Source organism: Rhipicephalus microplus, unplaced genomic scaffold (genome assembly GCF_043290135.1).
Source record: "Rhipicephalus microplus isolate Deutch F79 unplaced genomic scaffold, USDA_Rmic scaffold_15, whole genome shotgun sequence".
In the NCBI taxonomy this organism is placed as follows: Eukaryota; Metazoa; Arthropoda; class Arachnida; order Ixodida; family Ixodidae; genus Rhipicephalus; species Rhipicephalus microplus.
The window spans coordinates 2,693,563-2,837,741 of record NW_027464588.1 but is presented as its reverse complement, the minus strand read 5'-3'; the positions used below and the strand labels follow the sequence as shown (position 1 = coordinate 2,837,741).

At 45.6% G+C, this 144,179-nt stretch overlaps 4 protein-coding genes across 7 annotated transcripts; 3 read left to right on the top strand and 1 right to left on the bottom strand.

Annotated features, from left to right (window-relative positions):
• Window positions 1–12,438: 12,438 nt before the first annotated feature.
• Window positions 12,439–37,291, bottom strand: LOC142784585 (uncharacterized). The gene is made up of 7 exons (XM_075883005.1): window positions 37,172–37,291; window positions 20,265–20,722; window positions 18,754–19,176; window positions 17,962–18,357; window positions 16,881–17,192; window positions 13,778–13,977; window positions 12,439–12,955 (listed from the first exon to the last, which is right to left on the bottom strand). The coding sequence occupies exons 1-7, from the start codon at window positions 37,266–37,268 to the stop codon at window positions 12,793–12,795; spliced, it is 2,049 nt and encodes a 682-aa protein (XP_075739120.1). The 5' UTR covers window positions 37,269–37,291; the 3' UTR covers window positions 12,439–12,792.
• A 30,440-nt stretch (window positions 37,292–67,731) lies between these two features.
• LOC119174274 (UFM1 specific ligase 1) lies at window positions 67,732–103,761 on the top strand. The gene is made up of 17 exons (XM_075883138.1): window positions 67,732–67,851; window positions 68,274–68,419; window positions 71,677–71,803; window positions 72,868–72,982; window positions 74,903–75,033; window positions 83,908–83,966; window positions 85,647–85,793; window positions 86,549–86,724; window positions 86,864–87,049; window positions 90,439–90,580; window positions 91,836–92,103; window positions 94,798–94,964; window positions 98,127–98,260; window positions 99,576–99,656; window positions 100,366–100,458; window positions 102,060–102,267; window positions 103,378–103,761. The coding sequence occupies exons 1-17, from the start codon at window positions 67,775–67,777 to the stop codon at window positions 103,512–103,514; spliced, it is 2,394 nt and encodes a 797-aa protein (XP_075739253.1). The 5' UTR covers window positions 67,732–67,774; the 3' UTR covers window positions 103,515–103,761.
• A 3,851-nt stretch (window positions 103,762–107,612) lies between these two features.
• Window positions 107,613–111,303, top strand: LOC142784673 (uncharacterized). 2 transcript variants are annotated; one of them, XM_075883137.1, is made up of 7 exons: window positions 107,613–108,420; window positions 108,550–108,725; window positions 109,183–109,242; window positions 109,314–109,373; window positions 109,440–109,544; window positions 109,600–109,713; window positions 110,009–111,303. In XM_075883137.1, exons 1-7 carry the CDS (start codon window positions 108,305–108,307, stop codon window positions 110,338–110,340), a joined length of 963 nt encoding a protein of 320 aa, XP_075739252.1. In that variant the 5' UTR covers window positions 107,613–108,304; the 3' UTR covers window positions 110,341–111,303. The 2 variants fall into 2 exon arrangements, with proteins under 2 accessions (XP_075739252.1, XP_075739251.1); XM_075883136.1 differs by having other exon boundaries at window positions 109,314–109,544.
• Window positions 111,304–121,748: 10,445 nt separating this feature from the next.
• Window positions 121,749–135,237, top strand: LOC119173752 (dnaJ homolog subfamily B member 9-like). 3 transcript variants are annotated; one of them, XM_075883133.1, is made up of 5 exons: window positions 122,007–122,391; window positions 125,513–125,628; window positions 126,039–126,270; window positions 127,493–127,924; window positions 130,905–135,237. In XM_075883133.1, exons 2-5 carry the CDS (start codon window positions 125,590–125,592, stop codon window positions 130,973–130,975), a joined length of 774 nt encoding a protein of 257 aa, XP_075739248.1. In that variant the 5' UTR covers window positions 122,007–122,391; window positions 125,513–125,589; the 3' UTR covers window positions 130,976–135,237. The 3 variants fall into 3 exon arrangements, with proteins under 3 accessions (XP_075739250.1, XP_075739248.1, XP_075739249.1); XM_075883135.1 differs by lacking the exons at window positions 122,007–122,391; window positions 125,513–125,628 and adding an exon at window positions 121,749–121,916; XM_075883134.1 differs by lacking the exon at window positions 125,513–125,628 and having other exon boundaries at window positions 122,055–122,391.
• The last annotated feature ends 8,942 nt before the right edge of the window (window positions 135,238–144,179 follow it).

Below are 144,179 nucleotides of genomic sequence, written 5' to 3'. Positions count from 1 at the left end.
AAAACGCCTGAGACTACAACGTGTACGTTCTACCAGCTCAACTGCAGCGTTATGCCTCATTCGTGATTTCGGCCGACTTCTGCCACTTCGGCGGAGGGCATCCGAGCAACGTGTGGGAAAGAGCGGCGAAGCCCCTTTTGGGCTTGTACCCGCGTTGTGTTTAGTTCCTGGGGCCTTTTTTCTGGGACCCCTCCGACGCTCTTGTCCACGCAAAGCTGTAAATCTCCGGCGTGCGTTCCGTCGCGAGGATACGCGCCATGGCCCACCGTTTCGCCACCTGTGTTTTGTTGTTGAACTGGACGATGACCCATCATTCTCTCGTTTGCCCGGCTCCTTGCCGCCTTTTTCATGCCTTCGCTTTGTCGCGCGCGTACGCTTCACTCTTTTACTGCGACGTTTGTGGGACCATTCCCGCACTGCTTTGAAATTTATCGCGAGTAGAGTCATCGGCGGTTGCACAGCTCAAAGGCACCTCATGAAACTTGCTGTGGATAGAACTGGAAGACTGGCGCTCTCCACGCCTGACGATAGTTGTAGCACGAGAACAAAACGACGACACAGAGACAAGAAGGACGCAGAGACAAGCTGCCACTCTCAATGCGTGTGGAAGCTTGGGCTAGTTGGTATGGCATGACGATAGTTATAGCACGAGAACAAGACGACACAGAGAGAAGAAGGGCACGAAGGACACGAGCGCTAACTTACAACTGAATTTATTGAGCATAGCACGAAAATATATTGAAGAGACAGTAACCATGTGACAAAAACCATATTGCACAAAGAGCAAAACATGAGTAAGGAAAAAAACAAAAACAAAAGCACTGAAAAAGGCAAAAAAAAGTCTATAAGGAAACGAAACAGAAAACTAACGGTAATATAACTACTTGCGTGCACCAAAACCTTCGAGAAACCTTAGTTCCTTCTCGGACAGAGACATGAGGGGCTTTCTAATGCATGACACCTGTTCGCGTGCCGTCTGCAGGGCCTCGACGATGACCCTGGTTCGCTCATTCTTGTGCTTGTACAGCGTCGCTGTGTCCTTGAAAAGGGGCACACAGTTGCACTCAGTGCAGTGCTGAGCAAGAAAACCTTCTTTCCCGTTTCTAACATCGTTAGCGTGTTCTCTCAGTCGATCGTTCAGACACCTTCCGGTCGTTTCAACATAACACGCACTGCATGAAAATGGGGGTCCTATAGACATCCTCCCGGGAGCATGCCGCATACCTGTTTCTATGCTGAATTCTGCATTGCGTTGATGACTGCGTTTTCAGGGGGTTTGTAGATTTGGTGAGGCTGGTTCATTTGAACGGTGCAGAAAACTGGACACGAACTCCAACTCGTTTTCTAGTTGTTTTTTTTTAGCCTGTGTGATATCTGGTGTTTGTATGGAATCACGGCTATTTTTTCACGCTCTGTATTCGTGTTGCTCGGATTCTGTCGCTGCCTCTGTTCTGCCTTATTAGTCCGAAGAATAGTCTCAGCAATGGATGCGATGAACGCCTCAGGGAAACCCGAAGCCTCAAGCCGGGAAACTTGAGCTTTGAAGCTCGGAGAGAAGTTGTGGACCCACGACCTATTTAAGGCATTCTCAAGACAGGTTCGTGCTATGCCTCGCTTAACTAACTTGCTGTGAGCGGAAGAAAAAGGAAGTAAAGGTTTCTGCGCACGTGGTTCATAACACCAACAGAGTGTTTGGTTTTAAGACTTTATTAGCTCAGACGATATTCATGACAAGGAACTCCTGTACGGCATAATTTACCTCCGCCTCGTAACGTTGTGCTCATTTCAAAATGACATTCAACTTTACTATTTCGTGCTTCCCCTATCATAGATTCCCACTGTACGTGGGTTCTGCCAATTTTTTTTCTAAAGATATTTTGCTCACGGGACATATATGAGGGAGCGACAGCCTAGTGCTCTCACATTTTTGCTTAACAGAAGTTTTTTTTTTCTTTACAGTTTCGTAGCAGCGCATTTTACATTATCAAGCCTATGTATAATAGCAACTAGCGTTTGTGTAAGTCATACTGTGGCGATTTTGAAGTTTTTAGTGTATAACTGTCTCTAGTGTGTAAACTGGTTAAATAAACTTTGCTTTGAGCATAGTATTTATTCGAAAGACTTCACACAATGATTTAAGGGATGGCTTGCTGCTCTCCTAAGGTGGCGTATATATACGTCTTTAGAGGAACATTAAGGAAAAAAGGCACTTTTTGCTTACTTGCAAATTACAATTTCAAAATCCCAAAAACTTCACTTTTGCGGCGAGACGGTGCTTGGTAAGCGGGCCAATGTGCGAAAAGAAAATTGGGGTGGAGGCGCTAGATTGAGATTCCCTCACCAAACACCATGAGGTCCTAGATTTCGACGCCACCTGCTAGGTCTTACGCAGTTCCTAATCAACAAAAAAAACGGCAGGTCCCACGTACAGCGAGAATCGATGATATCTGAAGCACGAATGAAAAATGTTATGTCACTTTAAAATCAGCACAACGTTACGAGGTAAAAGTAAATAACGCCGTACATGACTTCCGCGTCATGATTATCATGTTTGAATGTGCCGTTTACTTTTGTCATGAGTTCACGTCACGTAATACCAAATTTAGTATACGTGGAGTTAGCGAAACGGCCACGAGCATGCTATCAGCATGGTATGTTGTCATATCCTTACATGACACGCTTGTAAGGATTATCATGTTTGCACCAGTCACATATTTTGTCATCCATTGACGTTACGTAACACCAAATTCAGTATATGTGGAGCTTGCAAAATGGCCGCCAGCGCATGACAAAGGGCTCAATATACTCCAAGGTAGCGTTAACGCACGCGCACGCTGGGCACAGCGACGCTACGTTAACAAAGCGCGAGCACAATATTCGATCAGTCCAGCGACTATATAGGCGGCAAAGCGGTAGGTTGAAATGTCGTACGAGACGGTGATGTTCACGTGCGTGCACGTCAGCGTCGCAGAGTGTGAACACGCGTTCATTGGTTCATGAATAGTGAGAGACCGAACTGCGTGGCAGTTTATCACCATGCTTCCGAGCACGGCTACATGGCGGCGCCTACGTCGCTGGAATGACGGAATTGTCTGATGCCAGGCGCGACCAGCGTCCGTCAGTGCGGCCCGACGGCAACCGAAGCGAAATGCGATATGCTGCATTTCGCGCCGATGCGTTACCCAGACAACACTGCGTCTCCCTCTTCTCCTCACGAAGGGACGCCGGACGCGCTGAAACGCGCATGCGTCGAAGCAACGCAGCACGGCGCGTGCCTGCGAGCATATGTCAGGACCGGTGCCTGGCGTGGCAACGCCGGCGTGATTTTAGCCGGCGCCTACAGATTTTAGCACCCCTGGTCGTTTCGATAATGGTATCGATACCCAACTAGGTATGGCATAACATTACTGTATAAAGAGCATATTTGACAAGTCATAACATCAAAATAATGACCTGTATGTCATGGATGTCGTGATTTACATTCCATGGTAGTGCAGCTCTTGTTGTGGTTTCGTTCACGTGTCATGTTGCAAAACTGGTATGGCATGGCATGATTGCATGGGGAACAGAAGCGACCGATCCCTATATAAAAATTATGACATGCGTGTCATGTAACAACCTGACTACATGCCGCACTTATGATGTGCTCGCGGCCGTTTAGCTAGCGTCACATACGCCAAATCTGGTATTACGTGACGCCAATAGATGACGAAGGTATGTGATTGGTGCAAACATGATAATCATGAGATGCGTGTCATGTGAGAACACGACTACATGCCATAGTCGAGGCACCAATACATTTCACCGTGACGCGGTGCGCCCTCTTTCTGGCGTTCATTTCGTTGCGTCACGCCGGCGTTGCCACGCTAGGCGCTGGTCCTGCCATATACTCGCAGGCGCACGCCGCGCTGCGTTGCTTTGACGCATGCGAATTACAGCGCGTCCGGCATCCCTCCGTCACGAAAAGAGGGAGACGCAGTGTTGTCTGAGTAACGCATTGGCGCGAAATACAGCATGTCGCATTTCGTGCTGGTTGCCGTCGGGCCGCGCCGACGGACGCTGGTCGCGCCGCCTGGCGCCAGACTATAGAGTGCTCGCGTTTTGCTAACTTAGCGTCGCTGTGCCTAGCGTGCGCGCGCGTCAACGCTACATTGGAGTATACTGCGCCCTTCATGATGTGCTCGCGGCTGTTTTGCTTGCTCCACATATACCGAATTTCGTGTTACGTGACGTAAATAGATGACGAAAGATATGAATGGTGCAAACATGATAATCCAGACTCGCGTGTCATGTAAGAACATGAATACATATCCCACTCTCATAGCGTGCTCGAGGCCGTTTCGCTAGCTCCACATATACTGAATTTGTTGTCACGTGACGTGAGTAGATGACGATGGTAAACGACACATGCAAACATGATAATCATGACACGGAAGTCATGTACGAAATCATTTACCTCCACCTCGTAACGTTGTGCAGATTCTAAAATGACAATCGACGTTCTTCATTGCATATCATCGATTCCCACTGTACGTGGGACCATCCAAATTTTTTTTTTTTCGCCATGAAATATAGTGTAAAAAATGGCACTCGACCACATTTGCCTGCCCAGCCCTCCCCCTGATCTCGCGGAGGTGCCTCCCCGAAAAGAAATTCTACCTGTTCCCATGACGCAGCATATGCAAACATCACACAACGCAATAAAACACGCTATCGCGCAACGCTACATAAATATAGGCATTTCGCTAGGGAACCGTGTTCTGTTGCCCTGCCGCATCTAGGCGGAAGTCTTATATGCCTTGTCAAACTGCGAATTCTGGCCGTCAGCGGCCCACGGGTGCTGCGTTTTACAAAAAAAAATCATAATCACGAGGTGATGCCGCGGAACATCTTCGAAATTTGTGACGTCGTTATATTACCATCATGACGGAACGCCACAATATAACACCATGATATCGCATCATAGCTAGGTCATAAGTGGGCCGATCACGGAAGTAACGCAAAACTAGGAGAGGCGCCTGCGATCTTGAAAGCCGTGCAGAATCATAGCTGAAGCAAGCTTTGGATAGGGGAGAGTAAAGGAGGTTTTTATACCTCCTTAAAGGGTGGTATGCAGCATAAATACATCGGCTGGAAGGAGAAGCAAGATGGTTTTCGCCTTCGAGTCGCCTTAGATGAATTCATATGACATAGTTACCGTTGGTGGCTGCTGTTCATCAAGTTGGCTACTTTTTGTCCTTTTTGGCGGCGAAAATGTCTAGTGGGTGTCATGGCCAATTTTTTGGTATACTTTTGAACTTTTATTCTTTTTACTATTGAAAAGTATTTTATTTATTCATTAACAGTAAGGAATCTACTCATAATATCGCTCCGGTTCTATTTGGCTACAAATTTGGTGGCAATGCTGAATTAGTTTGGCAACTTTTGGCTTGAGTTCTTACGCCTTCATGAATTCACCCAATGCAGACGCTGGCGCGCGCAAGAGATCCTGTCAGTTTTTTACTATGTTTCTTGATGTTACCAGTCGCACAGCCGCTAGATGAAAAAGCGCATGGTGTGCCCTTCTTCATCCATTGGCCGTGCCAGTTGCCATCGTCACTTGGTCAAACGAGACGCGGTCATACATGTAGTTCCACACAACATGAGGAGCAGAATGCTTCAGAGGCGGGTGGGGAGGAGCGGAAGAACAATCCGATTGACAGAGAAAGTCATCATTTGTAGCGGGTCTCTTGCACTGCCGTTCGTTATATTCTGGCAAAAGGTGTAACCACCGATTGTATGAGTTACTGCATCGTCAAGTGGGCATCATGCCTTCGCTTTCAAATGCTACATGTAAGGTAACGTATTGTCGAACTTTCATTTTTTTTGTCCACAACAGGCCAACGGGACAAGCGGCTCGACTTCGAACAAGAAATCGAGCTTCCCGGCGTCAAGGGAATGCCGGTGTCGTTCCTGGTCTTTCTGCTCATCGTGGGCTTCGTGGTGGTCGGATTCGTCGTAGTGGCCGCCATCAAGCTCGTCGGGGCGGCAGTGTTACCGAAGAAGCCCGAGGCGTACAACTGCACCACGGGTGCCTGCATTGTGTACGGCCGCTTCCTGATTGAAGGCGTTCGCGACGACGTACACCCGTGTGACGACTTCTACAAGCACGTCTGCGGAAAGTGAGGAACTACGCACCCTTCCTCTCTTGTTGATCTTTTTATCCTTATCAGAATGGCACTATACTGTCCCAGAAAGTTACGCGTACACAAGGGGCATCAATATTTGGACAAATCGCTGTCACTGAAGTCAAGGAGAAAAAAAAGGGAAGGATACGTACACTGCCAGAGAAGTAAGAAAATCATGAAATCTCAAAAGCATAGCACGTGATAAATTTCGAAGAAGATATATTGTGAAAAATTGTACCATAGTCTCTCAATACTTTTTGTCGTGTAGTTGTAAAAAATGTACCATATTCTCTCAACAAAGTATTGAGGGACTATGATTGTACGCATCTGTTTGTAAAGGGAATCACGAGTAGTATGTAAGGCAGCCATATGTTGACTTAAGGTTCTTAAGAGGTGCTCTTTATTAATCACCATAGATGTTCATGGTCGCACACACAGCCTTTTTGCGAGCACTTGCCTCCGCCGTACTGATGCTTAGAGAGAGAGACACTTCATTAGAAAAGCCGACATTTTTGCCGGCATCTATATGTCGCTTGCGTTCTACTCTTTATAGGGATGGGGAAGGGGAGTAAACAATTGCAGAAAAGAGGGAAGAAAAGATGATAATAATATAAACGAATATGAAAATGAACCTGATAAAAATATTTGTGGTTAGGGTGTCCAGGTATAAGTTACAATTTTCTTATGTCAATTGTTCCATCAATAAAGCCTTTCGAAAAAGCGAACTTCGGACAGGCAATTGACTAATAAACATGAAACCCGGCGCTCTCTTGTAGGTCCAGGCACTGGGCTTTATATGTTACGAAACGCTAACTGGTCGTGGCAAATCATGTCAATTAGGCGTTCGAACACTTCCCTTTCATTGCGCTACGCGGAACACTGAAGCCCTGCTTATAGTATAGAAACAGAGGAGCATACTCATGCCCGTGTTTTCATCCAGACTACTACGCTGTGTGTGTGAGAGAAAGGATGAAGTGCTTTTATTATACAGTTATACAAAGTATAGCGCGGCACCGATAGCAGTCTCCACTCGTACCAGAGCACACGCTGGAGTGGAGCGAGCACTTTACCGCAGAGTCATCTATTGGGCGCTCCGAGTACTAGCGTGGCTACGACGACGGACGAGGAACAAGCCCCGACCATAAGCTGCTTCACATCTGAAGTTTGACAGGCCGCTACATTCATATGAGGGCTGATTACCAACAAACCCGTATTAGCTAGAGTTAACTACACTCTTGACGTCTGTCAGGTTGTTAATCAGGCATTAGCGACAGCAGACGGTCTTTTCCGACTGGGGATCGAGCAAGGGGAGGGGAGAGGAGAAGGCGCTTATGGTTGCCATGCTATGGCGGCAACAATCAGTGCGGGACTTGCCCCCCACCCCCCCCCCCCAGCAGGCGGGAGCTTCTAGGGGCTGCGTTCTCCGCAGGAAAAAAAATGGTGCCAAAAGTGTACCTGTAGCAACCGTTTTCTTTTATACCAGCGTTTTATAAAGCTACGTTAGATCGGATTTAAATGAGTTGACTGCCAGCCTCACTTCGTATATCAACGCCGTTACTACCTACGCACGAGCTTTTTTTGTGGTCATCTACTGTGGCCGCACCACAGGAAACTCTGTTAGTCAGCAAGCGCATGCTTACTACAATTAATATTACTCCTAAAAATGCTAGCCTTACTTTGTAAAACATTCGAATATGTTGCTATTGCATTCATTGTTTCGCCCTTTTGGCGAAACACCACACCACAGGAAAGAAACGAGAGGACAAGCACTGCGTGGCGCACGCGAAGTCGTAGTCCGCATTCACGGAAACATTGGACGATAGAATTGTTCGTCCGGAATTGGGGCTGGATAAAATATCTCTTTACAAACTATTCTATCATCAAATCTTTCTGTGAATACGGGCACCGATTTCGCATGCGCCGCGCAGTTCTTGTCCTCTCGTTTTTTTCCTCGCAATATACAGGGTGTCCCAGGTAACTTTAGCCAGAGTTTAAAATATGCCTGCACATGCGATCACGACGCGACCAAATGAATGTTGCTCACCGTTACCTGGAGTTAGTCAGAGTATTTTTTGTTGGTTAATATCGTTTAATTATATATGTTTAGTTACCTAATTATTCAAGAAATGAAGATAGATAAAAAATTTCAAAGGCAAAGTTGTAGATCGGTTAGCAAAACGTCAAAATAGATAGTTTTGAACTTTATATCTGTTAGGTATAAGTGCTTTCTACAAATTACAATTGCCCGCGAAATACTAAAAATACCACGTCACAAACCCGCGCGTGCGCCAGTGCACACAATGATTCTAGTGCTCCTTAACGTTCCCCGTAGGAACGACCGTATCATTTGCCTCATTGTGCTGTCTCGGCAGGGCCGCAACGATGGTGGTGGCTTTACGACGAACACGTTTTGCTATCGGCCACAAAAACAATGACCGCTGTGACTGCTCATTACTGTCATGAACCGGTGCGAATGAAGCATATCGTTCATACGTGAAACCTTAGGGAGCACTAGAATCATCGTGTGCACTGACAAGCAAGACATTTTGTCACGTGGTATTTTTCGTATTTCGTGGGAATTTGTAATTAGCAGAGAAACACTAATAATGAACAGATATAAAGTTCCAATATATCTATTTGGACGTTTTGCAAACCGATTTTCAACTTTTTAAATCAAATATTTCATCAATCGTCCTTCAAATGTTGGTTAGTTAAACAGTTTCAATTAAACAATATTTAAGAACACAAAAAAATATTCTAACTCCAGGCAATGGTCAACAACATGCGTTTGGTTACGTCGTAATTGCATGTTTCGGAATATTTTTAAACTCGGGCTAAAGTTACCTGGGACACGCCGCGTATGCACTAAATTTATTACTGTCCGCTTGCAGATGGGATGTCAACCGCGTGGGAATAAGCTTTCTGGACTACGTTCGTGACCGCTTCTACCGTGCCGTAGTGCAAGCTGCGCGTGCCATGGAGATTCCTCGCGTCGGTCAGACGCCAGCGCACAAGGCCGCTCAGTTCTTTCGGTCGTGCGACGACGTCTTGGATCGAGACCAGAGTGGTGAGGCAATGACAGTTTTGAACAAAGGCGGCATCACGTGGCCCCATGAGGACGCCGGTGAGCCGGACGTACTGGCCGCCATATTCCACGCGAGCATCGATCTGTTCCTGCCAGCCGTCGTGCATGTATCGCTCATGGTCGAAGGTGCCGGTCAAACTCGGCTTCATCTGCGGCGGGCAGACAGCTTCGAAACTTTGGCCGAGAAGCAGGCCCGGCTGATGGCGCTCGGCCAGTTCGACCGATACTTCGCGTTACTGCGCGCTAGCTTCGTGAGCCAGAACAGGTCGTCGGTGAGCATCGAAGACACCGCCCGCTGGGAGAGAACGATCACGCCCGAGCTGCGGAGGTATGCCAGCAACGCCGAAACCGTCGGCGTGTCTGTGACCATGGAGCAGCTCGAATCCGCTACAAGAGGCTCCACACGATGGACTTGGCGAGATGCAATAGGGAGACACCTTAAAAACGCAAGCAGTAACGAGAACGTCGTGGTCATGATTTTCGGAAAGGCGTTCCTTGACACCTTTTTGAACCTGACGCGCGTGCACGGAGAGCGTGCGATGCACCGATACGTCAGCTGGTACGCCGTGCAAGACATTGCAAAGTACGCGAACCTGGAACTGGCGATCAATCACTACGGTAGCGAAGACCTGGCGAGACGCGTGCACTCGATTCATTGTGCCCGTTTGACGGAAATGCTAGTTGGTGTTTCGTTCGCGTTGCCTCAACTTCGAATGTCCCTGCCTGCAGACGCTGCTCGAACGATATCTTCGATGGCGCAGATTGTGGCCCTGGTAACGGATGACCACCTGAATTCGAGGCAGAATGGTACGCTCGGATCTCTTCCGGCCGAGCTGTCTGATGCATCGAGCCACGCTGATGAACCATCCGGTGATAACGCTACTGCCGAGCTTCCCGCGTTTCGTAGTTCAGAGGATGCGCTAAAAAACATTAGCGATATGTCGACAGCTTTCCTTCCCAACTGGATTCTTGCCAACAAAGCTAGGCAGAACGATGCTGGCGAAGACACTGCTCTTGGCGTTGAGGTCAACTTTACTCTGCCAGCTTTAGCGAACTCAAGGTTCTATGGCAGGACGGTGTCCTTACGACCGTGGTTCGTCCTTCCACCTGTGCTCACGCCAGGTTTGCCACCAGGTTTCCTGTACGGGGGCCTCGGCGGCGAGCTGGTTTCTGCGCTCATCGCCCTCGATGCTAATCATCGAGAATCGGAAAGCTGGATGCAACAGGGGGGTGACGGGCCAACTTCAATGCCGGCAAAGGAGCGCTATGACTCAGCCACCCTTTTATTCGTTGTCGACGTACTCATGAGTGCACTAGACTATGCACTCAGTAAGAACGCCTCTAGAAATGAAGATTACGAACGAATCTTCGTGCAGTGGTGCTACATGCGGTGTGGCAGCCCGCGTGACGCCGACTTGTGCAATCGCCCTTTGAAGGGAACCACAGTATTTTCGCGAGTGTTTGCATGTCCTGATGACAGAAACGGGACATTTACCACGACGGCTGAATAAGGTTGCTGTGGACACATTTGCACACGCCCGTTTATAGTGCTTTTATGTGTCGTGAACATTTAATAGAATATAACGTGTGATTAACCACTGAACTATATGACTAAGAGCGTTTGTACGAGCAATCGAGTAAACCGATACAGATGCGTGCATTATAGACGGCCGCGCTACGCAACATTATGCCTTATAAATAGAACTATAAAAAATACATTAGAACTTTCAACCTGCCATGCACTGATTTCTTAGCCCCGCCGCGGTGGTCTAGTGACTAAGGTACTCGGCTGCTGACCCGCAAGTCGCGGGATCGAATCCCGGCTGCGGTGGCTGCATTTCCGATGAAGGCGGAAACGTTGTAGGCTCGTGTGCTCAGATTTGGGTGCACGTGCACCCAAATCTGAGCACACGAAATTTCTGGAGCCCTCAACTACGGCGTCTCTCATAATCATATGGTGGTTTCGGGAAGTTAAACCCCACATATCAATCAATCAATGCACTGATTTCTGAAACAAAATCAGTTCAGCACATGCTTCAATTTTAGCCGTATGAAATCTTTCGATATCTACACTAAAGGTTGTATTAAGCAACGTCGGACGCCGCAGGAGCTTAGATTTTCCAGCCGCTGGGGTTGCCCCATAGTACGCTTACTTTCTCGGAAGCTCGGTTCAGCAGAGACAAAAAGTGCGTGTTCAAGGCCTGTCTGGAAGCACGCGCTTGTATCACGCATGCCTCAAGACCAGCCACGGAATGTCGTGACAGCTTTAGAACTGGGACTAGACTGACCTTTATTCAGAAGTAGAAATATGTGTACTGATTACCGGTGGTATGGTCTGGATGCAATTAAGGAGGCATTGCGACTTCAGCTTTAGTGATTGTATTGTTGTAGTTGTGTTTATTATTGTTTTATCGCTTCGTTATTTTTCTATGGTTCTTTTATAACAATCTTTTCTTAATAATACATTGTCTTCTCATTTGCCATTGTACCTTTTTCATCTTTTTTTTATTGTGGGTCTCCCCACAGTCTTCGAACTATGGGACCCTAGTGTGTAAAACGTCTCCTTCATTTTGTGTATGGCTACTTTGTTACTAGCAAACTTCAGACACTAGGCGAGGAAAAACAGTTATTTTTCCAGGATTTCCCTGTATGTCGCTCTAAGAAAGCCTGACTCTTCAGGGATGCAAAGAGAAAAGCGACAGATTGTCGCTGTGCGCCCCTTAGCAAAGCCTCAACAAAAACATACGAGCAAGGAGTGTGGATCAATAAAGTAACTTTTCTAATGAGATTTTTAATCAGCTAAATGTCACATGAACAGTATAAGGGCCATGAAGGGGTTAAGCTTTTATTCTAGCGCGTAATACACCAAAGTATAAAACACGTGTGCTCTATGCAATTTAGTACACCAAAGTATGAAACACGTGTGCTCTATGCAATTTCCAAAACTAACTCGGGTTCGGTGACTGAAAGACATAGCTGGGTGACTTGTCCTACTGATTACTTTATGAAGACGAGCATACACTGAATCACTTGAAAGTCACGTTTGATTTGGTTTATATTGCCAACCTATTAAAGTAATACTTGTATGTCTAGAGATGCGTGCCACCAGGTCATCAGCAAACTGTCTTAGCTCCAAGAACTATGCGTGTGGTACCATCATTTCTTGAACAATGGACGAAACAAAAGTTAAAGGTTTCTTCAAAGAAGATTTATTGCACCATGATTAGAGCTTAAGATTAGTAGCCAGGTATCTTAACTAAAACTCGGTATAACACGCTTCAACCATTCAGGAAAACCACAATTTGTCGACTGTTTGCCGAACAAACTGCAAACACCGACACACACCCATAGTGAAACGCGAGTGCAAGCACTTTTAATTATTATCACGAAATGTCTTTGTGTCATCACTTAAAAGGTATGTGATCCGATAGAATTTGTTGGCTTACAGAGCATCCGGATTACCACAGAAACTCACACGACGCTTTTCACAGCTGAATGCCACGTACGAAACTAGCTTGAGGGAGTCACCATGACTTTTCGCTAGACCACCAGTTCGGGGTATCGGGAAAACTCTTCGCTGCGCAGGTATTGCTCGAGGATCCGCAGGAAACGCGCCGATAGCGCTGCCTCACGGGCGCCTCTGCGTTCTGCCCAGGTTGTTAGGCGCCGCTGCCGCTCCTCATCGTACTTGCGCTCCAACCATCTGCGACCAAAAAAGCACACCGCCTTTTGTCATGCGACCTCGCTCACGTAGTCATTTATTCCTGACCGAAGGACAAACAACCTGGCATACCGCGTTGGTCAATCAGCAAATCGGTTGGATTCATTGTCAACCTTAATCACCCTCAGGCAGAGTTCAGTCGGGAACCCCTGACTGCCACACTCACTAACTACACCAGATGGAAGAACATACTTAAATGTTCCGTCACTGAACGGGTCATCTCTCACTTAGTTTGTTTCTCAGTCACTGAGTACAAGCATAGGCGTACATACACAACTGTTATTGTAAACGTTTTACTCCAATTTAACACAAGTATTACCAAGATACCGTGTTAAGATGGGGAAAAACTATGAGAATTAAGAACCCACACGGCGTTCGGAAAATTTTCTCACATCACACACAACTATGCAGGGCAGGTGCATTCATGTTGAATGCATACAGCTCTACTGCATGATTGATACATTCTAAACATTGTTGTTGTTCTTCTTATTGTGCACCATTTAGACCAGAGGTAAAGTTAGGGCTAGTGTTTTCAAATTCATCTACTATTAACTTAACCGATGCAAGGAACGTTACAAAACTACTGCTCGAGTCCTGCATCTGCGATTTATGTCGAATCCTGTGTGGCTTTAGTTATTAGAGAATAAAATGCCAAAACATCATATAATGCGCTCGCAGCAGCAGTATAGCTACCCCGGAGCATTCCTTTCTCCGTAGGAAATTCTCTCGGTGACACGCTCCACGCAGCGGCACAAAACGAACAGCGCAGTTTCAAAAGCCGGCGCAATGGGTGTGGCCACTCACGCGAGGTACACTTGCTGCGCCTCCTGTCGCGAGCGGCGGGGTTTCTCCGTGGCCGCCACGTCGAGCTGACGTAGCCTGCGTCGCAGCTCTTCCTCGCGCTGTTGCCGCTGCTTGCGGCGTAGCCAAGCCTCATAAGCGCCCGAGGGGCGCCTTCCGTCCGATTCCGTGGCACGCGAAGATTCGCTCCTCAAAGAATCCTCCTGTCAAGCGCAGCAGAGAGAAACTCCACTCAGGCACGAACCATTCAAAGAGTTTGAGAAAATCTATTCGACGAAGCGCTGGACCCCTTACTACATCAATGCAGTGCTAACTGCACTGCTGCATTGATGTTGTAAGTGTGGTGCATTGATGTTTTAGTGTGATGTTGAAACATGATTCTAAAAACATCGGTGCAGTAATACCGCAATCGATTATGCAGTTAGCATTGCATCTTTCCAACGTGCACAGAACCTGCAACTTGTTCGCCAGTGCATTCAATGTTCATAAAGATAGCATTGCATGTTGCACGGGCTGTTAACATTGTATTATACAAAACATTCGCGAAGCTCTCAGTCAGCGATTAATACTGCAAAGTACAATTAAAGTGCAGTATTTTTTTTTTCGAACGTGTTATGTATAAATGAGCTTCTGACAGTTCCAAACTTTTGACAGTTCAAAATGATCTTTCGAGTGTTCCAATTCAAGCGCGCCGCGTTCTGTAGTACCACATTTGATAAAAATGCTGGAACGGGTGTCAATTAAATATGAAGAAGTCAGTGTCAGAAAATGACGCTGAAGATATGCTCTAAATCCTTTTGAAACAATGTGATGAATGTTACTGGCCACTGAAACTTGCTCATGTATAGATATGACTGGAATGTAGTTGAACAGAAAGGTCCTTTCATTATATTATTACCATTGTATCAATCTGCCCTGCTAAAGAACTGCAGTTATTGTGGCTGTAAACAATGCTAGAGATGAAAGTGAGTACTGTAAAAACTCTCTGTCAGGCATTTTGTTGGCACACATTGCAGCGTGCGCGAATCCCGAAGGATTACGGCCACTAGCGTGGGTCCGGTCTTAGCGAGCCGCAGGGCACGCGTTAACCGTCGTCATGGCGAGAACACAGTACTGATCAAGGTCGCAACGCTTTATTATCTGTGACAATACCAAAACGCAGTACAGATCCCGTTGCAAAAGAAGCAGTGGAAAAGCAAATGGGCTTATCCACGCCACGGGCGAGAATTACTACACAGGGTGCCACGAGCACGTCTCCGTAGGCAAAAGTGATTCACGGGGACACCGGTATAAAAGGGCCCGGTAACTCAAGCGATGGCAAAAACGCACTCGCGTTGGTGTCGGAGAGATACAGGTTGGCGTAGTCTGACCGCGCACTAGGACACCGCACCAGTCTTCGGCCTAGCGTTCGCAAGGGGCAACAAAAGGGGAGCGTTCACCGCGGGTGCAAGGCGCCGTTGGCAAAGTCTGACGAGCCCCAAACAATAAGGGTCGATGGACGAAAAAAAATACATGCGCACCCTAAGTCATCCCGGAGAGATCTGACTCACTCTCCAGGCGCGCGCGCGCGAAACGTCCCGAGAAACTCCGCGCACGGCACCACAGTCGACATTCGCTACCGGGTGAGAGGGTTTAAACGTCATTCCCCGCTCCCCAACGCGGCAGACCGCGGAGGAGGGAAGTCATGTCAGGACATGAGAATGGCAGAAATAGGGAGCAAAGCCCGCGCAAAGGCGGCGGGCTAGCCTCGATTCCAACAACATTCAAATTATCAAGTGTTGAAAAGGTTCGTTCCCACTCAAACAAATGTGACACTCGAGATCAACACCCTATACATCGAATATGGCATTCACTTGGTATTCAATATGCAGCATCCTCTAACAATGTCGTAATGTCAAGAAGCGATACTCCCTATGATATATGCTTTGACCGTTTTCGACTACCTTTATTCAAGACAACCTATGGGAAGCAAGCCCTTATATCAAATATATCATCTAGTCCACAACCATAGCTCTGTCCGTGAACATTTAGAACAAAGTAATGCTAAAAACAGCGTGCATAAAAAAGTTCAGATGTCCTTCTTTCTTGTATCGTGCCCTAATTATACTATTATAAATATTTCTCTGTGTTTCTTGTACGTTCGTATATTTTCGTAAAAGCAGCTTGTTTTTTTTCAGATGTTTATTTCTGTATAGTACTTCAGACTAAAAATTTTTATGGTTTCATTTTTTATGTCTTTTTACCTTGCCTATTGCCTATTGATTGTAAAGTGTTATGTTAAAGTGTTTTTTGAAATTCGTTATACTGGCAGCGGCTTTCACGCTGGTGCTCATCGCGACGTTGCCCAGAAGAGACACCTGAGGAGGTGCAGAACACGCAGTGAAGGATCGGTTTTTTTCTACTGAAGCATCTTAATCGCTGTTAATGGGCAATGAGAAACAGAACTCTGGGATTGGACACTGACACCCGCAGTCCGCTTTTAGTTAATGCACACGCTGTGAATTTCTATTGCTCAACAACGCACAGGATAAATCTCTCACCAGCACTACCGTGCAGGCCTATATATATGCAGCGTGGCCAGTGAACGTGCAGCGCGACCAATATTGTTTTTTTTTTTTTTCGATCAAGAAACCTGTTAGCAGGTGCTGCCTGCGTCGGCATTGCGTGGTGAGATAGTGGGTGTCGCGTGCGTTGAAGAGCAGAGAGAGGGAAAGGGGATATGCAGTGGAGCATGGACGCTGCCGGATCAAGCTCGCTCATTACATGCTTCGCATCTAGAATTTGCGTGACTATAAATAAGTGAACCTTTGGAGCATGAAATAAAGTGGACAAACGGCATAGGAGAAAGACTCGGGGCTTTGCGCTTAGTAAGGTAGGACAGGTTTCGGCAGCGTGAAGTCTTGTCAATGTCAATCTTCCTATTCCCGTTTGCCAATGCTGTTTTCTGTTATGAAGCCAAACCAATAAGCTCAAGTTCATGCTCTTTGGGGCTGACTCTGCCTTCCGCCCCTCCACTCTCTCTTAGGTGAATGTGGCGGCAGTCGCCAGTCCCCTATCCCCCTGTTGCGCATGCCTATGCTGTAATTACATGTCGTAGACTACTTACATCTCTGCTGACTGAGTTGTCAGTGCGCGTCAAGCTTCCCTCTCGACGCTTTTTAGCCAGCCATGCCCGAAAAGCTTGCTCCGCCTCCAGAGCGCGCTGTCGTCGCTCACTCTCCTCTCGTGCTTCACGTTGCAGTTGTAGCTCCCTCTCGCGGAGCTTCTTGCGCGCCAGCTCCTCCTTGAGCTCTCGTGGCAACACGTATGTTGACTTTGTGCTGCGCACGACGGTGGTGGGTGCGTCGTTCCTATCAGTCTTTGCCCGGTCTGCACACGACGCGTGAGCGCCGCTCGCAAGCAGTGGCTGTCGCTGACCCTGTGCACAATAGAGAAGTAGCGCTTTGTAATGGAAGCTTTGCAGGAACAAAGGATGAGCATCAGGCCAGTTGACTCTGCAAAATCGAGGTTTCCTAGCATATAGAGCTAAGATTGACTTGTTCTTGTTCTTTATGCTTCACATGTTGATTATTCTAAAGCAGCGTTAAAGAACGCTTTCAAATAACATTATCTCACATCGGGATCATGCTCCATCAGATATGATCGATTTCACTGGTAGCTTTAGGCATAATTCTGTAATGGTTCAAGCATAAGTGACAAAGACATAAGTTTTATCACAATATTACCTATACATGAAGATCTAGCACCCGTATAAAAATGTTTCTTTACGGGCACAACCTGTTTATTGATAAAGTGTCAATAAACTCAGTTGTTAGTCAGCGTTGTGTATGTCTGTTTTTTTTTCATGTTCCTTGTCCCCTCTCCGCACGCTGTTTTTCAGGCTCAACGTGGTATCCATTCTAGTGGGCCACTTGAAAACTCACTGTCTCATGATGCGACGGATTGCATCGAAAAGGCAGGCAGCGCCAGGGGAGGATATAAACCTCGTTTTTTGCATTATAGGAGGTCGTTTAGGGCTCTTTAAGGTGTGATCCTTTTGATTCAGTAAATCGGTGAAAAGGTCGCAAAAGGGATTGCAAAGGAGAATGTGAAATACGGAACTATACACCGGGCTCCCGCAGGTGAATTAATTTTCTGTCCGGGATCTCTTGTCCCGAAATATTTCGTGGCTGGCAGTTCATATTTACCTGCCTCACGGTGCTGCAGCGCGTGGGAGGTTGCTGATGCTTCCCGGACTCGGTAGACGATGCCGTCGGCTTTCCCGATGGCACGCTCCGAGCATTCGGTACTGATAACTGCAATGACGTCTGCTGCATGGCCCTGTTCGAAGAGCTTTTCGTACGCTGGTCCGCTCCGTTAAAAACAGAGCCGGAGCTGCCACGCCTCCCTCGGGTAGGCGTCGAAGCACTGCGAATGGTCCGCACACTGGTACGACCAGCAGTTCCCACGGTTTTCGGTCGCGACGAGCCACCGTATACCGCTGTCGGCGTGGCTGGGTTGGTAGAAGGACGATCCACAAGGACGTGAATTTTCGGGGCTGGTGGTTCTTTCTCTAGCGGTTCAGAAATGACAACCTGCAGCTGCTGTGTAATGTTGGAAAATGGAAAGCAAGAGAGAATTGTTCAGACGGTTATAGGGTTGCTACTTGTAGCATCACAAGCAGTATCCTATCTAAACAAAATATTTAGAGGCTACAGATATAAGCCAGCTTGCGGCACACAAACAAGGCCTTCCTCAATACTGTCCCTCGGTAGCCAGCCAACTTCCCTGGGAAAGTATATGAGCAACCCCTGGGTTAGTCCTAGCAAAGCACGCTGTATCCAGTGAGGCCCTTGGAGAAGGAGCCCGCTTCCTTAAAGGTTTCTATCTATTTATCTATCTATCTATCTATCCGTGACGACCCCCCCCCCTCACGACCAGTCACTTCTGCACAGTTAGCTACCTCTCCATCACTGGTGAAGAACTACCATATATCTCACCTTTCCACCGTCTTGAAGAGTGGAGGCGTCGACACTAGTCGCTGGCGGCTCTGAAGTCGTATCGGGTGATAGCGTTCTGTTCGCAGACCCACTGGCTGTGATAACAGCTTCTTCAACAATCTCGTCATCACCTTCTGCACTTAGATCAATGTTGGCCCGCTCTTCTTGTACAATACTGACAGTTGCCTCTTCTAAGCTGCTGTCCCTGGAGTTGCATCGTTTCTGTGCGAGCCGTTGTTCCCGAGAGTCACTCGACGTGGACACCGTGCTAGCGGCATCCGGCGAGCACCTGTCATCTTCGACGTCCACGGCACCGCTCACTTCCTGCATGGAAGCGTCCTGGTTGTCGACACCCTTTTCTTGCAAGGACAGCTCCGATATGTCCTCACTGACTGAAGCGTTGTCATCCGACTCGAAACTGTCCTGTAATAGCAATCCATTTTTGATAGTTACTATGCGCAAACGCATGGTCTTACGTGGTACTGGCTAGAGGCATTTTTAGTGAAACATTTCATGCGCATAATAAGACAAGGCCTCTTTGTCGAACCTCCAATGCCGTGACTCCATTGATGTGGTTTATTTGCCTGGCTATAAATCAGAATACCCATGATATACGTATATTGCATGTGTGTATATTAAAATGGATGGCATATGGAGCACAAGTTTTGGGTCGTGCATATTATTCATGTCATAATAGCGATAGTCCAAGTGGCATGACCGAAGGCCTTCTAGCCGACTCATTCACTCAGTTTGTCATAAAATACACATTATTTCATAACGCAGAGAAATTAACGGGACATCATATAAAAAACTACGTGGTTATGTAGTGGACGTTTATTTGATAGTGGTAACAGAACATCGAGGACACATCACATCTCTCACATGTCATGGCATGCACAGTATTTACTCGCGAAATGTCATCACTGGCTAATGTCGACTTACTGTCCGCTATTGGTAACCAACTGTTGGGTGCTCTGCGTTACCATATAATTTCTTCGGTGGCTCTTTTGCCAAATTTCTCTTGTGGTAATTCAGCGGCTATTTTTATTTCCTTCATAAAAGGTGGCTATAAGAGGTGCTCTTTCATTTTTTTTCTGATATCGTCCCCATTTTGCTTATGCAGTTCGTACTTATGCATTGTGGTCCCGTGGCATACTCTAGCTAATATAAGTTGTGACGATGGTGGAGAACGCAGATTGATGCGAAATAGTGAGACGGGAGAATACAGGGGACTCATTATCCACTGCTAAAAAGGGCGATGACAATTTTTTGTTGGGTAGGCTTGGGTGCGAATGGGATAGTCATATACAACTTCGCTCTAAAATGCCCTGTGGCTTTAACACTATAATGCAGGCTCATTTATTTATTTATTTATTTATTTATTTATTTATTTATTTATTTATTTATTTATTTATTTATTTATTTATTTATTTATTGGGTGAGTGAATGAATTAGTGAGCCAGTGAGTGAGTGACTGAGTGCAAAAAGAAGCCATATCAAATTAAACTTACAACGTCATCACCGGAGTCGTTTTCTAGTGCCATTCGCTGCTGGATGTCGTCACCGTCGTCTTCGTCGTCTGAATCATCTCCTTCGGGAGCCGTCATCACCACTGCCGAAGAAAGTTCGTCTTCGCTCGTCAGACTGCTCCTTCGTTCGACCGCGGCTGCCGTCACGAGCCTACGAATGGCACCGGAACGCGCCAGCGAGTCCTCAGCCCTCTGGGTGTCTTCATCTTCTTCTCCATCATCCGCGCTGTTGGCGTCGTCGTCGCGCCCGTAGGCGTGGGCCTCGTCTTCTCCCGGGCCGTTCTCCTCCTCCCCGTCGGGGGTGAAGAAGAACACCGCCCGGATGGGATCCCGGAACTGAACCCGCCGCTGGCGGCTCGACTCCAGGGGCGTGACATCCGCCCGCAGCCTGTCGTTGGCCTCGCGGACTTTGCGCGCAATCTCGTACGCATCGGCCAGACCTGCGAGTCAGCGCCACGAGTCAGTGTGCACCAGCTCGAGTACACTCACAACCACAGTACAATCACCTGTTTGTAAAGTCATATTTGTCTGCAACCACACTCATGAGCGGAATCGCTCTCACTTAAACCTGATCGACATGTCACTCTCTTCATGATTAAGTCCGGCGGAGTCATAGTAGGTTGATTTTGAGTAATATTTACTTACGTGTATATAGCTGAATTTTTCTCATTATGAAATTTCTGATTTTATTATGATAGCAATTGTATAGACACTGTCAACGGGTTTTCGCAGTCATTGTTATTTTCCGTGTAAATCCCAAATCAATAACCTATTCCTCCGCACATCGCAAGTTCTACTTGCGGGTAATTCTGCGCGGGCGGGGTAGATGAACGCGGCTGAAGCAGACATCAAATGAGTCGGCCTACCTTCGTCGCTCGGGCAGTTTATGTGACGAAATCTCCCTTTGTTCGAGGCCTGCATTCGATTATTGCTCTAGCAGAAAGAGAACTTCATGCCTATCTGGAAGGAGCCTGAAGCAGGGTAATGGGGTCGCCCGAGCAGCAACTGGGAAATTTAATTCGTGAAGTTTTGTCACGATCACGTGCGCGCGCTTGCTATCTCGGCACGCATTCGAGAACGAATGCACTCTGCCATGCGAAATCTCCTTCCCTCTCTAAAGCGGTCCTATTTTCTTACACAAGTGTTATGTAGAGTTACGTGAAACTGAATCTACAAAAATCAGCTCGCGAGCGTCACTGAATTCAGGAACAGCGCAACCTAGAAGTAGTTACTTCGTAACTATGGAAGCGAAAAAACAAGGACAGAAAAGAGCGCTGACTTTCAACAAAGATTTAATATCGGAGCAGTGTACATATATAGGCGAAAAATGAGAAAATTGGGCATGCGTAGAAGGGTGCAGGAACAACCACTGTGATACAATGTCATTCATACAATGTCGATTCAATGTCAATGTACTGTTGAAAGTCAGCGCTCTTTTCTGTCTTGTTTTTTAAGTGTGAATACACTTTATAAGCGACCCCAAACCATCCACCGCCGTCGGCGGCGTCCGCAGTCTTCTCTCTATCTTTAAAAGAAAGAGGACTTGGCGGGCCGCAGCGCGACGCTCTACCGAATAAGCCACGGACGCGACGCTGATATCCCCCTTCGCTCGCTCCTCCGCTCTCCTCGCTCGCTGCAGCTGCGCGCGCACCCCTCTCTCTCGCGCGCCCGCCTTCTCTCTCAGTCTCCCGTCGAGAGCGGGTCGTGCGATGGATGTCCCGGAGGCAACGCTACCATCAACAACGAATGCAGTACAACCGAATGCCAGCACTGCACCCGTCGTTGGAGGTGACGGTACCGCGGTGGTTTCGCCGACGTTGGAAGACAAGGCGGCGCTGCGAAGGGCTCGTGAGACCGAACGTAAGCGGGCGAAGCGTGCAGCGGATGCCGAACTGCGTGCTCGCGAGGCCGAGTGCAAGTGGGCGAAGCGTGCAGCAGATGCCGAACTGCGTGCTCGCGAGGCCGAGATGAGGCGTCAGCATCGAGCCGCGAACGCGGCCCAAGAAGCGGAACGACAACGCAAGCGTCAGGCGGAGAAGGGCGATGAAGGCCGGCGTCAAGACGCCGCTTGCAATCGTCAACGGCGAGTGGATGTTCCCGAAGCCGTTCCAGCCAGAGAACGTGCCGCGCGGGAGAGGGTGCGAGCCCTGGACTTTGCTCGTCCGGGCGCGTCGTGAAGTGTAAATAATAATACTTCGTATATAATGTATCTGTGTACAAATGCTTCATGACAAACAACACTTAAATTCATTAATTACACTTTAATCATCATCATCAGTAATAAACCTCCCAAGCATTTCCCCGAGGGTGAACATGGTTAAGTGCGAATGCACGGGGTGATGCTATGAGGGGGAGTAAAGTTAAAATCTGTTGGCATTCGCCAGTGAGTTAACGTAAACTCCCCCGTGTGATCAAATTGCGATTCCCGGGAACCATTACACCATAAAGGCACCATAGTGTGATTAATAAATATAATAGTGCGAATTCGTAAATACCCCTCATAGCATCACCCCGTGCATTTGCACTTAACTATGTTCACCCTCGGGGAAATGCTTGGGAATTTTTTCGCTTCCGTAGTTACGAAGTAACTACTTCTAGGTTGCGCTGTTCCTGAATTCAGTTATGTCGTACCAACTTGCCCAAGCTTCCACGCTTCGCGAGCGTCACTTCGTGTAACCACACGATTTGTGGCCATCGCATCTATTGCTTTACGCTTGCGGTGAAACTATGATTTTTTTTAAGGATCACGATTACTCTGTACACAGTGTGAGAAATATCTGTGATATACCTTCTATCAATGCGTACTCACATGTAACAAGCGTAAGCGAAAAAAAAACACCTAGACATTCGGCCTTAATTGACCACGTATTGCCTCATATTGAGTGAAAATATTTTGATTGATATGTGGGGTTTAACGTCCCAAAACCACTATATGATTATGAGAGACGCCGTAGTGGAGGGCTCCGGAAATTTAGACCACCTGGGGTTCTTTAACGTGCACCCAAATTTGAGCACACGGGTCTACAACATTTCCGCCTCCATCGGAAATGCAGCCGCCGCAGCCGGGATAGTGAAAATATTTTCTTCTTTATTGAAACTTTCCCGAGGGATCACCGACAAGTTACATTCGCTATTACAATTTCGTGTATATGTTTTGATACTCAATATTTCCAAAATACTATAATGCCGAGGTAATGCACCTTTTACACACATGGCAAGCGACTTAGTACGCGTGCGTACAGGGTATCGAGCAAGAGAAATCAATGGATAGTATATTCTACATGGACTATATTAGGAACAATGGTACACCGCTCTACGTTTTTATTGTTTTTAATTTACAAAATACTGCCAACTCTTCACTAGGGTTATTACAGGAGTGAATACAAGCATTACACAATTCAAGCTAATGCCATGACAAGATATCCAAAAATAAACACACACTGTATAGTAGCGACACCTTTACGTCAAATGTTGCGATCACGGGATTTGCCGATGTATCCGACATACAAACGTACACATAACAATGCATTGTCTACAAAACCAAGATTCTAAAATGAAACCTTAGAGTTTGAATGCTTTCACCCCTACTCTAGTAGTTTAGCCAGAACTTGGAGACACCAACACGAGATTTTCAATACTTTCTAGAATTTTTTTATGTGTTGGCTTTGCTACAGTGATTTAATCCAGCGCAGTCCAGTCTTATGACGCGATGAAAAAATGAAAGATAGAAGGTGTTGTTACAAATGTTAAAAAAGAGATAAAACGATTTAGAGCATATCGCACTGTTTTCCGCGTGAGTTTAGATAGCCGATCCATGTCGGTTCCCATGACAGTGGAGTCCCACTTGTGTTTAAAACAAAACGTTGAAGACCTATATTGCCTATCACAGAATAGGCTATGTAATAATAATAATAATATTAATAATAATAATAATAATTTCATTTATTCAAAAAAAGCAGTAAATATGGCTAGGCCTGCCAAAGCTAAATGAAGGCTCGAGTGGCCGAGCTTGGCAGGCAGAGTTAAACCGAACACGTTACATGAATTTTAGTTGTACGCACGATAAAGATTATAGAACGCAACAACATGCACGTTATGTCAGCTGGATGAAGTCTACGTGTTGATTACGGTTCTGGTACGTGACATGCGATCAAATGCGCTATTTATACGTCGTGGCTTATCCAATCTACCTTTACTGATAGGCGGGTAGGGTGTTGGTTTGTGCTGGTAACAAATTTATTCAAGTTCTGCAAAAGTGACAACGCCCTGAAAATCAGAAGCAGGGAGTATATAAACAGTAATCATTCCCATTAAACAGTAGTTAGAAAAATTGAAAGCGAATAAAAGCAAAGAAAAAAACAGCGATGTTTCACAAGCAAAAGTGCCACACTTGCAAATGAGTGCATATAACTTGCAAATGGGCGCCAGTTGCTCATGCACGTGTTGACAAATCAGCCGTATCAGTTCCTTTGTTTGGCATTGTCTTTTTTACGCGAAAAATGGTTGGGGGGAGGGCAGTGTATTGAAATAAGTTGGAACATAATGGGCTCGTGTCCTAGTTTTATACCTTGTTGAACATTTTGGTCTCCAAAAACGGACTTTTGCAATTATTGAACGGGAAAACACATACAGAACCAGAAATTCAATAGACGAGAAATGTTTTATGACAACCGTTTGTATTATTATATCCTTGAAATTAGGCATTAACAGCATTTTGAAAATGTCTCTGTCAGAGTTCAGGTTGAGGTCATTATATATATGTTATAACTTTTCGTAGAGAGAACGGCACATAGTATCTTATATAGCAAACATCACGCAGAACGAAGTCACACAGCACGAAGGCATCACACAGCACGAAGGCAACATAAGCGAGATGGCTATTCTAACAATGGTCTCTATGATTGTATAAGCTGAGGTAATTCACAAAAGACGAATATTTCAATGGTTTACAAGAGAAGGATTGACAATCATGCAAAATAGAAGTATAGTCAATGGTTACTTTCTTTATCGATTATGAAAGCAGATAAGATTAGTTTTGGACACATTTATCTTAATAAGTTTGTCTCGAAACCAATCCATGGCTTTAGTGAGCTAACTGCAGAAGAGTAATGGCCTCATGTAAGTTGTTGGCAGACGTCAACATCACCGTGTCATCGGCATATTGATATGGAGAAACCACCATTGTATTAGAAAGGGCATTTACAAAAATATTGAACAACAATTGATTCATAATTGATCCCAGCGGAACGCCAGTATTGACGGCTTGGAAAGCACTACAAGATTGTCCAGCGAATACTAGTTGACCTCTGTCTTCTGAAATGTTAGCCAGCAAACACCATAAAGCACCTCTAAACCCTGAATGAAAAAGTTTATTCAATAACAAGGTGTGACGCACACTATTGAACGCCTTGCTGCAATCAAGAAGGAGCGCAGCACATGCAACCTTGTTACTATTGAAAACTGAATTCAATTGGTCAGAACAGTGTCTGAGTACTTTTCTCTCACTGAAAACCATGCTGACAAGGCGATAAATTGTTGGGGCTAACGAAAAAACTAGTCATCGTTGACAACAAACGTTTTTCTAGTATTTGTGCTATAAAAGGAGGAATTAATATTGAACGATATTTTTCAGTTTTGTCACGAGCGCCGCTTTTGTGTAAAAGTGTAACTAGTACTGCTGTTTGGAGTTCTTGAGAATTTCCCCACTCTAAATAATGCGATTTATAGTGCTATCTGAACTTCATTGGCGTGTTCAAATGTACAGATCTAGTCAGTTTTAGAAATACCATCGATACGAGCACATCCGTTACACTTTAAACGAAAAATGATAGATTGTATTTATATGAATCTACCCCTATCTCTTTGTAATGCGTATGAATGATTCAGATCTTGAAGTTTACATGCATGAGAACTAGTTAAAGCTGCGCGCAGCTGCCCCGAGACTACTCGCAGTGCACGTCAATACTACCGCAATTCAAAGGAGCGCTGCACTATTCCCGCTCCGTCCCCTATACCGAAAGCTTTCCGCATTTAACGCGGTATTGCTATGCCTCCAAGATGGGAGGCACCTCGCCCGTTTCTCCACTGCCTCCGTGATCCGCCCACCTCTGACTAGCAACAATGCCATGCAATGATGCCATCACGTGATGTTGTGGTGACATCACTAATTTCGTGGTCTGAGACACCATGTGGGCGTCACATCATAACGGGATAACGTCGTGGTTTTTGACATCAGTCGGGTTGACGCTGACGACGACGTGCACCTACGCGGCACGCCGATGAATTATCACGTTTGTTTACCCATAGCGATTTCTCCTTACAGGGGCGCTAAACAGAATAACCCATTGTTGCTCATATTAGTAAAATATTCTTTCACAAGTTCAAAATCTTCCAAAGTCTTCCAAAGTTCAAAGTCTTCCACCTGGCCTGGTTCCTATAGTCAGGTCACTTGTCAATGTCTGATTAGTGCATGTAATCAGTATGTGTTTACTATTTCTATGTGTTTGCGTATATCCCATATGGGTGGGAGCTCTTCTATATATGCACTTCATTCTAACGCTGTAAGTTCTGTAACTCTTACGAATATTGATACCTGTTGTACATATTTTTTAACATCTTCACCAAGTCTTGTAAATTCTGTACATATATCATCATGTACATTGTCGATATTGTGATTAGTGTATGTATGTAGTGTATGCAGTTATTAGTACCATGAACTACGGACATCCTATGGACTTGGACACTTTTGTTTAAATGTGTAATGTATGTTGTACTTTGTCTTTTGTTTGTTATTGTGCCTGTCGTACAGACGCTCGTTCCTTAGGTTTGTTGCGTCTTATGATAGAATTAACTTTTTCTAAACCCAAAAAAAGGTCTCCTCAATCAGCCACTCAGAGAAATGTTTGCCTGATCCCGATAACTCTCATCGAATCTGAGGTCCGCGGGACGGCTTTATGCTCTCCCATTGTAGAGTACCAAGTATTCTGAATCGTTAACCACTTCTTTCTACCCCCCCCCCCCCCATGTTACTCCCTGTACATTTAGAGTAAAGGGTGGGGCCTACGGGATAGCTTTTTGCTCTCCCATAGTAGAGTACCAGGTACTTTAAAACGCTAACTACTTTTTTCTAAACACACACAAGAGGCTGTGTGCTGTGGATGATCTCCCATAGTAGAGCACCTAGTGCTATAAATCGGTAACTAGTTTTTCTAAACACACAATTGGTTTTGTTTATGTGAACCATCGAATGTACATGTTCTTTCAGCGTCAACTCACATCCATGATCGTGTTAATGACGTCTGTTTTGCCATCATCGTTATTCTATGTCTTGGAAGAAAATGTTCTGTTGAATGTTATTGACATTTGTGACAATAATTTTTTTATACAGGCCTCTTGTTTAGTTTGCAATATTCTTATGTGCATCTGTCTTTTTCTGACATATTTTTGAATGTGAAACATTTTTTAGCGAACTTCGGCGACGTTGAGCGTTTCTATCTATCTAGCCGCCTACGACTTTTAGCTCTCCTGGCCGTTTCACTAATGGTATCAGTACCAAACTTGGTATGGCATAACCTGACTATATGAAAAACATACTTGACTAGCCATAACACGAAATTCATGACATGTATGTCATGAATGTCATGATTTACATTTCATGGTCCTGTAGCTCTTGGGGCAGTTTCGTTCACATGTCGTGTTTCAAAACTGGTATGGTATGACATGATTGCATGGCGAACACAAACAGCAGACCCTAACATGAAAATCATAGCATGCGTGTCATGTAACAACATTACTACATGCCACGCTCACGATGCGCTCGGGGCCGCTTCGTTAGCGTCACATATATCAGAGTTGGTATTATGGGACGTGAATAGATGATGAAGGTATGATACTAATGCAAACATGATAAACATGAGACGCGTCTCATGTAACATTGACTACATGCTATGCTCATGATGCGCTCGCGGCTGCTTTGCTAGCTTCACATGTACCAAACTCGGTATTACGACACGAAAACGGACGATATAGGTAAATGACACATCCAAACGTGATAATCACGACATGCATATCTTGAACATGACTACACGCTACACTTATGATGCGCTCGTAGCCGTTTGGATAGCTTCACATATGCCAAATTTCGTATTACGTGACGTCAATGGATGACCAAGGTATGGGACTGGTGCAAACATGATAATCATGAGATTCGTGTCATGTGAGAACAAGACACGCATCTCCGAAGAGCACCTGCCACAGTCGAAGTACCAATACATTTCGACAGGACGTGGTGCGCGTGCTCACCGGCGTTCATTTCGTTGCGTCACGCCGGTGTTTCCACGCCAGGCGCTGGTCCCGCCATAAACTCGGAGGCGCTCGTAACGCTGCGTTGCTTCGACGCATGCGCGTTTCAGCGCGTCCGGTGTCCCTCCGTCACGAAAAGAGGGAGACGCAGTGTTGCCTGGTTAACGCATCCGCACGTAATGCAGCATGTCGCATTTCGCGCCGGTTGCCGTCGGGCCGCGCCGACGGACGCTGGTCGCGCTGGTCGCGCTGGTCGCACTGGTCGCGCCTGGCGTCAGACTATAGAGTACTCGCGTTCCGCTAACGTAGCGTCGTTGTGCCCAGCGTGCGCACGCGTCAACTCTACATTGGAGTATATTTGGCCTTTCATGAAGCGCTCGTGGCTATTTTGCTAGCTCCACATATACCAAATTTGGTGTTACGTTTCGTCAATGAATGACGAAATATATGACTGGTGCAAACATGATAATCCTGACACTCGTGTCATGTAAGAACATGACAGCATACCACGCTCATATCGTGCTCGCGGGCGTTTGTCTAGCTCCACATATACTAAATTTGGTATCACGTGACGCGAAGGGATGACGAAGGTAAAAGCCACATCGAAACATGAGAATCATGACACGAAAGTCATGTACGGCATCATTTACCTTCACTTCGTAACGTTGTGTTGATTTTAAAGTGACATATCAACCTTTCTTATTCACCCCGCCGCGGTGGTCTAGTGGCTAAGGTACTCGGCTGCTGACCCGCAGGTCGCGAGTTCGATTCCCGGCTGCGGCGGCTGCATTTCCGATGGAGGCGGAAATGTTGTAGGCCCATGTACTCAGATTTGGGTGCACGTTAAAGAACCCCAGGTGGTCAAAATTTCCGGAGCCCTCCACTACGGCGTCTCTCATAATCAAATGGTGGTTTTTGGACGTTAAACCCCACAAATCAATCAATCAACCTTTCTTATTCGTGCTTCGCGTATCATCGATTCGCATTGTACGTGGAATCTGCCAATTTTTAGTGGCTGTGTTTGTGCGAACCAACGAACGTACATGTTTTTCCACGTCATTCATATCCATGTTCTTGTAATTGAAGTGTGTTTTGCCATCATCGTTATTGTATGTCTAAGAATAAAATGTTCTGGTGAAATGTTATTAACGCCTGTGACTACAAATCTTTCTAAACACAAATCGCTGTTTGCTCTCACGCTAAGGAAATCGTAATCAGGACGGCTCACTGCACTCCCATAGCTGAGTACGAAGTACTCGAGGTCGTTAAATTTTTTTAACACATATGGGATTTGTGATCGCGTAATGCTCTTTCATAGTAGAGTACCAAGTACTCTAAATTGCTAAACACTTTTAGATGCGGAAGCATCTTATACTCGCGCCTTGTAGTGCGCCGTCCGCGCCATCCGCGCCGTCCGCACCGCTTCTCGAACATTCGACAGCCGACGCGCGCGCATGCGCCGTCGCGCCGTCGCCCACCATCTGTGCCGCGCGCGCTTCTCCTTCGAGAACATTCGACAGCTGACAGCGCATGCGCCGTCGCGCCGTCGCCATCTGTGCCGCGCGCGCGCTTCTCCTTCGAGAACATTCAACAGCTGACAGTGCATGCGCCATCGCGCTGTATATATACTCAAGGTCGGCGCTCGCTCGCTCAGTTGCCGCTCGTCGGTTGGTTTGTACGGCACGTCGACGTCCAAGGTCGCGGTGAAATGAATTCCAACGAATCCACAAACACAATTATCGACGTCCCTTCGACCAGCGCCGTCCTTTCGCATACGTGTGTACGTGTTCACTCATTTAACACCCCCTCCTACAACCACGTTAACCAATTTAGCCATCGACCCAAGTAAGTCGCAATTTAACACTCCATTTCACAACCACGTTAACCAATTTAGCCATCGACCCAAGTAAGTCGCACTTTAACACCCCGTTAACCAATTATATGCTCCGCATCCTCCTCAGTGTTCCCCCGAGGGAAGCTGCGGGCAATTTTTTTTCTGAACACAGATGTTGATTTTATTCGTCCTTGTTAAATGGCACTGGGACAGCTAAAGAAAAAAATTGTAGCATATCCACGGAGTGAATGATGGAGAGTGGGACGAAGCATTCGTCCGTCCATTCGTTCTTTCTTCCGTCCGTTCATGCGTCCATCCGCCCATCCGTGCGTGCGTCTGTTCGTGCGTCCGTCCCTGCGTTCGTCCATGCATCTGCCCCTGCGTCCGTTCATGAGTCCACACATGCATCTGTCTGTGTGTCCGTTCGTCCATCTATTCAACACTCCAAGTACCACCATCTCGCATCTTTGATTGATATGTGGGGTTTAACGTCCCAAAACCACTATATAATTATGAGAGACGCCGTAGTGGAGGGCTCCGGAAATTTAGACCACCTGGGGTTCTTTAACGTGCACCCAAATCCACCATCTCGCATCTTTTCATCATATGTTCCCCATATAAAGCACCGCCATCCAGCGGACATTCCAAGGATTAAACGAGAGGTGATACACGCACACTTTCTTACGGCTTGCGCTTCGGATCTACTTCCCACTTTTAACCACCTCGAGTTCATGGTATATACTAATTCACTGTATTCATGGCACTGCCGCCCAACTCTCGCTAAATCTTTCTAAAACCAAAGAGGTTACGCCCAGCGAGTATAACGTAACAACCCGTTCTTGTCAGATAGTGCTCAATGTACATGCCAATAGCTGCTAATGGGAAATGAGAGACAGGAGAATTCGGCTTTTACTTTGTTACGGCTTGTGCTTCGTATCTACTTCCCACCTTTAACCACCTCGAGTTCATGTTATATACTAGTTCATTGCATTCATGGCACTGTGGCTCAACGCTCGCTAAACCTTTGTAAAACTAAGGTGGTTACACCCAGCGGGTATAACGTAGCAACCCTTTCCCTTCAGATTGTGCTCAATGTGCATGCAATGGCTGCTAATGGGGATCGCAGCGTGCACGTTAACTAAAAGCCGAATGCTCCTGTCTCTCATTATCCTATAGCAGCCATTGGCATGTACATCGAGCACTATCTTTTATTGTTCAACAACCAACAAAAAAAATGTCTCACCGCGGCACCACCTTAGAGGTTAAAATGTTATACTTGTTACACCCTACAACGGCTACAAGGGACGAATGGGTACAAGGGACGAATTGCACGGCACGCCACCTAAAGGCTGTGGGCATTACGAATAGCCTCTCGTGTGCATGTGGGAGGCTACCCGATGCACCGGTCTCGGAGCCATCTTTGCAGCTGCTGTGTCAATTGTTAAGTCATCATGGAGAGGGGTGGTGAGCTTTGGGCTGACTGGTGCCTATACGAGTCACTACAAGTGCCTCAGTATGTCGACGGCGCCTACCGCTGCCCACACAAATGAAATAGCCTTATACCAATTTCTTACTGAACGGGAATTGCAAGTAGCTATAACTTTGGGGAGAGCTTCCGTGTCGTAGGAACTTGGACCAGCTTGACATCCTACACTCGTCTGGCTTAACATTTCACACTTATTTCTGATCTGTGTGTATATTTTAGGAAGGAACGATGTATAGATAAGAAGGGTGAATGCAGGGAGGTTAACCAGAAATACTTCTGGTTAAATGTTACCTTACACTAGTGGATATAGTAAGAAGTGAATAGTAAGATGAAAAAAGAGAGGAAGAAACGGCAGAAGAAGAAGTGAGCTCAGTGCATTGTGCGCAACAGCACCGCAAGTCACAGGCGTTCGCACAAGCCCGTCGTTCTCGAAAATCGCATGAGCGATTTCAATGCCGTGTGGGCTGCCAAGATGATTCGGCGAAATTCAGTTTGCATCAAACGGCTGCGCCCGTAACGCGTCGAAACATTAGGAGACCGTTAAGCTTCGCATTTGAGAGTTAAAGCAATAGCGATACTCTGTTTTCAGTGAGTACTTAAAACATGATTGTGTGAAACGTTTTCGGATACGCTGTGCACCCGATTTTTATGCGTGCAGTAGAGTATGTGCCTTTTGTAGTGGGAGACTGGCTTTAAACTATGAATTCATCACGATAATTTCATAATCTGACGCCTGATGGCGTTGTACGCTTGTAACACGCCTTGTTAGGGTAATATTTTATGTTGTAATGTGAAGCATGTATATGAGACGTGTGTGTTTGTAAGTCATGAAGGTTGCTTTCACTGCATTTCCCATCAGAGGAAGTCATTTTATCAGTATTCACAGGCAGTGAGGTGGAACACCCACTTGCCACGCAAGCAACGCGGTTTCGATCTCCCCCTCTAACACAGAGTTTTTATACTATTTTATTTGCATTTTTTTATTTTTTGGCCATGCGCGGATGACCGAGTTTTCGGCCACGCTAAGATGATAATTTTTCGCTCCCAACTAGTGACGCGCACACCGACACCAACGCCGGAATTTCCGCAAAATCAGCTCTTTAAATTTATCACGTTAATATACAATTTACGCCTACATATGAGGGTTATCATTCATATTGAACTTGCGTAAGGCGAGCTGGTGGATAAGTTGGTTATTCGATATGGTATATACGTACAGCAGCGTGAATCGAAAGAATTATTTATTTGTTTATTTATTTACAGGTTACTGCTAGCCTGTTTTTTTTTTTGCCAGGCTTTGAGCAGGTGTGGGCGATACAAAAGAAGAAAACAGGATAACATACAAGCATAACAATACACTTCTAAGGGTACACTTTGAACCGGAAAAAAAATCATGCCGAATTCAACAGGGCACGAAGAAAGGATGAGACATCAGAACATTGCACAACATTAGCAGGTAACAGATTCCACTCATGGCACGTACGGGGAAAAAAGGAGTTTTTGAAGACGTTTGTTTTACACGAAAATTCAGCGACTTTCATTGGGCGATTGGATCGTGTTGGGCGGCAAATGCTCGGCTGGATGTATGCTTCCTTGTTAATTTGAAGTCTATCGTTATACATCAAATAAAAAAAATTTTAGCCGATCATGATAACGTCTTACCGCAAGGCTTTCCAAACCGGCCCTGTGGAGAAGACTCGTAGGAGACGTTTTCCAGCTGTATGAACTGTAAACAAATCGCGCGGCTTTTCTTTGTATGCTCTCAAGCTTATTGGTATTAACTAGAGTGTACGGGTCCCAGATAATTGAAGCATATTCTAATAGTGGTCTGATGTAAGTTTTGTAAGCTAGCAGTTTGGTATCCTGAGAAGCTTTCGGTAACATTCTCCTTAAGTATCCCAGTTTTCGCATTGCCTTTTTCTGAATGTACGTGACGTGCTCGTTCCATTTCAGATCGGATGTGATTAAAACTCCTAAATATTTGAAGCATGATACTTCAGCTAGACTATGATTGTTTATTTGGTACGTGTGCTTCAACGGGGCTTTTTTGCGTGTAATGGTCATTGAAACAGTTTTTTTGTAATTAAGAGTCATCTGCCACCTAGTACACCATGTTTGTATTTTTTAAGTGACGCGTTTAAGACGGCCTGATCGTTATGGTTGCAGATTTCATTGTAAAGAACGCAGTCATCTGCGAAAAGTTTAATTTTTACCGGTATGTCATGTACAATATCGTTAATAAAAACGAGAAAGAAAAGTGGCCCGAGAACAGAGCCCTGTGGGACGCCCGAAAGTACTGGCGAGGCCGCAGAACATGCGCCGTTAACGGCTACGCTCTGTTGCCTGAAGGAAAGGTATGACTTAATCCATGCCACTAAAGTTTCATTTTTCAAAATGGCCGTCAATTTACTCAGCAATTTTGAGTGCGACACACGGTCAAACGCCTTCTCAAAATCTAAGAATATGACATCCACTTGTCCCCGTTTGTCCAGTGTTGCAGCGAAGTCGTGAACCGTTTCCAGAAGCTGAGTTACAGTGGACCGTCCCCGGCGGAAGCCATGCTGTCGGGCGTCCAAAATGCAATTGCTCTCAAGAAATTGTGAAATGTGCTTAAATATGATATGTTCGAGCGTTTTGACACATGTTGAGAGAATAGAAATCGGTCTGTATGACGATAAGTGAGAACGGTTTTCGTTACCTTTCGGTATTGGAGTGATTTTAGCATACACCCAATCCTCGGGAAGTTCAGAGCACTCGAGAGATTTGTTAAATAGTAAACACAAGTACTTAGCGCACCACTCAGCATATCTCACAAGAAAAGCGTTGGGTATGCCATCAACACCTGGGGACTTTTTAACATTTAGATGGAGCAGAAGGGAAAAGACACCTTCTTCATTGACACACACGTCACTGATAGGAGGCACTTCAATGAAAGAAGGAAATTGCGGAATGTTTCCATCGTCTTCAGTAAACACTGAACAGAAATACCGGTTCAAAGCATCTGCAACATCTAGGCTGTCGTAAACAGGCTCATCGTCTACGTAAAGGCTGATAACAGTGTTCTTTTTCGGTGCGAGATAACGCCAGAACTTGTCTGGAGACGAAATCATGAATTCTTTTAACGAAACTTGCTGATAATGCTCTTTTGCTGTCTTAATTTTGTTTTTCAGTTGCATTCGCAAGTCGTGCATTCTATCAGAGGCAGCTGTTGATGGGCGTTGCTTACATTGCTTTCTTTGCTTTTTTAGTTTTCGTCCCATGCGTACGATTTCTTTATTCATCCACGGATTATCCTGCCTCAGTACTTTCCTCCGGAAGGGTACAAATTTATTCATCGTGTCAAACACTACGCTTTTAAAGAAACACCAGATGTGGTCAATCGAATATTCTTTTGATCCGCACATAGAAACAAATTCAGGAAACGAGCTGTCAAGCACATCAAGTATGTCTACATCACTAGCACGTGTGAAATCGGGTATTAGACGTTGTTCTTTTGTAGCTTGAAGCGGAGCGTTTAATTGCATAGTGAGGCAGGTGATTTTATGGTCCGATATACCCTGGAAAACCTCAACTTGGGGATTTCGTCGCATAATGCCGTTATTTACAAGGAACAGGTCTAAAACGGACTCAGCTTCATTTTGCACTCGGGTGGGTGTAGTAACCAGTTGTGTTAAACCATGAAGCACTACGCAGTCAACAAACGGCTCCGAACCAGCACTAAGGGCTTCAGGTACGTCGTTTTGCCAGTCTACGGAAGGGAAATTAAAGTCACCCGCCAGGAGTAAATTAGAGGAATGTTTTCCATAGGAGCACAAGAACTCGTTAAATATTTCGACAAACGTGTCGCAGCTAGGAGGGCGATAAAAGGCGCCAATAATGATGTGAAGTTCTTCAAATATTGCTTTAACGACGACACATTCTAGTCCATCGATATCGGGTAATCTGACTACATGATTAGAATGAAGCCAACCATAGAATAATCACAAGTACTTATTTTGTTTATTTTGTTGTTCAATTGTTTCACGTGTTCTCGGGACTTTGCGCTCGGCTTTCGGAAGCAAGAGCGGTTAGAGAACTTTTCTTAAGGGACGGGGGTAAGGGGAAGGAGGGCTATTTGGGTTAGTTGGTTAAAGCGCATATGAAAGAGGTTTGTGATGGAATCCAAGGCGCAACAGCAAGAAACGGAAGGCAAAAAAAGATGACACGCACAAACACTTACCACCATTGTTCATGACAAATATATACATATATTGTAAAACATTTTGTCAAGGCAACGTCATTAACGTGACACATTGCAGTGGAGCAACCGATAAAGCGAACGTGCAAACATAATCATTACCAGACTAACCCTGATCGAAGAGCGCAAATTCTTTTTTTATGCAAAGCCACCTAAGGTTGACTAACGCATTCATTGTCAAGTTTCTTAATACGCCTCAGTGATTTCCCGTAATAGTTCGTCTTTTTGGTGTTACAACACACTCTCGACTGGAAATTCAGGTTGGCAGCTGAAAATTTTGATGGGGTAGAGATGTTCAACCAATAGAAAGGAGGAGAGTCATATCTAATGGAATTACCTGTAACAAGTAATATTAGTAATAATATCTGGCTTGCCTCACCGCGTTGGTCTAGTGGCTAAGTTACTCGACTGCTGACCCGCAGGCCGCGGGTTCAAATCCCGGCTGCGGCGGCTGCATTTCCGATGGAGGCGGAAAATTTTGCAGGCCCGTGTGCACAGATTTGGGTGCACGTTAAAGAACCCGAGGTGGTCGAAATTTCCGGAGCCCTCCACTACGGCGTCTCTCATAATCATATGGTGGTTTTGGGACGTTAAACCCCACATATCAATCAAATAAATAATATCTGGCATTTTAAGTCCCAAAAACAACCGACATGATTATGAGGGACGCTTTAGTGGCGTCCTACACAACGGCGACACTTCTAATGATGATCATCTAGTGTTCGTCAACCTGCGCTGACATCGCACAGCACCTGAGACTCAACCATTTCGTTGAAGGTGGGCGAAATGCGACCACCGTGGCTGGAATCGAACCCGCAACCTTCGGGTCAGCGGCAAGGCACCGCAGCCACTGATCCACTATGGCGGACAAAGCACCTATAACAAGAGCTCTTCTTGTATATATACATTCACAAATTAAAAGGAGAGGGGTCAGGACATCCCCAAAGCCCTCTCGATATGTCATCGCGTAGACGTGCTCTTGTGAAGCCACACCAATAGGCATCATGCGAACGATTACTGCTTGCACGCACCACTGTCATCGTAGTAGCCGTCGTCATCGTCTGAGCTGACGTCATCTCCGACGATGTTGGGCACTGCAGGTTGCAGCCGCCAGGGGTCCGAAAGCATGGCATCCACGGCGCGGTGCCGGCGCGGCACCCCGGCCGACAAGCATCACTGCGCACAGCGATCGAAGGTGAGCGTTATTGGTTCACCAGTCAAGCAGCATCGACCAACTTAACTGGGTGGACTGGTATGGCTCGACCCGAGCAAAAGTGGCCTTTTTTTCTCGAACCCAACTATATAGCTTCGAATCGTCGTCAAATGACATAACTTCAATAAGAAAAACAGTTTTCAAATTAGGTCTACACTGAGAAGGTGACGATAGTGAAAACAGCCCAAGCATTCCACATTTTATGTGAAACAAATATTCAAGTGCTTTAACGTAAGAACCTTACGATTACTTTAAACTGACAGAAATACGATAAGTATTTAAACTGAGCAGCAGCTATAGCCTTTCAAATATTTTGTAACTACACGCTGAAATTTATAGCAATACTAAAAGTGTTCGAGGTGGTACTTTGTGAACAGCATATTAGTAAAACTAATAGACAATTATTAAGTAAATGTTACGAGGTAACATCAGTCTAAGCTTCATAGCGGCTGACTGCCGACCTTCTTCGGTGACACTGCATTATTAAGCGAGACAACTTCATTATGCGATCAACAGGGCGTCGATAGCGCCGTATACGTACATGGGCTGCATGCATCTGGGCATTTCGATTATGAAAACACAAAAAGTTACCTCTTGCCGTTACCACATCCAATTCGTCGGAGCATTTTCTATCACGGCTGGTTATTCGAAACCTATTCGGTATCTCGCAGATGCGCTGTGCATTCTTATCTTGAGTGCCAGCCTCGTTCATGTTGCCTTTCATTTTGGCAAGATATTAGGTAACTGCATGCTCGTACCGACATCGCTAAACATAGAGTTTCCCCAAAATTAACTAGAGGGGACTCTGGCGCTGCAATCGTTCAGCGACCATGGCAACGATGGGTAGTGCACGTATTAGCCCAGTCTTCGTACTTGGGGGTGGCGAATCGTACTTGCGGTTTCGTTTATTTCTGGTTACAGTTTCGTTTTTAAGGAAAGAACAAACCCTTTTGAACTTCGTGACGCGATTCGAAATGGTAAGGCTTGAAGAATAAGGTCGTGAAGCGCAACCGCTCAACATTTCTTCATTTTTGTTTTGTGCGAAAACAGCTCCAAGCCACACGAACACACACGGAGCCAGAAGCGAGTTGGAAGTACGAAGATTAGACAAATACGTGTACTACCCATCATTCCCATGCTCGCTGAAGTGCCGTGCGTTGCAGCTCCCATAGACACTAGCGCCAGAGTTCCCTTCTAGTGTATATTAGGAAACTCTATGCCGCTTAAGACCTTTTAGTGCGACGTGATAGATTGCAATTCAATGATCTTGACGTGTTCAAACATTTTGACGTGTTAAAGGTAGCCTAGAATCGTTTTTTTGACAAAACTCTACCTTCTACCTTATACATTCGGTAAACATCAAGGACAGAATAGCGCAGAAAAATAGTTTTTGCATTAATGAACGCGTTTTTAGCGCTACTTGCTGCAAAACTATGTTACATTACACTCTGCACCAGTTACCTGAATTTGTTGGATGGTTAGTTAGTTCGTTAGTTCATTAGTTAGTGCCGCTTTTTCCATAACACGTGGGGTCCGTCAGGGACGTCCATTGTCACCTGTGCTATTTGTCATCAGCCTTGAGCCATACTTGCGTGCTCTGGACGCGGATTCACGTGTCTGGGGTCTTGCGCTTCCTGGTAGCGGTGTCGTGAAAGTCACAGCTTTCGCTGATGATATAACATTGTACCTTTCAGATGAAGATAGCCTTTCACGCAGCCTGCGTGTATTTTCCCAGTATGGCGATATTTCAGGTGCAGCGTTGAACATCTCAAAATCCCGGTATTTCTTCATTGGCTCTCCAAACTCCAGGCTTAGCGCAGGTTTTCCCATTCAGCCGGCCGCGTCCCTTCGTATTTTAGGTATTTTATAGAACCACTACGGCATTTGCGAATCTGTTTGGTTAAACGCTCTCGAAGAAGTAAGACTGAAAATTCAGGATGCACGGGATTTTGACTTCCCCCTTCTTGAGCGGAGGTACCTAGCGCAGACTGTATTTTGCGGTCGCATTTGGTACCTTTCTCACGTCGTGCAACAATCTTTACGTATCGTGTGATCACTGAAGTCTGCTTTGTGTTCCTTTTTTTTTGGTCAGGCGGCACTGAGTTGATCTCTCGCGTGGCACTGGGACAGCAGCGTTCTCAGGGAGGCTTTGCTTTCCCTTCAGTGTCCATACGCTGTCGGCTGCTGGCACTGCGCTTCCTCTTGCGCCTAGTGCAAGGGGAGGAACCTCCCGCACGAACGCTTGCATATTACTTTCTGGGTACTCACCTTCGGCATTTGATGCCTAATGCGCAACTTAACAGGGGGCCGCAGTCAATAACACTTCCTGCGTTTTATGCAACAACTGTTGCATTTTTTCGCCATGTCAAGTCGAGCTGTCCTGGCATAGATGTTTTGAACAACCACATAGTTAAGACAACTGCTGCTTTGTTGCTCCCGTTGGTCCCGCCAGCCCGCCATGCTCGCTCTAGACAGGTGTCTTGGAGCACCTTAATGGCTTCTTTTCTGCCTGGACTCCTCCGGGACTTCATGTGGCGCCTGGGATGGGGTGTGCTTCCCACTCTCGACCGCCTCGAAAGGTGCAGAATAGTCCAGTCAGCAACATGTCCGAACTGCTCCCTTCGGGAAACAAATCAGCATTTTCTGAGCCATTGTGTCATTGCTCGCGTTTTTTGGAGAGCCGTACATGCCGGATATCACTGCCTCAGTGTAAATCGCTTCGTTTCTTCTGGGCGTTGTTCGCGAGGCCGCTTCGCTTGTCTTCTCATTGTTGCCGGCTGTTTTTGCCTCTGGCGCAACCGCTGCGAGGCGGTTGCTGCGGGCCGCCGCCGCAGCGCGCTCTACCCGATCCTAGAACGATTGTACTCGGAGCTGCTGTCTGTTTTGTCGGAGGAGCTCTTCTTCCTCGGTGAAGAGGAATTTCTTCGGCACTGGTCTTGGCCTTTTGTGTCCGTCTATGACGGACGAGTGAAACTTGTCTTTCGGCGGGCCTGGTATTGGCAGGCTGATCTGTCAATGCGCCGGCAGAAATAGCATGCCAACATGTAATTATGCAAAATGTACATATTTATGTTTTATTTGTGTCTCTTGTTTACCTTGAAGTATTTTTTGTGGTTGTGTTTGTGTTAACCATCGAATGTACATGTTCTTTCAACGTCATCTCATATCCATGTTAGTGTAAATGACGTCTGTTTTGTCATCCTCGTTAGAGTATGTCTAAGAAGGAAATGTTCTGGTGAGTGTTTTTGACGTTTGTAGCAATAATTTTTTTCGAAACAAATAAAAAGCGGCATGGGACGGCTTTAAGCTCTCCCATAGTACTCTGTACTGTAAATCGTTACCCACTTCTATCTATCCCCCCTCTCACGTCTCTCCCCTCCGAGGTCCGAGACCTAAACTGGCTTAAGGAATGGGGGCAACGGCCGACCGCCTAGGGCGGGCCCCTCCGCCACATGCCCGCAATGCGGTCGCGTCAAAACGCTGAACCATGTCTGCCATGAATGTATAGTAGCGCGCACCTTTTGGCGCATGATTACCAGAATGTTCCAAATAAGTATGCAGTGGATGTCTAACCACAGAGACAACTTCTTCAAACTCTTAATAGCTATCGGAGCCTTCGTCTTATGGAAGCGGAGGGGACTGGCCCGCCTGAGGGTAAGCCCTCAGAGAGCCATGTTTCCTTTGCTACATCGGCTAAGAAGCGTAATGCTTATGCATCTCAACGCAGAACCAGTCATGCTGGGAGAAGAGGCTTTTCTCCGACGCTGGTCTACGCGATTCATTATGGTAAAAAACAACAGAGTGTCTATGCCTTTCCTCCCATATTGAGGAGGTGGGCTAGAGCTTGTACCACTGTGGCATTACAGTGTGTATTTTTCTTTCCTTCTTTAGAAACATGTCCTTTTTGTGCAATAATGTTCTTGAGCGCGAGAGCAAACTGTCCTCACAGGTGAATGCAAAACATCACCCTACACTGTGAATGACCCCCCTTGTTTCTTCATATAGCCTTACTGTTTATATAACTTTAATCATCTCGATGTCATGTCTTTGTTGTACAATTTTTTGCATTGTATGTCACTGCGTACGCTAGAAGTTGATTTCGCTGTGTATAACAGCTTGCATTGTACATATGCATTGATCACCATTGTCCATTTTTCTGTGTGCACATAAGCTGTGTAAGATATATCCGGAGGAAATAAAATTATCTTAAACTAGCTCTCCCGTAGTAGAGTTGAGGCCCCCGGGACGGCGTTAAGCTCTCTCATAGTAGAGTACCCTGCACTCTAAATCGCTAATCTCTTTTTCTTACTTCCCCCTACCCAAGTCCTAATTTGGAATGTTATGAAACTTTTGTTTTTTTTTGTACGTACTGTAAATAAACTTTTTCTAAACAGCCCTAATATTTACGCCAGCTCTTTTTACCCATGGGACGGCTTTATGCTCTCCTATAGTATAGTGTCAATGCTCTATATTGTTAACCACTTTTTTTTATCCCGGTGTGACACTGGCACTTTTAATTGCAATCAGGGCGATCCGGATGAGTTCTCTTGATTGCGATCAAATTTATGACCGCTGCTACACGACCCAAGCTAATCCGGTTCGAGCTTGGGTCCGATGAAATGCCCCAGGTGACCTTGCGTGCCGTAAAACATGCCACTGACAGAACTCGGCGTACGGTTTATTTATAGAGTCCTTTATCAGCAATGTTATTTGTGCAAGAACCGCTCGAACGTAAAAAACATTGCAGGCCACTGCGATAGTAATTTCATAAATCCATCACTCGATAAAATTTCCCTAGCACTTACCTGAATTGCTGGGTGAGATTCTTAACCTTCGCTTTATTTTTTTTCTGATGGCCCCCGCTCGTAGCCGTGTAGTCACAGCGAAGCACCAAACTCGTTGCACGCGCCATCGTTTCACTTCTGGTGCCTCCAGTCTGTTCCAGTCGCTCCTACTAGTGGTCAATTACTGTAAAGAACTCTTCATTCGACCACGAAGTGCGCGTACGTCGCGACGTAGTCGAAAGGCTTGCGACCCTAATAATCAGTTCTGTTTAGAAAAAATCTATTTACAGCATGTACAGAACACAAAGGATTCATACCATCCTAGTAACAGGGCATATACACCTCGGAACATCTATATTTCACGACTAACATCACTACGTTACAGTGAAGACATTTGCTCTAGTATACATGACAATTTTGGCATATATGTACACAAGAACTCAATGCGATATCATGATACAATGGTATAACGATACAATAGATGCAATGAAACACGATATGTAACCATTGAAATCATATAAAACAAGTCAACGGGCGCTGCTTAGCACCAAGTCGGTCAAAAAATGAGCTGTATCCTTTCGTGTTCCACCTTGACGAAAGGGCATGACCAATGCCGCAGAAACTCTTGCTCCTCGAGGAACAAAAGCTCCTCGGAGAGGAACGCGAGGATCTCTCGTCTCATTCTCCCCAGTATCGGCCACAAAGCACGCCAGCGGCGATTGGCAGCTACGGCCTCACATCGGTTTCTCTAAAGGCAGCCCCGCAACTATTAACAGAGCGGAGAAGCGGCTACGCGGAAATCGGCCGTTGGACACGAAAGTTTGTACAACCTGTCCCCGAAAACCAGCATTAACCACACGCCAAAAAAGGCTGGAAACCACACATTCAAACGTCGCATGTCGATTGGTCCCTACCATGACGCAGTTAGGGCAAGTGGAAGTGCGAACCACCTGCCATCGCTGCAACCGTTCTCGCGTGGGGAGCAAGCCCCAGCCCAACCTCCAGACAAAGTCTCTGAGATGCCCTGGCAACACTGCGGCAGTTATTGGTTTCCAAGCGTGGTTCATTACAGATTGACGATGCTGGGGCACCAAGGGCCGTAGAAGGGCGGCCATTGTGTCCACCACTTTAGAATCGGCCACCTCTATCTCTGGGCACGTAGCTTCCAAACGTCGGTGAAACGCCAGAAGGGCTCGATACAAAGATGGTAATTCAGTTGACTGGGGACCTTGGTTTATCAGATTTTATAATCAGTTTTGTTTAAAAAAAATTTATTTCCACAAATGTCAATAACACTCAACAGAACATTTCCTTCTTAGACATACTCTAATAATGATGACAAAACAGACGTCATTTACACGAACATGAATATGAGATGACGTTGGAATAACATGTACGTTCGACGGTTCACACAAACACAACCACAAAAAATACTTCAAGGTAAACAAGAGACACAAATAAAACATAAATATGTACATTTTGCATATTTACATGTTGGCATGCCATTTCTGCCAGCGCATCGACAGATCAGCCTACCAATACCAGGCCGGCCGAAAGACAAGTTTCACTCGTCCGTCATAGACCGACACAAAAGGGCAAGACCAGTGCCGAAGAAATTCCTCTTCACCGAGGAAGGAGAGCTCCTCCGACAAAACAGATAGCAGCTACGTGTACAATTGTTCTAGGATCGGGTAGAGCGCGCGGCGGCGGCGGCCCGCTGCAACCGCCTCGCAGCGGTTGCGCCAGAGGCAGAAACAGCCAGAAACAATGAGAAGACAAGCGAAGCAGCCTCGCCAACAACGCCCAAAAGAAACGAAGCGATTTACTCTGAGGCAGTGAAATCCGGCATGAACGGCTCTCCGGAAAACGCGAGCAATGACACAATGCCTCAGAAAATGCTGATTTGTTTCCCGAAGGGAGCAGTTCGGACATGTTGCTGACTGGACTATTCCCTACCTTTCGAGGCGGTCGAGAGTGGGAAGCACACCCCATCCCAGGCGCCACATGAAGTCCCGGAGGTGACCAGGCAGAAAAGAAGCCGTTAAGGTGCTCCAAGACACCCGTCTAGAGCGAGTACGGCGGGCTGGCGGGACCAACGGAAGCAACAAAGCAGCAGTTGTCTCAACTATGTGGTTGTTCAAAACATCTATGCCAGGACAGCTCGACTTGACATGGCGAAAAAATGCAACAGTTGTTGCATAAAACGCAGGAAGTGTTATTGACTGCGGCTCCCTGTTAAGTTGCAGATTAGGCATCAAATGCCGAAGGTGAGTACCCAGAAAGTAATATGCAAGCGTTCGTGCGGGAGATTCCTCCCCTTGCACTAGGTGCAAAAGGAAGCGCAGTGCCAGCAGCCGACAGCGTATGGACACTGAAGGGAAAGCAAAGCCTCCCTGAGAACGCTGCCGTCCCAGTGCCGCGCGAGACACAAACTCAGTGCCGCCAGACCAAAAAAAAGGAACACAAAGCAGACTGCAGTGATCGCACGATACGTAAAGATGGTTGCACGACGTGAGAAAGGTACCAAACGCGACCGCAAAATACAGTCTGCGCTAGGTACCTCCGCTCAAGAAGCGGGAAGTCAAAATCCCGTGCATCCTGGATTTTCAGTCTTACTTCTCTGAGAGCGTTTAACCAAACAGATTCGCAAATGCCGTAGTTGTTGTATAAAATACCTAAATTACGAAGGGACGCGGCCGGCTGAATGGGAAAAGCGGCGCTAAGCCTGGAGTTTGGAGAGCCAATGAAGAAATACCGGGATTTGGAGATAATGAACGCTGCACCTGAAATGTCGCCATACTGGGAAAATACACGCAGGCTGCGTGAAAGGCTATCTTCATCTGAAAGGTACAATGTTATATCATCAGCGAAAGCTGTGACTTTCACGACACCGCTACCAGGAAGCGCAAGGCCCCGGACATGAGAATCCGCGTTAAGAGCACGCAAGTATGGCTCAAGGCTGAGGACAAATAGCGCAGGAGACAATGGACATCCCTGACGGACCCCACGTGTTATGGAAAAGGGGGCACTTTTCCTGCCATCCAGAACTAGTGTGCTTTTCAGACCAGTGTACGTATTTTTAATCATTTCCACAAACGAATGAGAAAAGCCGAAGGCTGTGAGCACATTAAGGATATACGCGTGCTCTAGTCGTTCAAACGCTTTTTCCTGGTCCAAAGACACAAGGATACCACGCGCAGATCGTGACAGAGTATAAGCTATGATATCTCGTGTGGTATATGACAAGCTGTGTATTTCTCGTCCAAGCACTGATGAAGTCTGGGGATGACCTACCAGGGTGTTCAAGAGACCCTTGAAACGTTGAACGGCTACCGCCGCGAATATCTTATAGTCAACGTTGAGGAGCGTGATAGGTCTCCAAGCTTCAGGATTAACAGAGGAAGCATCACCCTTTGGAATAAGCACAATGCGTTCATCTCGAAAACTCGATGGAAAGACACCATCTTCGTAGCATCGCCGGATTACCGCGGTAAAGGTAGCACCAATCTCATCCTAAAATGTCAAGTAAAACTCAACAGGAAAACCCTCTGGCCCTGGGGCCGTTCCACGTTTCATAGATTTCAGTGCCGCTTTTACCTCTTCAGCCGATGGAGGGATGTGCAGGCAATCCGCAGCTTCTTGAGGAATACAGGGCGAAATTTCTAAGCATTGGCGGTGTTTCATCACAGTTAGTTCGCATGGCCGAACTCGACATTGCTTCAAAATGCGCCAAGAAAACAGATCGATCACGCGTAGGAAGCCGCTGCGCAGGTGGTATTTGTGCTGTCATAGAGACAGATGGCTCTGATTGGCCAAAAAACGAATGTCTCGCGTAGCGCAGCACCTCGGGATGTGCACATGGGTTGTGTCTACAGCGCCATGCTGCTGCAGCCAGGGACGAAGCAGCAGTGAAGCGTTGAAAGCGTTCACGCAGTTCACGCTGCCACGCTCGCATCAGAGGAGAAGGCGTCTTGGCGCGCTAAGCAATGCGTAACTTCATCGCAGTATCAGCAAGCTCTTCAGAAACGCGTTGACGAAGCGAACGCCCCTCTAATGCGCAGCGCAGGTGCCACTGTGTTTTAAGTGCATCCCAATCTTCAGGACCAGACGCCGTGAGCGGCACACGTATTGCGCGTGACAAATCTGATCTTGAGCGCGCGTCCTGCAGGACGCGAACATCGAGACGCCATGGCTTTTCCGAAAAAGAAAATGGAACTTCGAGCTTCAAGACAATAGGCCGATGATCAGATACGTACACAGGAGAAGGTGGGAAGAACGGAACGCATAAATCGGAGACAAACGCCTCTAACGCTCGTGGGATATAAGCCCGGTCAAGCCTGCTGGAGGATCGTCCACGTCGCCTTGTTCAAACAAAGGTATTTCCGTGCACTACATTGTGCGCGTCTAGTAATGAAAAATGGTGGACAAGGCGACGCAGCTCGTGTGAATTCCAAGCACACCGGCCCCAGCCAGGACCTTGTACATCGGTTCGCGTATTTAGAACACAGTTGAAGTCGCCAATCAGAATGACATCACGACCGTCAAGAAAAACACATCCAGGTCTCTAAAAAGGTCATTAGACTGTCCAGCTTGCGCTGGCCCATACACACACAGTATCCTTAATTTGAAAGAAAAGTAGCTACAGTCGAAAGCCAAAACCCTGCCCACGCCATCGTAAAAAGCATGATGGTCCCGTAATAGAGCTAGATTAAAAATAATAATACCTACTCCCGTAAAACGAGATGTAGCGAAAGAGAAATAACAATCTAGGTTGAACTTTCCTTTAAAAGCAAGCACGTTGGATAGCGAGAAGAAATTTGTTTCCTGGAGGCACAAAACATCACAATTTGCAGCGCGGGCGACACTAATCACTTCAGCCTGCTTTGCCGGACTGCGAAAACCCTGAACGTTCAGTGAAATAGTATGCAGTGTAGTAGCCATAATAAAAAGTAAAGACTAACGTGGACGCATAGTTCTAAACAGTGTCCTGGAAAGTGTCCAGGAGACACTTGCTCAACAAAATTACAACGCACTGTTCGACCCTCCAGAAGAGGGTCAAAGTTTTTTGGACCGTTGGTATTTACCACGGCCATCACTGCGCTCATCAGAGCAAGAGCTGGAAGTGTGCCCTCGCTTTGTTTCACGTGGAGCTCCCATTTCGACGTCGAAATCGGCAAGGCTAGACAGTGCGATGCTACTATCCAGTCCCAGGCTGAAGCCGTCTTCCGAAGACGTGTCCTCAGGAGGTAGGGACTGAGCCGCCGGCAAGCTTGGATCCACATCCTTGATGCTGGCAGCACTGTCCACGTCTCGGCAGGCCGGTGTAGCCACCCTTTGTGTGGGCGAATTTTTACGTGTACGACGCGATGTCGAAATGGTCGGAGCGGCCGCAACAGAAGAGGCTGTGGTATTTTCGCCACTGTTTTCCGAAATAACAGGGCTCGTAGGGTCAACTTCAACAGCAGCAGCCTGAGAACTGAGGTCATTTGCGCACTGCACATCAAGTGGCGTCAGAGAAGAGACGCCGACGCCGTTTTCAGGGCAGTGCGTTGCGTCTTTCGAAGCGTACGGTTCCTGCACCAGCGGGGAGGCCGACGCGCCAAGCGTCGCATCGACAATCGCGCTTTCGTTGTGCGCTTCGTTTAAAGGAACATGTAGGGGTGAGGCCAGCACAGCGTCGGTGGCCTCCTCTGCGTCCCTCGAGTCGGTAGTTGGTTCCGCTGCCGGTGTCAGTGGTGGAAAGGCACCAGCGGCAGCGTCTGAGTAAGAGCGGCGGACAGGGCAAACCACAGTTGGGTGGCCATCCCCGCAGCATCGACACGGGCGGTCACATCCTTCACTAACGTGACCGTGCACACCGCAGCGACCACAATACGGTGTTGTGCACTGGGCTCGTAGATGGTCCCCTGAGCCGCATCTTCGACAAACACGGTGGAGACAACGGTAGTCAAACGTAGCACGGTGACCGGAGATGCGCAGGTAGTTCGGCACAGGATTAGCGGCGTTCATCTCCATTCAAACATACCGCGTTCCAGTGAGTACGCCACGTCGCCCACTCATCAAACTACTGGTGACAGTGAGCCCCTTGCCATATGGGGATAACGCTTGGACGAGAGCTTCGTTTGAGACGAACGATGACAGGAACAGGCAGGCGACGTTGGTCACTTGTGGGCCAACAGGAACGACTTGAACACGCTGCCGCCAATCACAAGGCAGCCAGCATTGACGATTAGAGATATGGAGGCCATGCTTTTCACGGTGACTTGGAAGTTTCGAGCTCCCTGATGTTGCACGCAGTAGAGGCCGACTATTGAGGCCGTCGCATCAACGACGGTCTCGGCACTAGTCCCCGTAGGGACAACAACGTCGAAGACAAGCGCCTTCGAAGGCGTCCAAGACGCGACGGGCACCATGACTCCTACTGAAGGACGCCCCTGACGTAGAACGATCAGGGACGTCCTTAGCACTTGCAAACCTGGCAAAGCTCTTTACAGCGGCACCCGTTCGTCCCTTGCAGTTGTAGTGTGTAACAAGTGTTACATTTTGACCTCCAAGGTGGTGCCGGTGAGAGATTTCTTCTGTGCGTTGTTGAACAATAAAAAATTCGCAGCGTGCGCGTTAACTAAAAGATGAATGCTCCTGTCTCTCATTCCCCATTAGCATTCATCGGCATGTACATTGAGCACTATCTGACAAGAAATGCTTGCTACGTTATACTCGCTGGGTGTAACCTCCTTAGTTTTAGAAAGGTTTAGCGAGCGTTGAGCCGCAGTGCCATGAATACAATGAACTAGTATATACCATGAACTCGAGGTGGTTAAACGTGGGAAGTAGACCCGAAGCGCAAGGGGGCGCTACGAGCGCTCGATGGTGACGGACGCTCTCCACATCGCCTCCGTAGATTTCCTGCTATTTCTGCGGACATCAACCTTGGTACCCCTGAAACTTGGATTTATCGTCACCGGCAAGTTCTCCGCTTCGCCTAGACAACACCTTCGTCCAGGTGGGTCCAGTTTTGACAACTTGAGGGACGTCCTTCACTCCCGGCTACAACGCCGCCTCGCTAAGGGCTCTCAGCCCGGCGATGGCGGCCGCTAACGTGGTTACGGGCTATGATCCTACCTCAAGCCAAATGCTGTCCATGGAGATTTCATCCTCCGAAAACACTATGCCATCAGAAGATGAATACCTCGACGACATGGTGAGACTGTGGCAACGTAAGCAAGCGAAATCGAAGCCTGCGTCTCAACAACAACGAGACGCCACAGCGGGCCACCATTCCCCAGCCTTGCAAGGAACGCCGGCGCGCCATCCCTCCGGTGGTGTGCCTACCTCTGCTCCGTCCTCGCAGCCAGCGAAGCAACGCAAGTGGCGTCCGCGTCAAACTCCTCGCCTCTCTCGCGACGACTACATCGTGGTAGTGAAACCTCGCGTTCCCTGCGAGTTACGCACATTTGTCCCGGCCGATCGCGCGGGCAACGCTATCCGCAGCTACCTCGGCGACCGGACTACCACGCAAATTCAAGTGTGGCCAATCTGGGAACAGAACAACTTAGTCTGTAGCACCACCATTTTGCCTATGGCACAGCGACTCCTCGGGGACTTCCAGCTGCAAGTGGAGGATCAGCAGCTGCCCGTTCGAGGCCACGCCAAGGCACCAGGGGATACATGCAGGGCCGTCATCAACGTAAACCCTGCTGAAAGCCCGGAAAAGATAAAGTCTGAACTGTATTGGCCTCGAGGTACTATCCTTGCGGTCCGCAAACTCGGAGATTCCGCGGCGGCGGTGGTGACTTTCGAGGGCACGAAGTTACCCCGCTTCCTCTTCTACCACTGCGTGGCGACGTACATCCGCGCCTACAAGAAAACGGTCCCGGTTTGCAACAAGTGTGGTACCATCGGCCATCGACCACCTCAGTGTCCTCACCCCGCTCCAACGCAGTGTGCCAAATGTGGAACCCCCGCACCTGCAGGTCTCAATGCCCACGACTGCCACCCCAAGTGCCTCCTCTGCCACGGCGCCCATGAAACTGGGACCAGTGGATGCACGGCAAAATATCGAAAATATCGGAAACGCAAGCAGCCCTCAACATCTCCTCGAGGGACCACCTCATGTTCGTCACAGCCAGACAGCGGCACCAACCTGCATCAGTCGGCTCCACCACTCCACGCCGACACTCAGGCATTCCCACTGCTCGAAGCACCAGCGGCGGTACCTCAGGTGAGCAGTTGGGCAGGGAAAGCTGCTTCTAAGCCTCTCTCACCCCCTTCTGTCGATCCTCCTTCTCCCGAACTTGCGGCCCTTCGCCAGCAAGTTGCGGCACTTCAAAAGCAAAATTCTCTTTTAACTAAACAACTCGAAGTCTTAAATAAGCGACTTCAACCCCAACAACAGTGTACTGCAAGGCCATCCGGTATTGCCTCCTCTGTCCAGGCGGCTACGCCAGCTACGTCCAAGCTTAGTCCTCGCGCTAAGTCCACTCCCATTAAACCGCCGGTTCAAGCAACCATTTGTACTCCAGCACTCGGAACCGGTGCCACATCTACTCCAGAAGCTCTTGAGGCTCCTGGGGCACCTCAGGTTATCTTGCCCGCTAACCAAACTCTCCCTAGAGAAGAGCGCACCCCGCGCGTAGAGGAACGCCTCACGCGCGTCGAAGCTTCGAATAATCACCTCCTCACCAGCTTCTCGGTCCAACGCATAGTAGTAGAGGTTACCCAGGCTATTCAAGCCTGGGCAATCACGCAGTTTCAACCCAAGGCTGCGCGTTCCCGCTCCTGCTCGGTGAGCAGTGAGGGTACAGCTCCACGGCGTCGTCGTAAGGTGGCTACCACCACCCCGCCGTCGGACAATCCGGCCTCCGTGCCCCTCCCTGCCTCTGAGGAATCCGAGCGGGACATGGAGGACCAAATATAAAACCTAAGACAGTCACGATGGCTACCAATCGTACGTCCCGTTCAAACATTGCGTCTAAATTTGAGATCATACAGTGGTACCCTGGAGGCTTCGGGAACAGGCGAAAGCGTTCACATCTTTCCCTTTTCCTCAGCTCTCTTGGCTCTCAGCCGGCCGTCTTGGCGCTCCAAGAATGTGGCCCTGCTCCATCGCTTTCTGGATACTGCTCCTATGTAGGCGGCACCACCACATGCCTCCTCGTGCATAAAGCTTACACGGCGGTACAGATTGACCTCGATCTGGATCTTCCTTACGACTACGGCATGATATCAGTGCTGTCTCAGCGGAGGGGCCAACCATCAATACATATCTTAAACGTGTACTGTCCCCCTCGCATTGCAAGGGCTTCGTTTGCGCATCTCTTTCATCGGGCGCTGCGTATAGCGGCCCGACAACCACTGGTGATTGTCGGGGACTTTAATGCCCCCAGCCCTCACTAGGGTTACCACTACGAGAATGCCCGGGGCAGAGAGCTCAAGGAGCTCATTTCCTCGCTGAGCCTGACGCTTCTTACCGATCCGGCACAACCCACACGTTCCGGCAACTCGGTCACGCGAGACACATGCCCCGACCTCTCCCTCACCCGTCACATCCGCGATGATACATGGGAGAATTTAGGCGAAACCCTAGGCCGTGATCACTTTTTACTCCGCATTTCGTTCACACCACGGCAGAAAATGCGCCAACACTGGGGCCAAGCCCGTCTCACCGATTGGACTCAGTTCAGAATGCAACCATTCCCCGCCGTCCTCTCCTCAACCGAATATGCAGCGTGGGCATCATACGCTCTGCATATGAAACAAGCGAACACTCGCACCCTTGCAACCTCTAATTTGACTCCTGCAATCGATCCACACCTCCTACATTTTTGGCACGCTCGCCGCGGGCTCATAAGGCGCTGGAAACGCAACAAACTTAATCGGAAACTTCGCGCTCGCATTGAGGCGCTCACTGCAGAGGCGGCCGCATACTCCGCACAACTTTCCGATGCTAACTGGGCAGACACCTGTTCGAAGGCTGCAAACCAGAATAGCTCTAAGAGTGCGTGGCGACTCTTTAGAAGCCTTCTCGATCCCTCCACCACCAGGGGAGAAACGCAACGCCAGCTCCGCCGTGTTCTGCATGCCTTTCAGGGCACTACGGATTAACTCGCGCAAGAACTTTGTGACCGCTACATCTGCCGCACAAATGATCCCGTAGGCCCAGCATATACGTATTCCGGCGACCCTAACACTGACCTCGACGCCCCATACACGCTTTCTGATTTACGAGTTGCACTCACAAAAATGCGACGGGGCACGGCCCCTGGACGCGACGGAATCACAGTATCGCTCCTGGCAAATCTTCCCGGCCAAGCACACCTCTCACTACTCCACCTTATAAATTCGATATGGGACGGCTCTCCGCTTCCAACGGAATGGACCACATCGGTCGTGACATTCATTCCCAAATCGGCAAAGTCCGTTAGTATTGAGGCACTGAGACCCATCTCACTTACGTCATGCGCAGGCAAACACAAGGAAACCATGGTTCGCGAACGCCTTTCCGCCTACTTGGAGGCCAGGAGGACCTTTGCCGACACGATGTTTGGCTTTCGGCCCCATCTGTCGGCGCAGGACGTCCTGCTCCAGCTTCAACACGATATCATAGAGCCGACTACTATGCGCCATAACGATAAAGCCGTGCTCGCTCTCGATCTCCGCGGGGCGTTCGACAACGTCAAACACAGCACTATACTCACTAACCTGTCTACCACAAACTGCGTGCAAAAGACTTTCAACTACATTCGTGCCTTTCTATCACATCGCACCGCCTTCATTCGCCTTAATTCTACCGAACACGGCCCGTACTTATTAGGCACGCGGGGTACACCTCAAGGGGTAGTCCTGTCTCCTCTGCTTTTTAACCTGGCGATGATGAACCTCCCCTCTCTTCTAAGCGAGGTCGAGGGAATACAACACGCACTATATGCGGACGATATCACAATCTGGACCAACACTGGCTCCTTAGCGCAAATCGAAGAACGCCTGCAAAAGGCTGCCCTTCTGGTGGACACCTACGCAGGTTCTTGCGGCCTGGAGTGCTCTCCAGCTAAATCGGTTCTTCTTTCAGTCTCTCCGCTACCGCCGCCTCAAATTTTTCTTCCGTCCGGGCCCGTCCCGTCAGTGCAAAACATTCGGGTTCTTGGCCTTCACCTCACATCGTCCTTGGATCCAAAGGGCACAATAGCAGGCCTCAGACGCACCAGCGAACAGGTGAGCCGCATGATACGGCGAGTTTCTACCAAGCGCGGCGGCCTCCGCAGGTCTCAGTCCCTCCGATTGGCCCACGCGTTTGTGACCAGTCGCGTCCTCTACGCCTTGCCTTACCTTCGCCTGCGTCGTCGACAAGAGCACCAGCTGGACGTCCTTCTTCGTTCAGTATACAAACGCGCTCTGGACCTACCTATTGCAACTTCCAATAGCCGATTCGTGGCTCTGGGGGTACACAACACCTTTGCAGAGATGCGCGAAGCTCATCGCGTTAACCAAATCAATCGACTGTCGCAGACGCCTTCAGGGCGCCGTCTTCTACACAGACTTGGCCTTAACCCGATATCTGACCAAGACCCTCTACAGCCGGTACCAGAGCTCTGGCGTCAAAAGCTATGGGTGTAACCTCTACCCCGTAATATGAACCCCGACCTCCATCCTGGCCGTAGACTAGCACGCGCCGTGGCCCTTCATACGCGACACTCCGATCGTCCTGGTGTTTTCTACGTGGACGTCTCGGGTCCCTCCCCCTCGGGTCACTTCACGGCTGCCGTGATTACAGAGGGCAAACACGTAGATGGCCTCTCCTTTCGAGCAGACACAGTAACGCACGCTGAAGAGGTTGCCATAGCTTTGGCAGCCTCTCACCCTGCCTCACGCACCATCCTGACGGACTCGCGCTCAGCCTGTTCTCAGTACCTTCAGGGTTCCATTGCCCCGCTGGCGGCTAGCCTGCTACAGGCAGCCTCTTGGCGCTTTAACCCTCATCCCTTTCGTATAGTCTGGACCCCAGGCCACTCGGGCCTGCCCGGCAATGAGGCGGCGAATGCCGCTGCCCGCGCTTCTCCTGTCCGGGCCGTTGCCCCTCCATGTCCCGAGACGGAATCTGGCAATACCAACCTGACGCGCTTTCGCGAAATTTTGGCTTATTACCGGGCTTCGCGCCGCCTCTACCCGGACCCCGCACGCAGTTTGGAGAAAGCGGACGAACGACTGCTACGCCGCCTGCAGACAAACACTTTTATCAGTCCGGCGGTCGCCAGGCACTTTTTGCCGGAAATCAATGGCACCTGCTCGACCTGTCATGTCCTCGCCGACACATATCACGTCGTAGCATCGTGCCCAGTTAATCCCGTCCCTTTCTCACCCCCTTTTCCTATCCCAACTAGAGAGGCTTGGGAGGAGCACCTGCTCGGCTGCTCTACCTTGGCTGCACAACGCTCCTTGGTGGAGTGCGCACGGGCAGCTTCCAGCTCCACTGGCGTCCCGGAATAGGGTCTTGCCACTCTAGCACGCCGATGGGCCACGTCGGCACTCTCTAGTATACTTTTTCTGAAATAAATGTTTTTTACCACCACCACCACCACCGAAGCGCAAGCCGTAAGAAAGTGTGCGTGTGCCAACTCTCGTTTAGTCCTTGGAATGTACGCTGGATGGCGGTGCTTCTGTATGGGGAATATATGATGAAGAGATGCGAGATGGTGATACTTGGAGTGTTGAATAGATGGACGAACGGACACACAGACAGATGCATGAATGGACGTACGAACGGACGCAGGGACGGATGCACGAACAGACGCACGCACGGACTGGCGGATGGACGCATGGACGGTCACACAGACAGACGCATGGACGGACGGAAGCAAGAACGAATGGACGGACGAATGCTTCGCCCCACTCTCCATCATTCACTCCGTGGATATGCTGCCAATTTTTCTTCTAGGTGCTCCAACAGCTCCGACGGAGCGAGAGTTGAGCTAAGCGCTGAAGGCAATGGTCGACTGCTTGTCGTCTGCATGCTTGCTGTCTGCTTCTCCCATACCTACATGTAGTCGATGTGAATCCTAAAATATCCAATACTTAAGATATGGTTTCAATTTAAACAGTTTAGAATTTGCTTTTTATAAACATCTAGCTGTTTTAAAGCGTTTTTATCGAACTATGCTCAATTTTCTTGTTCCTTGTGCTTTAAACAAGCTCGACTAGGGGGTACAGACGGCAGCAAAATCGCGATCTCTCAAGCAAAACACGATGCGCTGATCGTGATAGTCGATCCCGATCACGCCTGATCTTGATTAAAGGTGACCGTGTAGAAGCACCTAATCTGGATCGTGGTTAATTCGAATCGACACTGATCGCGATTAAATGTGCCCGTGTGAGACCGGTATAACACATGTCCGTGCATGGAGTCCTTTACGGTCACTGTCGCCCTGTGGTGGTCTGGCATTGTAAATGTCATGCCCATAATTTTTGTCGACACGGCCTCATCAGGCCTGAGGCCCACGGGACGGCTATATGGTCTTCCATAGTAGAGAACCAGGTACTCTCAATTATTAACCACTTTTTTTAGAATACTTCAGTGTAGGCGTGAGTGTGAGCCAAGCGTACATTCTTTGGGCAGCACAGTAAGGCACAATGTCGTATGTAAATCGCAGGGCAAAGGTCGCCACACTCCTGTGTTAGCGCACAAACCGCAGGAACCCTCAATAAATAAGTAAACAAATAAATAATTATGAAAAAAATAAAGAAGGAAGAAAATAAATAATAAGTAAGTAAATAAATATGGAAAGAAAGAAAGAAAGCTAGATAGAAAGAAAGAAAGAAAGAAGGAAAGAAAGAAAGAAAGAAAGAAAGAAAGAAAGAAAGAAAGAAAGAAAGAAAGAAAGAAAGAAAGAAAGAAAGAAAGAAAGAAAGAAAGAAAGAAAGAAAGAAAGAAACCTGTGCCTTGAGAAGGCATGAACGATCAACGCAACGCGCTCTTCTCAAAAAAAAATAATAAAATAGAACCAACTTATTCAGCTCTTACCGAGTTATTTTAGATGAGACGAGAAAAGAGAAACTATGCCGAACTGATCGATTACTATATTATTTCTTGCGATTTCTCATCTGCAATCAAAACGTGATATTATTATAGAGTCTCAGCTAATACAAATAAACTCTTTTGGTTAAAGTTGTATTCAGCTGCTTCCATTCTTATGTGCATCAGAGGGTACCGTATTAATCAAGTTGGTACCGTATTAATCTAGTTCACAGAGCGAAATAAAATTCCAAATGGCTCGGCTTAACGATAGCTGCGATCGCGGCGATCATCCTCGTAAAGCAAATACTTGAGCTTCGAGAACTGTCTGAACAACTCAAGAACCTCAAGAAGGCAATTGTGGGACATAAAAGAAGAGATAGGTCAAGTTTCCTCGAGCGTTTGCGACCCGCTTACCTTGTATATACAACCGGAAGCGATGTGGCGCTAAGCCCGTCGTGCGCGCGGGTGAGATTGAAGAACGGGTGTGTTATTGTCGTCCCGGAGTCGCAGTTGGCGTGCGCAAGTCCAGGTTCACCAACACTTCCCGCGCCGTCTAGATATCGCTTAGCCCGGTGCGCCGGATCGCGATCGAAGCTCACTGGCAGCTGACAGCCAGTGCGACGGTATACTATACGCCACGACGAAGCGTTCCCCGAGCAACGGGGTGCGCACCGTGTCCCTGTCTCTCACTCTTTCTCTCTTCTTTCCCTCATCTCTCCTTACCGATGTTCGATCCTTGCTTCCCTCTCTCTGACACTCATCCCCAACGCCATGCGTCCTATATAAACGACGCATAGAGATTTTTTTCTCTCCCTCTTCTTTCACCTTTTTCTTTGCTTCTCTCAAAAGTTGAGAAAGAAGCCACGACGGCCCACTGACCAGTTGAACCGACGCAATGGACACTGAGTTTATCAATCCTTTTTTATTGATTCCGCATACTTAAATAAATAGAATGTTCATGTAGGAACACTGACCACTGCACAGGACCGCAAAGCGGAAAGTCTCCCAATTCGGTCACAGCTGGGATTTGAATTCGTTACCCGTGTTTAGCAGCAGTGACGTAAATACAAAAAAACCACAAAGTGAGACACAAATCAGGCCTTAGTGGCCATTTCGTTTTTTTTAATGGGTTGTATTACATTCTCATAGGAATTGAAGCATGCTTCAAAATCAAGTTGAAAACACGAGCATCGGGTCCGAGATCAAGTAATCGCATTGCTATATTCAGTGTTATTTTAATGGTTGAGTGGCTTTTAAGTTTGCATAGAGTCACACACCAGTGGGATATAGAACACAGGTACATGTTAAAAATAATCAGCCATTAAAAAAGTTACATGCCCTACACTTTCATGCATGACGTTTAGCTAAATCTCAAAGGAGACACTTGCAAGAGCCCCCCCCCCCTCCAGTCTGAATACAAAGCGAGTCTCGACACCCTTCCCCTCCCTGGACCCCACATGATTTACGCCAATTATTAGCAACACAGCTTTATAACAGTCTCTGTAACATGGACTCTTCAGCCAGCCAACGTGATTAAACAGTGACAGTGGAGCCTGTGCAAGGTGTGTCCGGAAAGTATTGTCAATGAACCGACCGCAAAATTAAGATAAGTTAATCATACCAGAACGACACAGTTACAAGATATGCTCTTCTTGCGACGATGCAGCGCTTCCAGTGAGATTTCCCGCATCGAAGACGTCACATCTCCACCGGAAGCCTCTTTATATAACTTTCTCGACCATCCTGAACTGATGTCCTTTCATGACAGTTTTCAAGCGCGAAAGAAAACTAGGTCCGGGATAGCCATGTCAGCACTGTAGAGCAGCTGGGGAACCCTGGCACTTTTGAATCTACAAGGTAGCGGGTCAAGAAAAAGGCGGTGCGGATTGGCGCGCTGCCATCAGCGATGGTCATTGACCACTGTCCAACACGGGCTTCAACCATTATCACCGAATGTCTTTATCGTAGGAAAAGTTTCCACTTCGGACTTGTCAAGTTTTGCACAAAACACGCGTGATGGCAGTTTTTCGTCTCAACGAGTGCAGCGTTGTCCTTATACGGGAAATGAAAGAGAGTTTTACGAAAAATGACTATCCTTATCTTCCAGATTGTACCATATAAAAGTGCAGTCACTCGCGCTTAAGCCAACTTCCCCTTTTACCAATATCAAGCTATCAAGGACGTAAACGTTTCGAACACACTATGTATGTATGTATGTATGTATGTATGTATGTATGTATGTATGTATGTATGTATGTATGTATGTATGTATGTATGTATGTATGTATGTATGTATGTATGTATGTATGTATGTATGTATGTATGTATGTATGTATGTATGTATGTATGTATGTATGTACGTGCGTGTGTGTGCGTGGGCTTGTAAAGAATTCAAAGTGGGCATACCTGGTGTTAAACTTCACTGGGTTGTTGTTGAATTAATTTTATTTTGGTCCAGAGAACACGCAGGGGAGATCCCGCGCCAGCCGGTTACTCATACAAATGTAAAGAGCAAAAATTATTGAAGAAATATTAGATACGAAGTGTCTTATTGTCGAGCTCAGTCCGGTGTGCAGCGTGACCACCCTTGCTTCGCATGTGTGTCCCTTCCCCCTCCTCTACAACGCTAACCTCTCACCTCGCAACGCCTACGTCACAAGCGTAGACTATCATCTGCTAGTGTACGCTCGCTCCCCCTCTTTCTCTCCACTAGGGACCCCTCCCCCCGGTGTTCATACACCCCCATTGTGTACGCACACTATCATCTGCTAGTGTACGCTCGCTCCCCCTCTTTCTCTCCACTAGGGACCCCTCCCCCCGGTGTTCATACACCCCCATTGTGTACGCACACTATCATCTGCTAGTGTACGCTCGCTCCCCCTCTTTCTCTCCACTAGGGACCCCTCCCCCCGGTGTTCATACACCCCCATTGTGTACGCACGCCCCTCTCCCCTCCAACATTTCCCCTCTCCTCGCAACGCCAACGTAGGCAGTGTGCTAGTGAGCTTTGAGTTTAGACAAAAATAGAGAGTTTTAGTGCTGGGTACCAAGCTCTTGGGGCGCCGCGTTTTTTTTATATGATATATAAGGAGATGTTGGCACACCGTTATGGCGCCGGCTACTCCTTAGCCATTGAGTGAAACTTGAACATGGATCTTGAAGCAAAACATACAAAGTAGTGCATAGAAAATAGAAAACTCGGGCACAGATATGCAAAGACACACTTATACGCACATATCACAACATAACGGTAAGGGAAGGTTCGAAAGTCAATGAATGAAGTCTGTGATAATGTCCCTTGTTAATATTCAATCCACCAGCACAAAACAGCCGAGCACACGTCTGGTCCTTATAAAGATGAATTCGCTCGTGTGTACATAATAGTCGACCCGTCATTCATTTCACAACACACACATGATGGGTGTCACATGATACTGTACATAATAAGTGCATGTGTTACAAATGAAAGTTCGTTGTTCCTTAATACTTGTCAGCAATCCCGCTGTCTTGTAAAAAGCGTGTTAATGCTTTTAAAGCGTGTGATTGTAAAACTCCAGTAGGCCGTGGGCCCAGAAGTTTCTTCATGTTAAATGGTCTGCGGTCTAAGGCAACAAGTTCGGACTTAAGACGGCGTCTCGGCGTGTCATGGTGTGCACAGTCTATGAGAAGGTGACATACGTCTTCATATATAAATCCACATTCGCATTCGGGAGTTTCAGCTCTGCCGATTCTGTGCAAAAAATGTTTTGTGTGTGCGGTGCCTGGCCTCAATCGGTGAATTAGAGTTTCCATACTTCTATCTAATGCCTGCGTAAATTTCAATTCAATGAATGGATCGATGTCATATAAATCGCAGCTCTTTGTACTTTGGTCAAACCAAGCAGTATTGTTCATTCTGGAAGTTGTATTTTTATAATACAACGCAATTCATTTTTCGAAATTGGTAAAGAAACAGTAACGTCTTTACGATGTGCTTGTCGTGCTGCTTCATCGGCAGCTGTGTTTCCAGGAATGTTGCAATGGCCAGGTATCTACTGGAATTTGATCTCATGTTGCGCCTTCTTTGCCTTGGTGAGCTCTTTCAGCGTTTCGTATGTCATACTAGCACTTATTACGGTCGTGTTTGTACTGGAGAGTGATCTCAATGCGGCCTGTGAGTCACTGAAAAGTACCCATTTTCTAGCGTCTGCTACCGAGTTTATAAACTTTAGAGCATACTGAATAGCGAAGAGCTCAGATGTAGTAGATGACGTCATGCGACATAATTTAAACGATTCCTGAATATTGAGCTGTGGTATGATAAATGCCTATGTTGAGGACGTTGTAGTACTTGAGCCATCTGTGTAAATGTGTATGTACCCTGGATACCGCATGTGTATGTGATAAAGCGCTAATTGTTGAGCAGTCTGGATGAACATGTCTCTTTCTGATAATGCAATCCATTGAGAATTCAATGCTTGGTATTGCCAGCAGCCATAGAGAACAGTGCATTTCAGAGCTCCAAAATTCATTTCTGGGTAATATATGTAAATTACTCTGTACATCATTATGAGCATTTCTTTTATCTCTTAGTAAAATCTCTAGTGTCAATGGGTGGTCCTTGTGTTGCGTCTGTAAGCGAAAAAAATGGCGGCATGTTTCAATTGTTCTCATGACTGGAAAGGGTGGTTGTCGAGTCTCTGCTATGGCAAGGCTGCTGGAAGTCGCTCGTGGAACAGCTATGCAGAAGCGCAGTCCCCTAGCTAATAGTCTTTGAAGTCGCTCCTCTGAAGTGCGGGAAAGGCCGTGTAAGACTGCTGAAGAATATGCAACTTTTTGCCGTATTAAAGCATTGTGAACAGCGAGCATGGATGATACAGATCCGCCCCATGATGTCGCAGCAATTCTGCGGAGTATATTCACTAGCGTATTCACCTCGTTTTCGAGAGTCTTTATGTGATGTGACCATGTTAGCTGCCTATCAAGTATTACTCCGAGAAACCGATGCTGTGTTACAATCATTATTGGTTCTCCTTCTGAATTGAGATTGAGGTTCTTCAACTTCTTACGGGTGAAGGGCAATACAGCTGTCTTTGCGTGCGCTAGAATCACTCCTCTTTCTTTTAAAAAGTTGTTGATAATGTTTATTCCGCCTTGCAATGCAATCTGAATTAATCGTATGTCCGTGCCAGATGCCGAAATGCACACATCATCTGCATATAAAGAGCATTTCAACCTGGAAGGCAGCCTTTTAGCTAAATCACCCATAACACAGTTGAAAAGAAAAGGGCTCAGTATACGCTTCCTTGTGGCACTCCCTGTTTGACGTCGTGTTCTGCACTTTTTCCTTCGCTCATCTGAATGAATATTTTGCGACCTGATAAAATTTAAATACCCACCGCAAAGACCTGCCGAACAGTCCGAGTTCCAACATACTCAGCAGAACGTGAGTATGACTGTCTGTGTCAAATGCCCTTTTGATGTCTAAGAACAAAGCGACCGTCAAACTACCACAGGCGCGTTCATGCTCCACATACGTTACTAAGTCCAGTATTGCATTCATTGTGCATCTCTGTTTCCTAAAACCTGTTAAGTAGTTAGAGAATACACCAGTTCTGTTGCACCACCATTGAATTCGCGCATCAATCATTTTTTCCATTACCTTACACAGACAGCTTGTCAGACTGATTGGACGGAAGGGTTCAAGGTTCAGGGGTGTCTTAGCCGGTTTTAAGATCGGAATGTTGCGAGCAGACTTCCAGGACTCGGGTACAATTTCTTGCATCCATAAATTATTGTAAATATCTAAGAGAATAGTTGTGTCTGTGGGCCCAAGGTTCTTTAGCATATTGTTCGTAATGCCGTCCGGTTCAGAGGCCGATTTTTGACGACATGATGCTATAGCACAATGCAGCTCCCTTAACGTAAATACAGGGCCTAGTTGAGGATGTTGGGCCCAAAAGCAAGCATTAATTTTTTGGCTCGCTAACGCGACAGAATTATCAAATAAGGCCCATTGCAATGCGGCTGGCCTACTGATAAGTTGATAAAATTCATCTGCTATCACAGCTTCCGGTTTGTCCAAGGCTACAGCAAGAGCACGAAATGGGAAGCTCTGTGATAAAGGGCCACTAAATGCTCGAATTACAAGCCAAATTTTTGGAACAGGTGTGTGGGGAGAGAGCGCGCCACAAAAATCACGCCAGCGTCATTTACCTGATTTTCTAGCCGTCTGCGCATTACACTGTGGATTTTTCGTGCATTTTTGTATGCTTCTAAAATTCCGCTGCGTCGATATGCCCTTTCTGAACGTCGTCTGATGGCTCTTAGATGTTCAAACGTCGCGAGCGTGAGGAGGCTGAGAGACAGGAGTGCCTCGAGTTGAAAAGAATAGAAATGGCAATCCTGCAGCATTCGCAGGCGCCTAGCGTAACATCTGCGACGGTTAAGGTGAGCGGTCATAAAATTCGGGACCAACTGTCACCGTTCGAAGTCGGCGAGTACATGGCAAAGTATCTCGTCAAGTTCGAACACGTATGTGAGCGAAATGCCTTGGAGTGGTCTCTTCGTGCGCAGAACCTGTTAGCTCTTTTTCCCGGCGAAGTATCGGACGTGATAACGTGCTTGTCGTGGGAAGCGTTCGAGAGCTATGACAAGGTTAAGGAAGTGCTCTAGTGACGTTATAAGTTGCCACCCGAGGCTTTCCGGCAAAGGTTTCGGTGCACGAAAAAGGGCGATGAGTCACACGTGGACTTCGCGTTTCGTCTTAAAGCCGATTTAATTGAATAGCTCAAGGGCAAGGGTGTTTAAGACGATCGCGATAAAGTGGTAGAATACATCGCATTGAAGCGATTCTACCGCTGCATCGAGGAGGATGTCAAGCTTTGGCTGTAGGACAAACTGGGCGAAGTACAGCTAAACAAGGCAGCAGAGTTAGCCGAGGAGTATTATACTCCCCGAAAGTTACATAGCAGGGCAGTGCGCGTTGAAAAGGACGAAAGGAAAGCTAAACGCTAATGCAGACGCATTTAGCCGTGCGTTTTAGTTAGTGCCTTTTCCCCCTTTCAGTCTTTCACTGGCGAGTCGGGGCAAAATTTTGTCCTCATCACGGTCTTAGCTGAGCGCTCTCGTCCAGATTGATCTCAAGGGCCCAACTTTATGTTGTATTCTATTTCATTACGTTGTTATACGTGTAAAATATGAGTTCTCAGTTTAAGAGTCTTGTGCCCTGCATGTGCCTCTTGATGTAGAGGAAACGAAATTCCGATAGACAAGTAGCTAGGTATATGTTGTTTTGTACTTTGTCTGGTGTTCTGTCGGGTAACCGAGGGCACTTGCTTGTGTCGTGTGTTGTCTAACCGCTCTTGACAAGTTGCAGAACCATCAACGAGTGCTGACACCAGAAATCGTAGGAAGAGACAAGCGAAGCTAGTCAACATGTTGTGGCGACAAGCCAGTGTAGCTGGGATCCGTCCTCAAGAATGGGATGTGTTCACGGAACTGATCCTGGAGCTACATGCTCCCCATGGTCCAAGACATGACCTACTACACTCCTGACCTGCCCAGAGAGCACCTCTTCCAGCGCCCACGTTCTAGTTCATACCTTCTGCCGCTAGGGCCGTCACCTACGAGCGGCGTGGCGCTAGGCAGCACCTGCTCGCTGACGTCATCTTCACTCTTTGTGGTCAAATTTTGACCAACAAAGCACTCGTAGTGCGTATTTATGATCCAAAATTTAGAATTATTCAGAAATAATAATACTAAAAGACATTCAGAATTTTTTTGCAATAAAATGCACGCTACCACGCATAGGCTGCCCTACATCGTGTAAATCTACGGGTTCCCACGTTTGTCAACCAGTGTGCTATAAATACTCAAGCGCTCTGAACACCTTGCTTAACCAGCAATGTATGGGAAGAAATAGTCACATATATGCCGCCAGTTCACTACAGAATGCAGGCATTCTTATACCAGCGCCTACAAAACAACCGTAAAGAAACAGACGAACAGGTTATAGGTAGCGCCACCTACGGCGAGCGATTGAACGAGAGCGGGGACACGCGCTCCCATAGGAACCCCGCTATCTGAACAGGTCAGGAGTGTAGTAGGTCATGGTCCAAGAGGCAAACCTGGAGAGACCTGGTGAACGAGCGCGCCCTACATCCGAGCCACGTGGAAGCAGCTCGTCTTTCTGGTGCATTGTCTGGCGGTGGGGGTGCTGTTACGCCTGGGAGCCCACACCGAACGTCAATGCCTCTGCAAAGGCAATCTGTGTCAAGGCCAGCGATCGAGCCCGCCTGACGCGATCAACTCAATGACGTCATCAAGCAGTGGCGCCGGTCCGTCTTACGCAACGCACAGCGAGCTCCCTCAGCCCACGAGCCCGATGAAGCAATCGGCGCCTTTCAGTCTAGCGAGTCTTACGCGATGCGTGGCAACATCACTCGTCCTTGGGTGCAACCCCGCGCAGCGGCTCCGGATTTGATGACCTTGACTCAGCCCAGTGGCGCGTCCCCATTGGAGGATTCTGACATCACGGCCAGCGGTGCTTCTGGTTGTACGTTGGGGACGCAAAATTTCCACCTGGTGCCTATAAAAAAAGCCAACTGGCGCGTCACCAGCAGCTGACCTATGCATCGGAGAGAAGCCGACGTACGCGTTAAAGAAGACATCTCGTCTTCGAGCCCTTTCGCTCTCGGCGCGGCTGATGTCCTTGGCAGAGGGGAGTTTCGTGGCGCCCTTCGTAACCCCATCGGCGGTGCCCCATCGTAACAGTGTGTGCGGCGTTGCGTACCCAACCCATACCCAACCAGAATGCCATACCCAACGCAAACGCAAGCCGCACGAAGGTCACACGCGCTCGCAGTGCCTTAGCGTCTTGTCACGCAAGTATTTAAAAAACGATTTAAGATGTTAATTTAAAGGCACATAGTGTCATGCAGTGGATTACTTTCAATAAATCATTTTTAATTAATATGAGAATTATCAACCCGAAACACATTTTTTTCCGTATGTGCCGCATTCACTGTTCATTGTCTAACCAGACAACATGCCTTGCGCTGTCGTCACTGTGGTTGCCATACGTAGGCAGCCAGTTGAAGTGCATGCTGCGTGAACTCTCGTTTGACCACGCGGAGCATGACACGTAGACTTCAGATTGGTGCCCATGTCCCTTCCAATTTTTTGTATTCCCGCTTGGCGCGGCTGGCGAACGGAGCCCAAAAGAACGCGATTAATGAACGAATCTGTGTCGTTCCTTCTTGTACTGACACTCTCAACTGCATTAGGAAGTAATGGCGGCTGCCATCTTAAGGTGCCCAGCGCAGAGAACCTGTCTGCAACGTCACGTGCAAGTTATGTATACAATTGTTCGTTCCCAGTAGCAATGTCACGGAGATTCTGGATGTTTTTCCAGCACTGCCATGATGAAGGCGCAGGTGGTCGCGTCTCAGACTCGTAGACGCTGCGCAATTTTGTTGAAACATGGGGGAGCACGTCACCAAGGGGGGTAGGTAATTTAATTGAGGCTGAAGGACATGAAAAGGCACCGTTTCTGCGGCTCTCAATGGTGGCACGTTCGAGTGCGTGCGTTTGCATCTTGTGAGCTCAAGTGTGTGGCTAATCTACATCCTTCGATGTAGAAAAGAACATCTCGGCAAACGCCGGCAGCCCTTGAGAAGGGCTCGGTAGAGGATGGAGATGTTGCTACTGAAAAAAAGAAACTTGTCGCTTCGTGCGATTCCGTAGAACTTCTGTGAAACTTCTGTAAAAATCCGTAGAATTTTCATCCGGAATGTCATGGTAGCGACATTATGGCAGTGAAAGCCTGCAGCAATATATGGCATAAATATTCTGCATATTGCATCCCTGAAATATTTTTAAAAGGAACCTCTCTTGCAGTTTCGAAAACAATGAACCAGACAGAAGCTCTAGCAGTCAGCTTTCGAAACTGTGCATGCAATTGCTGTGTACTTACATAGGAAGTACATTAGAAACTCGTAAATGTTTCGTATTAGCTTTATATATTACGCTTTTTTTATTGCAGGAACTTCCCGGCATCCTTGGGAATGCATCCAGAAAATGCATTAAAGTGCAATGTCACCGGGCACTTCTTTAAAGCATAGCGACATCTGTTGCCATAACAAATATTCTATGAACAGCCAGATGAGGTGGGGAGGAGGCGTACGTATGGTTTCGTTATGTGAAAAGCAATCTCCATTGGGTGAGTGCCTTTATTTTTTTTCACAGCCAGGCACGGTCAAGGTGGAATACTAGCTAGCTTTCGTACGGCAGTGACGGAAATGACGCAGCATTGATAATGACATCTTGCGACGATGGGAAGAGCTTTATTAAAGCAGTCCCTATATTCGAGAACGATATGTGTAGTCTCTCTGATTTTAACTGATCGGCACTCACACTTAAGATATCTGAGCTATTACGGGCATCGTGCACGCCTACATTCTAAAGAAAAAAAAACGATTACGCGTGACTTCTTTCGGTGAGTCCTCCCTCTACAAAGAACACACTTCACTCTTCAAAAAAGCAATCTACAAACAGAAGCACCTTAGTCAACATCTGATTTTCTTCTCCACCAGAAATATAACAGAATTTCGATAGAGTAAGTGCCTAATGAACCCATTGGACTGAAACGGACTGATCCGTTTTGATAAGTTGACTTGTCATGTTAAAGACCAAAACTGAATCAGTTTTAGACTTGAAGAAGACAAGCCCACTTTGTCAACTACGGCTCGAGCACACAACCTCTGCGGATTTTTTTATCGCAAGCTTCCACCCTCCCCTCCCTTCACTCTTCAGAGACGCTTTGAGCATTCCTATGGATTTCGGCTAACCTGCCTGTCCTTCATCTCCTTGTAAATTTCATGACTACACTGCACCATGACTCTATCAATAGAGTATATATAATGATATCTAAACACTGCTTACGTGTCAGGTACGTTGCAAGTCGAAACTAAAACAAAAAAGAGTCAGGGGGCTCTCTTTTTTTTGCTAGTTTTGATCGACTAATCAAGTTATTTGTTATCCGCGCATTGCCGCTCGTGTGATGAGTGCTTAGTTGTACGCATGCGCCAAGATGAACCACGTGGTTGATTGCTGAATTTGCGACCATTCATCAGTTATGTAATGAATGTGCCAGCGCACTATCAAATTGTGACTACCTCGAAAACAATTGTCATGCCTTGATGCATCTCTGGAGTGTAGCCAGAAATTTCTTCCGGGGGAGGGGGTTCAAATATACCTTTATGTTCGTGCGTTCGTTTGTATGTCTATGAACATGCGCAAGCAAAATTAAAATTTGGAAATCTCGGGTGGAAGGTGGTTGCCCCTCCGAGCCCCACCCTAAGTTTTTTTTTTTTTTTTTTGTATCGCATACAGAGCATAAAATGAGACACTCGACTACACCTGCCTGCCCGGCTCCTCCTCCGAATCAAAGTAATGACCCCTTCTCCCCCACTTCTCACCCTTCTTCTTCCCGGAAAGAAGTTTCCGCCTACGCTCCTGGAGACATACTTCGTTGAGTAACCACGCTAGACGTTCACTGAAAGCAGCTGTTTTGAGTTTCGGTTTCGTTTTTGTCACTACATGCAGTCGGATCGGCATCGCGGCTACCAAACCTTCCACATTGACAGACATGGCGACCGACTGGGAAGAAGTGAAGCGACTTGCAGCTGATTTTCAGCGAGCCCAGCTGAGCACAACAGTGCAAAGGTAACCACTCATGGCTTTCGCAATTCTAAGATAGCGAACACCTCATTAAGGCGCAGTTTCACTAAGTTATTTGACGTGACAAATCTGTTTGCGTCCTTTTTCGTCAACGTGTGGTCGCCGTTTAATTCGATATCGTACATTCGCGGTTTCTATTTCCTCGTTCCCGACGCTGCCACGACTGTGGTTTCACTGCTGCTTCATTCATTGCCTTTATGTCTGTCTCTATGCCCTGTTCTTTGTTATAACGGTGCGAATTTCTAAATATTGGAGTGGTTCCACATTCCTAAGGAGTTTCGTTTCCCGCTATCGAAGCAGCCGACATATGGTCCACTCGGCTGATAGCCTAATCAGCGCTGTCAGAGTGATACCGAGGCTACAGTACCTTCGCACCATCGCGGTGACTTGCCTATTCTTCCACGCAGGCTGTCCGAGAGGAACTGCATCGAAATAGTGAAGAAACTGATTGAACTGAAGCTAATCGACGTCGTCTTCACCAACGATGGAAAGGAGTACATCACACCCAAGCACCTTCAGAAGGAGATTCTCGATGAGCTTACTGTGGCAGGGGGTAAGCGATGCATGAATAATATCCCTCGTGCGTACATCACCGAGTGTGCTTGAGTCAATCGAAGATGCAATCTTAGGTATACATAAGTGGTTAGACGATCATTTTCAACCTCGTTTGACTTCGATAATGTTCACTTTCACCTTGCTTTGTTAGTGATAAACTCCTTCAGGGTGATCGAAACACCTAGGAGCTTTTAAACTTGATTTCCTATAATACTTAGAACTGGAGGGGAAAATACCAAGAAACAGCTAACTCAAATAAAGCAAAATGTGCAAGGTGCGTGTAAGTGAGTAGTCAAAACGACTATTACATCCAATACAAATGAATATTTCTCTCTCTTTTTTTTCTGCAACTGTTAAAGGAGGCCGTAGTCGCTGATGACAAATTATGCACATAGAAAGAGAGCATTAGCCTTTTTTGTATAGCTGTCATAGACGACAAAAAGGCATTCACCTCAGTAGGGATACCAGAACTCATTTTCTCAGAAGCATTGCATCGCGAAAGAATAACTGAAACATATACCGGTTGTCCTGAGAACGAAATCCTCTCAGATAAGAGAACCGAGTTCACTACTACCTTCATAATAGCTATCAGGGGCAGGGAAAATGCAACCTGTTTCTAGACAATAATTACAGCATTAAATATAAAATTTTCAAGTATTTAATCGGAGGAAACAAGTGGTCCCGTCAAATGGGAGCAGCAGAGTTCTTCTTGCTAAAAGCCCATTACTGCTTTGAGATTTTTAAATGGTGGCTTCTGTTAATTTTTGAGGAGTGATAAAAATTAATAAATTTAATTTGTGAAACCGAAACTGAGGCACCTCTGAGCATAACTGCCATACTCCAGCAGTTGACATGAATGGTGTCACTGTTTCCGACAATTATTGCAGTGGTGTTAGTTCTTCGGCAGTGCAGAACCTTTATGTATCTACCTTTGCATACCTATTATGCTGTAATGGCAAGCGCAGCCTGCACACTGAAAAAGCAATGTAAATCAACGGATGATGCAACGAGTCCGGCTCATTCTGGATTTCTCGGCATAGTTTCACAGTTGTGCTTTTCAGTGTTTAGCTGCTGATATTTATCAAATTTTACCACTTCACAAAAATTATCAGCAGCCACTTTTTGGAAATCTCGAAAGTGGCAATAGGCTGTTCTTACTGAGGACTTCAATTCGCCAGCTGCACCTGACCAGCTGAATCTTTTAATTACGAACGTAGTAGCATTTCTATTATCGCTGTCATAACTGTTGTATTCAGCTATCTCAAAATGCATGCTCCTACAGAAAAAGTAATTCTGAAGCCAGTGAGCCAATATCAAATTTTCCTTATGCGTTGGGATTTTCGAACATACTTTCTCGAAACACCTCGTATAAGCACCTTAGCCAACATCTGCTTTGCTTTTCCACCAGAAATATAGTATAATTCACACTCCACAAAGGTAGACGAAAGGCTAGAACAGAAGCTTTTCAAGGAAAGTTCAGGCACGACAGGACGCCCGCTATACCGACGCGGCCAAGTATCCTCGTATAAACGCCTGTGTTATCAGTGCCGTAGATTCTCAAGGTCGAGAGTTTGTGTCCGCCACAGACGCAGCGGAAGAAGCGGCAATGGCTCTCGCCTCACCACCACATGTAAGGATGCCGTGGTGATCTTCACTGACTCGCAAGCCGCAAGGGCCGGGTCTCCCCCGACGCAATTAATATTATGCAACGGCGAAGCTCTCCACTTCCTTATACCTGCGTAATCTGGGTTCCTGGACATGGGGGTTGACAGGGAAATGAAGCGGCCCACGCCGCTGTCCACAAGCACGTCAGCTGGGCTTCCCTGGGACCAAAGAATACCCGATCCTTGGCTGCAGAGATGGAGGTAGTAGAAAACACTTACTCGTCGCAACTTCAACACTACAAACTGGAGGGATGGGTGCACCCTTGAGCCCATCCTAAACTAACCAAAGAAGAGTGCGTGATCTTGAGACGCCTGCAAAGCAACACTTACATACATGACATATTAATGCACCACCTCTACCCAACGACACATGGCTACATGTGCCCACTGTGCAGCGTACCCAGACACCTGGCACACTTGCTCCTGGAATGCCAGAGCCATGCAAACCACGACATGCAACTGGAACGGGATCAAGCCCCAAGAATAAACAACAACCACCTAATGGAAATGTAGGAGGCCAAGCTCGTCCTCGAGGACCTGGAATACCAGGGACAACTGGTTACCAGGGCCAAAAGGGCATTCGAAGGCAGAGGGTTCCTGGACAAGGGAACCCTCCCACCTTAGGGCGATACCGGGCCTCGCTCCGAATACTGTTTCTAAATAAACGTTTATTTCTCTCTCTAATAGAGTAATTGGCTTATGAACACATTGGGCAGTGACACCAAGGAATCTATTCTGGGCATTATTTGTAGTCTTTTTGTAGTGCATAATAAAGTGTGGTACTGATGTAAAGAAATTAATGTACAACATGAAAGGATCCTTTTGTGACCTGTAGAGACAGGACCTACACCTTATGTATTGTGCTGTTGAGAAATAAAAACAAGATTATACATCCTATGTTTTCTTCAATCATGTGTATCTTTCTGAAGTATATGATGTCCCTAGCAAAGAAAAAAAGAAAAGTAAATCAAGGTTTAATCTGGAGGAGCATTTAGAATGCATGCTTACTTTCAAACTCTCTTGTGTGTGTAAAGTCAATTAAATTCAAAGCGAAGAAAGACAACTATATTTAATGTGCACAGAAACAGAATCAGTAAATCTATGAATGGAATGAAAGGTGAACATTTAGCTGAAGTCTGCATGGTTGGGATAGAAAAGTCGGGTTTTTCCTAATACATTTCTGTTGGAGCCGAGTCATTCCTTTACTCTATCAATAAGCTTTGTATTTGTATTTCTGTAGTAATACTACTTTTGAGGTAACACGGGGATTTAAGAACATTACTTCTAAGGTAAATTTCTGAGAAAATCCGAAGTGAAATTTGTTGGCAATATTACTTAGCTTCTGCAAGGTGGACAAGCTAAGCCAGTGTGTGGCACGTTGACATATTTTAAAAAATAATGAAGTGTGCTCAACTTCGAAATTTGGAAAACATGATAGGCAAAAGCTGGTTTTTACGTGGCATAAAGTATCCACTGAAGGGCAAGACCAGGAAGATTTGAGCTTTTTTTCTTCCTCACAACACAGAAAATTTCTTGGGATCGCCTTCTACTTTCCCAGTCATATTTAATGATGCATACTTTTTCTTTGCAGGCCGCATCAACATGGTTGACCTGGCCCACATTCTCAATGTTGACCTCAGTCACATTGAGGCCAGGTGCGCAGAGCTGGTTCGGACCGAGCATAGCCTTCAAATTGTTCTGGGACAGCTGATTGACAGGTGAGCTAACGTGGGAACAATAGCTGTAGAGACAGACAACAGTTGTTAAATAGAATGCTCAGAATTTTGTGAAAATCACATAAAAACCGATTTCAGTGCAGTAATACTGTTTTCAAAATCATATAGAGTTATAATACTTTGAAATCTGCACTGTCACTTGATATGTCAATAAATGTGGGAGCACATTTCACAAAAAGGATTCTTGCAGTGTTCAGAGTTTAATTTGAGCCTGTTATTTCTTGTCGCTGACTTTTTTGTCACTGTCTTCAAATAGTGTGAAATTCTCCGTGCCATAAAGTGCATTGGATATGCCACACTTCTTAAAAGAGCGCACAATCAAAGTTTCCGGAATGTCGTCCAACGCTGCAGCCCCTTCAGCGGCGCAAATCGCTTTCATCCACTCCAAAGTCCCTCCCAGCTTGAATGTTGGACGACGACTCTGCGGCTAGGACAACTTTCCTTTTATAAGCGGCACTATAATGACACCGCCTGTTTGGCGCCATTAAGCAATGCCACACACAGTCCATTCGAAGCATGACTCGAAATTACAAGTGGCTCACCTGGACAATCGCCACAAAGATCAAAATGGCGGCCTCACGTGTGTACGTAAGCCAGGTGTTGGCTCAGCTACTAATGGCTACAATACCGTCTAGGTGGTGTTAGTTGTGCACTACTTTTCTCGATGAAAAATGGTGCGTTTTTCAAAATCCTCGACCCTGTTTGATACCAAGAAATTTGAAAAATAACTATTGGCCTAGAATAAATACAGTATGACTTACTCCTTCATATAAACCGTACCCGTAACTTCAAATTCATAGAAAAATAATTTCAAAACTTTCGCTCATTGCTGTGAAGCCCTCTTCGATGCATCACATAAGGCAGCACTGCGAAGCCAACTTGCATGTGCAAATTTGCGTATAGCTCGCACACCAGCCTTAGCTTCAAATTTTAATGTTTATTTTCTGTAAGTTGTGCACCAGAAAATGCGGCATCATTAGGTACGTTCAAACATTAGGCCTTGCTATCAGTCGTAATTGTCGACCTCAACTACTGCAATATTACAGGTCCTACCTTGACTCACTGGCTGAGGACATCAACGAGAAGCTTCAGCAAGCAGGCCACATCACATTTGGGGAGATCACGAAGCAGTATGACTTACCACCCGACTTCCTCGAAGACGTACGTCACTTTTTTTTTACTCTCGTTTCTCCTCTTTTGCTTGTGCGATCTGTACACACAGAGCTCTTAGCACTTTCTTGCTAGCTGTATTTTTCACTTTTTCACCAGCACTTGCTACTCGGTTCACAGCAGTGAACCTTGCCCATGATGTTGCCTACCTGGCTATATTTTGCCATGGCGTGAAATCTTCGGTGCTTTTATGCTTTGTTGTTTTTCGTTAAGCAATGTCTAGAATAAAAAGGGTACTTAAAGTCTATAAACCGTTGACTGTTTATTTATTTGTTTTTATTATTTTTAATTTATCTATTGACCTAATATACCCTGAGGGTCGGTGGCATTACAGAGGAGAGTGGGGAAAGAAAATGCACTAAATAGCAATTTTAAAGAGGTCACTTCAGAAAGTGGAAAGTTGAAGAAATTTTCACAGTAATTCATAGGTACTACAACCTGAATATATGGCAAGCAGTTACAAAAATACTAGTAGCAGAAAAAAAAATCATATATCATAATTATTAACTAAAATGCAAAATATGGTGCTATAATTGAAATGAATAATTGATACTATAAGTAGTAATGAGTCCTCAGGTAAAAAAAAAACTTGGAACAGGACTTACTGAAACGTGATTCCACTCACCACCTTTGTGTGATACAAATGAGTAAAAGAAAAAGCAAAATCTGTAAGATGGAATGTTTACTTAATTACTGCTTATTGATTACTGATTATGACTTCATTACTGCTGCATTGCTATGTATAACTAATCAACACATCTTCATACCATACCCATCTTCTTATGTAATATGCAATGTATATTAAGGATTTTCAAAGTATCTAAATGAAACGAAGTGACGGTTTCTACGAATCGCTGCAGGTTCGTCAACAGCTCTGAAAGTCGGCATTGCACAAAATATAAACTTTTAGACATGCATAGTATGAAACAAATACAGGCCAGAAAGTGATGCCTACAACATTAAATTTTACTTTTGCAAACTTTAAAAAACACTTTACCCTTACTCGAAGCTCTTAGCGCTTTCTTAAATGCTGTATTTTCCACTTTTTAAGCAGCACTTGTACCCAGTCCACAGCAGCGAACATTGCTTGTAGTGTTGCTTATCTGGCTATATTTTGCCTTTTTTTTTAAGCACCCCTTCACAGGTTGCTACAGGGTTGTAGCCGACTTGCAGCAGTTTTTGTTGCATTTTGTCCTGGACTTTTTGTGTTAACTGTTCCTTGAAAGGAAAGTAAACGACAGTATTTTGCAACCTTGGCTGTGTAAAACATCTATGTAAGACCATTTTTGGCTGTAGCAGAGGTACAGGGCTTCAAACAAGTGTGGTAGTGGACACTGGTATTTATCGAGGGAGGTGCCAAGCTCCCTGTAAATGGTATTCTAGATTTCATGTGTAATGTTTATGGCAACGACATTTTATTTCTCACAATGGTAGCTATTGCTTTTTGGTTGCATTTTAGAAAAGAGGAACAAACTTTTCTTCGCCCTGTGTGTCTTAGAAAGGAGAACTTGCAGAGCAATTCAAGCAACATTCCCAGAGCGTTTTTATGCAGTTGCGGTGTTTCATTTAATTGATTTAGGTACTGGCTACCTGTGGCAATTTTGTAGCTTCCATTTGTATGAAATTATACCCTATTGGAATCATAGCTCGGCCTCAAGGTTATTTAATCATGTAAGTACTGGTTTGTAATTATTGTGTTGACCCTCATAACCGTGATATTGTTTGTGTGCATGTAATCACTCTTTCATGTAGCACATTTCTTTGGGTGAGAGGTAATGATTGAGGTGCCCTCCTTCGCTATTTGTGATTATAATACACTTTGGTCAGTAGCTAAGTTTATGTTTGCCTGCAATCTGGATTGTAAGCTTCTCTGGTCCTAGATCCAAGCCTTTTATTTTTTGCATCATGCAGGTGATTCACTCGCGGCTGGGGACGGTGATTCGAGGTCAGGCTGACCCTCACGACAGCCGTCACATCTTCACCGACGCCTACGTCACTCGGCACAAGTACCGTGTCCGAGGTGCACTCTCGGCGGCCATCAGGTGAGCAGCTCCTCATTCCTGCAGAGTTCCATTTCGGCAAAGCAGGCACACTCCAGAATCGCTGCCATTGTCTTCGATTGCAGACCTTCTAAGAACATAAAAGTGATAGCTTGTCAACATCACTGAATAAAACAATACATTAGAGCCTCAATAATTAGAAAAGGCAGATTTAATAATTTATTCTTATGTTCAAATCAATGATTCAGTCAGTCAATTCTAAGATGCTTCTTTTTCTCAAGGATATGGGTTTTGATTTCCCACCATTGTGGCTGCATTTAAATCAGAGTGAATGGCACAACACTAATGATGGTTGGATTCAGGCGCGCATTAAGGCAATTCAGGAGATCGAAATTAATCTGGAGCCCTTTGCTAAAGTGTGCCTCATAAAGATATTGTCATTTAGCACATAGGCACCAGTAATTAGTAGTAAAATATTTATTTCTGATATTAAGGTCGGATGAATATATATGCATCTTGCATGGCATGTAACGAATGTTGAAGCCAATAATGCACTGAAGGCATATCTTTATTTCACGTTTTGCATCAGAGTAAATGGCGACGGCAACCATTTATTCAACCATTTATTCTGACCGGTAATTCGGACGTACTCGTTTATTCAGACAGCTTCATGGCTCTACCACTTATCCAATTGAAAATTGTAAACTCCCAGCTAAAAATTTGGACGTCCCCGCAGTTTGTCGTCCAATTTTTCTAACTACGGCTCGTTGATTGAGCGCAACCTCGACCACCATGACAGGCTGTCAGCAATGTTTAGAATATTTTTGCTGGGTTGCCAACTCTGAAAAGTTGCATTGGCTAAATATAGAGGTCGTGCCAGTGTCCAAATCAACCCAGAAATTACAATTGCCAATCTCAAAGGACACGTTTCTTGGCTACATGTAATGGCTGGCATTAGCCAGTCAAGTATCCATTGAATAGCTACCAGGGCCAAACAGCAGGCCAAGCCAAGCCACCATCAAAGTCAGCTTGGTTTGGTGTTTTAGTGTTTGAGGTCTGAAGTGAATGACAGCGCATACAACGTAGACAACAAGAGAACACTAACGCTGCATGAGCACTGCAACCCCAACTAGCCCAACGTCATTCCCTTTTGGCTCTTGAAGGTTTCGCATTGTCATTTGTTGTGGTTAGGCCTGATCTGTTTCTCACGCTTTGCTTCTTGGTCTCTTGTTAGTAGTTGTTTGGCATGCAAGGTCTGATCTGCTGAAATTGCTGTGATGCCAGTTGTGCCACGCATTGCGTCGGCGCCATTGGGAATAATGAAGAAACGCGGCAGCTACAATACACTGACAATGAGAGGAAAAACAGTAGGTATTTGCCTGAAGGAAGGCGGGCTATCACAGTAGGGTGTAGCTTGAGAGTGTTCGCCAAGTTTAATGACAATGAGCTCATCCACCAGGTTCTCGAATTGGTGCAGGTGGTTGGTGATTGCGATGGTAAGATGCTGCTCACAGCACAGTTATGGAACGTGGATATAGCGCAAATTGTAGCAGAGCTATTGCTAAGATACAGTGATGGCCAAACATTCTTGGTCATGCATAGGTGTGTGTAGCAGCACATTGACAAGTTTTTCCGGCCACTCGGCTGATAGAGGTGCTTGTTCTTTTCCTTTTTTTTTTGTGACTTTTTTCGGACTAGATTATTTACACTTTTCAGCTGTTCTTATAGAGTCCAAATGAATAGTCGGTGAACGTATACCAGCTGTGCCACTGATACCTATATACTGCAAATTGTTACCTTTTGCGATAAATCCTGTCACCACTTTAGGACTGTATGCTGAATCCAAAATTTAATGTGAATGTCTTGTAGTTAATAAGCAGGAGTGTGCGAACATTCGATATTTCAAGTATTTTTTATTATTGTTTGTTATTTGATTTGATTCACACTGGAATGTTACCATTTGAACTTCCCAAAGACAAACAGTCCACATCCTACTGCTTGTAGCCCCCTTCAGTTTTTTTTTTAATACGCTTCACCCCATCGCACTCTCGTATAGCGTCAAAGCTGCCTTTCAGACTCTGCTGTAGTCTCGAATTCGTATATTGGCATTAAAAATGGTGTTTTCAACGTGGAGATGATAGATGCGGCAGGGGCGGGTGCCAAATTAATGCTGTTTTAGACCTGAAATTTGGGTGGGAAGATTGAAAAAATGGACGCCAAAAACTTTAGCTTCCAAAATTTCAGATTGGTCTTCCACACAAGTTGAAAAAGAGTCTGAGAAAATAGCGTGTTTGCCTTTCATGTGTAAAGTGTCGTTGGCAACACTTTGGTCGCATGAAATCCCAACTCGGCCTCTGCATTGACTCATTCTCGATATGAAAACTATGAAACACCACCCTGCCAGTGCCTAATCAAGCTAGCTAAAACAGACGCTTTCATGTTGTTATCTTGTCAGAGTATGCTTGGGAAACTTTTCCAACTTTTTTCCCGCACTATCGCTCCAGAGTACTTGAAAAAAACTATTCTTGACATATTTTGAAAAATGTTTGATTCGATTCGCACTCATTTCAATATTCGGACTCGTTTCGCAGCCAGATTACTAATCGCACAGCTCTAGTTATCAAAAGTCTTACACATTGAAAATCCTCGCATTACTTACTTTTGGGGTATATTGAAATCATTTTATTCACTTCTATGTTAGAGCAGACAACAAAAAGTAAAGAACATATTGATACGAAGTGTCACTACCAGGTAGAAAAGGAAGACGACGTTGCGCGGGTAGAAAAGGAAGACGACGTTGCTTCTACTGTGATTCCCCTGAGTGGGTACGAGCCATGGCGGTGGAATGGTGATCATCATCATACTGGGATCGCAGACTCGGTGCGCATTAAAACCTCGCCCCTTAAGTTACCTTACCATACGTAACAGTTTGGTAAAATGTGCTGGGTAGGACGAACCCAAAGAAGGGAGCTTCACTACCAGGACTTCGTCGCAGCCGCCGCTTTGCCGGACTTCCACCTTCGCCGATCGTAATGGCTCAAGAGCAGCCATCCAACGCTTCGAGGCCAACTCCGATGGGGTTCGTGCCGTACTACAGAGTGCCACCAAACTTTGGCGAGACCTTAGAAGAAGACGTCGACGTGTGGCTCAAGAACTACAAGCGGGTGAGCAGAAGCAATGGCTGAAACTCGAACGAACAGCTCAATCATGTTGCATTCTCGTTAACTGACACCGCCCTAATGTAGTACGAGAACCACGAGGACATGTTCACAACTTGGGATCGTTTTGTTGAAGAAGTGCAGAAGGGCTTCGGTGATTCGGCCGCAAAGAAGAAACATGCAGAGCAGACATTGTCTCAGAGGGCGCAGCTTCCAGGAGAAACATGTACGACGTACATTGAAGAAATCGTGAAGCTGTGCAACATCGTGAATGCAAGGATGTCTGAAGAAGACAAGGTTGGACACGTTCTTAAGGGTATAGTCGAAGACGTGTACAATTTCTTAATTGGGAAAGACTGCTTGAACTCCGTGTCCGACGTGATGAAGCACTGTTGTACCTTTGAATCCCTCAAGATGCGACGAATTTCTCCTAAATTCGGCCGCCTGCCCAACGTCCCCACTGTGGCTAGTGTTGAAACAGTGCCGCCTAACGACCTTGCTTTGACCATATGGCAGATCGTCAGAGAAGAGCTGCTTCGATGTCAGCAGACCTATCGTCGCCCCAGCGATTTTCAGGATGCATACGCAAGCGAACCAGAACGTGTGCGGACTCCTGTTTCTCTACCATGATGGCAACCATCGATTAACGCAGCAGACGCTTATGAATATCAAGGCACACAGCAGGCTGGATTCCCACATCAACCACCTCTAAACTACGAAGGAAGTTTTCGCCTGACTGTTTACCCAACATCGCCTGCCTACAGTGCCCCTGAAGGGCGGCACCCCTATCCCATGCCTTCCGAGAGGAGTCGCTACTATGAGCAGCCACGTGCCCCTCGACCAATTCCGGTGTGCTACAACTGTGGGGTCCCTGGTCACATCGCATGTTTTTGTGACCACCGCCCATATCAGCGACAGTCTTGGTACATGTCTCACCAACCTTCCGACCATGCGCTCTCCACGTCACGAAAACCACGCGCACCTACCGGGTCACGCTGCCCCTCGCCGGCCACTGATCGAAGTTTGACACCACTCCCAGCTCCACGTGCTCCACGATCGTCGTCGCCATGGCAATGCACACGGACACCGCCGCCGGAAAACTAGTCGGTGCGGCCAGTGGGGGTGAGGCCGCGAGATCACAGGTGCTATCTACAGATATACCCCCATCGGCGTTTATGTTGAAGAACAAAGTTCATGTAGTTGTCGATGGGGTGGCTACTATGGCACTTGTGGATACAGTTGCAACAGTCTCGGCGATGAGTGAAAATTTTAAGAACCTGCTAGGACGAAAAGTGATGATTTCCCTTAACCTTGAGATGACATTTCATGGTGTAAGTGGTGACGTGTAGTGTCTGGTGAGATAATGTACTGTGGACGTCTCGCTGTGTGGCAAGGTGTTTTGCACAGAGTTTGCGGTTATTCCGCGGTCTACACATGACGTTATCTTGGGTATCGACTTCTTGTGTGAGTGTGGGGCAACTGTAGACTGCAGAAGTGGGCACCTTTCTATACACAGTACTTTCCAAATGACGCTCTTGGAAAATTGCTGTCCGAAGGAATGGATCGTTTTCGTTTCCATGGACACAGTTGTTCCTGCATTTTCTGCTGTGTGTGTTGCCGTGACATGTTCCAGTAAAAACTGTGGCACATTTGACGCCACGCTCGAACCGATTCCCTTGGCATGCCTGAAAAAGAACATCCCCATCCTCCATTGTATAGTGTCAGTCCTTGATGGACGTGCTGGTGTGTGGACAGTTCCATGGAGCCTGCATTTTTGCTAGGCGGCATGAAACTTGCAGTATTTAGACCCAAATCATCTACGACGCTGGTTGTGCTTATTGATGCTACAAGCCAAAATGAACATCTAGGCTTAGAAGGTTCAGAAAATGTCCAATTACTACAAATGGTCAGCAAGTCACTTGACCAAAGCGAACTTCATACGCTGCTCGACGTTCTATTTAAGCTTTCGAAAGTGTTCGATTTTTCTAAAAACAGCAAAAGGCCCTTAATCTCAGCATCCCGGATACGTCACCAGATCCACACCGAGTCAGTGCATTCCATTAGGCAGAAACCTTACCGAGTGGCACCATCGGAGCGCAAGATCACCGACGAGCAAGTCCAAGAAATGCTGGAGAAGGGAATAATACAGGAATCGGCAAGCCCGTGGGCTGCTCCCGTCATTCTAGTTAGGAAGAAGGATGGTACGTAGAGATTGCGTTGACCACCGCCGCCTGAATGCTGTTACCAAGAAAGATGTCTATCCATTGCCGCGCATCGATGACGCTGTAGACTGCCTGCATTCGGCATCCTACTTTTCATCCGTTTACCTGAGATCAGGTTACTGGCGAATTCCGATGCAGGCAGCTGACAAAGAAAAGACAGCATTCGTTACGATCGATGGGCTTTACAAGTTCAACGTTATGCCATTCGGATTATGTAATGCTCTTGCCACATTCGAAAGATTTATGAACTCTATATTGCGTAATTTAAAATGACATATATGCATGTGTTACCCAGACGATGTCGTAATTTTTGGACGTACGTCTGAGGAGCACAACACCTGCCTAGACCTCATGCTCAACTGCGTTGAAAAAGCTGGCCTTGTATTGAATTCAAAAAAGTGCCACTTTGGCGAGCGACAGACATTGGTGTTGGGACATCTCGCCGACAAAAATGGCATTAGACCTGACCCACAAAAGACAGCGGCCGTTGAATCGTTCGAGTGTCCTAAATCTGCGAAACAACTGCGTGGCTTCATCGGGCTGTGCTCGTATTTCCGCCGGTTCATACCCAGGTTTGCGGATGTCGTTCACCCCCTGACGAGCCTTCTACGCAAGAACAGCCCCTTTCAGTGGACCTCCGAGTGTAATGCCGCTTTTCACCAGCTGAGGTGTTTGTTAACTTCGCAGCCAATACTTCGGCACTTCAATCCTTTGTCGCCCATGGAAATTCACACAGATGCAAGTGGCATCAGTATCGGTGCCGTTCTCGTTCAGCGTTCTGGCAAGAAGGAACAGGTTGTGGCCTATGCAAGTCGTTCTTTAAGCAAGCCTGAACGCAACTACAGTGACCGAACAGGAATGCCTAGCGGTAGTATTTGCCATACAACAGTTTCGCTCATACATCTATGGTCGCCCATTCACTATCGTCACAGATCACCATTCCCTGTGTTGACTGGTCAACCTTCGTGACCCATCCGGCCGCCTCGCACGATGGGCCATTCCTTTGCAAGGATATGTCTTCACTATTTTATACGAAATTGGCCGTCTACACGATCATGCGGATTGCCTCTCCAGAATGCCGCTACCATCGACAGATTGTGAAGGCGATAACTTTGACCACCTTATCGCTTCTCTGTCGTCTGGCTTTCCCGATGCCGTTACTTTCGCCGCTGAGCAGCGTAATGACCTAAACTTGAAAGCTGTCTTCCCTGGAGCAAGAAAGTCATTAAGCGAAGGCCGATTCTGCGTTCGAAATGGTCTTCTTTACCAGAGAAACTTGTCCACGATGGGCGCCCGCTTTCTGCTGGTTGTTCCTGCGTCCCTCCAAACGTCTGTTCTGCGTCTCACGCATGATGACCCCACCTCTGGCCATCTAGGAACTGCACAAACACTTAGTCGCACGAAAGAGAGGTTCTGTTGACCGAAAATGAACAAGACAATTCAAAACTACGTGGCCAGCTGTACGCAGTGTCAGAGCCACAAGCGGCCCACCTCGGGTCCAGTTGGTCACCTGCAACCCGTAAAGCCTCCCGGTTCCCCTTTTGAAAAGGTCGACATTGATGTGATGGAACCATTTCCACGCTCCTCAAAACGTAACCGGTGGATAATTGTATGTGCCGGCTACCTGATGCGGTACTGCGAGACGGCTGCCTCATCCTCCGTTACGGCAGTGTAGGTTTCGGAGTTCCTGTTGCATTCAGTCATCTTCCGACACAGGCCACCTCGCGTGATAATAAGTGACCGAGGACGACAGTTTACCGCTGATATTGTGGAACCATTACTTCATTTTTGTGCCTCCAAGTTCCGACACTCAACTGCGTATCATCCACAAACTAACGACCTCACCGAGCGCACGAACCGAACGTTCATCAACATGTTGTCAATGTACGTCACCTCCGACCACAAAAACTGGGATGAAGTATTACCATTCGTCACGTACGCCTTCAACACGGCAAAACACGAAACGACAGGCTACAGCCCTTTCTATCTGCTTTACGCTCGCTCACCTCGACATACACTGGACACTATCTTTCTTTTTGCCGTCCATGACGATTTAACAATTGCGGAAACATTGTGTCATGCGGATGAGACATGTCGACTTGCCTGCTTACGTACACTGGCAGCACAAGAGTCCTCCAAAACTCGCTACAACCATCAACACCAGCATGTAACCTATGCCCCGGTGATCTACTGTGGGTGTTGACCCCAATACGCAGACCTGGCTTGAGCCAAAAGCTACTGGCACACTATGCTGGTCCGTTCGTGACACTCCATCTTCTCAGCTAGGTCAACTATGAAACTGCATGTGTCACCACTAGTGGCCTACGCTCATGCAAGACAGAGGTGACACATGTTGCCCGCCTGAAGCCGTTTACACGAAGGATGAAAGAATGACTCGACCAGAGGGCTTCGTCTGAGACAGGAGGAATGATACGAAGTGTCACTACCAGGAAAAACAAGGGAAGTGCTGGTAGAAAAGGAAGACGACCTTGCTTCTACTGCGATTCCCCTGAGTGGGTACGAGCCATAGCGGTGGAATGGTGATCATCATCATACTGTGATCACGGACTCGGTGCGCGTTAAAACCACACCCCTTAAGTTATGTTACCATACGTAACAATATGTTACGGAGATTGTGTCTGTCACAGTGAACAAAATAAGCAATTAATAATTAATAATACTGATATGGCTTGTTAAAGGAATAAAATTACTGGACATTGGCGTGTAATCTTAGGTAGTTGTGTAATCAACCGCAAATTCTAAGAAATGAGAAATATAAACGCAACCACAGCCTGTTTGAAATACTTCAAGTAACAAATGCTTTTCATGCTCTGAAGCTTTGACGCTCAGGTAGGTTTCACTGAGCAGCAAAGCGTCTGCTTAAAGGATGCGAATTGTGTGTTAATGGTGTAGTCCAATGGTTCTCAAATGGGAGTCCGCAAAGCCTTTTCTATGATCCGCGAAACTCTCACTCAAATTTTTCTTTAATTAAGCATTACTGTGCCACTTATTGATGAACTGTCTAAAATGAAGTTATGTGGCACGTTTGTTTGATGCTTTTGGTAGCAATAAAAGGCACCTGTGTCACGCTCTAGTTGTGTTAACTTGCCTACGTACCCCCTTCCCTTCCCTTTGGGGCAAGGGGTCCCCCATCGCTTCCACTAGTTTACAAGTAGTACACGGCACATCCATGGATGAGAACTACTGGTGTAGTCAATTGTGCCTGTCAGCAGCTTAGGGCATCATCTTGTGCTGTGCACAATAGGTGCCATGATAAATAATAAAAATTTAGAAGGTAAATCTCTAGGGTTGATCTCCTGTGAACTTACTCAATTTTGTACAAGTTTTTTGTAGTGTGCTAAATTTGGCTTGTTCCTCATTTTGTGGAGATACTATAGAACCTAGCTTCGGCCTCTTGTATGTGAACTTTTCCTTGAGGAAATGGCAGTTCCTCCAGTTTTGATATGTAGAAGCATGCAGGGTTTATGCACATGACCTTGTTACAACACTTTTTATTCTGTTTGTGTGCTGGACAGGCCGGTGACCCTGAGCAGCCTAGTAAATGCATTCAACTTCCCAGACAAGTTATTGTATGGTGAGTTCCCCTCATGATTTCATTGAGTCTCTTGAATACCCATGGTATGAAATGTAGTGCGAATGTAAGGACCACAGCGCAAAAAGCGCTGCCGTGATAGGCAAACCTAAGGATACTGATGTGACAGCCAATTTGGGCGTAAGAAAAATATACATGAAAAATAAGGATGCAATATGTACAGGCACACTCATTTTTACTTGCAACACAAGAGCGCGGGGCCTCATGAGTTGAAAGGTTGCTCATGGCTTCAACTTGCTTTTATTTCAACAACTTGTTTTTCTAATTTGGGATCATAGCCAAGTGAGAGAAAGGGGTTTAGTAATGGAAATGAAGGCTAGTGGAAACCGTGCTCCGTCTTTGAGCCCATGAGGCCACGTGTTCCCATGTTGCAAGTCATATGAGCGTGACTGTACATGATATGAAAAAATATTCAATGCTTATAACCTGTTGGAAGAATATTGAGATGTTTTAGCTGTAATACTTTCAGTTAGAAAAGAATTATAACTGTTGAAAGTGGCTGGTCTTTTTTGTTAAAGGGACATTAAAGTCAAATAATTAGTCGATGTTGATTGTTGAAATAGCGGTTTAGAAACCTCGTAGTGTTACTGTTGTGCTTAGGAACTGCTTATTTTGAAATAAAATCCTGTTTTAGTGGTCTGAATTGCGATAGCACTCTTCAAATTATCAGCCTCAAGTGGAACCTTTCATGTCACTGTTGCCAAACACAACGTTGCCCAGCTTTACTGCGTGGGCGCGGACACTAATAGCAGCAGAATGAAAGTAGCAGAGGCCACAGCAGCAACAACGGCCATTGAACAATTTCCTGCCATCGTCTTTGAGATGGCAGGTGTGTGTGCTTGGTTCAACTGGACCCCACTAGATGGCACGACCTGTTCAGTTTAACCAGGCAAAAATTGAGCTTTTGAACCACTTGCACCATTCTACAAAGTAAAGTCTGGTGGTTCTTCTTTCAAACTGACAAACTGAAACAAACAGCATTTTATCACATATCTTGATGCACAGAAAGTTCGTTATTCAGTGCAGCTAGTTCGATTACTCATCATCATCATCATCATCATCAGCCTGTCTACGTCCACTGCAGGACAAAGGCCTCTCCCATGTTCCGCCAGTTAACCCGGTCCTGTGCTTGCTGTTGCCAATTTATACCCGCAAACTTCTTAATCTCATCTGCCCACCTAACCTTCTGTCTCCCCCTACCCCGCTTCCCTTCTCTGGGAATCCAGTTCGTGACCCTTAATGACCAGCGGTTATCCTGTCTACGTGCTACACGCCCGGCCCATGTCCATTTCCTCTTCTTTATTGCAGCTATGATATCCTTAACTCCCGTTTGTCCCCTAATCCACTCAATTCGATTACTACTAGTGATTAATTGTAGGCGGTAAGACTGACGTCATCGGGATCATTTTGCAAAACGTCCTACTCGCAGCGCATATGTTCTCGTGCATTTACATTAATTTCTCGGTAAGTAGAGCACTGCTGATGATAATATTGTCGTTTTTTACTTTGTCGTACATTGAGCTTTCACTCTGACTTAAATTGGCATTTGACTTTAGTGTCCCCTTAACTGATGTTCATTCAGTTCTTGTGAAGAGTTCTGCATAGGTGAGTCATTTGAAGGGCCTTACTGATTGGCACTCATTTTCGTTTTTCATGTTACAGGCATGATTGAGGACCTGCTGAAGGAAGGCCGCCTGGCGGGCACCCTTGTCGGAGGCCGTTCGGAGCGTGCCTCGTACGTTCCGGACCTGTACTCCCGCTCGCAGGCCAACTGGGTAGATGCCTGCTACCGACAGAACGGTTTTCTTGGTATGCAACTACTCTTGGCACAGATTTGAAGCTTACATGGGCAGTTTCCCTCATTCCTTCAGAATGCACTGTGTGGGGTCTCTCTAGTGTTCTTACACATCCAACAGAGATTGTTCAAAAGAATTGGCATGAATGTATCTTTTTGGCTGAAAGAAGCGCAAGGGAAAACAGCAGAACAGAGTGACACAACAAACACAGTGCTGTTCACAAACGCAGTGTTGCCTCCTCGCTTTCTTTGTGATCGTTTCTTACACTGCTCTTTACAGTGAAGGTTACAGTGTACGTAGTTCGCTGCTCATCTAAATGAGCGCGGCTGATGTACCATTCATTTTCAAAAAATGACAATACAAAGGCCTATCTTTTTCTTTGTTAAATATATTTCAGGAAAGAATGCATTACCACACTTCGCTGTTTTTTGATCAAATGTATCAATATTGTTGCATTCCATGGTGTTCAGACTGTTTACATTGTTTCTTGCCTAGTCTATGAGAGAAAAGAACAACAACGTGCAGTTGCCTCCACATAGGCCTTTTATCGTTAGTGAACTCCAAGGTATACCAACTGTGACTTCAGAACACGGGATACTTCATGCCTATATCGGGCCACAACACCACACGCATTCACAACTGCATCATTGCCAATCACGATCATATCCTTAATGCCCTAGGTTACGTCTCCTGTCGTTGTAGGAAGCGGTGCACAAACTGACAGATTTTTTGTATTATTTTATCAGGTTACTGCCTTTGTGTGCGCAGAGTACGATGCCCTGGTTAGACTGGGAATACCAGACCCCAAAGCCTACATTCGTCGTCACTTCAAGGACGAGTCGCTTGTTTTCCTCAAGTCGCTCTGCATTGGCCAGACGCTACTGGCGCAGGTTGAAGCCGCTATTGACGAGGCTGCTGGCACGGGCTCCTGGGTGGACGTCGCAGTGAGTGCCTGCATCTTCCCACTTTATTTGCAGCCTTGTTTACCATCATCAACCTTTCTGATTAGTTGCAGTAATTTGTGCCCCTGTGTGTAAAACAGTGCTACGTGAGTTTTCTGTGACCTTCGTTTTATTCCCACAGCCGCTGCTACCATCAGTGTTCACCCCGGAGGACGTGTCGGGCATCGTGCAGTCGGTGCTCAAGTCTCGTCCACGTAACGCCAGTCAGTCGGTGCAGCAGTTGCTGGACACCATCATCATCAGTGATGCCTTCATGGAGACCTGTGTGCGGTCTTTCGACCCACTCATGACCACAAAGGCTGAACTGGTAAGGTACTGCTGCATGGTACTTCTTGGCCATTTGGCACCGCCTAAATGCTGATGGCTACTGCCAGTTAGTCTGCTGCCTGCCAGCCAAGAGAAAGCCTTGGAAGTGATACTCACATGTTAAAGATTGGTTATTGATTTTGAGTGGTTATTGATTGGTTATGATAGAAAAGGCTACTTTATGCACAAGTAGCCTTTTGGTTGGCTACTTGTGCATCTTGTGATTTGTCTCAATGGTCATTCCAGCTCCTGAATCAAAAGGAACTCTCCTAATTGCACTAATTTCTCAATGAGATAACCCTAAATGTGAATCTTCGAAAAATACTCTCAGCTTTATGCAGCCATTCTTTCTGTGCTGGTTTACTTCTGTACGGCATCCATTCCTTTGTTATCCTGAATCAGTTGAATAGTCCAGGCTCTGATGGTTAACACTGTCATTCGTATGCCAAAGATAACTCGTTGCGTGAACGACTTGCGACGTTCGGGTATAGAAAGGTAGCAATTTGGTGAGTTCACTTTGAAAAAGCTAATTGGACACTTTCCTCTTTTCTTGCTTATTGAATACTGTCCAAGATCCTGCAACCTTTCAAGTGCAATTCAAGTGGGCACACTATATATAATGGATTGTCGTATATTGAGTTATTTTTCCTCTGCTGTCCAATTCAATATATATCAGGGATCAACTTTATCATGTGAAAGGAGGATTAAAAACACTATATATGTGAAAATAAATGCATAAATTGAGTGCTGATGCTTATGCTCCCACTAGTGTCTTGTTTTTTGCATGTAATGTCCTGGAAGCGTACAAGTCGCAGGACTTTTTTAGTAGAGCTGTGCAAATCGCAAAATGTTGGGTGCGAAATGATTTCTAATGCTGAAGTGCGAGTGGGAATTGAATCGAATATTTTTCGAATATTATTTCTAGAATATTCTTTGAATACTTTGAACGGAAATTCTAAGAAAAAGTTGGAGACGATTTTTAAACATATTCTTGTGAAATAACAATGTAAAAGTGATTCTTTTTGCTAGATTGATCAAGCACTGGCAGGGTGGTGTTTTATTGTTGTGTTATCAAGAGTGAGGCAATGCAGGGGACAAATTGTTTATATGTTCGTGATTTTGTGCAGCTAAAGTGTTACTGGCAACGCTTTACACGTGAAAGGCAAAGATGCCATTTCTTCAGCTTCTCGTCCTCTGTGGAAGTTCAATCAATGTGGCAGACAAGGGTGTTCTCTCTTCAAGTCCGTCGTTCCAAATCTGCCTCTTAGGCATCAATATATCAGAACATATGAAATTCTTGATGCTAAACATCTTTGGCATCCTATTTTTCTGACTTTCTGCCCCAATCAGGTCCAAAACAGCATTGATTGGGCTCCCATCTCGGCTGCATCTGTTATGTACATGTTGGAATGAGCTTTTTCTCAAGTCATTACATTCATTTGAGACTAGCAGAGCCTGAAAGGCAGCTCTGATGCAATACAAGAAAGTGACGGGCTGAAGCATAATGAAATACTCGAAGAAGCCATTGTCAATTGGATGGTGACTGTGTTTGTCTTTGGGAAGTTCTCAAAGCTAAATTCTGAAGCAAATCAAATAAAATAGCAGATAATATCTGAAAAATGTTCGAAATTTTGAATATTCACACAACCCAAGTTTTTAGTGAACTTTTTTGCCAAGTGTATATTTTGTGCACTTTCAGGGCGAGTACTTTAGAAGAAGAAAGCGTTGTGCAAGTATTTGGCTTCATGTACTATTGCCCTCTTCACTTTTATTAATTGCTTATTGTTTATTTTATAATTCCTACATGGATACGCAAGCATTTATGGTGTCAACTTCACTGCAAAATATTAAAACGTGAAGTCCAAAAGAATGTTTTAAAAGTAGCAGAAAATGGAAGCGAGTCATCTTATGCTGCTCCAATCCATTTTTTAATTTGCCCGTCATGCAGATTTCACTTAATTTGTTTGTTATAAGCCAGCTATGGATTACCGATGAAGTCTTTATAGCTGCCCAGAAGTTTGATGAATTCTAGCTTCACCCTTATGCATTGCAATCATAAGCCATGACCTTCAAAAAAACTGACACATTTTATGCTTTAAGCTTAGAGCATAAAAGATTTTTGACACCATGGTGCTTTTCTAGTGTAAAATGACACTACAACAAAGAAGCCAGGACAAGGAAGAAGACAAGTGTCCTTTATTCCTTTGTGTTCAATCCTGCTACACAGCTTTTTCAAAAGATGTTTCCATACCAACTTGCTCAACTTTCAACGCTGGCTGCACACTGCATGTTTGATTAGGCGTCAACTAAAGCTTGCCGCACCTCATCATGCGGGAAAACTAGAGGTTTGCAGTGACATTAAGTCTTGCAGAATGCTTGTTTCACTGCGTAGACTGCAAAGGCTACTCATCGCGCCCACGCATGGGCCCAGGTGAAACAGGCACAATTATTGTGCCGACGTGTACATACCGTACCTAGCAAATGGCCTGAATGCGCCCGATAGACAGTGCACTGCACGTACTAAGCCATGGGTGATTGGCTCCACGTGGCAGTAGCAGGCTGCAGCATAGGTCAGCAAAAAATGTGTATCTCTCAGACATGCTCAAGAAATATCTTTTGGGCTTGGTGCACACTCGAATTCGCTAAGGCTTCGACTCACGACTCGATCTAAGCCTGAGCGAGTTGACTCGTGAGTCAGTTTGCAGACCTATGGGCTGCAGCGGTACGGTGTCAGTTAATGCCAAATGCAGAGTAATTTAGTCGTGAGCATGCAGCAGGCGTTACTTCACAATGCAAAGGGGTTGAACTTCTACAAGGAAGGTTTGCTTGCATTTTTAAAATAAAAATGCTAGCGGAAAAGAAAAATGGCTTGGTCACCAAGTGCAGGTTTTTTAGGGTGAGCCCACATACAAGTACTGATATAACGACCACCTTTTACGGCGCTTCCGAGTTCATTAAAAATGGATTCGTCTGTATCTCCCTACAAGAAGAAAGTAAGATGTTGAAATTTCGCAGTTTGTTGTGGCACCACTGGGGCTAGTGGCATTGCCTGCGCTGGCAGCCAGGAATACAACTTGTGCAGAGACGCTGCTAAGGCATTTCAACACTGCGCAAAAGGCGTGCGGCAGATGATGAACCACCTTGTATTGTTGGATTATTGATAGTGGTAGCAGAAAACTCGTTAAATCTACAGCTGAATTAACCGAACCATTTGTCAGGGTTTCACGGCCTCGTTATTCTGTGCACCTTTGTGTCCAATAGTAGTCTCATCAGAAGACATTCCTAAGAAGGTCGTGTTGCATGGAACTCGAATGCAGCCCCATGTATACTTGGAATAGGCCACGCAGATATTAAATTTTCTTCCACTGTCTTGCCGTGGCTCCATGACAGGACTCTCAGAAGGGTGTGATCTTCCTCGAAGCTGCACCAGCGCCACAGTCGCACCATCGCCAGGCAGCCCCCGCTGCTCCCACGCCAACCCCAGCTGAGGACAGGCAGGATAAGAAGGATGAACGCCGCAAGAAGGCAACAGGTACTGATCTCGCGCTAGTTGATTAGTGCTGAACTTTGTGTTAGCTTTATCTGTGAAATCAAAGGGCCTAGGCATGACAGTATATGCTAATACACTTAGGCTTCAATATAATGAACAAGGATATAAGGAAATATTGGTTATGATTAAGTAAAGGAAAATTGTCTTGCAATAGATGTATTGTTAGGGATAATCATTATAACAAACGTTTGGATATAACAAACATATTTTTTTGTAAGATGCAACTTTGATATAATGAGGTTAGAGTGTGTGTCCAGTATGGGGAAGTCGCTTACTATTGTGCAGCTACATTTCAGAAGCCATGCAGATTTTACTGCATTGAAAATGTAGTCTGCCTGGTATAATTGCCGAAAATTCATTTAATTTTTTATTAGTAGAGGTCAGAGGTGAGAACTCAATAGCTGAGAGTCAGGAGAGAATGCATGTGGTAGCAAGAGAGAGAGGAAAGTGAGCATTCATATTTGAAGAAAGCGCAAAAAAATGGACGCAGAAAAACGGAGAGGAGAGGCTCTTCGTGTCCATGTGTTTTTGTGTTTTTGTAGTTCTTTTAAATATGAACTTGCACCGACTTGCCCAGCTTGCCATGCGAGGAGAGTATGCATTTGCTATTCTCATCAGCCCAGCCATTCTTAGCCAAGCTCACACTTCACACTTAGAATTGGTGGTTGCGTTATATTGAGGTATTGGGGACACATAGAAGTGGGAGGCAAAATGGTGCGACTTTTGCCTGTCATGGTTTGTAGGAGTGGATAATTTCCTTAGAAGCAATTTTCAGGTGGCTCTTAGGGCTTCAGTTTGTGTGATTGCTTTTCGTATGCATTGAACCTTAGTAGGACCAGCCAGAAATTTAAAATCATCAGTCAGTTTGACTGAAATGGTTTCAATTTGTGAGGATCCTACTGTACAGTGCTCATGAAATGTAAGGCCAAAAGTTTCAGTGTAACACTTTTTATGTGCAATTTCTTTAGATAACTGCATCATGTAGCAACAAACCTGGCCATTAATACTAATATTGACTCTGTTGTAAGTGTTTGAGTATAAGTTACGGTAATAGGACACAAACTGAAGATGGTGGAAATGAAAGCATTTGCGTTACCTATCATTAAGTGGTCACGTTTCAGTTGGCGAGTTCTGTACATGTTTACTGTATTCCTATTCCCTTAAACATAAGTTCAAGCACACTGCATGCTTTTTGTTTGGTTCTTTCCAATAAAATCACTCACCCATAAATGTCCAGGTGGCAAGTCAGGTGGTGGAACTCAAGGACGAGAGACCAAGACCAAGGCGGTGAAACCCAAAAAGCAGCAGCGACGCGGCCGTGGTGGAGGCGACTCGGACTCAGAAGACGATGCCGGAGACGGATCGAGCCATTCCCACCGCTCCAAACAGCAGCAGGAACTGGAGTTCATGACAGTGGACGAGATGCGGGTGCAGCTGGAACAGCTTCCACTGCTCCGCGATTGCCCGCCGGAGCTGAGTCAAAGCATTGCCGAGAAGATCCACAGGTGCGGCAGTCTGTCATTCTCTCAAAGTAATTCAGGTATAACCAGCTGAAGTTGTTGCCCATACATTAATAATTTGTAGGCTAGTGCGAACATTTGAATGTTTTGAGAATACGAATTACCATTAGTACTGTATTATAATTCGCTTTGTTTCGAATTTAGTGTGTCGAAAGTTTCGAAGTATTGGAAAAGAATGAATAGATGTTTATTCATCCGCATGCAACTTTTTGTAAAGGCGGTTTCGCCGCAGTGAAGGGATGTTAAGCTGTGAGAGCACTTATTTGAATGTATGCTACAGTAAAATTTTGGTAGAATGAACACCACTATAGTGAACTTTTCAGATTAGCGTACGTCTAAAAATCCCACATCGTCTGCTAATAGTTTCAATGTAAAATTGTTTCACTATCAGGTACTTCAGAATACTGAACTTTTCAGAATAACGAGTGCTAATTTAGTTCCGCGTTCTATTAACAGCGCTTTAGTACTACGAACTCTAAATCCGTCGTGACCACCGGAGCGGTACCCAAGCAGTTGACTCAGCAAACGAACGCCTTGCTTCTCAGAAAACACACAACGGTGTGGAGGGAAAAAAATAACAACGAAAGGACGATTTTCTTTTTTCTTTTTTATTGAAACGCCGACGCTGCAGGTTTACAAGCAGAGGAGCGAGGATAACACGGGAGGGCAAGGTCAGTGAGGCAGAGGGCACAGTGGGAGTTTCAGAGCAGGAAGCATGGGAGTGGAAAACCTGAGAAAGCGAGGGAGCAGAAAACGAAACGCGAGGACTTTGCTTTTATAGCTCTTTTCTTCAAAAAAGATGATGACAGCCGCGACGCTTCGAGTTTTTCTTATCTTTGTCACTTCATGTAATCTAGGAGTCCAAAAAGGTATAGACAGGTATAGGTGTTCTCTGAGGAGGCCTTGTCATCTTTTCGGTGATTAGTTATGGCATTCGCAAAGCAAGTCGGCATTGGCGCTGCGGTACTACTACAATGAGTTCATTTCTGCTTGCGACGAAGAAGCGGAAGCAGTTTTCGCTTCTTATAACCCTCCTATAACGGCTTATATGCCCAAATGCCCAAAGTATAATCAGTTTTAAAATGTAACATATTTTACTGGTTATCACTTGCATTCTATTGAAAAGTCGAATCCTGTTACAATTCAAAGCTGCTTCCACTTTTTTTGGACCAGAAAAAATGGCATTTCCACCAACCTTGTAAATGCCATTCCAGGTTTTTTTCTTTTCTTTTCAATTTTTCAAAAATTTTGAGTGGGGTAGTTCGGTCATGACTATGCCCATTTTTTTTATAAGATGCGATATAAACAATTAAAATTGGATTCAAAACTATTCTACCAAAATCGCTAATCATTTCAAGTTTGCCAAGACCGTAAAATTCACTTTTCACACAGACCTAATTATGTGTGATGTCGGGCTAGTTGGAGCACAGCTAGAAGAAATTCATAGGTGCAAACAAAAAACATGGGCAATAGAAAAAACATGGAGAATCCGTGCACTTGTTTCTGTCCAGTCCAGTTTCTATGTTTTAGGTTTGCACCTGTGCATTCCTTTATTGTCTATTAATATATGTGACTGCATATAGACTCTGAAACACATAAGGCCCAGACAGTTTTTGCTATTGGTATCCTCAATCGTCCAGCACCACATTTTCCGCTCACAATTGCAAAAGTAGAGTGATGAATGCTAAAGTATGGCACGTGTAACATTGCAACTGCTTATAGTATTGGCGAACATCTCAATCATTCGATGACATACATATATACATCAATATTACTAACTTACAACAGGGTTCTGCATTGCTGGTACTGAAATTTCCTTTATTGTGTTTTGTGGTGGGTTCAAATTTATTTTGTGAATATTTTGCATTACCTTACGCTTAAGAATGAAAGCTAGTCAACAACAAGCGGGCCCATGTCTCGCAGTTGTGGCTGATTCTGTAAGCCATGATGAACATGCCTCAACTGTTCTCCAAGTAACAAATGCTCTTCGCCTTTCTACCATAAAGACTGATCTTTTGGTCTAGAGCCTATGTATTTTGTCTACAATATGGATACTGCCTGCAACAGTACCTCTACAACCAAAGGAATCCGCATTTTGTGCCAACAGAATGGTAGCACCAACTAATGTGAAAGGCCGCTGTCTTCGCACTAGTACAAATAACAGCGTTGCACAAGGGCAGAATAGAAGCCCCACGTTGACATTAGGACAGCTGTTTTAAAGGGGCCCTGAAACACCCTTTCAAGTAACCACGAAATGAATTCACTGGAAAAGCTTATTGCCTCACGAATTCAACGCAGCAAAATTTTTAAGAATCCGTCCAGTGCGATTGGAGTTACAAAGGTTTGTCGCAAGCTGCAATTGCATTTTCTCTTTTCTCGTCCCAACGGAAGCGCTGGAAGCAAAGCAGAGAGGGGTGGCAGGGCCACGCAGTAAAACATCTCATGCGCCTCGTGACCTTGAGCACTTTTTTTTTTCTTCGAATGCGCTGTTTTTTAAGTGTGATTGCGCGTGCACGCGTGGACAAGTGGAGGCCTCTCACGGCGATCTCTGTAACGAGCGAGTGCGCCATGCTCAAATCAGCCAATGGCTGATAGAAAATGATAGAAATGCTAGAAAATTTCCAGAGATCTATCCAAACATGCAAGTTGTTGCCCACTCTTTCAATGATTCACGTTCAGGCCACTGACGCGCAAGTACCAGGAGGTGGCTAGGTCGATTTTCCTGGCGACATCGAGTGCGTCCGGCGCTGCGCGGCGCAAGACATTTGCCGAGCTGCAGGAGAAGGTCTCCTCCCTGCTGCTCAGCATCCAGCAGTTTGACCGGGGCCTCAAGGCTCTGCCCGCAGGTTGGTGTTCACATCTTCTCCTCACGTGAAATCACGGAGTTACATGCAGTTGTTATCTGAAAAGGAGTAAGGAAATGTGCATCAAATTTTAGTAAGAATGATGTGTGTTGTTCTCTGTAGAATATGAACGATAATAATGTCAGAATATTCAATATCAGCTTTTCAGATCTGCAAGAAGTGCTGTGTTGTTTTCCACAGGGTCATATGAAGCTGTAATTTTTGCTATACCGTGCGAATGTGTCTACGATTAGTCTATCTGAAGTAAGTTCACACTCATTATTCTTAATTTCAAATCAACGTCCTTCAGATTGTAGAGTGCAGTGTCGACAGAAGGATGGATCCTAACAAGAAAATGTAACTGTTTATTCAATCTATAGGAAAAGCATCATATCGAGCATAGTGACACTACGCTCATCAGAAATAACGGAGCAATGATGAAACTGAGCTTGGCGGCTTGGGTTTCATAGCCACCAGTGGTGGTGTAAGCCTCCGGTGATGTTGCGGTGACGCAGTTCGTTATCGGAAGCGTGTTGCAGCAAGTGGACTTGTGAGACCGGGCTAACCAGGGGCGAGACAGAGGCTGCGCAGGTTTGTGTGCAGTGGTCTCCACAAAATCGTATCTCTCTCACTCTGCCACCAATGCATGGATTTGCATCAAGTAAGGCAAAAAGCAGATATAACTTAATGACAATGTAGTATCACTAGGCCCACTATGGTTTAGCAACTTTGGTTGCCATCAATATACCGTATTTACTCGCATAATCGGTGCACTCGCATGATAGGCGTACCCCTAGTTTGATCGCTGAAAATTTGATTTTTTGAATTCCGTGCATAATAGGCGCACCCCGAACTTGGTTGCGATCAGAAACGATTGTACCCTTCAGCGGTACAGTCGGAACGCGGTCCCCATACCCTGAAGAAAAAAACAAGGCAAATCGACAAGCAAATAAAAAAAGTTCGAAGTGCAACGACCTGACCAACGTGTTTGTCAAAATAAAACATGAAGGAAAAAAAAGCGTCCATGACCAACAACAAAAACAAACCTGTTCTATCAATTACTGATACCCCCAAATTGCCGTACTCCTTGGAGGTCACGTGTACAACGCCGGGGGCTCGATCGCCATCACCACCATCAAAGAAAAAGAAATAAACTCCATTTTGCAAGCGGTGTGCATACATTGTGGTCGTGTATTGAGCTTTGGTTCCACCATGGGGAAGTACTCAAGCTACACGGCTGGATTTAAACTGAAGGCAGTGCAGTACACGCCGGAGCACGGTAACTGGGCTGCAAGCAGGCATATCGGTGTTTGTCACGTAAAGGTATTTCATTTCTCACATAAAAGTCGCTTTTTATGGGACAAATCTGAAGATTTAAAGCGCAAGAACAGAGTCGAAAAAATTTTTGAAAATTTTACCCCGCGTAATCGGCGCACCCCTAACTTCGAGCCGGATTTCCTGAAAAAAAAAAAAAGTGCGCCTATTATGCGAGTAAATACAGTATACCATGCACATGTTGGGAGCTATTTTCAAAACCACTCTTATCATTCACCATGAAGAATTTTCACCTTACACTACTTGGACATTCAGATTCATGGAATCTAGGTGTTTGCGAACTTCTTGATTTCAGCTGCCACTTTAGAAAGACTTGTGGAGAATTTTTTTTGCCAACTGCAACTCGTAGCAGCATGGTGCCTGATTTCTTTCAGCCTTGCATCCATGATGCCTTATTTGTACTCCTAATTTATAGATACAATACTGAAATGTTAGCTCAGGCAACAAAGTGTAGCATAAACTGAATTCCTGCTGATGGGGTTTGTTCATACTGCAGCTATCTATGTTGATCATGTTGCAACATGATTCACATCAGTTGCACCGGTAGTTAACACTTTGTATGCATATTAACAGGTTAAGCCTTGCCATTTGGATGAGAAAAAAGAGCATTTGCAAGTGTTTTTTTCCGTAGAGGCATATTCATAAAGCTGGCAGACAGTAGCCAGTGAATACATGAGAGAAATCGTCTGTAGTTAGACATGATATGCAGAAATAATAAGCCGAATAAATAAAAGCTCACTCGAAATAAGTTATCGTCAAATCTTATTTTGTAAGATTAGCAGTTTCAAGGCCAGATAACATAGATGTGTAAAAGATGCTTCAGAAGGAAGGACAGTGGGATGTGTTGGTGCCCTAGCACACTAAATGAACGCGCAAGATGAAGTCGGGGCAAGCCCTTGACCTGTGTTCATCTTGTTTGGTCTTCGTTTAGCGAGCTATGTTCTCGGAACTCCACGAAAGTAGAATGACAACACTCAACATTGTATGTGTTACGTAGAATATACCGTATAGGTTTCGTTTCCACTCGCATTGTATTCTCTTTCGATCTACTTTGCTTTTTTTTTCACATCCGCACTTCTATTGACAGATCAAGTAATAATAGCCATGTCTTCATTGCCTTCCAGCTTCGCATAGTGGCCCTTTTATTACATATGGCTCACATTAGCACTAATGCTTCTGCAACTAGAGGAACGGGAAAGAGATTAAACCTCCTTATTTTGTGTGGATAATTGAGAGACACGAAGCCAGGATTCGGGCCTCTGCTTTCAAAATGGGACGTGGCTGATTTGGTACCCGTTTTTGAGTAATCATCCTACGTGTAGCGCAAGAGAAAGACACTCACACAAGAGAAAGACACTCAAGGGACAAGTGGTACTTACAATGGTTATATCATATAAAGAGTTCTAAGTACTGGTCCCTTGTGTGTCTTTTGCATGTGCTGTTTTTTTGCACTAATTTATTCTTGTTAATATGCACCAACTACACCCTGCAAAATCCTTTTAAATACTACATGTGTTGAAGCATGGTCAGCCGCCCGTCAGCGGCTTAATCATCAGGTTACTTCACATATGCTATGCTATAGGACATCGAAGGCCTTACTTCTGCTTGCCACAGTCTTTCATAAACTGTTGTCTCACTTCAAATGTAGTTCGTATTGTTCCGTATTTTTCCCAATGCAACCCCGCTTTCTCTTTCTTTCATGAACCTTCCTCCAGTTTGGGCATTTCTGCAAAACTGACTGGCCGTGTATCCGAGTTGGGCCTATCTAGCTCTCTTTCTCTTGCTTGACCACAATTGTTAATGTGGATGCTCTGCCTGTGTGGCTTACAGGGGAGGAGCTTCAGTCCCAGCTGGCCAAGCATCTCCTAAAGACGCTGTGCTCGGACCTGACCAACCTGGTTGTAGGATACTTGGCGGCAGAGCATGCCAAGGAAGCGGAAACACCGGCTAGCATGGCTCCTGAGGTATGAATCAATTACGATGACCGTTGTCCATCCTGGGGACATGGCAATGAAGCGCTTTAGTTGGCTACCAAGTTGGTGTTCGCCGAATGCTGGCGTGCTGGAGGCGTAGGTATGAGTGGCCAGATCGGTGGTGTCACTAAGTGGTGTAAAAATCTGCCAAACATTATGAGGACTCTTACTGCAGTAACTGAGTGCATTGCACTTGACTTATGCTGTGATTGATTGGCAGTGCCTTATTTGCTAATCTGTTTATTTTTCAAATGTTTGATCAATAGAAGCACTAAATGCCAAAGGCATTGCAGTTAGGCAAAATATTTCACTGTGATTGTCCTGAAAATCTTCAACACTTTTTATGAAATGAAAGTCCTTGCATATGCAGGAAAACTGGGCGTACTGATGCTCTCCGGTGTTTCTAATGTTGATCTCATGCAAGGCTAGCAGAAGGGCCCGTTGTATCTTATTGGTGTAGGAGGGAAGCAATGCTTCGATGTAATTGCATACACAACTAGTTACTGGATATGAAATAAACAAATTTATTGGGCAGTGCTCTTCTTCAGTGAGCACTCATGCACTAATAATGAACTTGTATATGCAGCATTAGTCGCAGAAATATGAATATTTGCTGGCTTGCAGCTCAAGACATTCATGCATTCGTTGTGAAGAGAACTATGAAATGCTCATCAGGAGCAATTTGATATGACCTATTCTATAAGCATGTGCAGGAGTTTTGTTCAACGGCTCGATTTCGCTGATGGGACTTTCTGACGCAAATGTCAGAAAGTGATAACGGGCTGATCTTTTTGTGATATTGCACGAATTGCATGGGAAAGATCACGGTGACCACCTAAGTTGTGAAGGTTGCAAGCTAGTGTTGTCCGAGATAACCAAGCAAATATATGCACTGGAGCTAATTGACGAATTAGCATATTTTGATTGAAGATCGCTTGAAGGAAACATTTTGATGCAACCTGTCTGTAATGGCTCAATGAGAGTTTCATCCAACAAATGTCTTAGGTGAGCTTGAGTACAGCTTGTATTTGAAACTGTGTCATTACGAGTCTTTCGTGTTTTCAAGCAAAGGTTGCACAAGTTCTCATGGATTCGTGCTAGAAGATGAAAACTAAGTTGCGCATATATATGTAGAGTAAAAGAATGCACATACCTATTTTTATTTTGTGTTTTTTTTTCTTCTTGTTCGTGCAAAGTTTATGCTTTTCAACTGTCATATGTCATATGATGCCACGCTGCTGTCTGAGCAAAAGTGCCACAATGCACATCACATTCAATCTCTAATCAATTACTCTTGTGCATACAGGTGCGGCAAAAGCTGATTCAGAAGCTTCAATCCGACGTCAGAGGTCCAGTGCTCAAGCTTCATCAATCGCTATCAGCAAAGGTAGGCAACACTGAATCTTTTGCTAATTAACTTAGTCTGGTAGACTAGCGATATTGCCTCTGTATGACTGAGCTCAAGGTTTGGGTTTTAGATTTTGCTGCAGCTTCGTATTGAGGAGCACAAATTAACAAAGAAGCTTGTGTACCTGGTTAGGTATGCAAATGTTAAGGAATCCTGAGCGGTACTGTTAGTCCAATGTCTTCTGCTACAGCGTGCCTCATTTTTGGAATTTTACTCGTATGAGCAGACGAGAAAAAAGCTACATATTCAATATTGTATATGCTCTGTGAAGCACCTCTTGCTTTTAAAAGGATGACATCAATTTATTTTGGCTAGAAAAGTACAATTATTATTGATTTGAGCGCAAAGCTAAGTCGCTTATCTTGGTTGACATTGTAAAAACTTGTGCGCTGGGTGATAGCAGGGAGCTTGGTGAAGGGGTGGACTGTAGATTAAAAAGAAACATTTCATGTTGACGTGCTGATGGTGGTAGCTTATTGTCTGATGAAATCGGTATTCTTGCACATATAAAGTGGAACCACGTCATGTAAGTTAGGCATGACTGGAGATAGCTGGTAGAGTTCTTTGTCATGCATTGAAAATGAGAAATGAGTTAAATAATGACGGGGGCAATGAACGTTATCTTTTGTGTTTATGTATTTGGAAGTGTGTATCGGGAAGTGAATGGAGCATCTTGTTTGAACTCCAGACGCTGGAAGATTTCTTGGCCGATGTGGACGTGGTGCTGGGACCAGGCGTGTGCGACATGATTATTCGCTCCGACAAGAAGAAAGAGAGGCAAGTTATTTGACATCCACCAATTTTCTATAGGCTTGTTTAATGTAATAAAGAATATTCTGCTTTGAACTTTCTTTTTACTGTAAAAAACTGGACAGTGCGTAATGAAGGCTGTTGCAGGTATAATTGCAATTTCTTAAAATAATTGAAAACTTGAAAGCCTCGGTCCACGTTGCATTCGTAAAAACTTGGTTTTCATCTCTAACTATAGAAAAAAGTCTTTCACATAGTTACAATCATTTGCACCTCATAAACGAGCAAGCGTGGCATTTAATGAATTATGGATACATAAGTGTTTCTCACACACTGCTAGTCCACTGGTTAAAAGGTGAGTGCATCAAAAATTGGAAGAAAAGTACTGTGGCATTGTGGTAACAATCTAACTGCATCATCTTTTCCAAGTGGATACGTACAGAGGAACGTGAGAAAGCATTATGAAACATGCAATAAACTTTGCGCGGGTCTACCAATTTCTAAAAACTAGCTTTCGAAACAAGTTGTAATAATCGCAGCACAGAAGTCCAAAGCGGTGGGGCTTTTGCAGCACAACACTCGGGATTGCATCTATTCAAGAACATAACTGATACAAGTGAAGATGGCTGGAAGACAAGCGGTAGTAGGAGGCCATCAAGAGCTCGATAATAAATGAGACATAGCTCTGTGAAAGCCCAGAACGAACTGAGTCTTTATTCTTTCAGTATCGTAGTTCTCGAATTCCCAGGCGTGACACTAACATACTCAACAACAGCGTTGTGCGAGGGTGCTGCATTTTAGCTATTGACATTATGGCAGTAACCTCAAACTTAAATACAGAAGCTTAAGTGAGAGTGTGTTAGGTCAAATGTGCAGCTACCTGAAATAGTCGTGTTTTACAGCATGAACCAGTAACGTACACAAATAGTAGTTGTCTATGCAGTAGTAGTCCATGTGCAGGACTTGTCCTACTGGTATTGGGTTTGAATAATGGACTGCAGTTCTGCTAAATAACGGGACTCTTTGAGGGCAGTCTCCTCCCGGGCTTCTTCCACGAATGTTTTGTTGCAGAGTACGACAAATGTTTCTGACTGAAATTTATCAGTGTATTCACCCTACTCAGCGACGGTTAATGCTGTCTCGTGGAAGATGTGTTGACTGAATAAGGAGATAATGTCGGCCAATACTGGCTTATCACTGGCAAATGTCGGCTAGTGGTTGTGGTTAGTCTTAGCTAAATGATGGTAAATATAGTTCATTGACTGGTATGGCAGCATATGAATGTCCGTTGAATCTCTGTTCAGCAATGGCCGCACCAAGATTTTTTTTATTAGGGGCTGTGGTTGCGCAGCTGGGACAAGCAAGTTCCTTCAGGGGGTGCGGGGGGTACAATTCGGTTTGGGATTAGAAGAAAAATAGGGCGGTGGTAGGCAAACAATTTTTGAATAAAAACACCTCGCCCCAGCAGTCGAGTGATTGAGCAGTCAACAAATGTTTTGCCCGTTTTAGCTTAAAGATTTCAGACTTCAAGCCACCTCACGGTGGAGCAACCCAAGGTCCATTTGGCAGCCACATCCGGATTATTACAACATCAGTATGCTCATTGTGCCGCTGCATCTGTCATGCAGGCAGTGGCTGTTGAGCCACCGCCAGGCTCTCCTGTCGCAGCTGTCGGAGGCTGAGGATGCTGCGCTGTGCCTGCACCTGGCGGTGCTTCTCGTGGCCCAGGCCCAGACGCAGAAAGCACTCCACGCCTCGGGACGCTTCGTGCCACAGATTCTGTCTGCTCTAAGAACACAGTTGCCACCAGACACGTTTGCCCTCCTACACCAAGCGCAAGGTGGGTGCGCTTGCAGTGCTCAAGAAATCAATTGCACCATCGAAACTTGCCCAATGCACATAAGTAATAAAATAAACTGGTGCGCACAGTTACCCAAAATAACCACATTGCATCAGAAATCTCTTCACTAAGCATTTATGTTTGCACTGATGTACCTAAGTGCATGTATCAGTGTTACTCTGATATTTGACAAAAACTTTAGACGATCGAAACAAAAGTACACATGCATTACTCATTAATTGATTCATTGCAGGGATATAACGATTTTGAAACTACAAGTGAACATCGAGTCAATCTAAATCTATAAAGCATGGTCATCCGTTAATGTGACCCCCAAAGGGAATGTCAAAGTTGGTGATGCCATCCCGAGAGTCACTTTAAGCAAAAGGCAGTAAAAGTAGCAAAGCATGCTGCCAACTTATTTGGCAGAATTGGCCTCTGTAGTAAGGCATCGTTTCATTGAGCATGCACCTGGCATTTTATATATTCAAAGTGAAAAATTAACTTAGAAATGATATTTTCACGCCAAAACTGCCTAAAAATTGAACCTGCACCATTTTTTTTAGCAAAGAAAGTATTGTGCATTTCCAATTTTAACAATAAGAAAATGAAACCAGTGAAATTTACTTCAGAAAATTAAACTTCTTTTAATGACTACAATTATTACTCATAAGGGCCATTCACACTGGTCAGTCTCCATGTAATGTGGCTAAGGTTGACGCTCAGTTTTGAGCATATTGAAGTCTCGAAAGGATCAGTCATAAATTATTCACGAATGGTCAGGTTTTCTTCTTTTTCTGGTCAAAAACACCAGTTTGAGGACAGGCCTGAACTTGAATTGTGGTTGAATGCAGCAAAATGATTTTGTGGACCAAAGCTGAAATAAACAAGGTTAATAACATGAAGATCGTTATCTACCAGAAAGTGGCTTAGTAGTTGCAGAGAAAGTTGTGACTCAAAAGGCTGGGGAATACAATAATATCCAAGTTTTTCCCAGAAAAGCTGCACGAAATTCCCCACATTTGTTGTTATTTTTTTTCCGTACTGTGCCAACAAAAAGGTGATGGGTGTCATGATGAGGCAAGCAAATATTTCTCTGGCCTTTTGCAGAGCTCGTCATGAGGCACCTGACACTTGACGACTCGTCTGATGAGAAAGAATCGGTTGCTTCGTCCTTGAAGGAGCTGGTTCCAAAGCTGAAGGAGGTCGGTGCAACTTACAAGAAGCAGGGCCCGACCGAGGAGTGAATACTACCCTGACATCTTCCACTATTGTTCCAGTGCCTTCTATGAACAGAAAAAGCTGGCTGTGTATCGAAATGGTCGATAGATTGACGACATATTTTCAGCTGCTATAAAGAATGGTCCAAAAGAACTTCAAGCAGGCTAGCATTTCATGTAGTTATGCCCGCTTTTGTGTTATGGATTAGACTTTTGCATAAGTGAAACCCTTTCGCAATAAAAAAGCTAGCTTTCCTAGCGATACTTTGGTTCACTTGCTGTTTGTCTTCTTTTTTGCTAAGATGGTGCCCAGAGCGAAAGACTGTTAGATGTGTATCAAGCAGCAACTGCAAAGGCGTAGTCATCAGCAGGATTTTATATAGGGGGGTGCGAATTCGTATTGTATCACCGCTGGGGTAGGGGGGACCACTGGCGTAGCTTGGGTAGCCAGAAAAGTGCTGATGTGACTTGAGGGGGAAATGCCTCTCGTGAACCTGCCTGCAAGACCCATATGAATGGGCATCGTGATCACAACACACACAACAGCAGAGAGTAGGGTGGCAGATCATACTAGTTGGTGCACTATGATCAGAAACGTAGTAGCACAGAAGTAACACGAAGGACGAAAAAAATAAGAGATGCAGACAAGTGCTGTGTTATTTTCGAGCTATATTACATTTTTGAACAGGGAAAAAAGCACGCTACTCATGGAGCATAGAACAACTTGTCAATTGGTGCTTTGTGCGTCCTATGTGCATTCTCTGTACCATCAAATTTGCTGTGATTGTGGAAGTTTGAAACCAGTTCGCCCGGACATTGCATTGCATAGGCATACATAAAGATATGGCCGACCACGTATGGACGCTGTCAAATACTGCCCTTTTCAGTTCCACTGTATGTGTACGCATTTACAGTGAATGAAGGAACATGGGCACCTTGCTTAGCCAGTTGAGGCAGACATAATGACGAATTTGTCGGTGCATAGAACACCCGACCACCAGTTCTGTCTCTTAGTGCACATGCTGGCGCTTGCACATTAGCATTGTGTGGGTTAAGCGTATGTGCAGCACCTGTTGCTTGGGTACTGTGTTCCCGCAAAAGTGCATCATTGTACTGCAAATAAATTGGTACTTGACTAGCTTAGTTTTGGAGTTGCATCATGCATCTTTAGACAGTTTTAGTTTCACGTATGTAGGACTTTCAGGTACGAAAACGTGTAAAGTTCATGTACATTACGTGCACGACATGAAAAATGCTTTTAGCTACACAAGCGTGAAGCACGGTGAGAGCTATCGCGTAGCTCCATCTGCTCAAAACCTTTTATTGACGATTAATCTGCTTCGACTGCCAGGGCCCAATGGTGCCGTCTTGAAGATTCTTATTTAAAATCCGTTCTCTTACTCAATCGTCAAAATTTCTTTGAGCTGCTGGTCTTGTTCCGAGTACTCCTTGTCGGTTCCGGACCCAGGAAGTGCCACCAAGGCAAATAAAACTTTGTACAGACCAATTTAGTGTGCATTTTGCGTTGTACACTATGTTACCACACTGTGTGCTTGGTGTTTTCCTGGAAAGGGTTGCATTTCTTCACATTGCATAGCAGGTACCATAGCGAAGGCATGGCACCACTCTAGTCATCCTGTTGCCGTGTTTCGATGCAAGCAAGCGCTGGACATGGGATCCTGTTTACGCACCCGCACGAAGCTGTCTATGTGTGCAAGAAACGCATGCAAAGAATCGAATGTCATGTACGTCCATGAGACCAGCACACGGCTGCTTTGTTTTGCGCATAGGCACTGCTTACGCGTAGAAGCTCTACGGCACACAAAGCCTCTACGTACGTGAAACTAAATGTGGCTTTTATTGAGGGCTGTAATGACAGTGAATTGGAATGGGTTTGGAACAGGCAATATTAATTTTCTGAGGGAATGTAATTCACTAGCCAGCTGCCTCAAGTAGTACAAAGCTGCGTTTACTGTATTCACAACCAAGAAGATATTGCACCACTTGAAACATGTTGAATACCTTGTTGTAGACTCCATCTACATTATGGTGGATGTTAATGAAGGTGGCTCACCAAATTTAAAATCGAGGTACAAATTGCAGTGAGGTGTATATATGACATCGTAGTCCTGGTGGTAAGCACATCAGGCATTAAGGTCTTAGAGCATAATCTTAGCGCAGTAACACACAACATTTGAGAAAAATTGCAGTTGTGATGGCGGCCAACAAACAAAGCAAAGAAGACTTAGCAATTTTCCTCTCCTAACCGGTTATCCCCTTGCCTACTCAATTACTTTATGTGGGGAAGGGAAGGGCGAGGAGAGCAAAGAATTGAGTCAGTAGAGAAATGTGATGTACGCTGTCCGATTGTTTTTCTTCACTACAAGTGCACACGTCCTGATGCAGTGTTGCAGGTTCAACGTTATATTAATGAAGGTTCACTGCACTGAGCATGCGGCAAGAAAGTTCATGGATGGCCAGAGTAGTGCACAATGAAAATTGAATAAATAAATTGGAAGACATTGTAGATGAGTTATGCAATGCATAGAAGGTTTGCATCATAGTAAGAATAACAGAGGCATGATCAAATATTCTTGATGCGTGTGGTCTGTAACACCCTTTCTTTACTAGAAAGCTAACGGAGAAGTTTTGTAATTTCGTTTAAAACCACAGAGTGAGACATACATTAGGGGCACTACATATACGTGTTTGACAGTGATAATTATCTACTTATAGAAGCCTGAAAATTAAATTTAGCCTCTTGTGCATAATTTGTGGAGAGAGAGAGAGAAGTCTTTATTCACAGGATCCTGCGTGCAGGCAATTTCCAGTCGCGCATGACTCGGACTACCCTTCTAGTGCTTTAGTATAATAGAGTCCTGAGAACACTGGGCCTAGACCTCGAGGGTTGCGTCTGGCCTAGCATTAGCACAAACTTTCTGCTCATGTACCCCATTGTTTTTGTATTTTTATATGATGAACTAGCAACCATATGCTTATTATTAAGTTGAGCACGTGCATGAGGTACAAAGATGATGCATGACCCCCCCCTTCCAAAAAAAAAAGAAAAACGCAAGACACAGGAATCTCGAAGCTACAGAAAGCTACAATGACGCTACAGCAATTTCTTGTGTTTGTCTAGTGTTTGTTTAGTGTCCAACTTACGCTTCAACCTTCCCAGCGAAGGGTAGTTGACTTGGCCCAGCTCTGGTTTACTGTTTTAAATGTGTCCTGTGAGTCTTTTTAAATAGGCAGCGCGGCGCAGCAGCCAGCCCCACACAGAACTGGCCCCTGCGCCGCACGAAAGTGACGTCACTTTAAAAATTATTACCTAAAGCTAGCTAAATGTGTAAATTATTCGTGCGTAATGCGTTAAACCTACAAAAATTTTACTAAGAAGGTGTTTAACGAGTCAATTAGCCTAGGTTTGTTATTTAAATACATATTACAAGTATTTTAAATACAGGGGGCGCCATGGGCGCTGCAGCTGCGAAAGGTAAACACTGCGAGATAATAGCCGCCCATAGAGAAAGAAGAAGACAAGAGCGGACACTCCGCAAAACCTGGCCTTAGGAAGTGCGTCACGACTACGTAACGAACTAGTGCTCCCACCAAACTTTAGAGGGCGCAAGCGCAAAAAAACACAGTTATAATCAATGCAACAAAATTGTTTTCACAAATTAATAATTACACGCCCAAATTTGGTATGTTCTTTATACATAAAAACGATTTATTCAACACACCTTACGCGATTATTTTTCTTCAGCCGTACTGTCATAAACACCATCTACCCAGCGACAAGCACATGCATGACTGACAGCGAGAAGCTTTCGTCGCTTTCGTCAACGTCGGCTGCGTCGGCGTTTTCGTGCGTGAAATAACAGGTGAGGCACGTTTTCAAGCGAAGCTTGTTGAATAACATGTTGTTGGTCTTGTTGGGTCATTTTTTTCAGAAAACGATTACACATGCGCGAATAAGACACCATGCAACAAACATAGAAAGATGCACACACACACGCTGCGCTTCGTGTGTGCGAGTTTGTTTCTTACGTTGCGTCTCATTCACGCAGTTGTGACCTTTTTCTGAAGCTTGTAAGGACTGGGAGGTTCGCTAAAAAGAAAGTTTGTGGCTCTATGCGGCGGCTAGACGGGAACATTGTGCAACGTATGCAGTATAGCAAAGGCGGCACGGCGTCAAGCCGAGGCGACGCGTGCTGCGTCTGCCACGGACGCGAGCGTCTGTGCGCTGAGCATAGCTGGGCAGCTAGGTCATAGGCTCGGTGGCTCGGTACAAAATATTGAGAATAGTTCGCTGGGCCTCGCATGCTTCACGACGCGTTTCCCGAAGGCTCGGAACACGAATAATTCTTGGTGTGCCGGAGGCAAATCTGGACTAGCCAAGTGGCCATCATCTTCGTTTCTTCGCTAGCCTTGTGCCACTGGTGCAAGCTGCCCACAAATTTTTTTTTTACGTTTCCTATATGATTTTACCGCACAAATTTCAACTACGATTTTTCTTCCCAATGTACTGCTGATACTGCGTACGCACGAAGGTGTTCTAAAGTTTCCAGGCCGCGATACCATTGCATTACAAGGGATAGCAGCCTGGAAACTTCTGATCTTTGTTCGTGGTCTTGACGTATATCTTTGTAAGTCAGAGTTTTATGGGTCAGAGATGTATCACTGGTTTTGTATTGTGCATCGATTAGCTAATCATTCAAAGGGGTTTGCTGGTACACTTATGACGTGCACATATCTTTTTCGTAATTTGACAGCGAAGCATCTACTTACTAACATTTTCAGACCGCGCTGACGCCATGCCGTCCGGCGGTCCAAGCTCCGGCAGCTACTGCTGTGTATCGTGGTGCTTCAACAATGGCAGAACCCACAAGAAGCCTGGGACGAGTTTCTTCCGCGTACCACGGGACGGCAGGTGTGTTAAAGCTTTTGTATGGTTTGCATGTCTGTAGGCTTACTGTTAGTACTTGCTAAGTGAAGGTAACAATAAAAAATCACTATTCAAGCACTTCCCCTTTCAGCTGATAGTTCATTGCCAATGCAGGATGAAAGCATGGATGCAGTATGCTGGACGCGATGATCTCCTGAGAAAGCCGGCCAGCCTATTGTACGCAACGTACAGGGTTTGTAGCGACCATTTTACTGCTCAAAGTTTCATGGACCCTGGGCACACAAGGCTTACAAGAATGGCTGTTCCCAGTGTGCAACCAGCTGCACCATGTAAGTGATTGACTGAAACTCAAATATGTGCAATAGCAGCCACTTGTATTGAATCAGTGGCGACAGTTAACCGTGAAGATCTTTGTAGCCGATGGAGAAACCTCACTACAGAAGTAACACTTGGAAAGTCTTAAATTCTGTGAATTGTGGGCTATTACCTTCCTAACAGCAGCTTTACATTTCTGTCATGTTTTGATGCTCTGAACCTGCGCAACTTGTTTTGAAAGACTTTAAAGGGCTATTTCACGTTATTTTCAAGCCTGAGTGCACATGTACGTATACCTTTCATCAGTGAAAGCTGCCACTGTTGATAATTCCAAAAATCACAAATTACTTGTTTCCTAGTTGGTGCCGTCTCTTTTCTTCCACGTTCGACCAATTTATGCGTTTGAAAGAGCTGTTTAAGTTTCCCCATGCTACAAGCTTTGTAACTTGTACCAACTGCACATATATGCAGGTTCTCTGAGCGTCGCTTCAAGTAGTGACTGTGACATGGCTGCAGAAGCTGCACTGCAAGGTGCGGATGAGCTTCAGTTTGTGTTATTTTAAGCCTCTTACTGACACATTGTCGTAATTTCATTTCTTCAGGACCTGCGGTAGAGGCTTCAAAAAGCGGCTCCCACACATTGAGGTGCCCCGATGAACAGGGTGCGTTCAGTGTCGCGATTTCTTTTTTTTTTTTACCCAAATTGACTGTTGACCAAACCTCTGCAGGTGGCAGCTCCCTTGTAGCGGGTGAAAGAATTTTTGCTGATTTCGTCTTGCCGGAGAAAACCTTAACCAGTCGTTCAGCTGTCACAAAAGGAACCTGTGTGGCCGGTAAGTTGTATGTTCACTTCAACACCAGAGTGGATTGATATAGAGACTTCCGCAGGCCGCTCGCAAGATTGTTCCGACAGCACTGTCCGAGGCACTGAACAAGCTTCACAAGACCCTCCAGAAGACGTCTCCGCCAACAGCTCCACGCCTGAGTGCCTTAGAGATAATGGTGACTATGCTTTTATTGCAGCAGTTTTTAATGTGCTATTTTATGTTTAGGACATTCTGAGGAAACTATCCTCAAAAGGACAATACGTGTGCACTTACAAAATGTAGGGGTGGGCTCTCAGTGATTTTCATTTTTTTGTGCATTGTCAACATTGTGAGTGGTTTGTTTTTAGGTAGTGGAATCGAAAACTTTGCACCACAGAAAGTTGTGCACCTTGGGTCTGAAAGAGCGAGGAAAGTGCTCGTATGGGATTAGTTGTTCTTCGCTTTTACATCCATTTTTTTGTTTATTGCAGTGCGTTCCTGTGTGCCAGCGACAATGTCTCCATCAATGAAGTACAAGCAAACCATTAAACATCTGCAAGCCAAAGTAGCAGCACAGCGGAAAACTATCAAAAGACTGCGGAGACAGCCTCACCAAACTAACCACTCATTCGTTGCATACATTGTTTTGGTTACCCGCTATGAGGAGTACGAACACTGTGTATTCGCTCGAAGTGATTTGCATAACCTTAAAAAGAATGTTGGGTATCCTGTCTGTATTTTTTGTAGCAAATACGGGCGAACTGTACACTTTACTGTGGGTCGCTTGGTCACTGTGTATGCTTTATCTCTCCAGCTCAAGTAATATATCGATAACAAAACCGCTTGTTGAAATGTCTTCGAGCGGGTAAGGAACACAGTATGAAGTGGGCACGGTTCATGTTATCACGCTTTTCGTATTGTAGCTTCTCATCAACCTCCTCATCTTGCCCATCAAAATTTTCAAAAGAATACCCAAACTTGTAGCGTTTGATGGGGCTGCGGACGCTGCCATTTTATTTTTATATAGCTTGTGAGTGATAACGTACGATGTAGAGCCTTTGTGAAAAATAATGAGCCAAAGTGGTTTCCTTCTGCTATTTATTAGCCCTGTAATACCGCTCTCGTAGCACCAATTAAAGTCCACAATTCTGGATAAAGTGATGACTACAATCTATTTTAGCTCGCAAGCGTCACAGCAACACCCAGACGCAAATCACTTGGGATCTTTAGTTTTTGATGAAGGCGACGCATAACAAAAGCCACAAGACCTGCCAGTGTTGTAGCATAAAGTTTGTCTTTCACGTAGTGAGCAAGCTGCAAAGCCCTACCTTTCTGAGGACAAGCAGGCATCAAGTCTGCTTTTTTTCATTTTGGACTAGCTGTTCTTAAGCACAGCCAGCACACTGCACCTTTGCCTTTCTGCTATATTGTGTCGTGTGGTTTCTGTGCGCTCTTTTTTTCTATGCATTATTTCGGTTAAGCCCAGGCGTGATTCGCGACTTCATTGCTGTGTATATGTCACTTCTTCCTTCTTCATCATCATTGTGCGCTGTGTTTTTGCCATAGATCCTTACTTACCCACTGGCCCGGTGTGTCATACTTCACCAGCTTCTTGGCTTCTGCCAACTCTAGCGATGTGTGCGTTGTCTGTGTTCTCTATGTATTTGTTACAATATTTGTTACAATTTATTTGTAAGGCGAGATGCATTTGTTGTCTACCTTTGTCATATTGTGCTTTTTATATTCTCATACTCTACCTTGCCTTTGAATAAAACATTGCGGATGCTCTGTTTCTTTGACTGATATATACATTGATCACTTGTTCCAAAAGAAAAACACACAAGTGCGATGAATAAAACCGTAGTGAATTATCATTACCTGCATCTCTTTTTATTATAACTTAATCGAAATAAAAATTACTGTCACGACCGATTCGCACGAACCACTGAACAAAACAAAACAGGGAATCGCTAAATCAAAACGACCTACAAAAACTATCCATTTGGGCGATGAATAGTGGTCTGAAATCATGAACTTTCGTCATAGCCAAACGTCGGTTATGCAAAGTAATTCAAAATTTGCGCCAGTGAAACCGAAACCGGAAGCGCACGCCACTTGCTCTCATCAACCACTAGGTGTGCAAGAGTCGATTGGGCCGCTGGGGACTATGGGAGTGTCCACTCTTCACCTTTTTTTATTTCTCTATGAGCCGCCTGCGATGTGTTAGGTGGTGAAAACTCCGATGCAATCGTGGCCATGGCCTAGGCCACTCCCAAGGAGGACTGGAGTGTCGTCGCTGCTTCATGTGATTGCTGGATGCTTAGTTGAACCTGGTGGTTGGAGCTAGCGCGGCCATCCACTGCACCGCAGCTTCATCTGAATGTGTGCCCCATAAAGTTTCTCAGTATGAAGTGCGGATTACAGTTGTTGGACGTACTGCATTTTCTAGATTGCAATGCCAAGCGTGGTGTTGTCAAAGGTGAAAGCGTTCTTGCTGCCGAGTTTTGCTTGTCGCGAAAGACAAGGTCGACGATGAAATAAATGCTTTCGCACAGTTCACGTGTGACTGACCGGACGCACATGCATGAAACCCCAGTGCGTCGGCGAAGTGTTCATACGGTGGATGGAAACAACTTTATTGTGATATTCTTACAAAGCCTGTGATCTACGAAGGCCAGAGCTACTGCCTTGCCGTCTGTTTTGTCAAGTGCGAACACGTGCGGCCATTCTCATTCGTTGCTACGTGAATGCTCCCGTGCTGTCACAGGCCACGTGTGTTATTGAGCAAGGCAGACAAGCTGTTTTGTAGTTAGATGGGCTAACGCCGTCGGCACTTGCCCTTGGGCATTGTTTATCAAGTGCTGATCGCCTAGAACATTGCGGTGACACGTCAGTATTTTTAAAGAAAGCGGCCTGCCGGTTACCTCGTCAGGTGATGATACACTGAGCGACATAAAAAAAGTTGCCGAGACTACGTTGCAGTGCACCTTTCTGTCATCAAAACTTTGATAAACCGTGGAAATCAACATTCCTGACCCCTGTGCCGAAGAAACCAATGCAGCCAGCTGCATTTGAGTTTTTTGTGTCTCGCCTATTAAGAGCACTAATTCGCAAAACACTTTATCATAATAAATATAGTCAATCCTGCAAGAGTCATCGAAGATCCAATATTAAAGGGCCTGTGGACGGGGCCACCACCAGCAGCAAGTCGGGCTGATGAGGAGGCGCAAATGTTTAAACAATACATGCGTGAACAAAAAAAAAAGTATCGATAACTGCAATGGGACTTGAACCACCGACCTCACCAGTTGATGTGTTGCTTTAACCAACTACGCCACAGTTGCCTTTTTTTTCTTTATTTCCGGTAAACTTCACAAACGGGTTGCTAAAATAAATATATTACAATTCACAACGAACAATACAAAAAACTTAAAAATAACTAAGCCCGTCAAGCAATACTATAACACATCACGTCCTAGAATTCCTTCATGGTCAGTAAGGCTTCTACCCTTTCTACCCATAAAGGTACTCTGTTCTTACTACCTCAAGTAATCTTGAGATGCTTTCTTTAAAATACTCTCTTGCTGGTCTTCTGTCTGGGTCACAATGAAATCCAGCCATTCTAGAGCGCCATATACTGTGCAAGGCAGTCATCATGATAAAATCGAAAGGTAATCCATCCTCATTCTCTATTGCCAAATACCTGATCCCATGAGGGTCTAATGGGAACTCTTTTTTGATTGTCCTTTGTAATACGTCCCAAAAATAAACTTCTTCCCAACAGTGCAGGAAAACATGGTCAATACTTTCCGGTTACTTACAGATTAGACAGTGAGATCCCCAAGGCATATAAAGCCCAGTTCCTCTAGGAAGGTTCTTACAGGAAGTGTTCCAGGTGTAATTTGAAAAAGAACGTTTTCACACTCGGAGCTGCTGGCATTTTTTTAACTCGTTTAAGTACATTCTGACTCTTGCGTGATGTATATAGGGCTCTGTACAGTGGGATGGGGAGCATCGTGTCACATAAATCTTTGTACAGTTTTTTCTTTCCCACAGACCACAGGTAGTCAGTTGAAAAATGAACACACAAAATCCGCACGCTGGCCACAACTTCCTTCATGTATCCTTGCACAGCCCCTGTGGTAACATGGGTGCTCACAACAAACTCGGGCAAGAGTCTACTTAGTCTTGTTTGACACACTGTTAGTAGGAAAGGATCTCCTGTCTCACGAAAAAAGAAAAACCTATTTACTAACTGTTTGATAAACAGATGTCCTAGCCCAAGGCCTCCACACTTCACCCATCTAAACAAATTCGTGCGACTGCACCTTTCCCAGTTAGACCCCCACACATATATTGCAAACACCCGATGTAATTTTTGCACATTGACCCAGGAAGAGTACAGCACTTGCATCACATACCACAGCTTAGACACAAAAAACCAGTTGCATGCAGTAGCCCTAGCAAACATGGACAGATAAGTTGCATTCCACCTATTCGCTTTCTTTTTAATTTCTTTTGTTTGCTGTGTCCAATATTCATCAGTACTTTTGTATGACTTGAGCGGTACTCCGAGATATTTAACTGGCGTTCTTGTCCATTTAATGGCTGCGAAAAATTCTGGTGTTGAAGGCCAATATCCATGCCAGAAGCAGAGGCATTTACCCTCAGTTTATGAGGTTTCCTATAACTTCGGCAAAAAATTTAGAAACTCTGATTGATTCTTCAATACCTTCATAGGAAGTGCTACAAATCGCAACATCATCAGCATATTCTAGTAGTTTGACCTCTGAAGATTGTACTCTAAACCCATTAATGATGTCATTCTGCAATATAGACCGACATAAAGTTTCAATATAGATGCAAAACAACAGTGGACTAACAGGGCAACCTTGACGCACTGAGCGCTCAATTCTAATGGGGGGGCCCAATGTCTTGTTGATAATTAGTCTCGTACTACCATTCCGATATGCCATGGCTACTCCGTCAATAATTATCTTACCAGCATTAATGTGCTTCAATACTGCAAGCAAAAGAGCGTGGGCAACGCAATCAAACGCTTTCTCCAGATCCAGCTGGAGAATGGCCACACGAGCTTGACTGGTGTCAACACATTCGAGCACGGATCGCATTTTATGAACGTTTGTAGCTATAGACCGACCTTTAATTCCACACGTTTGGTGTGGACCGACGATATCTTTTATTACTGGCTGAAGTCTAGCCGCCAAAATTTTCATTAATATTTTGTAGTCTACGTTTGTCACTGCGATTGGCCTATACGCTGTGACGTGCCCGAGCTTTTCAACCTCGTCTGTTTTCCGAATCAGAACGGTACGCGATTCACCAAAGGATGGTGATAATTGCTTTTCCTGATATGCCTCATTAAAAATGCTCGCAAGTATTGAAGACAATTCACTTTTAAAACATTTGTACCACTTGGCACAAAGATTATATGGTCCTGGAGATTTCCCCGGATTTAACTTATCAATCGCCCGTTCAACTTCAGATGCAGATATAGATAATTCCAAAGCATTTTTCACTTCCTCACTCACTTGCGGCATGCATCCTAAATATTCTTCCTTAAATCTTTCTAGGTTTACCTGTCTACACGCAAAATGGTTTTCAAAATGACTTGAAAATACGGATAAAATGCTGTCCATATCGGTTACTTCGTGACCATCCTTCTCTATGTTTTCGATATGATTCTGTCGAGCGTTCGTTTTCTCCACCCCTAACGCTCTTTTGGTTGGCGTCTCTCCAGCCGCTAAAGCCTCAGCCCTAGCACGGACGAGTGCACCGCGGTAACGTTCCTCGTCAAACAGAGCAAGTTTCTGCTTAATATTGCGTATGTCAATTTTATACTCTCCCGGGTGTTTGCACTCCAAGTCTATTATTCTTTCCAAAGTCTTTCGGAGTTCTTTTTCTTTCTTTTTCCTTTCATAACTCAATGCGCAAGAACGATCAATAGCCTTTATTTTTATTCGTTGCTTGAACTCTTCCCATTCTTCTGCAAGTTTAACTTCATCGTCCATTTTTATTTCATTGATACAGTTCATTACCTGATGTACGAAATATTCGTCAGTGATCAAAGTGGAATTCATCTTCCACAGCTCCCATGAGAAAGTTCGACCTTTTGTTTTCTCTCCCATATCACATTTAACTAAACAATGATCACTGAAGCGTATTGGGTAGACAGCATATGTCTTATAGTGGGCTATTGATTCAAGCGACACGTAAATGCGATCAAGACGCGCATGGCTATTCCTCTGAAAATGTGTGAAACGCACATCCCGCGTTACCTCCATACAGCTGCCCACGTCTTCTAACTCGAATTCAGTAACTACGTCCGCTAGCATCCTACTACTTTTATCGTAAATGGCGCGTCCGTTTGCTCGATCTCGCCCATTGAGGACGCAGTTAAAATCACCAAGTAATACATATTTCCTTTCCAAAGTGAAGTGCTGCTTTAGGCTTGAAAAAAAAAAGTCATCGTTCCTCGCAAATGGTTGGTGCATAAATACACACTATACGCCACTGACATTCATTAAATACAAAATCACAGGAAACCAATCTACCAGACGGGCAAGAGAAGATATCTTGCACTACCAGACCCGGTAACTTCTTAATGAACAAAACACAGCCTGCAGAAGTGCCTATTGCTAGAGTTACAATTGCGTAGTAACGCGCCGTAAACCTCAGCACCATGCCCCGGGTCTCCTCCTCACCGTCTACTTTTGTTTCTTGTACAGCTAGTATATCCAGATCTTGATCCACGAGCAGCCTGTAGACTTGGCTCTGTTTCCGCTTGGCGGCAAGACCTCAAACATTTAACGTTGCCACTCTAAGTTTCGGTGCAAAAGCCATGAAGAAGTTAGCCCGGGGCATGATGCTTACCTTCAGCGTCTAGCATAGACGCTAGACATCTTTGGAGCCTCCATGCGGACCCTTGCCACTGGAGGACAAAGGTGGCCAGTGTTTGTCCAATATCGGGTTGGAACGCAGCCTTGTGCTGCTGCGTCTGAACGAAGTCACCTTCGCAGGTGGCCCCTCTTCATGCTTTTCACTGGACGCCTCACGCCGTCCTGCAGAGCGCTCGTGGGGTCTTTTGCTTGACGCCCCACCACTGATACTCTCACACGACACTGGAAGTTCGGTTAATTCCACCGGCTCAGGCTCCTTCGATGGGGTTCTTGTGAAGTTTTCTTCGGTTTGGCCGGCTGGCTCTTGAGTAACCTCCCCAGATTCTATGTCTGCTTGGACTGTTGGTTCATCACCACCAGTCGGTGTGGCAGTACCTGTTGAAGCTTCTGGGTGCACCACGTCGCCTGCGCCTTTCGCCGCGTCTTCAGCCTCGGTCACGTCCATCACCAACTCTGCTGTGTCTTCAGCTGATCCTACAGGCGAAGCGTACGTGCGCATGCACGCGTCTTCGCTGTGGCCAAACCACCGACAGCGCGAGCATCGGGGTACCTTACACTCTCTTCTAACATGGCCGGTACCTTGGCAGCGCAGACACTGCATTGGCCGACCAGGTGCAACCACAAGTGCCAGTTCACCAGTTACCCTGATTTGATGCGGGAGATCTTCAACCTTCACGCCACTCTTGAGCTTAAGAAGCACAGTTTGTGTGGTTGACCCTTTGTCGCTGACTCTTTGAACACGCCAATTCTCCCTGGTGACTTGTACGACCTTCCCACAAGTCGCCAACGCCGTTCGCACGTCTTCATCCTTGACGCCATACAGCAGCCAATGAAGACGCAGCCGCACCTGCTGATGCTGGGGGTCTACGCTGATGCAGCGTCGACCCTTGACTTTCAGCTCCTTCATGTGCAGCAAGCGTCTCGTAGCGTCCGCGTTGTTCATGGTGACTGCCCGGACATGATTTATCTGGTAAGCCCCAGTGCCAACACCTCCGGCAGTAGTCCTGTAGGTTCGAGCGCGTCTCGGAAATCTTCTACTCGATACGGTCTGCCACGCACATCACCGTGTAAAAACTACAGTGTTTTGCGCGACGCGTCCCTTGGGCAGTAGTGGCAAAATTACTTCGTACCCTGCGTCTTGCTCTTCGATCATCCTGTTACCGCGGCTAGTATGTGCCCAAACGCCGCTCCTACGGAGCACATGATCCTTGCGTCCGACGCGCGTGAGTGCCGACGAAAGAATGAACTACGCCACAGTTGCCAATCAGTTTCAGACACCTTTTTTTTTATTTCTCTATGTTTCAGATGGCAGACAATCCGGTTTTGTATTGTTGTCACGCTAAACCTAACTAACATTTTTGTTAACTTTTTCGTTTGGATGTAATTTTAACTGCTTTTATCGTTACGTCTAGACGTACCGCTAGACACTACCGACTATTCAAACATAGCGCCTAACCAAAAAATGCACGACGTCACTTCTGTGCGGCGCAGCAGCCGTTGGCTCGTGCGCCGCGCGGTGGAGCAGTCTCTGCCTTTTAAGGCCCAAACTCCATAAGCGCGAAAATGCACGCGACAGCGACGAGCGACGCGACGTAGATCGGCGTCGCGCGATCAGTCGCTAGCGCAGGCAAACCTCATTCACGCGACGGCTTCGGTATGGTGGCTAGAATTGGGAGGTGACGCCAGCGCCCGCATATTCGCCGAGCACGCGCGATCCTCGTTTTCAAGCGCCGCCGCGACGGCCACCACGGCGCTCCTGTCGGCATAGTGATGCGGGCGAAGCGCGCGCTCCGCGCTCTCTCGTCGACTCGCCGCTGGGTTCGCTGGTTCGCCCCTGGAAGCGTGTCTGGGTGTGTGCAGTTTTCCGCGTTGATGTCTCGCTTATGGCAAAATGTATTTAGTTGCTGACATGACAGTGTGAGTGCCGACCTTAGGATGAACTCCAGCACTACGAAAGCGAGGCAACGCCACTGCTTTGCTCCTGGCTGCACGAGCGGCTATGTGTCATCGAGGGAGCAAGGTCAGCGTGCTTCTCTTTTCTCTGTTCCCAAAGACCCTGCCCTCTTCGAAGCCTGGCAACGAGCCGTACCCCGTGCCGACAAGTCGTTGGACGTGAAGTCGGCGCTATGTGAGCTTCATTTCGACGAGCAGTTTATTGAGCGTTTTTGCACTTCTTGAACGTTTTCTGCACTTCATCTCGGACTTCCCACACCTTCTTAAATGTGTGAGGAACACCTTTGTTCGAACGGGCGTGAAACTGCCAGAAGGCCATGCCAGTGTTGACCCTATTGACTGTGCCCGGAAGCTTGATGAACAGCATGACACGACTCTCAAAGCCATGCCTCATATTAGCAAATCGGTTGTGCATCCCAATGGCTTTGAGAAAATGAGGGTAAATTATGCAGTGCGGCTTTACAGTGATGAAGTCCTCAGAGGCCTTTTCTTGTACAATGCAACCATCGAAGAAAAGCATGGGAGCACAGCGGCGACAGTCAGCTTTGTGGAAAGAATGAGAAGGCTCATTGAGGCCATGACTTCAAGGTGCAGTTCGGGTGCACTTAAGCCTGGAGGGATGCACGAGAAGTGCATTCAAAACTTCTTGACTTACCTGGACGATTGGGAAACAGCTGCTGGCTCCGGAGGTTTCCTAAGCCGCAGTACAGCCGAGGGGCTTCGTGTTACCTTATCAAGCACGCTACACCTTCTCCGCTACCTGACGATGAAGTTGAACTTCAGCTATATGATGACATGCCGCTTGAGTCAGGACCCCCTGGAGAGGCTGTTTGGAATCGTCCGACAAATGTCTGGATGCAATGATCATCCGACTGCCTCCCAGTTCCTAATCTCGGTCAACACTTTGAGCTTCCAGAATTTGGCAAAACCACCGAAAGGAAGCAATGTGTCCTCAGGACTGCTGAGAAGTCTGCTGGGAGCTGACAACGGAAAGGACCTCACTCCTCGGAGGAAATTAGACGAGCTTCTTGACGTAGGAAACCTTGCCGAAGCACATGAAGTGCTCAATGAATACGGCCACGGCACCGAGCATGCAGACATGGTCGTGCAAAGCAGCGATGCCAGACTCATATTCTACATGGCTGGATATGTGGCAAGAAAAAGCGTTGCAAGCACCAAATGTGCAGAGTGCAGCCAGCAGCTCCTACAAGGCGAGAACGATCCATCTCCAGCTGCAGCATCCCTCACGGCTGCTGTTGACCGAGGAGGCCTGCTGTACCCATCAGTCAAGCTCAATGAACTCGTGACCACTCTCGAGAACACTTTTACCCACTGCTTCAGTGTTACAGAAGTCAAACCTGACAGCATCATGGACTTGGTTTCCTTCTTGCAGTTAAGAAAGCTTACACTTGTTGGCTGCCCTGACCACAGTATGTCCCTCACAAACAAAATTATCAAGTTTTATGTTCTTACTAGGCTCCACTTTCATGTCAAAGCCCAGAACAGCAAACGAAACGCTAAGCAGGAAAGAATGAAATTGCTGAAGCTTAGACGCCTGCTCTGAGTTTGATATTGTAACTTTAAGCTCTATTGATTTTTTTTTGCCGAGTGGAAAGTGATTGTATGCCTCTTATTACTTAGTGCCAAGCGATGCGCTGTCTGTGTGCAATGTTTCAATGTTTTTAACTACTCCCGAGCGTATGTAAATGTGCGTATTTTTTCATTTTATTTTATTTTACCCTGTATTCCATGATGTGCAATAGATCTTCCTAATAATATGATGTGCAATAAATATTTGTTTTATTTTCCTCGCCCAGAACTTTGGTAATATTTTTTTTAAAGAAACGCCGTCGCCTTGCACTCCAAAACACTGCAGGGATATGCGAACGAAAGCTTTAATTTGCGCAGATTCAACGTCACAGAAGTCTTGCAGCGGCAGCCAATTTCTTTTAATGCTTGAAATGGCGTTCTATCAGCCATCGTCACAGTGAGTTATCTGAATCGCCAGTTTATCTGAATCATGCTTCAGCAACAGCATCTTTGAAAGGTCCGCGCGCTCAAGGCGCGCGCGCGTAACTAGCATCGCCATTCCGCCGACAGCGCCACCGCCGCGCTGCTCGAAACGAAGGAGCGGCTCCGAGCTCCCGTTGGCGTCACCTTCCAATTCTAGCCACCATAGCTTCGGCGAGCGAATTCCACTGTTGCTGGCATGAGGCCGTCAACTCGCGCCAAGAAAACCGCGTAGCGAGCGGTTTCCAATTTAAAAATAAGATATATTGTTGTGTAATAAAACGGAAAGTGTTTATTATTGCCTTGCAGCACTTTTTTATATGCACATGCGTAATAAACATTGCGTTATTTTTTGTTGCGCCCACGTTCAATTACATCAATGAGGCGCTCATTGTACGCTAGGAGGATATAAAAAAAAAATTTTTTTTTATATCCTCCTAGATTGTACGCCACGGAGGAAGGAACCTTTTTCCTTCCTCCGTGTTGTACGCGTTGCGCTCATCGCCGTTGGCCGTGAAAACAACCGGCAGTACGTCACTGATGTATATCCTTTTCCGGTTTTTTTCTATTGGCTACTTGAGCCCAGCACTTCCGGGCGATGAGCGACAGTTTCCAAATCTGGAGAACCGAGCGATCGCGCGAAAATGAGTACGCGACACGTCGCGCGACCGCCCTGTTTCGTCGCTCATAGCGTCGCTCGTCGCTGTCGCGTGCATTTTCGCGCTTATGGAGTTTGGCCTTAATGCTTTGAAGTTCAAACCATTACGTGCGTGAACTATGCTGGTATTAATGGACTTGGCGTCTTCTTCCAACGGGATGCCCTTGATTATTCCCTTCACCGTGTTGTCGGGGGCCTAATAAACAATTCGAACAGTGCCGATTCATCTAACTCTTCCACCGGCAGCTTCCGCTCGCGTTGGAAGGCCGCACTGTTCAGCTCGAACCTGACAGCACAACCATAGAGACCTTTTTTTTATTTCTCTATGGCACAACTCTGGGCCGTCCAGCGTGCCGAGGAAGCCGCTTCGAGACAAGGTCTCGGAACCGCATCCGCGGTGGGTGCCCAGGCCCACTAAAAAACGCCGGACTCGAATCGTCTGGATTCGAAAAATAAAGTTTATGTTCTTCTTCAAACCAAGGAGCTCCACAAGAAATTATTTTATTATTTTTGCTCTAGGCAGTGTACTTTTACAAATTCAGGCAGGGAACACATCACTATCTAGGTATCAGCTGTCCCACTATTTGAGATGCCTGTTCCGCATTTTACTGCGACAGAAAAAACTAAGTCCGTTTATACAAAATTATAACTTCATCGTTAAGATTGTCATGCCAACCGTAAAAAAAAAAAAAAAAAAACCTTATCCTTGCTAGTTCGAAAACGTCATCGCCAAAGATATCGCCAGGCAAATACCGAAAAACAAATGTAGTGGGCGCGTGTGCCATTTTCGAGTATTTCGGTGAATTCTCCTCCCTGTGTCCGGCAACTTATTGTCGAGACGAGAGCTCCGAAGTCTCGGTAAGCTGATGCCAAAAGCGTTGATGTGGCGCCAAACTTTCAGCTGCGAGTGACCGAGTCCGCAGCTTCGGCAGTTTTGGTCGTAACGATCCGCACGCGAGCGTCGCAGCATTTGCGCGCCTGTAGCAACCGGTAGCAACCAGTCGCACTCGGACGTTGTCGGCAACTGGACTAAAGAGACGTGGACCATCGAGCGATTTCTGGCGTTTTGGTTTGCTACGCCAGGAGTCGCCGGCCTATATTTCGCCCTTCTCCTCGCCGCTTTCTCTCGACCGAAGCGTAGGGCCAATGGGAAAAGACTTCGTGTACCTACGAAGGTCTCCTTAGCAGCGCGGATATCACCTGTACACCGCGACTCGTTTGGCATTCCTGTCCTAGTCGTTCGTGCCGGGAATACCTGCGCGTACCTGATACGTTTAGCATTCAGCGATTGTCGCTGTGATTGTCCCCGGACTGTTTTGATCGTACTGTCAAGGTGAGACCGACTCGCGCTTCGTTTGAATGCGCGCATCCCGTTTTATTCAACTGTTCTCTGTCGCGCGCGGCGCTTTCGTGGTTCTTTTTGAAGCCGCCGTTTGGTGGGTTGCCCGAAAAAAGCTCCGCTTCCGTGCTGTGTACTTGCTCGGACCTGTCAGTAACACATCAGCCTTGTGATGTTTCCTGCTTACGTTTTTTGTTGGGTAGCGGAACACATTGCCAGTACATAGGCGCCGTACGTGTTGTAACTTGATCCGCGTACAGGAGTATGTACGCAGGATGAGGCAATTCAAGATCAAGACTGTTGCTTTTCTTATCAGGGACGGTGGCTTATTTGCGTGTTCTTTGTCAGCTAGCATTGGGAACGCGAATGCGGGCATCCAGTGGCCGTGAGCTTTGATGTCGTAAACGCACTTTCAAATTTCTCACCTGTAGCGTCAGTTGTGACCTATTCGCGGTCTCGCAAGTAGTACGTGGCGTAAGCAGTGCGAGTTAATTACTCCGAAAATCATGAAACCCAGCTTGAACAAACCAGTGTATGCCGTTATATAAATTAAACGGAAAATGAAATCGCTAGTCGTGTAGTCAAATTACAGTGCGACTGCTTATGTCTAGATATTTTCCTATTTAAACGAAGAGGCTTGTGTCACGAAGAGTGATTTTAAAGGCTAATACTTCTTCTGCAGGGGGCTTGCTATTTCTTTACAGCTTTTCAGTAACGTTTAAAAAGAGAGTACCAGAAAATACTCAAAATAAAACCTGTCGTAAACTTTATCAAGGGATGAGCTGTTCATTGCCTTATGTCTAGTGTGAGCGCGGTGTACATGTTGTTGCAAAAGGAGTGTGGTAATTCAGCTGAAGCACGTTAGACATGAGGCTGCTATCTTTAATGTTAATGACAATTAAGCTTTGTTGTAACAAATTACGCTTTGTTGTAACAAAAAATAGCTGCCAATATGACTTCTAAAGAAATTACTTTTCATTTTCCATCACGATTTGTTGTTTCAGCCAGAGTGCAGCACAGTTTTTAGTTCTCTATGCAAGTGCGTAATAAACTACTTGAATGAATTTTGTATTTACTTGCAGTGCCAGCTTCTCCTACTAGCGCATCATTTTGACTCTAATGGCGATTGCACATTTCAATTTTTTTATTTCAAATTTTATGATAGCTTAGTGTACAGATTTTCCCTTTTGAGGTTACTTAAATTGATCCCCCCCCCCCCCAGAAATGCTATAATGTGTTGCTGGTTCTCGGACAAAAAATCGTTTCAAGATGTAGAAAAATACTTTCACATTGAGGCAAAAAAACCTTTATTGAGATTTTCAGACCATAGTGGAGATCATGGAGAGCTGATAGATAGATACGTATTAGTCCAATTCTGACCAAGCTTTGTTTTGACCGAGCTTCCGGGCCCGACCCATTAAATCTTGCGTCAGCACGGACACTTGTGGGCACAACCTGTTGGGAGCTATAAATAGGTCATCTCGCAGAAAAGTGGACCAGGCCTCCTTGATATAGGAAAGTGCGTCCGGCTTGTGCGGACGGCTGCTCATTGGCTCTACGCTTCGTGCTGGCTAGCTAAACATTAAGAAAAGAAAAAATGTTTCGTTTTGCCATGAAAACTTTGTTTTCACACAGCACAAGTAATTTTAAGGTGAATAAATGGTTAGTGTACCAGTCACCTAGATGCAGTATTATATGGTCTATGTACTGTGTATGTACCATTTAGTTCATCTATTTTTTATTGCTTTTTTTAAAATTGACTGTTTTTCCAACTGCACAGGAATAAATGTTCTATTATGTCTCGTATATGTCTCAAAAAATGTTCATGTTTGTTGGCAGCGAATCTGCCTTTAAGCAATGTAAGTTAGATATAGCAACTATACATAGTACATCCATGCATCGTTTTATGCATTAATTAGAGTGCAGTGCCTTCAGTGTGAATTAGAAGTGCCATGCTGCACATTAACAATACATTGCATCTATCCAGTCTTAGGCTTATTAACGTTGACAAGCCCAGTGCAGAAGAGACACTAGAAAATAAAGATGTGAAATACGATAATTTAATAATCGACATTACATATGGTAGTCAGCTTTCTGCTGGGGCTCTGTTTCTAGCAGAAATATTTATCCCCAAACCTGAGGATATGCAAAATGTTCAGATTTTACAGTCTCACCTAAAAGATGCCCGCACCCAGAGGTGCTTCCAGTAATTTTCTTTCATTGGAGGAGTGGTTTCAACCACCTTTATATATGTTTCCTAAAATACAAAGTGACGCGTACTGTCAAGGAAGAAAATTGAGGACGGAACAGAAAGGGCGTCACTCACAACTGACTTTGTTCTCGGGAAATGAGGGAAATGTATAACCGTAGCAACCATGCGCGCACACATCGTCTCACATTCTGGTAAAAAAATGACCGATAAGATTGACAACAACAAAAAGTAATGATGACAAAAAAAGCTGCCAAATGAAAAAATATTTCAAGAAATTGAATTTATCGCCATGCAAAGCAACAGTTGTATTCGCAAGACACTTATCTTTCTTCTTTTTAATGTACTAGTATGCTTTCGTATTTTCACGGGCCAAGGTATCGTTACTCTTTATAAGAACGTGTTCCAAAGCTGCGGGCGAAATTTTGAAAATTGGAGAGGTAGGTTTGAACTCAAAAGCATCTCCTTGCTACCCCAGTGTCTGCATTGTACGGTTAAAATCGTTCTATTCTTAGGCACTAATCTGCGAGTAGGATTTCATCACTGGTTAAACTAGGTGGCATGTGTCCTTTGATTTCAATTTTATACTTGGAACTCGACAGATGGTAGCTGAGGCAAGCAACCAATACAATGTTTGGGTCACAATGTGTTCTACTTAAAATACGGATATATAATGTTGCACTCAAGTAGTTCATGTATTTTTATTACATTTCTTTCTCACTTCTGTATTCTAGCAGTCAAAATGAAGGAACGTTCTCCCAACTCCCATATATTTTGTGAACCCCGCTGGGATTGGAGCAGTTAAAAAGATTGATTACTTTTTCTGTCATCTGCATAGGCGTTTGCAAGGTTCTCTTTTAGGACGAGAAAAAGGGCAAGTTAACCCTCTCCCTTTTTCCTTTGTAGTCCCACTCTGATAGAAAAGGAGCTGCAGTCAATGGGCGAGAATGAAAATGAAGCGATGACGTGCTTTTAATAAAGCCATGCCATTGGTACCCGGCTTTACAAGGCAAAGGTGGGAGGTAGACAGTTCTTTGAATACATAAGGGTTTTGTAGTCACCATTACTGTAAAAAAACATGTGTAGCTATAACCCTGCACAATAAAAATGATGTGAATAGTGCAACTATGAAAGATATTGGAGATAATTTCTGCTCCCCTTGGATGAGTACAGTTAAGTGCCCCTCCCCTGCTTTGCATGACGTTCTCAGCCAGACGTCGATCTTGCGTACCTTATTTTGATGGGGTAGAGCAAAGATATGCTTGTGCACTTTGTTTTGGGCGTGAATTAAACAGTGGCAACTACACACAATTTGCCCACTGGGTTGGTTAGCCACGTTAAACTAGACAATTATGCTGTAAATAAAGGGGTGGGAAACCAAAAAAGTAGGATTTTAATGATGGCATTGCTTTTCTCGATGACGTTCTTGCAGGTTCACTCCGCAAGTACCATGAAGTGGTGGCCAGTGTTTGTTTTGGTGTGGGCAGTGGTCTTGATGGCAGTGACGGCGGCTGAGGAGGAAGACTACTACAAGTTGTTGGGCGTCAAACGCACGGCCTCTGATCGGGAGATTAAGAAGGCGTTCCGCAAGCTAGCCCTCAAGTACCACCCAGACAAGAACAAGGAGCCCGACGCCGAAGAGAAGTTCAAGAATATCGCGCAAGGCAAGTAGTCTGCGCGCATGACTCTGTATTTCATTCACTTACGTTTGCAGTACTTGTAGAGTTGATCAAATTGGGAGAATGTTCATATTCATAATGTCTTTGGCGAAATTGCATTAGGTGGAAGTTTTGTTACACTAGAATTTGGATGCTCTTTTGATACCCGTAAGACTGTACAAACTTCCGAGCTGCTGCAAAGCCTCTCCGATGCATAGAAGTAGAGTTGGAGTAACCATAGTGAGTTCGTAAGGTGGCAGTTGAGATTGTGGTTTCCTGGCATTCTCTGATACTCATTTGCGTAAAAATTGAATCGAAATGGACTTCATGGTTTCTGTCTGCCTTCTCTGATGATGCAGCATCCTATGCCCAACTTGTATAAATCTCCTGTACAGCTCTGCCAGGAATACAGCAGAGCCACTTTCATACTGTTCTGCATGTGTCGGTCTTCATATTTTGCATGAATATTTCACTCAGCCAAAAAGTTGAAAGGGGTCACAAACCATTTTCCCAATTAACCATCAAATGACCCTAGTCCTAATTGAGTTTATTGCCTCACGAATTGATTACTTCAAAAGTTTCTTAAATCTCTTAAGAGTTACATGGATTTGATGTGTACTTCAAGTACTTTCTCTTTTCTCTTCTCCCAATGAGCACACTGGAAGCTAAGCTGGGAGAGATGGCATGGCCAAAATAAGTGGCGTTAGTGCATATTATAACCTTGAGCACACATGATTAAACTTAATTGCTCTCTCTGATTGTGATTCTTCTGTGCGAGTGTGACTCACTGTGTAGCGTTGGCACACTATGGAACACTGCACCAGCGGTACCCCATGGCGGTCCCTTAGACAGTAGGTACTCCATGGCAAGAAGCGCATCTGATCCAAATGCCACTTTTTCGGCTGGCTAATAGCACGCTGCACACTGTATGTTGTCAAACAGTAGGCACTGGCAGCTCTGATAGGAGTGACGACGGGCCTCTGTATAAAAAGAGGGCACATGAGAAAATGGCACCCTCACATTCAACTCGTATGCTTTCTTTGCTTCGTACAACTGCAGAATTTGCGCAGATGTTCATAGCAGTGTCCACTATTTCCAGAAAGTGTTTTCTCGTCAAGCTTAAGAGCAGTTAAATCTCATGTACGAGGTTTCCTAGGAAGTAAAGATATTGAAGCTCCTTTGAAGCTTGTGTTTGATCTTTCTTTCTGTTTCTCATTTGCCCCGACAGCTTACGAGGTCTTGTCGGATGCCGAGAAGCGCAAGAAGTATGATCAGTTTGGCAGCTCCGCCTTCAAGCAAGGTGGAGAAGGGGCCAACACGCAGTTCCACGACTTTGACATGCACGACTTCTTCCGTCACTTCGACGACGCCTTCAACTTCCACCAGCAGCAGCATGGCAGGGCGCACTTCCACGGCCATCCCGGCTTTGGCCAACAGAAGCCGCACCAGCACCATCACCATGGGGGCCCACGCTCCTTCTTCGGGAATGCGTTCAACATGGAGGACCTCTTTTCCGACTTCGACGACGAGCGTGACAACTGGATGGGTGGCGGCGAGCCCTTCGGGGAAGTCTTCGGTGGCGGTGACTCCTTCGCGAGTTCGCACTTTGCGCGCCATGCACAGAATCACCATTCCAACATGTTCCACCAACGGAGTGGTGGTAAGTGCTCACTCAATTCGTAGTGCCCATTTCATCAGGTTGTGTGTTGCAAAACAGAGTTCAGACAACCATATGTTTTATATGCATATGTGGTGTGCTTAATGAGCAACCCAGCCATAACTGGGTTGATTGTTGGTACATAGTTATGAACGGCGCATAAAAAACACACCGAACACAGATGGAAAAAATCACGCCTACACAGGCGCCGAACTTGCAACTAATTTTTATTCACGTCGACTCACACATGCGGGCACGTGGTCCAAAAAACATGCGAAACAGCATGAAAGGTTTGTCATAAATTCCTGTTCAAATATGATATCTCCTTTTGTTGCAAGTGGACTGATGGAACGCTGTTACATGAGTTAGTGTTGGAAATGTGCAAAGCCTCTATTATTTCCCGAGTTGTCTGATCCTTAATCCTGGGGATAATGCTAGTTTTTTAAAATTGAGGGACGCACCCACACTCCCTGCAGTGCGCGCCTACAGGTGATAGGGCATCAGTGCGAACATTGGCCTCGTGTTCCCTCAATCTCAGACTGACACACCTACTAATCGTCCTATATATATAGCGTCGCAAGAAAAAGGAAACCCGTACACAACCCCTGTGGCGCAGTAAACTGCTTTTGAACGATGCCCAGCTGTCAGTGCTACTGATTGGCGGTGCATGGAAGTGGCCTTTGCCTTGCTGTGGGTGTAGTAAGGCTAATGAGGATGATGTTATGGGTAGTCACGTGAAAGGTTGCGCTAGAGTGACAAAAATAGCATGGCTGATTGCCAGGAGTGGCAAGAGCCCAAATGTAAAGAACTAATGTGAATCTTTTGCATGGCCTCCAAGATTACGACTCTTACTCGTCCATGTGCTCTGTGCCACAGGCAAGCGAAATGCATTGTTATTGCAGGTTTTTTTTTATTCAGTTTTATTCATTCAAAATATAAAGTTTGCAGTCCAAAGTATGCAGACGAGGGTCCCAAAGTCGGGTGACTGCAGTGGGACCCTCGGTTTACAATAATACAGCATGTAATATTACACAGCGTAAGTGGAAGTGAACAGTGGAAGTACCAGAAAACTATAAAAATTAAGCAAATTTGTTCTACAATATTTGGAGTCATCTTTTCTGCACTGCTTTTCATTTTCTGGGAATACCATAGATGTGTCGGTTTGATCATGGAGGCGTTGTCATTTTTCAAATTTATGGTAGTACGCATTCTGTGGGGCAGTCCTCTCGCGTGACAGCTTATTTTTGCAGAAGTAAAGCATGTTGGCAACTGGGGTCTTTAGGAAAGGATACTTGGCCCGTTTTTTTGGTCACAATTCGGGTGTTAGTGCGACAGAGAAGGTGGTAAATGTGGCCATAAATCACATATTGAATTAATTAAGCTGATGCATACATGGCATGCTAGGTTTTATAGTTTGTGTAACTTGCTGCCTGAGCATTAAAAGCCCTATTATGAGTGAAAAGTGCAGAAAATGTGAGCTGCTTTTATGCGCTAGCAGGATAAGTAAATAAAGTTATGAAGCATTAAAAAATATTGAGAAATGAAAAGCTGACCAAATGCTTCTGCAGGATTCAAACATGGGATCTGTATTGCTGAAGCACAGTACAGTAATTATTAAGGTATTATTATTAACAGAGCTAAAACAAGGCGGAGAAAGAATGATTACACAACACAAGCGCTGACGAACAACTGTGTGCAAGTTTATTACACCAGGAAATATACAGATGAAAGACGAAACAAAATTAAAGCCATCACATGCACATAAAGATGAAGTTAATGAAATGAAGATGAATTAAGGTAATGAAAACTTCACAAAGAATGATTGTGCTTAACTCATCAACATTAACGTTGTGTTACATTCAGGCTGTTCTTGGTGAAGGTATGTTACTGTTCTATAGAACTATCTCAATCAAACTTGGGGTTGATACCATGACTGTCATTGCTTCGAATTCTATGGCGTCAGATGCCACACTGCTTCATTCATTCATCTCGCAGACCATGCCGCATTCCTGCTAGGTCTCTGTTGGCACGAGTTGTTGAAAAATGGCTGTATTTTGTAGTTTGACAGGACACGTTTGATGGCTGGAGGGTTCAAACGGTCTGCAGGCACTTTTTTTGTTCTCTCTGAGCTTGGCAGTCAGAAAACTTTGTTGGCGCAGCCTCTTTAGCCAAAGATGCCTTTCGTGATGTTCTCACAAGAACGCGTTCTTTATAGACAGCTTCCCATGGCTTTGTTGCATACCTTGGCTCGAGGAGCTTTGCGCAGACGTAATCTGTAAGCTGCAGTACGTGGTCCTTGCGCGAAACCACATGGTGCCATACCTTGAAGCGGTCCACTCCTCGCGGTGCAGCAAAAAGTGACACTTTTTCAAAGCAGGTCTTTTCGCCAGATTGGCACCGTAGCACAGAATACTTCTTCCCTATTTCACGGCTTGCTCATAGGAATAGGATAGCCTATCATTGCACAAAGAGAATAACAACGAAAATGAAAGGACGCGCCAACTGATCTGGCTAGAAAGCGTCCACTTGCCACTATTGCGCGACATGAGTCGAAGCAATTGTTTCATTGTATGCCAGGTTATGGACTGCTTTTTTTTTTCCCTGTAAGTAAATCGTGTGCCTATTGGTGGTTTCAACTGGCTGTGGCACTAAAGAACATTTAACAGCTGATGCTGTGTGAATGTAGGTGTAGGCACACATAGTCGTCCAGTCCCGGCTGTCGGGCACGCAGGCTCTCAGCCACGTTACTACTCCTGCCACCTGGCCGCATCAAGGAGCGGAGGAACCAAAGTTCGACGCAGCATGTGCGTGGCGGAAACGCTCCGTGATCCCACCTGTATTTCTAACGCCGTGATCAGGCTATATTGGAAGGGCCAATAACTGTTTACTGTAGCGTGAAACAGTTCATTTGGTTGAAGATTTCGGAGTGATATTTTTACTAGTACAAATTCTACTATATTTCTCTGCCTTTTCTTGTGTTTAGGGCAAGGCCACTGCAAGACTGTCACGCAGAGAGTTGGCAACATGGTGACAACGTACACCCAGTGCTCATAAGAACCAAAGAAGCTTCGTGAGTGCGTCTCCTGATGCTGAGCAAAACCCAGGACTGTAAACTTCAAGGTGCCCACGGCATGTGCTCGCAGAAAGCATGCCAACTGGAACGCCTTACTCTGATCTGTGATGTTTGGCCTGCAGTTTTCTACCGACTGCTGCTATCTAGCTATGGATTTGTTTTGTTGTTTTTTATTTTGTACATACCGAAGTCTATTTTCAGAATATTTTTTTTCCTTTAAGTAAATCGTGTGCGTAATGGTGGCTCTGACTAGGTATGGCGCTGAAGAAATTTTAACAGCTTAAGCTGTGTGAATGTAGGCACGCATAGTTGACCGGTGCCGCTATATTGTTCTTAGCACACAGAGTATTACAGAGCCTTTCTGTACTTGGATAATTCAGCCATTGTGAGTAAGAAATAACTTAGTGTGGCTCTTGGCTGATCGCCAAAAGTGGTGATGTTTCACCATGCACGTTGTGTATGTATTTGTAGAGCCAGCAGAATTGCTGCCTACGTTGTACGCCAGGTTATCTGTTTCAAGAGATATTGAAGATTGCTTGTGGTAGATAATGCAACTCTCACATTACCTTGTCTATTTGAACAGGTGGATGCTAGTGAAGATGCATATTGTTGGATGATGGCAGTTAATGTACTTCCACACATTATTATGTCAATTCTTTGCCTTATATTGTTGTAGGGCCCTATTACGTAATCTGAATCCAAGCAGTAATAGAGAGCTTGCAAGTATTGCCTGGAACATAGATGTTTTTTTTTTTTTTACCATGCATTTTGAAGACATTATTTATTATAACCGATGATTCGTGCATAATTTCTATGTCGTGGACGGTAATTTCTGTACTGCTTGGCTGTTGCACTACTAATAGTACCTGTGTGTGATTTAATTAGAAAGATAATTTGTAAGCTGAGGTAACTGGCAGATATCACAGTGCTATTAAATATCCATGCAGTGTCTGTTTCTTCAAGTAATCCAGGCAATGTAAGACTGTTGCATTATCTAACGCAGTGGAAGTTTAAGTCTGTTTTCATTAGATAGACTACGTAATTTGAGCACTAAGGAAGAGTGTTAGCTAGTAGTCCTTGCGGCAATGACATGTTGCTAAATAATCGGTCGTAGACTGGAAAGTACTTTGGAGAGTCTAATGGTAGGTTTGTTGGGCAGCCAAGGTGCAAGCAAGAAGGGTTTTGGTTTGAAATTTCGGAAAGTGCTGGAAAGATAAATTTAATACTTATGTAGGTCTTATGAATGTCTTACTACAGGCAGGTCTGTTGTAGACTTGCTATGGAGATGTTGTAGATGTGCACTTTGATTTATGTTTGACGCATTATAACACATTATTGGGACAAGATTGAGATGGTTGTATGCTGATGATGCTAGGTTGATGTAATTTAGCAAAAAAACTGAAGGATAAGTTTGGCCCTGTCAGATGGCCTATCTAATGAGTTTGACATCTGGGTAATGCCGTCAATTTCTTCTAGATTTTTCTGGAAACTGCAGTGCTAGTATGAAATGGTTGTGCTTTTTAAACATAGTTGGGGTATACACCAATCGTTGAGATTCAAAGGTGTTGAGCTGGCACCGTTTTAACGTCATTGTCAAAAAATAATTATTGAGAACTAATGCTTAGCTGAAGCAGCTTGTAATCTCCTGAGGGCGAGTGCTGTGAAACTACAAAGAGTTGGTAATCAATTGACCAAATGTAGGTGATACTGACAGCAGTATCTCAGTTTGGGAAAATTGCAGCCTGCAGGAGTTTTTTTTACTTCTGTGAATTCACATAGCACCTTGAGAGACACTACGATGTCACTTCTGAACATGGCCTATTGTCTAGTATTATCAATCATATGATAATCATTGGCCAGATTTTTCATTGCATCTTATAGTCATGTACAACTTGAGAAGGCAGCGATGTTTCGACCTCAAAGGTGAATACACACTTGTGCGCCACTGAGCGTGCACCCTAGAATGTTGCAAGCGAGATGGTTTGTGAACTCGCTGTCGCAGAATGTCATGGAGTAAAAGGACAGGGCTACCTTTTTGGTCACAGAGCCAACTGGCTGGCACACTTGTCATCAGGTTGGGGCTTTTGTTTTCTGAAGTTAGGTTTGACTACTCAAACCTCAATATAATGAACATAGGTCTAACGAAATATCGGCTATGACGAAACGAAAAATTGTCTTGCAATGAATACAGCATTATAAATAACCTTCATAATGAATTTTCGGATATGACAAACTTATTTTCTTGTGAGATGCATTGTTGTTATAACGAGGTCCGAGTGTGATGTTATGTGCAGCACTGTGCAGCCAACAGGAAGATTTGTAGTTGGACTACTGCATATAATTTGCACATTGGTTCATCGTAACTATGAACCGCATCGCAGTTTTTCTACAGTGCCACTTCGTGTAGTAGCCACACTATATATGCTGGAGAGACAATTGTGCCTGTTGAAGGCTCTTGCACGCTCGGTGCTCGGTGAGGTGTGTTGTGTTATTCTTAGATTATTGGGTCGTACTTTCAACGATCCAGTTCAACATTTCCATTCCTTGTTACTGTGTCAATAGTTTAGCTCTCATTCAGGCGCCGCTGTTGTGGGTGGCTTTGCTACACAGCACTGGTGATAACATAAAAATAAAAAGTAACAACAAAACAAAATAAGTTAGATAAACAATTACACTCAAACCTTTATATAATGAACCCAGATATAGTGAAATATCGGTTATAACAAAATAAATGAATAGTCTTACAATTGTATTAGGAATGAACCTTTATAACAAATCTTCACATATAACAAACATATTTTCATCTACGATGCAGCTTCATTATAGTGAGGTTAGAGTGTATACTTGGTTTTAGTTTCCCACGTTCTATTAACTTTTTTATTGATGGGAAATTATTATTATGCAAGTCTTTTGCTCGCCCTTATATGTAGTTTGTTAAATGCACGTGTAGTTTGTTTTTATTTTGCCCAAATTTATCTACTCGCAAATACAAGTTTTGGAGTATTTATTTATTTACACCAAATGGCCTTTAAATGCTCTTTGTCATCATGGGGTTGAGTGAAGCACTATGTGTATTGAGACACTTCTGTGTTGGTTTTAAGTTTTCCGTGTGTTTAGCAAGTGTCACGCACCCCGCTACAGCTCTGTATATTTACCATTCGTTGTAAATATTTGTACATAGCCTTAGGTTTTTAAAAAACTGTTTGAAGTGTACAGTAGCCTCGTTAGCCCAAAAAATATTGAACCATGTTTTGATGCTGTAGGCTGCTGTGTTACTAGCCCAAAAGATAGTTTTTTTTTTTCTTAAAGGAATGAAGGCTTTTGCAACTACTGTCTGTTATACATACTTTTGTTGCGTATTTAAGTGGCTTAGTTAAAGGTACAGACAACATTGTGGGCTCTTCAACTGCTAGTGTTATGGAGATGTTGTCGAGGTTCATTGGCTTTTGTGATGGACTGCAGCATGTGTTGTACTGGCACATAGCAGGTCAACCTTATCAACAATGCTCCATTCAATTGGTGGCAGTATTTAGAGTGAACCAAGCAACCAGCGTGCTATGATGAAAGTAAACAAAGTAGTCAGCCTGTAACAATGAATTTCATGCAATCAAAACTACGTTTGCAGCCCTTCATCTCATCTATGTTTCATTCACTTCTGAAAGATAAGGCACTAGTCATGCTCATGACAGTATAGCTGTTAGCGTCAATGAAATAAGCCGGTCAAGTCCAAAGTTCAGATAGTCTTGACATTTTAGGTCACCATCCAAAATTTTCGAAATGCTGCTACTTTTGTGCAGTTACCGAGGTCGCATGAGTGAGGCATTGTTGTTCTGAGGGTGACCTGTGTTCAGGCAAGAACAGTACGGAACCTTGTCCTGTAATCAGTAGTGTAGATGAATATATTGCATCATTGGGAGACGTGCTTATATGCCAAAGTAAGTTATCAGTTTGGACAATCTTGAAGTGCACTTTTCGATGCCCAAGAAATCATTCTGCCGCAGTGTACAGCTTCAAGTTGGGGTTTTTGAACAATTCACAAATTGGTAGTTGAGCAACACAGAGCTTCTGAAAGCAGTGATTTTAGTACTTTGTAGTGAGCTTAAATGTTGTATTGCGGTGTTTCTAGAGTATGTTGTGCTTTGGATTGTAAAAAAAAAAATTTGCTACCGTCTGGTCGATCAATACTGTTGGCATCTGCTGTTGAGATAGGAATGGCAGCAATAAAATTATTGTGGTTCGTTAATTTGTTCGTCTGAGGTGTATGGTATGATGATTGGTGCTACAGTGCAGGTGCCTAGTGAGCAACTCGCTCATCACACTTAGTTTCATTTGAGTATCCAGAAATATCACTCTTTTTCTATTGTTTGAAACAGCATGGTATTAGTCAAAATGTGTGTGCATTCATCGAGCCCGTAACTTTCAGTGTTCTACATCACCTGTTTCTATTTGTACATTTAGCTTACTGACACAGCTTTCTGTAAACTCGGCCATATGAGAAAATGAAAGTGGTTTCTTTCTTATAGCATATGCATCATGGCACTCACGGATCTAATAATGCTGGCAAGCAGGTTGATGATATGCTTTATAGTTTAGAAGGGCCTCATTGGGTTTAGTACTGAAAACAAATGCAGTGCATAGATTGATGGAGTGGCCGTTTGTTTTTACAATGTACCGCTGTGTGGGCTGAAAACAGCTGAACTTGCGGATTTAAAGAGAAGGCGGTACTCTCTCTCTGAGGGAGCTACATTTTCAGCAAGATTCAAGCTGACACATACAAAGGCTTTATGCAATCCATGCTACTTGATACGTCGAAGATCGTTGCACATGACATGGGTCAATCATCTAATGCAGTGTGCTTTTGAAAAGCAGTGTGTAGAAGGAAAAGGATAATAGAAAGGAGGAATGCAGAACTTGTGCTCTTGTACATCACATGAAGGTGACAGGGTCTCTCTTCTTGATTGTGGGAGAACGTAGGCAAAAAGCACCACCGCAATCTTTCCAGTTTAGGCAAGAGGGCTGGCAGTTAGGACTGAAGCTCGCAGAAGCAGAAAACTGCTCAGTCTTGATTTGTGGGGTTTAACGTCCCAAAACCACCATTTGATTGTGAGAGACGCCGTAGTGGAGGGCTCCGGAAATTTTGTCCACCTGGGGTTCTTTAACGTGCACCCAGATCTGAGTACACGGGCCTACAACATTTCCGCCTCCATCGGAAATGCAGCCGCCGCAGCCGGGAATCGAACCCGCGATTTGCGGGTCAGCAGCCGAGTACCTTAGCCACTAGACCACCGCAGCGGGGCACTGCTCAGTCTTTTCTTTCTCCTTAAACAGAGAATGAACCCGACAGAAACGTTTCCTCACAACTTGCAATATCTGGTGTGTAATGAAAATTAGCAATATGGGGCTTTGAAGGACTGTTTCATTCGTAATGTGGTTTGATGCGCAAGCAGGCCTGTTTGTTCTAAATTTGAAGTTGAATTTTTGAAATTTGGTATGCCACATCGAACTTTATTTTCACTTTTCTTTTGTTGTGCTAAAAAACAATGTAGTAACTGTGAAGTTAGAGATTTCCCATAGCCATAAACATGGCTCTTGTTCTTTGATTACAACTTAGAGTATCCTGTCAGCCCCTGCCCTTCTAAGTTGACTTACCTTCTCAGACCAAGAATCTTAAGCAAATGGAAGACAACCATGCAGACTTCTGTTTTTTGCTTGTTTCGATGATTAACAAAACACCTTTATATTCTACCTAAAGTAGTTAATTAGATTGTTTGGTCTCAATTATAAATCGCTAAAACAAGAAAAGTTTTGCAGCATATGGTATACGTGCAGCGAGTATCTCTGTGCTGAAGCGTACTAGGTGCTTTATCAAAAATACGATATAACACCTGGGGTTTTATGTTCAAAAACCACGACATGACCATGAGAGATGTTGTTGTGGAGGGCTCCGGAAATATCGACCATCTAGTATTCTTTAACATGCACCAACATCGCACAGTACACGGGCCTCTACCTTTTCGGGTCCATCAAAATGCGACCACCGCAGCCATGATCGAACTCACCGTCTTCAGGTCTAAGCAGCCAAGCACCTTAATCACTGCTCCGCTGCGGTGGACTTATCAAAAATATAATCTGCATTTAGTGCACAGGTGCATCCAATGTGTTTGTCCGAATAAGCGCTTGAAATTCAAAACTACTCTCGCTAAACACTAGCGCACCCATCGCAGTGGTGTGTGGTGTAGTGGCTAGGGTGATCGACTGCTGACCCAGAGGTCTCGGGATCATATTCTGACCGCGGCGGCTACATTTCGATGGAGGTGAAATGTACTTAGATTTAGGGGCCTGTTAAATAAAAAACACCCAACTGTACAGGTTTTGAGATTTCTCCACTACAGCGTTACTCGTATTCATAGGTCGGCAAAACTTGCGGAGCTCGCTCAGGCTCGCTTGTGAAATGTCTTTTGAGCTTTGGACTCACTCTGACTCAGAATCACCAATGTTTTCCTAAGCTGGACTCACTCGCACTCACACTCACAAAAATTTTCTTCAGCCAGACTTAATCGGACTCAAACTACCCAAAATGTTACTCACACGCGGGCTCACTTCAACTCATGGCTCTATCTGAGGCCGGCTGAGTCGAATCTTGAGTCTGTTTACCTAGAAATAACTTTTTCAATCATAGTGTCAATGTTCTTTAACCCCACTATCTCACGCAAACGGCGCATTTCTTGGCACCTTTTGATGAAGTACCTCCGTGTACGAGTTATGACTAGTTTCAGTAGAGACATTTTTTTTTTCTTTGAAAAAGATAACGTTAATTCATCAGGAACTTATCTGAAAAAGTTGGCAGTGGAGAGGGAAGTCGAGACACTTATCTACGTTATTCACGCTTCTGGTAAACAAATATTTAAATGGTGTATAAATGATACTGCTTTGGAATACATGTGAGTAAACATGAATATATAGGTGAAGTCAGGTAAGGCTGATAGTAATTGTGAAATATAGTTGATAGGACCATGGGTAGGCAGAAAAATATTATTTACTTTATTTCTTATATGTTCGGTGCGCGTCAGCTTTGGGAAAAGAGGGTTCTTGAATGAGTGCAGCACGTTTCTGCGCTGGTGGATTTTTGGGAGGCTGCCGCCACCGCCGGTTTCATGGGTATGCTGTTGCACACTTGAGAGAAATCTCGAAGCGCGTGGCACCTTGATGCGGTGAGCACTCCAACCACGCGCTGTGGTTGGAGCGAAATGGGACCGAAAATTTTGTTCTTTATTTTATTTGCTCCCTTCTCGATTTTGCGCTCACAAACAACGGTCACAACGTCGAAACTCTGTCTGTACAAGTAAGGACAAAACTTGCTTAACGCCCAAACCATTTCGAGGCATTCTTTCTCAGTTACTGAGTAGTTCATTTCTGCTTTCGTGAGTGCACTTCTTGCATATATGCGACGACGTACTCTAGAATACGGGGATTTCGTTGCGCGAGTACTGCTCCCAGGCCAACGCCAGTGGACTTCTACATGGTGACAATTTCGCAGCTCGTGCCTCCGGAACTGCGGCAGTCAGTTTTCCGTCTCTACGGGGTTCGATCGGAGACGCAGAGGGGACTTCTACATGGACGGGCGAGGACTTCTACATGGTGACAATTTCGCAGCTCGTGCCTCCGGAGCTGCGGCAGTCAGTTTTCCGTCTCTACGGGGTTCGGTCGGCGACGCACAGCGGACGGAGAACGGTAGCGGCGTGGTGAGGATGAGCGACGGGGACTGAATAGTCGGTAGTCGGCAGCAGGGTGGTGGTGTAGTTCGGTTGGTGACGGGTCACGTTCCACTGATTGTCGGTCGTATTGACGGGGCAGTTCTCGTTGCGCGTTGTACAGGGCCGGGAAAGAGTAGTCAGAGTACCTCGAAGCTGCAGCCGGGCCCGTTGCGAAGCGCCGGTGACAGAAGTGCGCCACGTGACCTGGAGATCCGCATGCGTAACAGATCGGGCGATTATCAACTGTGCGCTAAGGGTTTCCGTTATAGCGCTGCTGGGTTGCTGGAAATGGCGTCGTTGGTACTCGTACAGGCTGAGGAGTCGGCCCAAGCGGAGGTCGTGGCAGAGTAGCAGCGACAGCAGCATATGTCAATGGCGCGGTGACAGGTGTTGTCTGAGAGACGGACGGCAGTGCCTCAGAGACCTGCGCCTGTATTACTTGCTTGATGGCGGGCGCGAGACGCTCAGATGAGGGTTCCGTTGCCGTTAGATACGACAGGCACGAAAGTTGTCGGGCCACCTCCTCGCGCACATATCGTTTGATTTCCGACATTATTGTGTTGTGGTCTCCACCGATGGGCAATGCCGCGAGAATTTCATTGGTAGCCGCTGGCCGCCGTGTCATGACCTGTTGTTTGTGCAACTCCTCGAAGCTCTGCCAAAGAGTGGCGAGCTCGGACTCGGTGAATGGGCCCTTGGCCAGCAGCATCTGGAAGGCGTCGTAGTCTATCCCCTTCAAGACGTGTTTGGTCTTGTCTGCTTCTATCATTGCAGGGTCAAGGCGCTTGCACAAGTTCAGCACATCCTCGATGTAGCTTGTGAAGCCTTCCCCTTGAAGCTGTGCACGTTCCCGTAGGCGCTGTTCGGCACGAAGCTTGCGTGCCTCGGGGTGACCGAACACATCGGTAATGCGTAGCTTAAAAGCACCCCAAGTGGCCAATTCCGAGTGGTGGTTGTTAAACCAGAGACTCGCAACACCTTTCAGGTAGAAGGGTACGTATTGCAGCTTCGAAAGGTTGTCCCCCTTGTTGCTTGCGCCTACCTTTTCAAATGTCGACAGCCAATCTTCTACGTCTTGCTCATCGGTACCGTCGAAAAAAGGCGGATCGCGCACGCGTAGAGCAGTGGGCATGATGGCCATCGCAGGCTGGGTCGTACCTTGCTGGGTGTTTTCATCAGCCATTTCAGGGATGGCAGGTAGTTTCCTGTTGCGGAGTTTCAGGTTGAGTTACCCCGCACCTCCACCACTCTGAAACGGGGTTTATTGGCGTATGTAGTATACTCGTACAGCAGGTCTATTGATACGGAAAGCGGGCGGTAGCAACCGACACAGGAATCGCAGCGCTCGGGCCACAGCTCGCGCTCGGCTCCTCTCGCTAAAAGCGTGACCCACTGCGGCACATAATCTTCTTCCTCTCTACAACAGCATATTCACGGAGTGAGTGATGATGAGTGGGGCGAAGCGTCCGTCAGTCCGTTCTTGCTTCTGTCCGTCCGTAAGTGTGACTGTCCGTCCGTGCGTCCGTCCGTTCGCGCGTCCATTCGTCTGTACGTACATTCGTGTGTTTATCCGTGCCTCGGTCCCTGCGTTCATCCGTCCGTCCGTGCACCGGCCATCCAAGCGTCCGTCCGTCCATCTGTCCGCGCGTCCGTCTGTGCGCCCGTCTGTCAGCCCGTGCGTCCATCCGTACATCTGTCTGTCTGTCCGGCCGTTCGCGCGTCCGTACACCCGTCCGTCTGATTGACTGTCTGTCCATCCGTGCGTCCGTCCGTCTGTTCATCTAATGAGCACTCCAAGTACCGCCATCTCGCATCTTTAATCATATAGAACTACCACCATCCAGTAGACATTCCAAGGAATAAACGAGAGGTGGCTACCTTCTACTACTACTACTACACACATCGCGGACGCATGACCCACGGCTTAAGGAACTTTGCCCCTAGAAAAAGGAAGGGACAGGATAGGGCGTCAACTTGCAAATAACTTGCTCTGGTCTTCGGTGAAACTTCCGTAACCTTTCGTCATAAAAAAAGCAGAAGGCACGTGAAGTGGCAGGAGCGTACTAGATAAATGAACATGAAAGGTCATGCATCGGTCAGTCGTCTCTGGCACAGACAACGATTGTGCCACTTGTTTTACAAGGTGTTGGCATGCGCGTGATGCAGCAAGGTTGTTTACAGTCACGCTGGGGGTGCACGTTCCTCTCTAATATTCAGATAGTAGAATGTTTTGCACTTTCTTTTATTATTAGGCTAGTTTTTGCTGTAGTGGCATATTGATTTTTTTTGCGTGAGATTTCTGCGATTAAAAACCAGTTAAAGTTACGCGCCTGCAGTCGTTTTCTGTACTTTTTTTTCCGTTACGTTTCTTAAATTTTAGCGCTACGGCGCGCCCTACAAAGCGCAGCACTGATGAAAGCGCTGAGCATGAGACAATGCAATCATCATCATCATCATCATCAGCCTGTCTAAGTCCACTGCAGGACAAAGGCCTCTCCCATGTTCCGCCAGTTAACCCGGTCCTGTGCTTGCTGTTTCCAATTTATACCCGCAAACTTCTTAATCTCATCTGCCCACCTAACCTTCTGTCTCCCCCTACCCCGCTTCCCTTCTCTGGGAATCCAGTTGGTGACCCTTAATGACCAGCGGTTATCCTGTCTACGTGCTACATGCCCGGCCCATGTCCATTTCCTCTTCTTTATTGCAGCTATGATATCCTTAACTCCCGTTTGTCCCCTAATCCACTCTGCTCTCTTCTTGTCTCTTAAGGTTACACCTACCATTTTTCTTTCCATTGCTCGCTGCGTCGTCCTCAATTTAAGTTGAACCCTCTTTGTGAGTCTCCAGGTTTCTGCTCCGTAGCTAAGTACCGGCAAGATACAGCTGTTATATACCTTCCTCTTGAGGGACAGTGGCAATCTACTTGTCATAATTTGAGAGTGCCTGCCGAATGTGCTCCACCCCATTCTTATTCTTCTGGTTACTTCAATCTCGTGGTTAGGCTCTGCGGTTATTACCTGCCCTAAGTAGACATAGTCTTTTACAACTTCAAGTGCACTATTACCTATCGCAAAGCGCTGCTCCTTTCCGAGGTTGTTGTACATTACTTTCGTTTTCTGCAGATTAATTTTAAGACCCACCTTTCTGCTCTCCTTGTCTAACTCCGTAATCATGAAATGCAATTCGTCCCCTGAGTTACTCAGCAATGCAATGTCATCGGCGAAGCGCAGGTTACTGAGGTACTCTCCATTAACTCTTATCCCTAACTGTTCCCATTCTAGGCTTCTGAAAACGTCCTGTAAGCACGCAGTGAATAGCATCGGGGAGATTGTGTCCCCCTGCCTTACACCCTTCTTTATTGGTATTCTGTTGCTTTTTCTATGAAGCACTATGGTAGCAGTTGATCCCCTGTAGATTTCTTCCAGAATGTTTATATATATTTCATCTACGGCCTGATTCCGCAGTGTCTGCATGACGGCTGATATTTCTACTGAATCAAACGCCTTCTCGTAATCTATGAAGGCTATGTATAGTGGTTGGTTATACTCTGAGCATTTCTCTATTACCTGATTGATAGTATGAATGTGGTCAATTGTTGAGTAGCCTGTTCTAAATCCTGCTTGTTCCTTTGGTTGATTGAATTCTAATGTTTTCTTTACTCTGCTAGCAATTACCTTTGTAAATAGCTTGTATACTACAGAGAGCAAGCTGATCGGCCTGTAATTCTTCAAGTCCTTGTCATCTCCTTTCTTATGTATTAAGATGATGTTAGCGTTCTTCCAAGACTCTGGTATTTTTCCCGTCAGGAGACACCTCGTAAATAGAGTGGCTAGTTTTTCTAACACAATCTGTCCTCCATCTTTCAGCAGATCTGGTGTTACTTGATCCTCACCAGCAGCTTTGCCTCTGTGCATGCTCTCCAAAGCTTTTCTGACTACTTCTATCATTACCGGTGGGGTATCGTCAGGGTTACTGCTAGTTCTTATAGTATTAAGGTCGTGGTTGTCTCGGCTACTGTACAGATCTCTGTAAAACTCCTCCGCTATTTTAACTATCCTATCCATATTGGTAGTTAATTTGCCTTCTTTGTCCTTTAGTGCATACATCCGCCTTTTGCCTATCCCAAGTTTCCTCTTCACTGCTTTGACGCTTCCTCCGTTTTTCAGAGCGTGCTCAATTCTCTCCATGTTATACCTTCTTACATCGCATACTTTACGTCTGTTAATCAGCTTCGAAAGCTCTGCCAGTTCTATTTTGTCTGTTGTACTTGACACTTTCATGATTTGACGCTTCTTAATTAGGTTCTTCGTTTCCTGGGAAAGCTTGCCGGTGTCCTGTCTAGCTGCCCTGCCTCCGACTTCCACTGCACACTCCGTGATGATACTCATCAGATTATCATTCATTGTATCTACGCTAAGGTTGGTTTCCTTGCTAAGAGCAGAGTACCTGTTCTGCAGTGACACTCTGAATTCCTGTACTTTCCCTCTCAGTGCTAGCTCATTGATTGGCTTCTTGCGTATCAGTTTCTGTCGTTCCTTTTTCAAGTCTAGGCGGATTCGAGCCCGTACCATTCTATGGTCACTGCATCTTACCTTGCCAACCACTTCCACATCCTGCACGACTCCTGGGTGTGCAGTCATTATAAAGTCTATTTCGTTCTTATTTACGCCATTAGGGCTCCTCCATGTCCACTTGCGGTTTTCTCGTTTTCGGTAGAAGGTACTCAAAATACGCAGATTATTGCGTTCTGCGAATTCTACTAGTAGCTCTCCTCTGGCGTTTCTAGTGCCGATGCCATAATCTCCTACTGCCTGGTCTCCAGCCTGCTTCTTCCCTACCTTTGCATTAAAGTCGCCCATTACTATAGTATACTGTGTTTTCACCTTACTCATTGCAGATTCCACGTCTTCATAGAAGCTTTCAACTGAAGCGTCATCATGGCTGGATGTAGGCGCGTAAGCCTGTACTACTCTAAAAAAAAAAAGGGAGCGAGAATGGAGAAACGGGCTCCGTTCCTCCTTCGGCGCAGCGACTTCCTCCCTTTCGGGCGCTTTACCCGTCGCGCCCTCTCGTGGCAAAGACCAAAGGAGCAACGTTCCTCCTTCAGCGTTCAAGTTTCTCCTCAATCACGGGGGTCTTGCTCGCGCGCATGCGCACGCCAAGCCTATAGCCGGCCACGGCCAGTCGCGAGCGATTGCTTTTACCTAAGATTGTAGTAAGCAAGGCAGGAATGACGTTTTCTTTTGTTTTATTAGTTTAGAGTAAAAGCCTCTCTTTTTTTTTATCGTCAGGCACTCGCACGATGCTCCGCACACTTCCATGTGTGTCTCGTGTTGTTTCATACTACCAATTTGTCACGAATACAAGGAGCTCTGCTTCCCAAGCAGTCTTGCTTTATCGATTACCTTAGAGTGTAAAAAAATAATGATTT

Coding starts and splice junctions, on each gene's coding strand:
- LOC142784673 (XM_075883136.1), top strand. CDS start 108,305: ATGCCGTCCGGCGGTCCAAGCTCCGGCAGCTACTGCTGTGTATCGTGG. Junction 108,421..108,549: donor CGCGTACCACGGGACGGCAG/GTGTGTTAAAGC, acceptor TTGCCAATGCAG/GATGAAAGCATGGATGCAGT. Junction 109,243..109,313: donor TGCAGAAGCTGCACTGCAAG/GTGCGGATGAGC, acceptor TCATTTCTTCAG/GACCTGCGGTAGAGGCTTCA.
- LOC142784585 (XM_075883005.1), bottom strand. CDS start 37,268: ATGCTTTCGGACCCCTGGCGGCTGCAACCTGCAGTGCCCAACATCGTC. Junction 13,978..16,880: donor ACAACTCAGTCAGCAGAGAT/GTAAGTAGTCTA, acceptor TGCGCTTGACAG/GAGGATTCTTTGAGGAGCGA. Junction 12,956..13,777: donor GCGCAGCAAGTGTACCTCGC/GTGAGTGGCCAC, acceptor TTTTGGTCGCAG/ATGGTTGGAGCGCAAGTACG.
- LOC119174274 (XM_075883138.1), top strand. CDS start 67,775: ATGGCGACCGACTGGGAAGAAGTGAAGCGACTTGCAGCTGATTTTCAG. Junction 83,967..85,646: donor CCCAGACAAGTTATTGTATG/GTGAGTTCCCCT, acceptor TTCATGTTACAG/GCATGATTGAGGACCTGCTG. Junction 85,794..86,548: donor CCGACAGAACGGTTTTCTTG/GTATGCAACTAC, acceptor TTGTGTGCGCAG/AGTACGATGCCCTGGTTAGA.
- LOC119173752 (XM_075883133.1), top strand. CDS start 125,590: ATGCCATTGGTACCCGGCTTTACAAGGCAAAGGTGGGAG. Junction 125,629..126,038: donor TTACAAGGCAAAGGTGGGAG/GTAGACAGTTCT, acceptor ACGTTCTTGCAG/GTTCACTCCGCAAGTACCAT. Junction 127,925..130,904: donor GTTCCACCAACGGAGTGGTG/GTAAGTGCTCAC, acceptor TCTTGTGTTTAG/GGCAAGGCCACTGCAAGACT.